This window comes from Panthera leo, chromosome E3, assembly GCF_018350215.1.
Source record: "Panthera leo isolate Ple1 chromosome E3, P.leo_Ple1_pat1.1, whole genome shotgun sequence".
Taxonomy (NCBI): Eukaryota; Metazoa; Chordata; class Mammalia; order Carnivora; family Felidae; genus Panthera; species Panthera leo.
Genome location: NC_056694.1, coordinates 5,474,271 through 5,617,531, shown reverse-complemented (window position 1 = coordinate 5,617,531; position 143,261 = coordinate 5,474,271). Strand labels below are relative to the sequence as shown.

Here is a 143,261-nt window from a genome sequence, read left to right as displayed (position 1 = left end):
ACATGGCCAAAGGGGCGAGGGAGCTCTGTGGGGTCTCTTTTATAAGGACACCATCACGTTCACGGAGGCTCCACCCTCAAGACCCTGTCACCTCCCAAAGGCCCCACTTCCTAAAACCATCACATTGAGAATTAGGATCTCAGCATAGGAACTGGGGGGGGCCACGAACATTCGGACCATAGCAAGCTGGTATCATTGGCCCAAGGCTCCAGTCTGCTAATCACATGGGTGTTCTCTCTGGCTCGGCCAGCCCCCATCCTGAGCCATTTCATTAACATAAACTCAGGTGTCATCCAAGGAGGCCATCATGAATAACACACACTCCTATCAACTCAGAAAATCCCAAGAATTTAGAAGTTCCCTCCTGGGATGAGAACAAAGACCAGTCAGATTCTTTATGATACAATAGCTCAGATGCCGAGCGATTATGTATAATAGGGGGTGCACCTGAACACAGAACCTAGATCTCAGATCCTGAGGGTAGCTGTCTAAAAGCAATCCGAGTCCATCTCGAGGCTCCAGGTGGCATCATCTTCAAAGAAACACACCCATTGCATAAAAACTATCAAAAGATATTCTGGGGCCCCTGGGCGGCTCAGTTGTTAAGCATCTGACTTTGGCTCAGGTCATGACCTCATGGTTCGTGAGTTCAAGCCCCACATTGAGTGAGCTCGAGTGCCATTCAGGTGAACACGAGCCCTGCTTCGGGTGAACTTGACCTTTGCTTTGGGTGAGCCCCACTTCTCTCTCTCTTTCTCTACCCCTCCTGGGATACTTTCTCTCTCTCTCTCTCTGTCCCTTGTGCCCTCTCTCTTTCTCTCTCAAAAAAAAAAAAGGGTATTCTGATCTGGGGCGCCTGGGTGGCTCATTCGGTCGAATATTTGACTCTTGATTTCAGCTCAGGTCGTCATCCCAGGGTTGCGGGATCAAACCCTGTGCCCAGCTCTGCACTGAGCATGGAGCCTGCTTAGGATTCTCTCTCTCCCTTTGTCCCTCTCCCCCACTCTCTCTCTCTCTCTCTCAAATTAAAAAAAGAAAGATATTTTGATCTATGCTATGACTCTTAAAGAATATTGCACATTGGTGTTTCCTCACGTGCCCTTCCCATCTTTTGGCGTCTGGAATCCTCATCCCTGACAGCCTCCCCGGAGCTCCCGTTTCCTCCCCTGCCTCAGGAAACGAGCCGAGCTGCCAAAGACCGTGCCTCCAGTTTCATGAATGAGAAGAAGAAACTTTCCAGATGGTGATGTCAATGTAATGTTATGTGTCAATTTGACTGGCCACGGGGTGCCCGGATGAAACGTGATTTCTGGGAGTATCTGTGAGGGTGTTTCTGGATGAGATTCGCATTTGAAGGTGTGGACTCAGGAAAGAAGATGGCCCTCTCCCGTGTGGGTGGGCCTCATCTGATCCACTGAGGGCCCGAACAGAGCGGAAGACGGAGGAAAGAGGGATTTGCTACTTTTTTCCTGACTCACTGCTTGAGCTGGAATATCACTTCTCATTTGATCTTCTATACCACCCGCTTTTCTGGGCCTCCAGCGTGTAGGTGGCAGTTAGTGGGACTTCTCAGCCTCCATGTCACATGAGCCAAATCCTCATTATATAAATCTCCTTTGAGATAGGTTGGTAGGTAGGTAGGTAGGTAGGTAGATAGATAGATAGATAGATAGATAGATAGATAGATAGATCGATCCTATTGGTTCTGTTTTTCTGGAGAACTCTACCTAATAAGCAAGCCTAACTTGGGTTTAAAGAAGACATTTGGTCCTGTCTCCTCTCCCCTCTGGTTGATTACAGCAATTTATGTTTGCATAGGGATCTGGAAGTCAAGGTGAGAAGCTCATTCAGTGTGAGCTTTACAACACCCTCGGACCATCCACAGAGCGAATGCTACTCTCTTCTGCTGTCATGAAGGAAAGACTTAGTGCATTGTGACCTGCCGAAAGTCACACAGCCAGCAGACCAGCCCACCCTCAGCCTGGGTCTTCTGATGCTGAGACCAGGGCGTTTCCAGAACACCACGCTGAGACTTCACAAGTAAAAACCCTGACCCAGAAACACCACAGGATCCTGTATTTATCTTTCGCTATTTACCAAAGTAGACGTTCTAGAGATCTTTTTTTTTTTCCCCAGTGTAATTTGAAAGTTTGAACCAAAAGGGCTTCTGAGAAGCATTCAGTTGACAAGAAGCAGACAGCTCCTCCTCCTTCCCGCCCATTCATCTGCTCCCTGAGCCCTCTGGACAACGGGAGAATTTAGTTTGAATGCCCGTTTCTAACAACTCGGTTTCCCGAGTTTCTGAGCAACCCAGGCACCCACTATTTGTCATCAAGAGGGTGACCACTGTGTCTGCCCAGCTTGGTCATGGACTGCGGCCTTCAGATGGGAGAAGATGCTTCCAGACTTTGCCCGGTCATTCTTCTCCACACCTTAACTCACCTGAAAACAGATGCAGCGAGAAGCATCTTTCTCTGCCCGGCCGTCTCCTCACAGATGTCTCCCGAAACATTTTTTCACAACACCTTTTTGCCTTTGAAAAGGGATCAACACACAGTCCCTGTCTGGGGAGCCGTGGTGCAGGGGAGTGTAGCAAGTTAAACCCAGTCTCCACCACTCACCGGGTAATCTTGGACGCATTATTGGTCTCTCCGAGCTGTTTCTATGCCCACAAGGTAAAGGGCTTCCGTGCGACAGGGGACACGTCTGGGGGTCCTTCCCACTTGTTGATTTTCCTCAAGAAACCCTCCTGGGGGCAGACCCCACACCCCACCCCGCCACCGAATGACGGCGCGCAGTGCCCCCAACAACCCTAGAAGTCCTCACCCCATTGGGACCCAGCTCTCCACTGAGCTGGCACCTGCCAGACCACGTCACGGGCAGCCACCACTCCCGTGTCCAGCTCAGACCAAGGCGAGCAGAGAAACTACTCCCCTTGCCCGCCTCCTCCCATGGTGACTAAGGGAGCGTGGGAATGGTTCCCCGGTTGCTCAGGTTCCCAGTAATCCTACAAGCCACACTGTTGTGCTTAACTTCCAGACAGAGGAAGAGAAATGGTGCGTGTCCTCTCATCCCCAGTCCCCACCACCCCCACCCCTGCTCCCTGCCCCGAGCCAGGCATTCCAAGCAGAAAGCAGACCCCTTCGGGCACCCAGCTGGGATCAATTCGGCAGAGCCACACAGAATGTGAGAAGCCAATCAGTTCAAAGCCAGGTTTTCACAACTGTGTCCATTCTTCCTCCAAGAAATTTCACACCTTGACACCAAGGAGCCAGTGTTTAAGAAAGAGGAATTTAAGGTTAAGTAGCATTTTCTCTTTTTTCCAAGTTTATTATTTATTTTGAAAGAGAGTGAGAGAGCATGAGCAGGGGAGGGGCAGAGGGAGGGAGGGAGGGAGAGAGCAAATCCAAAGCGGAATCCACACTGTCAGCGCAGACCCCCCCATGTGGGGCTCGAACTCATGAACTGTGAGATCACGACCTGAGCCGAAATCAAGAGTCGGACGCTTAACTGACTGAGCCACACAGGCGCCCCCAAATAGCATTTTCAACTGTGGAAGGGTACGTGAAAGAAAATCTGTGTGGCCAGTGGCCCCCTGAGATATGTGAAAGGGGGCCCTTCCCCCCAAAAAGTGAACCTCTCATGATATTCAAACCCCAAGTCACCTTATCTCAAGAGGACTCGTTTGAAGTGGGTCAGTGAAAATGGCACCTGCAACTATAGGTTAGCTTGCATTACCTGGCATACAGTGGTGCCCAATAAATGTTGGATGGATGGACGGATGGATGGATGAATGAATGGATGGGTGGATGTGTGGACGGGTGAATGAATTATTCAATGCCCCCATCACAAGCCAACATTCATTAAAGCCTTTCCATAATGATCTAGGTGTGGAAGAACTGTTTATGGAAAGGCAAGAACCCAATTTGCAAACCCTCCTGTTGGCTTCACAATAATTCATGCTCATCTGCGTCTAATAAAATATGGAAGCAATTTTACGGGAACATTTTGTGCTTTAGCGATTCATTTAACTATTTCCTCTGGGGGGCAAGTCATATATTCTCATCCAGATGTGTGGGGAGTTCCGTGAATAAATCTGCAAATATCAAGATGAGATGCTGCCCCCACCCCCACCCCTGGGAGCCTGAGTCTAACTAAATGGAAGCATAAACGTGGAGACCAACAGAAGCCATTCTGGCCTCCATTCCTCCTCACGGTGTCCAGGCCCAAAGCACCCCAGGCCCACCTGCTGCTGAAGTGACCGGAGACTGATAGAGGAGCCGAGCGCCCAGGTCACTTTCCTCAAAGAACTTTCCTCGGTCTACTGGCAGTGCCTTGGAGAGATGAGCCCCCAACTGAGACACCAGGAAGGACACTCAGGTGCCACAGTGGCCACCATTGGCCCTTCTGACACCACGTACGGCCCCATCACCGCGTCCCCTGTGTGAGCTGCCCCCAAGCCCCTTGCAGATTTAAGAACTTATGAATACAAATGAGTAACACCTGCCTGGAGCCGCCTATCAATCCGTTCACATCCTGATTTTCTGGGTCACCAATTTTTCTAATTAAACTTTTAATTTTGAGATAATTGTAGATTCACATGCAGTTGTAAGAAATAATATGGAGAGATCCCATGTCCCCTTTATTCCATTCTCCCCTCCTTCCTGCCTTATGGTAATATCTTGCAAAACTGTAGTGCAACACTGAGTTACCAATCTTTAAAATGTAACATTGCATGCCTATTCTTAATGTACGATCAATCGATCAGAAGTGTATTTTCACCAGATCAAGACTCTTGACCCAACCCCTCACCCACTGCAAAACCTGCTTGATTTGACCACCCAATATTTCCCATTTTGGTAAAGGGCACTCCCAGCCCAGGAGAAAATTCGGAGTTTTCTCTCTCTCTTCTTTGCATTCCTCAACTCAAATCCCAACTAGCAGCCAGTCCTACGTGTACGGGCCAAAAGGTCCCACATCCACCCACTCGTCACTCTCTCTACCACAAGGACCCTGTCATTAGCCACTGTCAATGCTCTTCAGCAGAACCAGCTACAGAGCTTGCAAGAGCCAGTGAAGAATGAACACCAGGAGCCCTTCGTTCAAAAATTAAGGATTTCAATATGGTGGCCACACAGCATTAAACCAAGTGCGAGGTCCTTCTCAGTGCAGAGCCCTGTGGACCACGCAGGTCCCACGGCCGTGAAGCCCATGCTGTCCTTCAAGCTGTGGCCACCGGGAGCACACTGTGGATGAAACAAAATCGGGTCTGTTAATTTGATGCAACAAGGGTGAGCACACACTACCAGGAACCCTAGGCCATCTCAGTTAGGACCGAGTACAGGATGGAGGTTTAGATTTGGTGTGGGGGTGGGGGCTCAAGAAAGCAAGGTTTGCTCTGGATTGGATGCTCTCAGGCGTCAGGGGTAATGCTGTGATTGGGCATCTTAATTATTCTTCTCTGGAAGATGACAGAGATGGAGCAAAGCTAGAGCTGATGTTGATTTAAAAAAAAAAAGAGGGGGTGCACCTGGGTGGCTCAGTCGGTTAAGCATCTGACTTCGGCTCAGGTCATGATCTTGCGGTTCGTGGGTTCGAGCCCCACATCGGGCTCTGTGCTGACAGCTCAGAGCCTGGAGCCTGCGTCTGATTCTGTGTCTCCCTCTCTCTCTCTGCCCCTCCCCTGCTCACACTGTGTCTCTCTCAAAAATAAATACATGTAAAAAAAAATTATTTAAGAAAAAAAAGAGTCACATTAGCCAGGACGGGGGATGTCTGGTTCATCTTGCGGTTTGGACCGTATCCACACGTTGTCTATGTTCAGACATGATTTTAGAGAGGTCTCGTTGCTCTCTTGATCCAACTGTGGCCTTGCCTGAGGTTGCTTAAACTACCAGCAGCCTCTGCAGCGAGTTGAATTGCTCCCCCCCACCCCCGCAAAAAGATATGTCCAAGTCCTAACCCCTGGTACCTGTGAATGCGACTTTATTCAGAGGCACTGTCTCTGCAGATATGATTAAGGATCTCAAAAGAGTTGCATTTCCGGTGGGATCTACGTCCGATGGCTGGTGTCCTAAGAAGAGAACACAGAGACACAGAGAGGGGACCGTGTGAAGACAGAGACTGAAGAGGAACGACCACAGCCAAGGAAGAGCTGGAGCCATCAGAACCTCAAAGAGGCAAGGAAGGATCCTCCTCTAGAACTTTGGAGGGACCTCGGCTCTACCAACATCTTTTTTTTTTTTTAAGTTTATTTATTTCGAGAGAGTAAGAGCGCGTGTGTGAGCGGGGGAGGCACAGAGAGAGAGGGAAAGGGAGAATTCCCAGTAGACTCTGCACTGTCAGCGCAGCGGCCAACACGGGGCTTGAACTCACAAACCGTGACACGATGACCTGAGCTGAAATCAAGAGTCAGACACTCGGCCGACTGAACCACCCAGGCGCCCCTGCTGATTTCAGAGTCCTGGCCTCCAGACCTCTGAGAGAATGCATTTCTGTTTTAAGTCACCAAGTTTGTGGTAATCTGTTGCTGCAGGCCTGGAGTATAGTCTCTTATTGCAATTAGAAAAGACGTCGGCCTGCTAGACCCCCCGGGACCTGGGCCTGCCTCTCGCCATCCTCATGTGCAAACTGCTTCTCCCGTGTCCCCCCACCCCCAGCTTCAGCCACGCCTTTCTCTTCATCCAACACACCAGCCCTTTGCACGTGCTGTCCCCACTGCCTGGAATCCACTGCTTTGCTCTTTCCCTGGCTGATCCTTGTCATTATTCAGATCTCCATGCAGGTACCCCTCCTCTGGAAGACCTTCCTTAGTGTCCTTGGTTAAAAGAACACAGTCCCCCCCACACACCTGCCACTTGCCCTCCATCCTGTTGCGGGCTTAATTTTCCTCATGACCCTGCAGTTCTCTCATTTATTTGTTCACATGTTTGTGCTTTGTCTTCACCCTCCACATGAAGCCTCCATGGGGTCAGGAGCATCTCTGCATGCCCAGCACCCAGAAGAGCTTATGTTTATTGAACAAATGTAGGAGGCGGGCGCCTGGGTGGCTCAGTCGGTTAAGCATCCGACTTCGGCTCAGGTCATGATTTCGTGGTCCGTGAGTTCGAGCCCTGCGTCAGGCTCTGTGCTGACAGCTCGGAGCCTGGAGCCTGCTTCGGATTCTGTGTCTCCCTCTCTCTCTGCCCCTCCCTCGCTCATGCTCTGTCTCTCAAAAAGTGAATAAAAACATTAAAAAATATATTTTTTTTAAGTCACACAGCTCATAAGTGATGGAGGCAGGATTGGAACCCAGACAGTCTGTCCCAGCCTCGGTGGGCTTAAACATCCTGCTTGACATACAGAAGACTTCAGGAAACGTCTAGGGGATGAGTGAATCTCCCTTCAAGAGTGGCCACGAGCCCTTTGCAGGTAACCTATCGGGTGGGAAGGAAAAGGGCCCAGGAAATTTCTCCCATACCTGCGTCTCAACTACCAAGAGGCCCCACTGTTCCTTCCAAGGCTCAGGGGACAAGTGAGGAAGAAACGAGTAGCATTGTGGAAGGTTCTAGAACAACTCCAAGCCCCCCAAGTATGGGCTGCCTCCCAGGGTGTCTGGCGCCCCTCTGCCCCCAAGTCCCTCTCTCAGCCATCTCCCTCCCCACCTTGGCCTGAGCTCCTGAGGGAAGGGATCCAGTGTTAACAGTGGTTCCCCATGCCAGGCACCTCGGTGGTCCCAGGAAACCTGATCTCTGTATTTTGCCTCCTGCCCAGCAAGTCCCGGGACAGGCCAGCACCAGGCACCCACGGGGCTTCTGTGGCCTGGGCCTTAGCCCACCTTTCTCCAGCCACGGCTCTGGGGTGGGGGGAGGAGAAGGGTGCTGCCAGGAGGAGGAGGGAGGGGCCTTTTACTCGGTGCACTGGCACTTTCTGGCATGTTTCACATCCTATCAGCTTTCGTTCCATTGGTAAACAATCCCAGGAAGCAGAAATAAAGTGGGTGGATCAAGAAATAAATTTTTTAAAAAGGAGAGAGAGCCATAAGAAGGAAGCATTATCAGAAACAGGAATGTGCACTCTGCCTGGGAAGAAAATGATAGGGGGGCAAGGTTGGAACCGAATGAGCAAGGAAGCCGGAGAGAAGAAAATAAAGCTTTCACGGCAACCAAGCCGGAGTCCTTCCAGGAAGAGAAACTGCTCCCGGGGGCCCCCCCGGCCGGCGCCTCCACGGCCCTCAGCAATCCTTCCGGCTGTGAGCCTCGCGGTCACTGCCGGTTTATGATTCATAGGTCGGTGGTGATCTTTTATTTTCAGGTAAAAAAAAAGAAGAAAGAAAAGAATAACTCTGGCAACCTCCCTTCCTCAGTGATGCCCTCAGTCCCTAGAATGCTGTAAACACAGTTTATGGCTGCAGCTTGGGTTTTTTTTTTTTTGGGGGGGGGGGTTGTTTTTTGTTTTGTTTTGTTTTGTTTTGTTTTGTTTTAAGTCTTGGGAGCTTCTGTCTCCTGTTGGCTGCTGGCTACCACGGAAGGTGAGCTCTCCAGCCGCCAGCAGGCCTCCCTCCCGAGGTGCCCGATGCAGCTCTGGTGACCTAATGGGAAGCATTTTCAGATAGATGATTCCATCTGCCTGGTCCACAGGAAAACTTCCTAGAAAAATATCTCCCAGCTTGTTCTGGATGTGAAAGAAGGTATTTCCCACATCACATAATTAGCACCCTCCACCCTCCGAGCAATCAGCATCCAGGAAAGAGAGTTCTGATTCATGAAACTTCCCTGGAGTTATAATTAGGGCTCTCTCCATCTCCTTTAAAATTGTATCTGTCCTGTACGTTACGCTTAACTATTCATCAAGCGGCTTCACAAATATCATCTCGCCTGGCCTTCTCTTCAATATTCTAGGGTGAAATTCGCTCACAAAGCCTTCCTAATGTACCCCAGATCCTCCAGGAGGAAGGGGCAAAGCGTCGGTCAGATTCCAGGCCTGTCTAGACCCATTGTGCAACGTCACTGTCATCAGAGGGCTCGCACGTTTCTAGTGCTCTCCTCTCTCCTTTGACCTCCGATCCTGAAGAGCTGGGGAGTGATAGGACTCAGGCCTGGCCCCCTCCCATGCTGGGCTGGCCACCCTCTCTCTGCTTTTCTCTCAAGAGGCAGCCAGGCCCCCCACCAGGGGCCAGATGGGTCCCAGGCACTGGGGGCTGATACGCTCTCTCTTGCTCTCTACTTCTCTGACCCCATCCTCCGGTGCTAATGGTTTTGAACAATTGGCCTTTGTCCCAAACCCCTGGATCTTAGGAAAGAGGGAGCTCCACGGGATCCAGCCCAGATCACTGGGATTTGGAACCCAAGTCAAGAGACATTTTCTTATTCAGGGACCATGTCAGGGAGGGGGAGGCTGACAAGGCCAGATGAGGGCGTTGCTGCATTTCCCGATGAGCCGACACATCCCCCGACACAGTCCATCAGGCCTCACGGCTGGGGAACCACAAAGCTTGAGGCCGGCCCCCAGTGCCTCAGTCTGGGCTCCCCCAAAAGCAGAGCCTGTAACAAGGATCAAGTGCTGGTATTTCTCGGGGAAAGAGGGCCGAGGGAGCAAAGAGAATGGAACAGGTATCCTGGCTGGAATCGTGGGCTCCAAAAAGAATTTAAAGTCCTAACCCCCAGTAGCTCGGAATGTGGCCTTATTTGGAAATAGGGCGATTGCAGGTGTGATTCGTTAAGATGAGGTCACCCCGGAGGAGGGTGGGCTGCTCGCTACAATAACTAGGGTCCTTGTAAGAACACAGCCGTGTGAAGACAGAGACGCACAGGGAGAAGGCTCTGTGACAACATAGGCAGAGGTTGGAGAGATGCAGCCAAAGCCAAGGACGGTCAGCCAGCACCAGGAGCTGCAGGCAAAGGAGGAAGGGAGGCTTCTGAGGGAGCACAGCCCCGCCGACACGTTGATCGTGGACTTCTAGCTCCCAAACTGTAAGACAATACACTTCCGTTGTTTGAAGCCACCCAGTTTATGGCTCTTTGTTAGGGCAGCCCTCGGATACTGACAAGGCAGGGAAGAAGGAAAAGCTAATCACTGGTGATTACTCGGGTCACCACTAAAGGCCACCAGCGCTCAGTCCTCCCGGGACACCTGAGCAGCCATGGAGATGATGACTCACATTCATCTCTCCAAGACCAGGTACCGGGCATCCACACACTGGCTCCGGCGTCCAGCTGGGTGAATGTTGTCCCTAGGGGTAGCCCCGGCACATGGCAGGGCTGTCCCTGCGCATGGACTGAGCTCACGAGCCATCCATCAGGCTGCAGGTGACGTCAGAAGTGGATGAAGGGATACGGGGTGGAGCAGACACTGGGTTATGGGTCCTGACCCCATCATCCCTCCACAGCACTGCTTTTCTGCATGAGAGACAGGCCAAGTTCAAGGTGAAAACCGAAAGCCACCCACACAGGCTTACCATTAATGCATGCACTTTGGGACCTCTTATTTCAGATATACGCATGGATTAGCTTGTCAAAATGTTATCAGAGGGAAAAAGAAGGAAGAGGAGAAAGAAGAGGAAAGTCAATGTCATTGTCATTTTACAGGTAAGGAACCTGGGGTGCAGAGAGGTTCAGTGATGTTTTCCTGGGCGGCACAGCTAATAAACATCCCCACACTAATTCATACTAAGCCCATCTGACTCCCGAAGCCCACAGTCTTGAACGCAGAGGAGTTTCCTCTTTAAAATGTAAGAACCCACTGTCACAAAGTACATCTGATCTTTTAAAGCGAGAACCGAGAACCGGGAAGGAAGCTGGTGGAAACATTGTCCATATTCATGATATGTGGTTAAAAAAAAAAAAAAAGATTTATTTGTTCGTAGAAATTTCATAACGCTGGCCATGGATTCACGTGATTTAGGGGTCTGTGGGTCTAAAGCAAATGGGCACAGGTTCCCGACACTGATACCTTTACTCTTGCTTTGTAAACCAGGATGGAGATTTCTAATTTTTGCTCATAAGAAATTTCAGGGTAACGTTAACTGCTATAATGAACAAGCTGTATCATGGCTCAAAAAAAAATGACTCCCCTTGGCAGTTTATGTCTTGTTTGCGTAGAGTCCAGAATAGGGGTCTGGGGTCATGGGTGGTGCTCCTCTATGTGGTGATTCTGTGGCCCAGGGGACTTCCATCTGTGGCTCCCCCGAGGTCACCATTCTTGTCTGCACCAACCCAACCCAACCCAAAGTACATCTGGTTCTGAATAGGGTGACCATATAGCATATCTCCCAAATCCAGACACTTTGGGAGTGAAAAGGGGTGTTATTAAGAATTAGGCCATGGGGCACCTGGGTGCCTCAGTCGATTGAGTGTCCGATCTCAACTCAGGTCATGATCTCGACGTTTGAAAGTTCACAAGCCTCACATCGGGCTTGCTGCTGTCAGCCTGTCAGGGCAGAGCCCGCTTCGGATCCTCTGTCCCCCCTCTCTGTCCCCCCCCACTTGTGCTCTCCCAAAAATAAATGTTAAGAAAAAAAAAAAAAAAGAATTAGGCCAAGACAACAGGTGTAATGGAGTCTGCACAAACTGAGACATATGGTCTCCCTACCTCTTAACTACCTGGATCTGGAAATGACCCATCTCACTCCCCTTCACAAGGTATTATGATTATTTTTGTGGGACAAATCACACCAAAACAGCGGCTTAAGAGACAATGGATCATTTTTTTGCTCGAAAATGCAGGGTAATCTGGGATTAGCTGGGTGGTTTTGCTCAGGGTCTTGCTGGGGGGTGCAGTCGCGGGGCGGGGGCGGGAGGTCGGTCATCGAGAAGGCTTGTGCCCCTTCGTTGTCTGGTGCAGAGCTGGGAATCGCCACGGGGCCACGTGAGCCTTTAATCTCCATGCCATCTCTCCAGCACGACAGCGCCCGGACAGCCCAACTCATGCCAGGCAGCCCAGGGCTGCAAATAACACCTGTCGCAAGAGAGAGCCAGGCAGAAGCTGCGTCACCTTCTGTGTGCCAGCCTTGGAAGTCATATGACATTGCCTCTACTTCCTCTGCTGGGTGAGGCTGTCACAAAGACCCTCCCCCAGTTCAAGGGGAGAAACAAAGATTCCACTTCTTGATGAAAGAGCAGCAAGAACGGAGGAGACCAGAAATAGCGTTGACATCATTGTTTGGAAATTACAACCTGTCACACGTGGTCCTACCAAAGTCTAAGGGGTGGGGCACTGCTAGGAAACAGAGATTGGCTGGACAGCCCCAGGGGGCTTATAAACAACAGAAACTCATTTCTCACCATTCTAGAGGCTGGGGCGATCCAAGATCAAGGTGCCAGCCTGCTCTCTGGTTCTCAGACCCCATGATGCCTTCTCACTGTGTCCTCGAGCAAGCTCTTTGGGGTCTTTTCTCTAAGGGCACTAATGCCGTTCATGAGGACTCCACCCTCGTGACCTAACCACCTCCCAAAGGCCTCTCCTCCTCACGACATCACCTCAGGGGTTAGGATTTCAACAGATGAATTTGAGCGAGAGGTGGGGGCACGGACATTCGGTCCATAGCACCAGCCCAACTCTGAAGTCTGGAAGAGAGCAGGGTTGCAGCCCCCACTGGCCGTCTTTGCCAAAGCGGCCCAGACAGGATGACCTAGGAAGGAGCAGGGGTGGGGCAGGTTAGCCTGGGCCCCAGAAGCACATTCTTCCCTGGAGTCAGTCTGGGCAGCGCCTGGCCTCCTATGGGATGAAGAACCCAAAAAAAGCTACAGATGACGCCCCGCTCTGTCTGAGTATTCTGTGTTAGCCAACACAAGGCTGGCAGCTGACGGTTAGCCCATTAGAAAGATTTTTTGAAGAAAAAAAAAAAAACAACAATGATATTGTTGGTGGCTGGAAGTTATTATTAAATGAATCTCTTTGCAAATGAATCATGGGAACATTTTAAAATTTCACTTGAAAGGAAACCAACCATTTCTGCTTTCCAATTCTATTAGGATCCCATGGAATCCTGGCAAGGCTCAAAGTGTGCTTTTTCAGCGCAAAGGCGTGCTAGACCGTAAGTTGAGAGAAACAGTTCCTAGAAGGTTCTAGAAGGACCCACTAAGTGCACATCCAGGAGTCCTCCTAGGCAGCTAGTCAGGGCTTTTTATCCAGCCTCAGCATATGGCAGTCACTTATCATCGTGTCTGCTCCTTTGAAGGCCAAATCACATCTTGTCTCACTTAGCAGACATGGTTTCTGTGATGGTTAACTTTATGTATCAACCTGACTGGATCACAGGTGAGATTATAGATACAGATACAGATATAGATATAGATATATAGATAGATAGATAGATATACAGATATATAGATAGGGATAGGGATATAGATACAGATATCGCCTACCTGCTCTGTTTCTCTGGAGAACCTAATATAGTTTCCTTTTTGTGCCTGAAAATTCCTCCTTTTCAAGAGATTTTGTTCCCCTTTCCCCTCAACGTGTCATCACTATTCTGTAAACATTACAAGGTGAGAAGCAATTAATTCAACTACAAGAAACAGGGAATTCCTACTTGGAGATCAGATGTTTGCCCTCTTTTTTAACTGGAAGTTTCTACAGAGGGAACCACTTGAGCTTCATTGGTGTAAAAATGACAACGCTGTCCCAGGTTTCTGATTTACTCCGTGAAAAGGTCTGACACGTGGCCCCTGGTTCTGGACACAAGAGTTCTCACCTGCAAACCCGAGTCTGTCCTGAATCACCTGCATTCTAATGAGAATGTCCCGTCCTGGTGGATCGCTGCATGAAAGTACAAAAAAACCTCAATTTTCCTCATGAGGCCCCAGGATGACAGCTTTCTCGTTAACATTTTCCTCAGGCCTAGCTTAAATGAGAGTCACTCCGCCCCGAAACGGAGAGGTCCTCAACTCCTGACAGGTGGAGCCTTCCCTCGCTCCCCCACAGGGGCTCTGTGCCCTCCTCCCATCTCCAGCAGGTCACGGACAGTGGAGGGTGGCCTCACAGGACTTCCAAGAGCCGCCTGTGAGTGTCTAATCCCAGCTCCTTGCTCAGCGACACCACGCTGGTAGCTTGGAACCAGCCATATCATTCCTGGGAAGCCCGTTGGCCTGAGACCACAAAACTGCAAACGAGAGGAATAAGGACATCCCCGGTCCCCGGAAAGTTCCGACTCACTACCTCTGGGACTCCAGGAAACCAGCCTTCGTGGCCCCATGTCACAGGCAGGTGGGCCAATACCCTTCTCCTTAAGGTGTCCTCACCCTCGCTGTTCCACACAAGCCTACATGGCTCCCCAAGACGGGACCAGCTAGACCCCGGGGGACTCAGGGTTATGGTCCCATACCCACACTCTGTTCCCACATAGTCCCCAGCGTGCTGGAGGCTTTTTCTTTCTTTTTCTTTCTCAGGTATGGTCCCAGTACAGAGTGGCCTCTCTGATTTTACCAACAGAACCTTGTTTCCTAGATGCCGTGAGACCCAGGAAAGCCCGGCCTGTAGGCTGCACCTGCAGTGGGTCTATGCAGGGGCATGCCAGAGCGGAAGGTGCAGGGAGGTCACCTTGCTGAGTTAGACCGGAAGGGCAGGGGCAGGTGAACCGGCTCACGACTGAGGGCATCATCACATGTCTCAGTCCAGGCTCCCGACCCCCATCAGCACAGCCCCACACAAGACCCCACTTCTATCCATCTGTCTGTGAGCCCCACCTCACCCCTTCCACGGACAACCTCCTGGTGGGTTCCACATATGCACTTTTATTCACGGGCGTGTAGAAACACCTGTGTTGTTGCCCATGGCGATGGACCTTCTGGTCCTTCCTGTTTTTAGGCGACACGAGGCTTGGAGATACTGCTGTGTGTACGTCCAACCCATCACCCCGGAGTGCTGCACAACATCCTGAGGTGTTTCTGACCACCTTGCATCTGGGGCATCTCCCTCCTCGTGCGTAAATGCCAGTGCGAGGAGCATCCTGGGACGCACTCTCTTAGGGACCGGCGCGGACTGTCCTGGCACAGCGAGCATCTTGTGTGTGCCAGGCGCCCTGGGTGTGCCATCTCAGGTACATCCTCCACGGACGCAGAGGTGTCCCTTTTTCACCTGCCAGTGGTGGGAATGATCGACCCAGGCTGATGGTTGGGTGAGGACATGGCTGGGAGGGTTTCGAGATGCTGTTCTGTGTCAGAACTCAGTAATTCCAGGAAGCCACCTCGAAGAGGACGTACACGGACCGATGGTAGACCAGGGATCACCTGAGAGACTGTGTACCAAGAGTAGACCTTTCCCCCGCCAAGTCCCACACCATCCTTAGCCAGGTGACAATTAGAAACATTTCTCTTTAGGGAAAGCTGAGTGACATTGGGTCCCTAACTAATGAGCCAGCTCACCCTCCAGTGGAAGCCTCCTGTGGTTGAGAAAATGGGGGTGCCTGTAAGAGTGACAAGGTAGAAGGGATGGGAACCCGAGCTGGGGAGGGGGGGGCAGCTAGCTTCACAGCCAGAAGGGAGAAGGCACGATTCTTCCACCTCGACAGCAGGAATGCAGAGAGGTGCAGGCGGGGGCAGGTAGGGAACTCACTCTGCTGGCTTGGAATTTCTCGATGAAGTCAGATGTGGCTCCACAGAGCAGAAGGGAGGGAGGGCGGGAGCGAGGGCGGCTCGGGGAGAAGAGGAGAGGAGGTATGAAGTCGTCTGTGCAGAGAGTGGGAGTAGAGTGGGAGAGAGTGGGGCTGCCGGGAGCACCCCTAGGTCCGTGAGCATGAATTTACAATGGAAGGAGTCTCACTGATCGAGTGCTTCCTCCCCCTCCCCCAGCCCCCTGGGGGATGCTGGGTTGGGGAGGGGGGCAGGTGCAAGAGCAGAAGACAGCCGAGGGCGAGGGCGGTGATCACACAGGAGCAAGAATGAGGACGGCAGTGTTTCAGGGAGACTGTGACGCGAGCCCTGGACGGGCCGGAGGAGCTGCCTGGGCAGGTGCCGGGACCGTGAGGTTGCTCGAAGCCTTCCTCCCACAAGGGGGCAGGGTCCCTGATCGCAGCGTGTTGGCGGAGATCGCTGGAGGTGAGCAAGTGGAGTCAGAGAGAAGCCACGGAGGAGTATGGCCATCTGTAGGGCCGTCGGGAAGAGAGCAGGTGGAGCAGGGAGGAAACAGCAGAGCGGAGGTCTTCGGTGACCACACGGCCAGCGGACGGCAGCCACCGGGAGGGGCGGCAGGTGATACGGCTGGGTCTAGAACAAGAAGGGAAGAGACACGTCTTAGAAGCGACCTTGGCAAGCGTGGAGGAGGCTGACCCCAACCTTAGATTTGGGGGGTTGTGGAGCGTCAGAGAAGAAAGCCTACCCCACCTCCCACCCCTCCACCGCCTCCCGTGGAGGGCAGCAGGGGAAGCAGTGAACCTGGTAAGAGCGAGGAGAACCTTCCCAGAAGAGGTCGAGGCCCGAGGCTCGGGGAGTCTGCTGGCTGCACATGGCGACATCAGTCTAGCCGGGAAAGGTGAGCGGGACAGAGATGAGAACATGCCTTGAGTCAGATTAGAGAAGGCACAGGTCTGGAAGAAGGGTCTGCGGCGCCGCGGGGCTTGGTCCCTTGCAGGTGGCCGAATTAACAGGGGAAGCAAAGCATGATGGGACTAGCCCTCTAGGATCCTCCACCCACACCCCCACACACATAATCGCGCCAAGCCCTGGGTTTGAATGTTGCCGGAGCTTCAGGCAACTGCTGGGGTGACAGCTCCCCCTGGTGGCTGAGGCAAGAAGTTCTACAGAGAGCATCCCCAAACTTGCAGCTGGAGACCCCGAGGCGACCGGTCGCCAAATGCCTGCAGCTGAGGGAGTGGGGCAGTGCTAACAACGAGGCCCAGGTGCACAACCCATTCCTTTCCCATTTGTTACCTGTGGGAAGATTCCAGCCCAATAAATTCCCTGTCCGGAATAAAACCCAAGAATCCCCCAATCTCCGAATGTGTCTCTTCTGCCCGGTGTATTATCTGTACACGAGTGGCTTAAAACCTGTTACCCTTGAGGGGCGCCTGGGTGCCTCAGTCAGTTGGGCGTCTGACTTCGGCTCAGGGCATGATCTCAGGGTTCGTGAGTTCGAGCCCTGCGTCAGGCTCTGTGCTGACAGCTCGGAGCCTGGAGCCTGCTTCGGATTCTGTGTCTCCCTCTCTCTGTGCCCCTCCCCAGCTTGCACACTCTCTTTCTGTCTCTCTCTCTCTCTCTCTCTCTCTCGAAAATACATAAAACATTTAAAAAATTTTTAAAAACCTGTTACCCTTGAGAAAGAAAATGTATCGCCCTCCGATGGTAGGAGTTTTCATTTAGGAAAGCTCTTGATTGAATAGACCTGAGTGTGGGGCACCAGCATCGGAATTTCCCTCCAACATTTTCTTACAAATATGTATTTTCAAACTTAATGGAAGATCAGAAGAATTTTACTGACCCTCCGTTCCTCTGTCCATCCAACAAGCCGTCTTATTTTTTGATGCATTTCACAATGTGTTGTGAGGTCAGTACATTTCACCTGTAAATACTTCAGCACAAATGTTATTAACTAGACACCAATATTTGTTTCCAGTCTGTTTCCCACCCCCCACGCTTTGAGGCAAAATATCCATAAAATCACAACCTCAAGGGTACCATTCAACAGACTTTGACAAATACATACACCTCTGTAACCCATATTCCCATCAGGACAGAACAGTAGCATCACCCCAGAAAGGTCCCTCCTGCCTCTTCCCTGTGAACCTACCACTCCTCTATCCCAGGCATGTTCTGATTGCTCCCATCACAGATTAGTGTTTGCCTGTTCTAGAACCTACTATAAATAGAATTATAAGGTGCAGACTCCTTGGCACAGTAGCACCGAAATTTCCAAAGTGGCCCAGGTGATTCTAATGGGCCAGCAGGGCTAGGAACATCTTCCCTGCGTTACAAATGAGAAAACTGAGGCTCAAACTGATTTTTTTTTTGGGGGGGGGGGTGTTAGGTCACAGTTAATTGGCTATAGATGCAGCCTAGAATTCAGGTCTCCTTGCTGATAGCCCTCTGTTTACTGTGCAAACAGGGGCCACTAGTGGTTCTCAAACTTCAGCATCCGTCAGAATCCCTGGAGGGCTGGGTAGATTCCATCAGACTGGGGTGGGGGCCAAGAATCTGATTTCTAACAAGTTCCCAGGTAACAATGATGCTGCTGACCCAGGGACCACACTTAAGAACCACTGTTCTGAAAGCCAGGTGTAAGATATATTATTGGAAACCGAGGGTGTCATTTCTACAGCTGGCCAAAATGGGTGAGTGTCATGACAACTAAGAGCTGGGGGCGGGGCATGAAATACTGATGGTGGCCGCATTACAGGGGGGTGTCCTCATCCCAAGCTGGCTTTGTTTCTTTTTTTTAATGTTTATTTTTTGAGAGGCCTTGCATGTGAGTGGGAGAGGGGGAGACAGAGGATCCAGAGTGGGCTCTGTCCTGAGACCAGAGAGGCTGATGCGGTGCTTGAACTCACAAACCGTGAGATCATGACCTGAACCGAAGTCAGATGCTTAACCGAGCTGGCTTTCTTAAGATCTTCCCCAAGGTCTGTATTTAGCAGTCACTCTAAGGACTTATTTTTGTGTGTTTCAGCAAAAGTGCCCCCATTTCACATCATTTTCTCTTTAATGGGGAGAAGTCCTCCTCTCTCCTGGTTGAATCATTTTTATGAGTGCCTCAGCTGATGCCAGGGCCCCTCTTCCCTTCAGCTGAGTTTATCTGGTCATTTTTAAGACCCACTACTACTTCCAAAGTCTGAGGGCAGCCTGGGCGAAGCTACCCTCCAGGACAGAACCCCCACACACTTTTAGGAGGTGCTTTTAGGGCAACATGCCATATAATTTTGTTTTAATTTTTTTTAATGTTTATTTTTGAGAGAGAGACAGAGACAGAGCACAAGCAGGCAATGGGCAGAGAGAGAGGGAGACACAGAATCCGAAGCAGGCTCCAGGCTCCGAGCTGTCAGCACAGAGCCCGACGCAGGGCTCGAACCCATGAACTGCAACATCATGACCTGAGCTGAAGTCGAACGCTTAACTGAGCCACCCAGGTGCCCCCACACCATATAATTTTTAATTTTCACACTTATGAATTGATTTTAACGTGCCTAAAGAAAGTAGGGAACCCGTGAATTTACGCCTTTGACATATTAAACTGTTTCCTCTTTGAATAAATTTAAATTTAGAAAAGGAATTGATTTGAAGAAGCAATACAGACAGACTAAAAAGTCAGATGTTTGTAGGTATGTGAAGGCATATGAAGCTGACTGAGGTTTGAGAATCTCTGCTTCAGCAGATGCCAGAAAACAGGGGCTATGGAGTCTCAGAGAACAGTGTGTCCTGTGAGGAAAACTCACATCCTTTTCCTGCAACCTTTAAATTATTGAAAAGAAACATAAAAACAACTCCAGGGTTTTTTTGCATTTGTATTTTGTGACTTATTTTGCATATTGGTCTTAATATCTTATAATAACTTGCTTATTTTCTTTAAAATATGTGAATTTATCTATTTGCTGTAATTTTAAAGTGATTTTTATAACATTCTGGGACGAGCATTCTTTTTCCTTAAGGAACACATTTTCAATGTTATAATGAAAGCTAGCTGAAATATACAATTCTGCATATAGAAAATTACCTTAGAGACAAATTTTCAATATCTTTTACTTCTAAATGAGTTGTATTGTTATTAAAAAGTAACCTTATTCAATTGTGTTTATTTCCTTATTTTACACTCCCCCTCATTCTATATAGATGTGAGACAACCCTAGAAAGAACACATATGATAAAATAAAAATTTTTAAACTAAGACTGGACATTAAAAGTAGGAAGTCAAGGGGTGCCTGGGTGGCTCAGTCAGTTGGGCGCCCAACTTTAGCTCAGGGCATGATCTCATGGTCTGTGGGTTCAAGCCCCGCATCAGCTCTGTGCTGACAGCTCAGAGCCTGGAGCCTGCTTCTGATTCTGTTTCCCTCTCTCTCTGTCCCTCCCCCACTCATGCTCTGTCTCTCTCCATCTCTCAAAAATGAATAAATGTTTAAAAAAAAATGAAAGTAGGAAGTCAATGTGGGGGAAAGTAAAAACACAAATATGCAGGTCCTCCAGACCCAAGTGGTTAATGGACTATAGTTGAGTTTCTAATTTGACTCTGAGCTCCCTGGCAGCTAAAGAGAAAAAAGACACTGCACAATCTTTTCATCATTTTCATTTTTGGGGAAAGGAAGCATGTTCATTTCCTCAGGGAAAGCAGAGCTTTTCCCAGGATTTAGCAAAAGATGAAATTCATCAGTAACATCCATTGCCACACAGTACAATTCTTTTATTTTGATGAGAACTTTTTTTTAAGTTTTATTTATTTTATTTATTCCTTAAAAACAGGAATCTCGACACCTAGCATGGGGCTCAAACTCACAACCCCGAGATCAAGAGTCACACCCTCCTCTGTCTGAGCCAGCTGGGCACCCAAGATGAAATTGATTAGGATGGAGGGAGCATTGCATGATATAATGGATCACACCCTTGACATTCCTAGAGCAAAGAGAACAAAACTCCTCTGACACCATCAAAGGTAAGCTAGCCACATTGTTTTCCATAATTCTCATCTAAAGTCCTTAGAATCAGCCCTGTGTGTATATAACGCTACACTTAAAAGTCTCTCTTGGGGACATCTGTGTGGCTCAGTCGGTTAAGTGCCTGACTTCGGCTCAGGTCATGATCTCACGGTTCATGGGTTCAAGCCTGCTTCAGATTCTGTATCTCCCTCTCTCTCTGCCTCTCTCTGTCTCTCAAAGATAAATAAACATTTAAAAAAATTTAAGTCTCTCTTTATAACCAACCAAAGTGTTTTGAGACATTAAACTGTTGATACATCAACTATTCTCAAATTTATACTCTCCTAGCTCCTGGCTTATATATTCAGTGCCTCCCATACATCTTCGCTTGGGGTCTAATGGACATTTTATCATTTTTGTTAATGTTTGTTTCTTTTAAGAGAGACAGAGAGGGGGTGGGGGAGGGAGAGAGAGAGAGAGAGAGAGAGAGAGAGAGAGAGAGAGAGAATCCCAAGCAGGCTCCACACATAGCACAGAGACTGACACGGGGCTTGGTCTCATGACTGTGAGATCATGACCTGAGCTGAAATCGAGAGTCGTATTCCTAACCATCTGAGTCACCCAGGAGCCCCTAATGGACATTTTAAATTTAACATGACCAAAACTCCAACTCTTCCCCCCAAAACTGGCTGCATCTACAACCTCCCACCCTTCATTGATGGCAATTCCATCCTCCTATTTGAGGATGCCAAAAGCCTTGAATCCCTCCCATCCCTCATCTGATCCGTCAGGAAATCTCATGGTTCCACCTTCAAAGTACATCCAGAATCTGACCATCTTCTCACCACCTCTGCTGTCACCGCCACACATGAGCCACCAATAATACTCACCTGCGGTACCCAGTTGCCTCTTTTTAAAGTGTCTTTGTTTATTTTGAGAGAAAGAGCACATGGGGAAGAGGGGCAGACAGAGGGGGAGAGAGAATCCCAAGCAGGCTCCATGCTGTCAGTGCAGAACCTGAAGCGGGGCTCAAACTCCCGAACCGTGAGATCATGACCTGAACCGAAATCGAGTCAAGCGCTTAACTGACGGGGCCACCCTGGCGCCCCTAGAAAAGAGGTTCTTAATCTATTTCTGTGCTGTTCTAGAAGACTATGAAATTACTTTCAAACTTTTTCCAAGGAGGGTCCCTATAGCTTGCACCAGGTTGTCAAAAGATACCTCTAAAACAGATCAAGAACAACTGATTCAGGAAGAAGGGAAGTTTGGGCAGGTCAGGTTGAAGGCCAGAACCCACAGCTGGTATTAATTAGGGACTAAAGGCTAGCAGGTGAGTCACTTCACCTCACTTCCTCAGGATTCTCACCTATACATTGGGCTTGCAGTGGGGATCAACCTGGCAGGTGCTCTCTACACTGACAAGCACTCACTTAGAAGAGCTGACCTGGCCAAGGAAGGGTGTGCCTCTCTCACCTGCACAGCCAGCGCGCCATCTAGTGGGCACAGCGGGCAGTTCAGACAGCTGGCACACCTCTGGCCCTCCTGGGTCCCAGGCAGCAGCTGGCTGGGAAGGTTTAAGGGGCTCCAAGTCTGTGCAAACTGTAGAGCAAGACAGGCCTTTTGCCTTCCCTGCAGAGCAGAGGGGAACTATAGGGGTAGGCTTCCTGGGACAATCTTTCTGTCCACCCGTATCTCTCTGGTTCACAGGGACAGGACTGGGCAAGAGAAGTGAGGGAGGAAATTGACTCAGCACAAAACTTAAGGGAATGCCAAACGATTCAGTAATCAAGTTATCTTCCTGCAATGTTTTAGAAAATCTAATGCAAAAAGGATCTATGATGAACAAAATAGCAAACGCTCAAATATAGACAGGATCGGTTTTCCCGATCTTTCTATCCATCTCAGGCTTCGGTAGTGCTCCCAGGGCATGTTACGGATCATGTGCCTCATCAGCCTGGTCTTAGGAGAGCCCCGGAGGGTCAAAGGGCCCCTGCCTGCTGCACCAGCCAGGTGACCAGGCTGAACCAGAGCCTGGGTCCGGCAGCATACCATAACCAACAAATGCATGACCCTTGGGCACCTGGATGGCTCAGTTGGTTAAGATTCTGACTTCGACTCAGATCATGATCTCACAGTTCGTGCGTTCGAGCCCCACGTCAGACTCTGTGCTGACAGCTCAGAGCCTGGAGCCTGCTTCAGATTCTGTGTCTCCTTCTCTCCCTGCCCTTCCCTTGCTTGTACTCTCTCTCTCTCCCTCAAAATAAATAAACATTAAAAAAAATTTTTTTAATTAAAAAAAAATTGTACGACCCTGGAGAAAATGGCAAATTTCAGCCCCAAAGGGGACTCTTCATTTAGATGGGGAAGGAGACTGATTCAAATTCTTTCTTCATGGGGTGCCTGGGAGGCTCAGTTGGTTAAGCGTCCGACTCTTGAATTCAGCTCAGGTCATGATCCCAGGGTTGTGGGATCGAGCCACACATCATCGAGCCCCACCATATTGGGCTCCACGTGGAGCCTGCTTAAGATCCTCTGTCTCCCTCTCTCTCTGCCTCTTCCTCTCCCCTGCCCCCCCTCTCTCTATTAAAAAAAAAAGAGAGAGACAAAAGATCTCTCTTGAGTGATGGAGGGAGCCACAGAACTAGGGGCTGACCCTGCCTTCAAGGGGCCCACCATCTTTTAGCTGAGACCATGCATGGACTGGAGAGCAGAATATGAGAAGATTATCCGGTTAGACTTTGAAATAACAACAGAGTAACACTTTACTGTAGCAAAGTGACAGGATGACCCCTGAGGACTTTCCCTGCCCCGAGATTCTCGGTGTCTCCACAGATAAGTCATTGCACAGAGTTAACACTCATGGACTCGGTGTCCTTCACCCACTCCACAGAGGCCCAGCCAGGGTGGTCGCATTTCTCTCCAAGGCAAACAGAGCCGCCTCCTTATCTGTCTGTGTTTACTGATGATGTCACATCCGTCCGGGTGTCCTGATCCATGTGACTCAAGGGTGAGCTGCTGGTTAAGGTGAGTCATACCTTGACCCACCCAACCAGGCAAGAATCTGGCTCCAGGAGGGACCCAGTCACTGGAGGACTAAGCTGGATGAAACCCTGCAGATGAATCAGAGCGTCTGACACAAGGAATGTCAGCGAAGGGGCGTCTCAGTTCCCTGTGGCAGCTTCTGTCGATGCCACGTGTGTAAAGCTCCCAGTATCTCATTGCAAAGTCAGGCCCGGAACAATGCTTTCAAAAGGCAGAGAGGGGAGAGGGGCATGGCATGGAAAGCTGGGCCAAACCGGGTTGGAAAGAATCAGGTCACTGAGACCTGAGATTTGAGTGTGGGCCCAAATGCCAGCAGCCTGCCCCACTTCTTCCAAAGTCGTTTTCTCCAAATCGTGGCTTGGGAGCCACGGGGGGCCCCAGGTCAGACTCTTAATGAACCGAACCACCCAGGTGCCCGAGGGTCAGGCAACTGTTGGTTATGGTATGCCACTGGACCCCAGGCTCTGGCTCAGCCTGGTTATCTGGTCGCCTTCTCTACCATCGATACTGCTAAAGATCAGTGATTTGGTTGGCTGGGTGGGCCAGCGAAACAGGTGACAAATCAGAAAGTGTTCACTCTTCAAAAAGTAATAGTAATAATAAAACTTGAAATACGCCTGCGAGGTAGTTGTACAGCCCTCGAGGCGTGTGGAAATTCCGTGTGACTTTGCAACCAGGCTCTGGAGCCTGAGGTGGGGGGTGAAAGAGTGGGCCGGCCCATCCCAGGGTGAGCCGCATTCTGTTGACAGTGAAAGGGAATGATCTGGGGATCAAAGGCAGCTGTGAAGGGGGCCGGGTGGGCAAGCCGCAGCCTCAGAATAGGGACGCATGTCCTTCCCTCTGCCTCCACTAAGGCAGCTCCAGCCGGGCCTCCTCCTGGCCAGCAGCCCTAGCCCCGGCGACTTCCTGGTCTACGCAACTGATTCTCCCTCCTGTGTATTCGGTGGGGAGCCTGGCGAGGTCGCTGCATCTCTGGAGAAGCGCCGTAAGGGAAAGCATGGCCCTCACCGCCCTCAGGGTCCCCTGGAATACTGTCTGCCCCCATTCCTATTGATTAGGACACACAGGTCCAGGAACGTGACGTGACTTACTCCAAGCCACACAGGATCCGTTATCACTGAGACTAGAAACTAACCTTCCCGCCATGTTGGGCACACTGTTGTCACCCCCCTATCACATTCCAATAGCGGCGGGAGACCCTGGCCTCCAAGTCGCAACGGGGACAGGCCCCAGGAGCCCAGGCCTACCCTGAGGTCAGGCTTACTACAGCCTTACGCTACAAGGCCTGAATTCTGCTCCTCTTTCCCAGCTGCCGTTTCTACCCGGGGGAAGGAGCATGGCGTCTGCCTTCAAGAGTCTACTCAATAGCCCAACAGCCAGATCAAGCAGAATGGGAGGAAATGCAGACCCCCAGATATCTTGTCTGCTTAATATCAAAGAACCAAATGTTTTACAACCCAAGGATCTTTGAATGATACTTTGCGCCAAAGTCCCATCTCCTTCTGTGTTTGGAAGAAAGCCACCGATACAGAGGGAATCTTCCAAGAGTTATGAACTCAATTATAGGCTAAGAGATGGATCACCTTTTTAGCTAGTAATAACACGCGAATACTTTTCTTTTTGTGGCCTCCGGGGATATTGTCATTGTCGTTGCTTTGTGGGAGCAATGACTGCCTTAAAAGCAAAGTGGATGATTTATCTTTAGAAGGCTTTTATTTGCCAACTTTGAAAAATGATTCAGAAATGTATTTCTTGGAAAGTGGGCGTAAAATCACGTTCTTTGATTAAAGTAAAAGTACTTTTAAAAAGTGGCTTAAGGATGTAAATTCACAGACAATTTTCTAGGATTTTCCAGGAGAGTCCCAATTTTAATATTTCCTGCTTTGGTCTCCATAATCCTATTCTTATTTGGCAGTCCCCAGATCTTTTGGCTTTATTTCTAAATATGGTCATCCTCCAAATGAAGACATTTAAATGTATCAAAAGTTTCAAGAAGCACTTTCTCATCTTTTGGATTTTTCGTGTGACGATTCGTTATGTTTGCATATGTTGACTTCAACGCAATCACAAATTTTCCCAACTTTTATTTTATTTTTTAAAATTGTTTTTAGCATTTATTTATTTTTGAGAGAGAAGGAAAGACAGAGTGTCAGCAGGGGCAGGGGAGGGGCAGAGAGAGAGGGAGGCGCAGAATCTGAAGCCGCCGGCTCCAGGCTCCACGCTGCCAGCACAGAGTCCGACGCGGGGCTCAAACTCATGAACCGCGAGATCATGACCCGAGCCCAAGTCGGATGCTTAACCGACCAAGCCACTCACGTACCCCTAATTTTCCCAAATTTTAATTACAATATGTCACTTAGGGATGCTTTCAGCTGTAAAGAACAGAAAACTCAGGGCTCACATGCTGTCAGGGACCCATTCTCTCTCTTTCCACACAGCAAGCTCAATTTGTTGACACCCAGTCTCATTTGTTGCTTGGAGCTCACAAGATGGCTTGCATGGACATCACATCTGCTTTCTAGGAAGTTATTAAGGGGTCAAGCAAACAATTGCCCAAGCCCCAACTATTTTGCCTTTTACCTTCTCAGTAGACCTTTGTTCATTTCCTTTGTCTCTTTGGCCAGAACGTTGTCTATTTTGTCACTCCCAATTGCAAGAGAGACCAGAAATTCAAGCTTCTTGCTCTCTACACACTATAACAGAAAAAGGGGATGGAGTATCTGATGTCATACGCCTGCTTGTTGTTTTACGAAGGCTACAGTAACTGCAGCCTTTAAATATCTCTAAATACAACAGATAATGCATGGGATGTATGATTTTAATTGGGTGAGTGCATCCTTTGAGAGCATTAAAATAGTGAAGCTCTTTCCACCATGGATTTGTGACTGCTACTTCTGGGCCCAGAGTACTGCCTGACATCATAGCCAAACGCATGCTTAAAGTTTTATAGCGATCGGATACTAATGGGACATTACAAACTGGCTTAAGTGGCAAAATCTGCCTTTTGGACTCAGCAAAGTTCCCATTGATTGTTAAGCCTTCTTTTGCTTCTTGGTCAATGTCAATGTTAGGGACATTTTTAAAGAAACACGTAATGACTAGTCAAGGTTTTTGCTTAATTATTTATAATTGCACGCATTTGCCTAATGGAAATTTTCATTTTATGCTGAATTTCAAGATCCTCGGGGCTAATACTTCCCCTTTTAGAGAAACGGTTGCATTCCTTCATCATTTATTGCTCTCTTGGATCCATGAAAATTCAGAGTCAGAGTGGTGGGACACTGATAGACCAAGAGAAAGGTTACAGACGGTCTGAGCTGTTCTGGAAACAAATTCACTAGAAATGCCCAGGGCCCGGGGTTGAAGGGGCCCGTGTGGTGAGGTGGCAGCTGGAAGGCACGTGGACACAAACATGGGTGTGTAATCAGATGGAGATGCAGACAAAAAGTTCATCCGAGACAAGCCTTTGCTCTCCCTGAAAGAAAGCGTCCAAAGACAAACTGTCCTGGCTGGAAAGATATTCCCTTCTGTTCCACCCCCTCAGCACCCCCTGCTGTTCATTTTGGGGAATTGCTTGACAATCCTGTTTGCCTTCTGGCTTCGTTACTATGGCCGCAGCAACAGGGGAAAGGACGTGAGAATTGTCTATCTGGCTCAATAGATCCCTGTCAAAGCACTTCAGAGTATCTTTTCCCAAGTCTTTCCTCCAAGAAAAAGCCCCACCTAAAGGTAAAATTGTTCCAGACCTTACTGCGCTTGTCTATCGAGATAAAATGTTGGGCACGCTGTGCAAGAATTTAAGTCTTACCGAGAGGAAATTTGCAGACATGGTCGATGTTTGGCATTTGCTAAATACAGAAAACCAGGCTGCATGGGAAGAGAAGGTCTGGAACTTTCTCTGCTGATATTTTTTCCTTGGAAAAATAAAAGACAAGGCGAATGAAGAGAGGCCAGGCCGATCCACTTGCACAAAGGCAACCATTTCCCCGCGAAGCCAAGGCACTGAGGGGTTTTTGGGACAACAGACGAGTGTCTCTTCCTTTCTGCCCTGGGAAAAGTAAAGAATGTTCGGGTTATCTTGGCTTCGGGCAAATAGCCTCTCCTCACAGAGGCCAATCTGCACCTGGAGAATAAGACTTCAGAATAAGTGCTGTGGACAGGACTTTAAAAAAAAGAAAAAAAAAATCAGAGAATTTTAGAACTGAGAGTAATTTGAGGACCAACCACCCTAATCGGGATGTGAAAAAACAGACCAAGAAGTGGAAAATGCCTTGCCCGGTCCTACATACTGATAAAGGGAATGTGATCCTTGGCCTCCTAGCCCAGTGCTTATCACCCCAGAAGCAGCCTCAAAGGGAGACTACAAAGGCCCTTTCAGGCTTCTGGCAGACTGTACAACCCAGAATTCCTCCAGTTACAAATACTTGAAATGACATATAAAAGGTAACAAAAATATTTTAACATGCAGCCGAGTTTTGGGGGGCAGGGGGTGGGGGCAGGGAGAAGGCAACAACAGATGCCAAAAACACAAAGGGAAGAAAACCAAGCACCCAGGACAGATGATATAGCAGCCCTTATGGGTGTGGAGGGGAGTGTTAGAGCTGAAAACTGGCCCAAATGGTCAGATGTTTCCAATATTATAGAAGTTCCACCTGTATAGGGACTTGGGACCTGTACAAGATGGCGAGTAGACAGTAAGACCCATTCACACAGATGGAATCCTCAGAAGACTGCATGCCAGTAAGAGAGGTGCTAGAAGGTACTTTCCGGCCCAGGGAGAGGACAGAGGAATTTGGCTTCACTGGGGGGTTTAGTAGAAGAAAATACTATCCTAAGAGAAATTAACCCACCAAACCTATGACACGGGGCAGGGGCAGAGTCTGAATTTTATACCCTCCCTTGGTAATCTTCTTGGAGGGCCTGGCAGGAACAAATGCAAAGCTTTCCTGGAGGAACACTTTATAACCCAGGCCACATGGGGTTTTTCCAGACAAAGTGGATCACCACGCAAGATGACCTCATAATAATTACCAGATCCACCAACGTGGGCCACGTTCGCACCAACACCGTGAAGAAGGTGGCCCGGGTCATTACTGAGAAGTACTACACATGCCTAGGCAACGACTCCCATGCCAATAAGTGCATGTGCAAGGAGACCACCACTATTGCCAGCAAGAACCTCTACAGTGAGATAGCACTTGATGTCACTCAATGGATGAAGCAGATTCAGAGAGGCCCGGTAAGCAGGATCTCCATTAAGTTGCAGAAGGAAGAGAGAGAAAGGAGAGATCATTATGTTCCTGAGGTCTCAGTCCTGGATCAGGAGATCAATGAAGTAGATCCTGACACTGAGGAAATGTTGAAGCTCTTGGACTTTGGCAGTCTGTCCAGCCTGCAGGTCACACAGCCTACAGTTGGCATGAACTCCAGGACACCACGTGACTCCTTCTGCTGTGCTGCGATATCGTCAATAAACCTTGGATGAAAACAACAACAACAAATTCCCAAAACGGATAAAGAAAGTTGTGATTCGCCATGATAGAGCATGCACAGCAAACACAACCATGGCTAAACGAAACAATAAATAACCAAACCAGACAAAGTAAAACAAACAAACAGAAATGACACAGAACTATCTGGGAGAAACTATAAAATAATATTGCAAGTGATTACAGAGAAGAAGGAATAGAAACCATAAGGAAATAACATCTGAAAAAGAAACAGAAAGACCCTATAAAAAGAGATTAGATTCATGGTTTTAGAACTGCCCACAAAGCAAAGTTCAGATCTAGGTGGCTTCCCTGGTGAATGCTACCAAACATTCAAGGAAAAATAAATACCAATTCTTCATAAACCCTTCCAAAGAACAGAAGATGAGGGAACATTTCCCAATTCCTTCTGTAGGATCAGTATTGCCCTAATATCAAAATCAGTCAAAGACATCACAAGAAAACAACACATCAATGTCCCTTATGATACAAATGTAAGAATCATCAATAAAATACTAGCAAACTGAATCCAGCAATAATAAAAAGGATTATACACCATGACTAAGGGGAATGTATCCCAGGAATGCAAGGGTGATACAAAATACAAAAGTTCAATCATTGTAATACACAGAATTGACAGAACAAAGGACCAAAAAACCCATGATCATCTCACAAGACACAGAAAAAGCATTGGGAAAAAAATTAACACTTTCATTATAATACACTTGACAAACTAGGAATAGAAGGGAATTTCCTCAATCTGATAACAAGGTTACCAGATAAATACATAAAAATCAATTATATTTCTGTACATTCTCAACGAGCAATCTGAAAATGAAAGTAAGAAAACCGTTCAATTTACATTAGCATCAAAAATACTTAGGAATAAATTTAACAAAAGAAGTGTAAAACTTGTACTTTGTAAACCACAAATCACTGTTTGAAGAAATAAAAGACCTAGATAAATGGGCGGACATTCTATATTCATGGATCAGAAGACTTAACATTGTTAAGGTAGTAATACTTCCCAAATTGATCTACAGATCCAATAACACCATATCAAAATCCCAGATCCTTTTCCTGCATAAATTAACAGGCAAATACTAAAATTGATATGAAATACAAGGCACTCAGAGTAGCCAAAAACAATCTGAAGAAGACAAAGTTGGAGGACTCACAGTTTCCAATTTCAAGACTTAATGCAGAGCTACAGGAATCAAGACAGTATAGCACTGTTGTGGTAGGATAGGCGTATAGATCAACTGAATAGAATGGAAAGTCCAGAGATAAACCCATAAAAACATTTATGGCCAATTAATTTTTGACAAGGGCACCAAGACAACTCAATGAGGTAAAGAATGATCTTTTGAACAAATGATGCTGGGACAACTGGATATCCACAAGCTAAAGGATGAGGTTCAGCCCCTTTCTTACATTATATCCAAAAGTTAACTTGAAATGTAGGTCTAAATGTAAAACTATAGAACTCTTAGATGAACACATAGGATGACCTTGGGTTAGGCAATGGTTTCTTATATGACACCAAAATCACAAGCAACAACAGAAAAAAATTTAGATAAATTGGATTTAAAATTAAATTTTTCGGGGGTGCCTGGGTGGCTCAGTTGGTTAAGCATCTGGACATGGTCCAGATTTGGTTCAGGACATGGTCTCACAGTTTGTGGAATTGAGCCCCACGCTGGGTTCTGCACTGTAAGCGCAGGATTCTCTCTTTCCTCTCTCTCTGCCCCTGCCACCCCGCTCATGTGCACACATGCACCTCTCTCTCTCTCAAAATAAATAAACGTTAAAAAAATTTGTATGTGTGTGCTTCAAAGCACACCATCACGGAGGTGAAAGGACAACCTACAGAATGGGAGAAAATATTTGTAAGTCATACATCTGAGAAGAGATATGTAAGAGACTCACATCCAGAATACATGAAGAACACTGGCAACTCAATAATCAGAAGATAAAATAACACAATTTAAAAATGGGTCAAAGATCTGAATAGACAGTCTCCAAAGATGATATGCAATAAGTGCATGAAAAGATACTCAACATCATTAGCCATTAGAGAATGCAAATCAAAACCACAAGATACCAATTTACACCCAGGAGGAGAGCCTAAAAAAAATGGACAACAAATGTTGACAAAGATGTGGGGAAATTGGAACCCTCATACGTTGCTGGTGGAAATGTAAAATGATGCAGCCACTTTGAAAAACCATTTGGCCGTTCTCAAAACTGTTCAGCATGGAAGCACCCTGCAAACGCACTCTCAGATGTATACCTAAGAAACATAGAAACTTACGTACAAATGTTCACAGCAGTATTCATCACAAAAACCAAAAAGTAGAAATAATCCAGATGTCCATTGATGGATGAATGGATAAGCAAAAGTGGTATATGATGAAATATTGGAATATTATCCAGCAACTAAAAGGAACTCAGTCCTGATACATACTACAACATGGATGAACCTTGAAAGCACTATACTAAATGAAAGAAACCAATCACAAAAGACCACACATTCTATGATCCCATTTGTATGAAATGTTCAGAGTAGACAAATCTACAGAGACAGAAAGTGGATCTAGTGGTTGTATAGGACTAGGAGACAGGGTTGAAGGAAGATGAAGACTAACAGCTAATCATTACAGGATTGCTTTTGGGGTGATGAAAATGTTCTAAAATTGAATGCTCAACTTCACGAATAACCTAAAGACCATTAAATTGTACACTTTAAATAGATACATTGTATGGTATGTGAATTATAGCCCAATAAAGCTGTTTTTTTTTTAACAGAAAGTGATAGTTGAAAGAGAACCAAGTAGAATTATAGAAATAAAAAAATATTGAAATTTAAAACTCAATGGGTAGATTAATTACACAGGAATTTGACATAGCCAAAGAAAGAATGAGTGATGCAGAGGATGATTCTGGAAAAATTATCCAGAATGCAACACAGTAAGATAAAGATGTGCAAAATATCAAAGTTAGTAATTCAGGAACAGTAGAGAAGATGGATTAAGATTTGAGCTTTCTTAAATTTGAACAAAGTTGAAAAAATTGAGCAAAGTTGAAAAGCAGAAGTGGTTCAAATGCCATTGAAGTGACAAAATTGGCTTTCACATGTATTTTATGGAATCATTGAAAGCTTCATGGTCATATAGCATTTAAAATATATTAATGTATTTTGCATTTAACTCTTATTCTTAGAAGGACTTACATGAAAGGTTAATAAGCCACTATACTTTAGAGCTATTATTTAGTGTGTTTTTTTTAACGTTTATTTATTTTTGAGAGACAGAGTGTGAGCAGGGGAGGGGCAGAGAGAGAAGGAGACACAGAATCCGAAGCAGGCACCAGGCTCTGAGCTGTCAGCACAGAGCCTGACACAGGGCTCAAACACACAAACTGAGAAATTATGACCTGAACCAAAGTCGGAGGCTTAACCAACGGAGCCACCCAGGTGTCCCTAGTGTTTTCATAAATAGAATGAGTATTTAACTTTTCTTGAGTGCTAATGTTCTCAGATTGTCCATACAACAGTGTGTCTGCCATGCACTGCACATCGTAAAAAGTTCAGGAATTTTTCTCAAAATTTGTTTATGCCAATGCTTTGTTACCGTTTGGTATTTGGTGAATTGAATCTAATATCTGTATATTCTCACCAAGGACTTCAGACTTCAGGTGTTTTGCAGTCTATTTTATCGTTTTTTGAAAGCTGGAAAAGCAAACCCCTGACATAGTTGCTTTTTGTGAAATAAAGAGCCTTTTGACTACCTCATAAATGTATCTTCTTAGAACAGTTCTTGAGCACCTACTGTGTGCCAGGCACTGAGCCACCTGCAGAGAACCAGACAGGAGTCAGCCCTGCCCTCGTGATATTTGCATTCTAATGGGAGAATGGAGTGGAAAGAGACAATCAATAGAGAAATGAACAAGGAAAAGTTTAGCTAGTGTATTAGTTTCCAACAAATTACTACACATTTAGTGGCTCAAAACAACATGCGTTTATTCTTTTACAGTTCTGGGGCAGAAGTGCGAGATGAGTTTAACAGGGCTGAGATCAAGGTGTCTGCAGAGGTAGTTTCTTCTGGAGGCTCTGATGGGAGGGTCTGTATACTTGCTTTGCCAGCTCCTAGTGACCTCCTTGTTATTCCTTGGCTTGTGGCCCCTTCCTTGGTCTTCAAAATGCATCATGACAGGCTCTGCCTCTGTATCACCTCTCCTCCTCCCCTGACTTCTCCCATGTCCCTCTTATATGGACCTTTGTGACTACATCCAGTCCATCCAGATAATCCCAGATTATCCCCTCCTCTCAAAATCTTTGATCTCATTTGCAGAGTCTCTTTGCCATGTGAGTTAACATTCACAGTTTCCAAAGCTTGGACTTGGATAGCCTTGGGGAGTCATTCTCCAACCTACCATAGCAAGCGATAAGCACTATTAGAAAAGAACATGCCAAGGGGTGCCTGGGTGGCTCAGTCAGTTGAGCATCCGACTTGGGCTCAGGTCATGATCTCGTGGTTTGTGAGTTCAAGCCCCACATTGCGCTCTGTGCTGACAGCTTGGAGCCTGGACCCTGCTTCGGATTCTGTGTCTCCCTCTCCCTCTGCCCCTCCCCTGCTCATGCTCTGTCTCTCTCTCTCTCTGTCAAAAATAAACAAACATTTAAAAAAAATTTTTTTTAAAGAAAAGAACATGCCATGATAGAGAGGGTCTAAAATAACGTCTGCAGGTGGAGGGGTTAAGGAAGGCCTCTCTGAGGCTGCATCTAGGGTAAAATCCAAATTATGGGAAAATGCTGTGTGAGTGGGGGAAGCACATTCTGGGCTGAAGGAACAGCTTGTGAGAAACTCCATAACAGAAGTGAACTTGGTGCCCTGGAGAAGGCAATGCACCTTGGACGGGGAGAAAGTTACAGAACAGCCAACGAGTCTCCAACTCACATTGCCTTTTCAGAATGGGAATACTCAAAGCCCCATCCTCCCTCTTGGCATTTCATATGGGAATTTGCCCCAAACTACTATCATATCGACAGAGACCTCTTGTGTCGCAAAGCAGAGTGGAATTCTCGTGTGCATCCTGAAGCATCCGGCAAGGCTGAGAGCCCCTTGTCAGCAAGTTCCGAAGAAGGTAAAACCTCAAAACAAGAGCCTGTTAGGAGTGTGGCTTTCAAAGTCTTTGTGATGTTGGCATCTGCGATTGCCTCTTACAAACTTTGTTAACATAAACAGGATTTTTACTTGTTTAAACTCAAGCAAAAGTTAAAAGAGGAAACCTTGGGTGCCTGCCCATTGGGACCTGTTCAGGGCCCACCCTTCTTCAGGCCACTCGTGTTCTGGGTTGGGGGAGGGCCGCTGCAGGGCTTTCCCAGCAGATGGAAAACTGTTGGGCCAAATGGCTTCTCCTCACCTTCTCCTGAGTCATTCCTTTCTATGGGTTTCACTTTCCTTGCCCAGAGCGTCAGGAAGTCTTAGTACAACTTCAAGTTCAGTTTCAAGTTTGCATGAAACCAACAAATGCACTTGAAGAGCCTAATACAACTCGCTTTTTGAGAGGTCTCCCACCTTTTCACACCGACAGCACCTTTGACCGTACCTCGACTACACCTTCCATTAGGGTCCTCCTTGAATTCTACTTCTCGCGTATGCATTAAGGGCTTCGGTCAAGGGCAGTTCATTTTGCATTCCTGCACCCACCCCTCCCAGCAGAGCGCCTGGCATGGAGCAGATAATCAATACTCATACTCTTGTTCAACAAACAACTACCAGGCATCTATATGCCAGCTACTAAGCTGAGAGCTGAATGGCACTATTCTTAATGTCTGTACAGACCAAGAAGACTTCTAAAGGAGCAGGATGGTCCCAACCAGGAAATTATTTCCATAAAGGAGAGTTAAATATAACAGAATATCTGTTTGTAGATTTGCATACAGTCATGAACCTGGTCCTTTGATCAAATATCAGCCTTGGCAATCAAATCAGGCCATCTGAGATGCTTGCCAGTTTTAAGGTGGTTTGTTAATCTCTGTCTTTTCTGACTCTGAGCTACACTGCTGAGCTGTGGGGTGTTAAAGGTTAAGCCTCTGCTCTCTTTTCCAACTCCTCGGTTGACTGACTGCCCTGCAGCAGAGAGTGAAATGACCCCATTCATCAGAAAGCACAGAGGTTAGTTCTAAGACAAAAGGAGACCTGCAAAGTTAAGTCAGGGATTTTCAAGTTTAAATGAAAACCAGCAGACATACGTGAGGAGCCTAATACATAACGATGGTAATTATAAGGTCATGAGTTCACCTCAATATGGCAAATGAAACCCAATTGGCAAATCTTATGAACCAAATGCTAGAGATCTCTTAAGGAAGGAGGCAGTCACTTCCACTGCCTGAAACCTAGGGCTGATGTGTTATTTCCCCCAACACCTGAGAACACATAATCTTTTGGTTCCCAAGCATGATGTTTTATAACTTGTAAAACCCGGTAACATTGTCCCAGAGTCCAAGTGGTTGTCTCTGTTCTAAGTCCAGCCACATTTCATTCTCTTGGTGTTCTCATCTGGGACACACAGTGCCTTCTTTGTGTACATTGCCAATTGAACTTTATCACAAGAGCAGTTTAGAAGCCTCATATCCTAACAGCTCATAAAAGATGCAATTGCACCCAAATGGAAGCTTTTGAAAACCGGAATAAGACCTCCTTGTTGGGAGGATGTCTCAGATATTAAGCCGTGGCTCCTGTCTGAAGAAGACTGTTCTGGATCCTCAGGGTCTGGGCTGGAGCTGGGGTGGAGAAGAGGACAGGGAGCATCAGGAGCCACACACCTGCTCCCTGTAAGTGTTGAAAGGAAGAGTTACCTCCACAACACCTCAGCTCACCGTGGCTCTCTAAATCCAGTAACGATCTCCTGAATAGCACGGCTACGTAACATTAAAGGTCGTTCTTGATGTAAAGTTTAAAAACGTACTGCCGTTTCTGCGACCATATTTTGGCATTCATTAAGTTTCTAATCCAACAGGAGCTTCCAAAACTGCAGGTGGCAGCCTCCTTCCTCCATCTATGAGAGCCCCTGCCTTGGGATCCCCTCAGGTCTTTAGGGTCAGCGAGAGGGGTGCGCAGGAAGGGGGTCAAACAGCGAAATCAATACAACTGGGGGACGTGGGTCCCCCTTCCCGCAGTCCCCAAGAGACAGCACGGAGGGGCGCCCGCGGAAAGCGTGGGTCTTGGGGCCTCACCGTCCCCCCTGCGGGCTCTGTCCAAGTAGAACAGCATCGCGAGGTACCGCCGCCTCGCGGGATCCGGGCGGCCGCGAGTCAGGAGCTCTCCGCGGGCAGCAACGAGGCAAAGGGTGGCCGCCCCGCCTCCGGCGCCTCAGGTGGGGCCGCCCCGCCCTCTCGGCCCAGCTCGCCTCCGCCCCGCCCACCCAGGCCACGCTGCCCCGCCCCCCCCGGCTCGGCCCGCCTCCTCCCCGTCCCTCCACTCGTCCGCCTCAGGTGGAGCCGCCCCGCCCACTCCGGCCCCGCCCACCCCTCCCGCCTCAGGTGGGGCCACCCGGCCCGCTCGCCTCGCCTCGCCCCGCCGCGTCAGGCCGCGTCTCCTCAGTTCTTCACGGGCGGCGGCGGCGGCGCTACAACTTTTGACATTTTGGCGGCGGAGGAGCGCGCCGGCACTGCGGGACCGACGGCTGTGGCAGCGGCCGACCTTCGAGGGCCCCTCAGCCGCACCGGCGCTCCCGCCGCCCAGGGTCGGGCGGCCACGAGGCCCCGCCGCGTCGTCCCGCGTCGCCCCGCCGGGCGGCTGCAGCCATGTCGCGGGGGCCGGAGGAGGTGAACCGGCTCACGGAGAGCACCTACCGGGTAAGCGGGTCCAGGACGGTCCCGGGGCCTCGCCGTTCGAGGGCGGGAGGCCCGGGGCCCGGGAAGGCACGGGCTGGGAGCTCGAGGCCGGGGAAGCGGGGAGGCCCCGCGGCGGCTCGCGGTCGTCGCCCGGGGAAAGGTCGGGGCGAGGAGGGGACTTGACGCGGGAACACCCTCCCCCTCCCGGCGCTGTGACGCCCTGCTAGCCACACGTTTCGCAGCCAGACGTGGGGGTGAGGGGAGAGTGTCCCGTCCCTGGGGGGGCCGCTGCGCCCGGGCTCTCGGGGGCCCGGGAGCAGCGCCACTTTCCTGCCTGCGAGGACGTGGGCGAGCGGCGCGCTGTGCTCGGGCCGCGCCAGGTGCGTCCGGGGGGCGCCGCGGGCTCAGGGACCCTGCCTCGCGCGGCGCCGCATTCCGCTGGGCGATTGTCCCGGGAGGCGACCGGGGTCCCAGGACCCCTCCCCCCGGCCGCCCCCGAGGTTCTAATGAAAATGGACCTTACCTGAAGGAATGCGTTGACGGTCACGCTCTTAACTTGTCTTTATTATGAAAGCGTTTTTTTCCAGAAGCAGACACAGATTTGGGATTAGTGGCCAGTTTAGTACGTTTAAGTGCTTGTAAATGAATTCCAGTTGAAATAAGATACGTGCTTAATCATCTGCTATTAATAGACTACAAAACAACTTTTGTTTTAATTCAAAATTCAAGTTCTCTAAATTCATTTGTAGCCATTTTTAAGGCCCACCTTTTGGTCACTTTTATAGACTTTTTTTTTTTTTTTTTTTAGCCCTAAAATTTAGTCTCTAGGGTTGAAAGGTCTGAGTGAATTCTTGAAATCAGAGGAGTTCATTGACTTTTATAGGAAAGGAATAAAGAAGAGTGTGAAAATATAGTCGTCATCTGTCTTTTGAGTTCAAAATAATTGATTCCCTTCTTCTGAATACACAAATAGGTAACATGAATTCTATTTTCTGGAAAGTTATGCTAGACGCAGTGGACACAGCATTTTTGGTCTCACTAGTAACTGTTTCCTTGACACAAGGCAATTTTTAGAAATCGCAGAAACGTGAATGTTAAAGTTTTACATTTGTATTGAGATTGTTAATATTTAAGTGATCCTGAAGGTGGTGGGGCTGGCGGTGTGGGGTGTTGACGGTGTGTAAATAACACGTTCTTACTCTAAGACCCGCGGGATTGGAGCCACTCCTGCGAGCGTCAGTTAAGGAAAAACCCAGTGCAATTGAGGAATGCGGATCATTGCAGATATCAGGCAGTCTGAGTGTCCACTGGGGCACGAAAACACCGTGAACACCCAGGTTCCTATCTTCCTGCCTCCAGGAAGACAGGCACATAGATCTTTCCCATCTGGGATGAGAGATCAGTTTGAGACAGGCAATCAGATGCTCCGAAGTAACTCTGTTTTTTTCTCCCACTTTTTCCTTTCACTTTTAGCAATGACTCAGTGGAGGGGCTGTACTCAAGTGAGTTGTAGTGTCACAAATGCCAACCCCAGAGAACTGGGGCAGGATGCAAGAAGTTTGGATTTCATTGTTTGGGTGCAACATATTTGTAGACATGAGGCAGTGTAAACCATTCTCATACTTTGAAAAGTTGTAATACCCTGAACATCAGAGACCAGTTACTTATGGCCTTCCATTCCCAAGTGTCTTAACACATGTTAAAAGCTCACAAATGTTTGTTGATTGACTTTCTTTAAAAAAATTTTTTTTTTTAACATTTATTTATTTTCAAGAGACAGAGACAGAGTGCGAGTTGGGGAGGGGCAGAGAGAGAGGGAGACACAGAATCTGAAGCAGGCTCCAGGCTCAGAGCTGCCAGCACCGAGCCCGATGCGGGGCTCGAACCCACCAACCTTGAGATCGTGCCCTGAACTGAAGCTGGATGCCCAACTGACTGAGCCACCCAGGTGCCCCTGTTGATTGACTTTAATACCCATTTTTCCGTTAATGTTTTCGTGTCGTGTTTTTTATGTTGAATGGTGGTAAAAGAATTTACAGCTCCAGACAGCAAGTTTATATATAGTCTAGGAGGGGAATGCTGCTGGCTCATGCTTGGGCTATGGTGGAAATGCATAGTGAAATTTTACATTTGCAGGTTTGGTTGAAAGCCTGCAATCCTGCCCCACCTCCTCATTGAGTTCTTCCCCACACCACCCCTGATGACCAAAACTGAAAACAATTTAAGCTTAATATGGTAAAAATCTGGCAGTGTTGATGATTCTAGTTTTTTGTTTTGTTTTGTTTTTTTTGTTTTTTTAAGAGATTTCCTTTATGTTACCTAACAATCTACAGTGTTTAACTAATGGAAAGATAACCTAACCAGGTGCAGTTACAAAAGCCACCTGCAAATGAGATTTAATGGCTTGCAGCTAGTATGGATTTTAGATTTTTTTTTTAAAATACTCAAATTTCTCCAGCTTTGGAATAAAGGAATAAAATCTTTAGAGAAAGTGGGGGATTATAAAGTAGTGTGACTCTCTGTATGCAGTATTAAGTATCTTTCAGTATTTATTTACATATTCGCTGGGTTTTCTAAAATGTATACTTAGACAAAAGATTATTCCAGACCTATGCTGAATCCCAGGAGGGTGTGTGTTTTACGACTTCACAAACAAATGGTATGATAATAAGCCCCAAAATGTCAAGCAAGGTTACTGTTGCTAATTAGAGTTCCCAAAGATCCCTCCCCTTCTCCGCATAGTATGCCCATAATTTGCCCTCAGTGCTTGCTTGTGATTTTGTGTGATTTTCTGATGAGTACGTGCTTTAGTGGTACGAGGAAGAAATACATTTCAAAAAAAACCTTTAATAGTAACCACAACCTTCCTAGAAGTTAGAACTGTTAAAGCGGTAGGAAGTTGAGGAGGGGTGGGTGTGATGTCATCCAGGGCTGTCATACCTGCATTAATCTTGCTAAGCAGCAGTGAAGGGGGGAAATGTTACTTAAAAAGAGGGCGGGAGGGAAGGGACACATAAGTCTTTGTTTAAATGTCCCGGTCTCAGAGAGGCCTGCTCAAACCACTCTTTAAAATTGTAGACAACACCATCCATCTCCCAATCCCACCTAACTTTACCTTTCCCATGAAGTGCTTACCACCTTAGGATATTGATATTCTACACAACATATTTATTTTATTCGTTTATCTCTCATCCCCCTCTAACTAAAATGTGAGCTCCCAAAGGAAAGAGCTTGGCTTTGTTATATTCTGAACACTTCTTGTCATGTAGTAGGCATGAGGGTTTGTTGATTATGTGAACATTTATTTGATTTACTTAGTAAACACCTATACTCGGCCCCCCACCCCCCTTGACACTTTCCATAAAGCATTTGTTTCATTCTAAGTATACATCAGCCTTCGAGGTGGATATGGATTTTGTTTACTGTTAAGAAACTGAGGCTGACAGTCTAGGGGTGACCAGCATCCACATGCCATTTACCCTGCCAGCCTCCATTCCTCTCCTTTGGGTATAGTGGTTTAGTTTCTAGTGGCCAACAAATGCACAAATCAAATGCCTTTTCATAATTTGGTGACCTAAGATGTCACCAAAGTTTTCTGCCATTTTGTTCATCATCTTTGTTTTTAAAAAAAAATTTTTTATTTATTTTTGAGAGACAGAGAGAGACAGAACGTGAGTTGGGGAGGGGTAGAGGGAAAGGGAGACACAGAATCCGAAGCAGGCTCCAGGCTCTGAGCTGGCAGCACAGAGCCCGATGTGGGGCTCGAACCCACAAACCTTGAGATCATGCCCTGAGCCCAAGTCAGATGCTTAATTGACTGAGCCACCCAGGTGCCGCTCATCATCTCTGTTTTGAATAAAAATTTGTTCAGTAAGAAAATGAGGTTCTTTTATCAGGTGTATATACTAGGTTTTGTCTGTTTAATGGTTTTTTATTTTCTGGACTTGGGTTTAATTGGGACGTGTAAGTGAAAGTCCCTGCCTGGTTGGCTTCCAGAGTGGCCTGTGGTGTATGGGTCTAGCTCATGTGTTTATTGCTGTAGTTACCTGTATACACTATTTGATATCTTCATCTGTTCCTGTAATGCTTTCTTCAGGTATGCTGAAAGTAAAATGGGATTTGCAGAAGCCCAGACAGCTTGCTCTTGGCTCCATGATGACTATAAAAGTAGGCAGTAAGAATCAGGTGCCAGGTAGCAGCCGAAAGTGTTGCCAGGTGTCAGTATTAAACTGAACAGCCTGGTATTATAGCTTTTTGTCCAGTGAAGTGAAAATACAAAGCCAAACCATGGTTGTCTTTTTTTGTCATAACATTTTTCCTGATTGGAAGGAGGTTTTAGAACTAGATTATTAGTTCTATATATTAGAACTATATTAACATTATTGCTATGTAGACAGAGCAGTGTCCTTTATTATGAAGCTTGGCCAGGGGATGCCATTCACAAGTTTCAGGTTGCTTTTGAATTAAAATTTGTGACATTATGCCAGTATTGGGCATTAATTCTTGCTTGGCACTTCTGTTGTAATGAGCCACAGGCAGGCCTGCAGGGGAAACCTAATGTGCATGAAATGTCAACAAATTGGATTTTTGGTTTTATCACCAGTCCACACGGCTATTTATTCTGTAATTTAAAAGCAAAAATTATTGTAAAAGTTGTATAAACATTGATTTAACTTACCTGTTGACATTTGCAAGTATATTTTTTATTTCCTAAACTTTATATTGAACTGTAATACATGTGTCAAAAGGTGTGCTTTGGTGTATATAGCTAATAAAACCATCACGAAGTGAACACATGAGTATAACTAGCACCCAGATCAAGATGCAGACCATGCCCAGCCCCCCTTGAAGGCCCTTTCATGCCCCCTTTCCTCTGTGCTCCCTCCAAGATAACTTCCTTAACTTCTAGCAGCACTGATTAGTTTGGCCCATTTTGTCTTCTTTCACCCAGTGTGTTTGTAAGATATGCCCATGGCGGAGTAATTGTAGTTAGTTCATTCTTTTTACTGTGTAGTATTGCACTGTGTGAATGTATCAAGATTTATCTATTCTCCTGAGGGACATTTGGATTGTTTTCCAACTACTCCAGGGTATTATGAATAGTGCTGCTATGAACATTCTAATACATGTCTAATGGGCATAGGCCCTCATTTCTCTTGGATATATACATGGGAGTAGAATTGCTGAGTTATCAAGTATTTGAATATTTAGCGTTGGTAGAAACCACCAAGCAGTTTTCCGAAGTGGTTGTACCAGAGTTCCAGTAGCTCATCCTTGGCAACAATTGATATTTTCTTTGCCTTTAATTTTGGCCACCCTGATGGGTGTATGCAAATAAAATGTTAAAATTCAAAACAAAACCATTTGCTCCAAGTTTGCGGGTTGGATGTCTGCAGCCGAAGCAGAAGCCTGACTCCCTGGGCGATTTTTAATGTCAGAAAGTAGAACCGAGGACCTAGGGAATGTGGGTCTGAGAGAGGGCCATACAACTGTGGTATTGAGTAGAGTAAAACATAAATTTATTAGGCTATAAAACTATCATAGTTGCGCACATCAAAAAGTTTTATTTCATAAGGGGTTTTGAGGGCATAGGTGAGCCATGTTTTAACCAACTTTCCGAATGCTGGAAGAGGGGGTGCAGAGTTATGATTAATTGACTTTTCATGCTAATTTGAGGGTTTTTCTTTTAATTTTTAATGTTTTCTATTTATTTTTGAGAGAGAAACGGAGCATGAGCAGGGGAGGTGCAGAGAGGGAGAGGGAGACACAGAATCCAAAGCAAGCTCTAGGCTGTCATCACAGTGCCTGACGCAGGGCCCGAACCTAGGAACCATGAGATGATGACCTGAGCCAAAGTCAGATGCTTAGCTGACTGAGCCACCCAGGTGCCCTGTTATTATGAGTGTTCACGAGAATAACTTTTCTTTTTGTGTAACTTTTCTTGAAAATGTACCTACTTTACTATTATAGGTGCAATAGACTAGTTTTTACTTTTTATTTTTTTATTTTAGAGAGCATGCAAGCAGGGGAGAGGGGCAGAGGGAGGGAGAGAGAATCTTAAGCAGGCTCCATGCTCAGCTCATAGCCCCATGTGGGTCTCCATCCCACGACCCTGGGGTCGTGACCTGAGTTGAAATCAAGAGTCAAATGCTCAACTGACTGAGCCACCCACGCGTCCCTAGACTAGTTTTTAAAAAAGAATTTCAGTGAGTTACAGTAAGAGGTTTGAAGACTAGGACTTTCTAAAGGAAATGACACTTTTGAGTCTTTTTCCTCCACCTGGTTTGTTCATGCGTGAGAACAAGTCCCCCAAATCATACTTCTCAGCATTTCCCACATTCATATTTTATTTATTTATGTGTATGTGTTGGCTTTAATTTCAGAGGCTTCTTAAAGCTGTATTTTTCAGATACTAGAAAATTTCCAAGATTTCTGTGAGGATTCGCACTGGAAGTAAAAGTCACCTGGGATCCCACAACGCAGAGATAACATTGTCGACTCTCACTGTCACTCTTTTCAATATTTTCCAGTCCATCTTGGTGTCAGTATTCTATGCCTCACCAGTTTGATGACTCCACAGTACTCCATTCTTCAACAATTTATCGATCCAGTCCCCTTTTACTGGACATAAGATTGTTGCCAGCACTTTGCTGTTAAAGCACTGTAGCAAGTATCATTGTAGGTAAAGCTTTGCACAAATCCGTGATGTTTTCCTTAAGCTGAATGTCCAGAAGGGAGTTGTGGGTCAAAGGTTAGGTACATTTTAAAGCATATTTGCTACACATTGCAAAATGCCCTCCAGAAGAACATGCCCCAAATTATGCTTAATCTGATTGTTTGAGAATGCACCTTCCTTAACCCTAACCAATTAAGTAGGTCTTTTAAAGTCACTTCCTTTTTTATAACCTATACAGGGTTTTTGCTTTTTGCCTTTAGTAAGACCAGTATAGCTATAATGTATAGTAGCTTATGGACATTGGCCAGGACGAGACCTGAGATTTCATGTCTTCCACTATTGGGTATAATTTCCCCAATTAACTTTGTACTTATAGATGTGTACAGAATAATTACATCTCTGTGGCTCTTCAAGCCTGTGTACTTTTGTTCTTATTTTCCTCAGCCTTGATTTTATATTTCTATTTATGTTTTCCAAAACTTGAGTCTGTTTTTCAGGTTTATTATTTTAGGGACTGGGTTCTGGTTTTAAGAGCTGCCTCAAATCTTTGTGGATAAAGGTGAGACTTGTGTAAATGAGATAAAAAGTTTCTGGTTCCTCTTTCAAAAGTAAATTAAAAATATTACCAGAACGTGTTCCCAATCCAGGGAGCAAAACAAATGAGCACCCCTCAGAGATCTGATTGCTCACAGCCTTGGAGAGCTACATATGCTTTAAGTAGAACAGCCTGTGGGTGAAGATACCCTCAGATTTGTTGCTTACCCTTTTTATTTATATGGGGATTAGAGATTAAAAAGCCCTTAAGCCATAGCAATTTCTTCACCAAAAATACCCAAGTATAGTTGAGGTTAAACTCTAGGGCAGGGGGAGGGAAATTTTTACTTATCACTTACACTCTACCTTCTAGAGTGTTTATATTTTCTTTACATGAGTAGATTACTTTTATAATTTTAAGCTTAAAACAGAAATTGACATACCATTTTCATGGGTGAAAAGTTTTTGAAAACTAAGCTAAAATGTGCCATTTTCTACCTCTGTTTTGGAAATTAGCCTTTCATAGGTAAACCTAATTTAAAGTCTCATCGTTTTTCTTTTAATTACTACTTATGGGAGTATATTTTTAACGTTTACTAACCTGAGACATGAGGGCAACAGAAAAAGAATTCAGCAAAACTGAGAACCCCAAATTCCAGTTCTTACAACTATCTTTAAGCATCTTATGCCTGATGTTGCAAGCAGCTGATCCCTTTCAAGGTGCAGCTGTAGCCTTGAAAGGTATGAAAGCTGTAATAAGGACGAGAAAAGGTGCAAAAGTGGTAATAACCTGTCAAAAGTAAGTAGGGATAAAAGTTCAGATGATTAGAAACACATTGTCAGAATAACAAACATGAAAAAGGTTGGAGTTGGTGGTCAGATCTCAGATGACAAGTCTGACTACTAGTCACCGAAAGTGTGTCTCTTTGGACTTGAGGATGGAACAGCTCCATCCTGAGTTAGGAGGGAAGCCCCTGCCTGTGTGCAGGAGGCAAGAGGTGTGCAGGACACAACCCTGCTCACCTTCATATTCTTACCAGGTACACATGTCTGAGACCTAAGCTAGTAGAACAGTCTGTTTCTGACTACAGAGAAAAGAAAATCAGGAAAATCACAATGATAATTCCTTTTACTTAAGCACTGTGCTATATGTATATATATATCTTGCATGTTTTACTAAGCCAGCCAGGCACTCCTGTATATCTATCTATCTGTATCTATGTTTTCTTTAACATTAATGGATTTAATTGACCAAATGGTATATTTTATCATGGGCTTCATCTTATATTTGAAGAAGCTTAAGGTACAGGACACCGACTGTGTCTGACAGTAGAATATATTTCTAAATGTGTAAAGACACTTAAAAAATTTTTTTTAATGTTTATTTCTGAGAGAGAGAGACAGACAGAGACAGAGACAGACCATGAGCCAGGGAGAGTGCAGAGAGAGAGGGAGACACAGAATCCCAAGCAGGCTCCAGGCTCTGAGCTGTCACCACAGAGTCCGATGGGGGCTCAAACCCACAAATCTCAAGTATCATGACCTGAGCCGAAGTCAGATGCTTAAGGGACTGAGCCGCCCAGGCTCCCCTAAACACACTTTAAACATGCAAGACATTGTTCTATTAGGACATGCAGTCCAATTGTTGCACTCTTTGAGAAGACAGCTTGATATTCAGCTAACGCATCCATTTGCCTTATCCCAGATTTTTATATGTACTCAATGTCATGTTACTCCATTTGACCTCGTGCTTCAGTTTTCTCATCTGTAAATAAGGATGATAATAGTACCTACCTCATGTGCTTATTGTGCAGACTGAACATTGTAACACAGAAAGCTTTTAGAACAGTGTTGTTAGTAGCAGTAGCATATATTTACTGGAGTATTATCACTATAAGAGCATTGATTTTCATCTATTTTGTTTACTGCTTATCTCCAGTATCTAGTAGAGTGACTGACACATAGGCAGAGCTGAGTAAATATTTGATAAAAGAATAGTGTTGAAATTATTGGTACAAATTTTTCTGTCAGTGAGCTATATACTTCTTGAGGGTTTTGGGTTTTTTTTTTTTAATTTTTTAATCTCTTATTGTGCTGGTGCATAGTAAGAACTCAAAACAATTTTTGAATAAATACTGAAGACCTATGCTTATCGCGCAGTTGTAGCTAAAATCCTCACTTTGGGGGCCAGTGGGACTGAGATAGCACTGGTAATAATAGCTACCATGTTTTGAGCATCTGTTATGTATGTGCCAAGCTTATTACCTACATTCACTCTTCACCTGTTTTCTTAGGCACCACAGTTGTGCCAAGCACTGTGGTTACCACTAGGACCCACAATGAAGAAAAAAAGTCTGTGCTTTTCTAGAGTTTATAGCTTATGACAGGTCAACAGCGCCAAGGTTTTAGTCTCTCCAGCATTTCATCTCTATCTTGGTTTGCCCAGTATCATCAATTCTGTTTCCTTGTTCCTTCCCCACCCTCTCTCCCAGCGAGGTCCTGCCTTTACCAGTTCAATTCTTTGGACTTTGTTTTGTCTTGGTATTGGAAGAAAGGAAAAAAATAAATGCATGTGTGGATTAAGTTCAAGAGGAGGGTTTTTTTTTTAATTTTTTTTTAACGTTTATTTATTTTTGAGAGAGAGAGTACAAACGGAAGAGGGGCAGAGAGAGAGGGAGACACAGAATCCGAAGCAGGCTCCAGGCTCTGATCTGTCAGCACAGAGCCTGATGTGGGGCTCGAACTCACGAACCATGAAACCATGACCTGAGCCAAAGTTGGATGCTTAACCGACTGAGCCACCCAGGTGCCCCATCAAGAGGAGTTTTTAAGGCAAGTTTTAAGAAGTCTTGGAAAGTTGGGTTTAAGAGAGAAGTAGATGAGAAACAAAATGAAAAAAATTAGAAGTTTTGATTCCCCTCACTGTTATTTGAGAACTACATGTCATGAATTTGAACTTTTTGTTTTTTAATTTTTTTTTAACATTTTATTTTGAGAGAGAGAGAGAGACAGACCACAAGCAGGGGAGGGGCAGAGAGAGAGTGGGAGAGAGAGAGGGAGACACAGAATCCAAAACAGGCTGCAGGCTCTAAGCTGATGCGGGGATCGAACCCATGAACCATGAGATCATGACCTGAGACTAAGTCAGACGCTCAACAGACTGAGCCACCCAGTCGCCCCTGAACTATTTGTTTTTTAAATATTTATTTTGAGAGAGAGAGAGAGAGAGTGTGTGTGTGTGTGCGGCACACATACACAAGAAGAGGGGCAGAGAGAGAGAGGAAGAGCGAGAATCCCAAGTAGGCTCTGTCAGGGCTCCATCTCCTAAACTGTGAGATCATGACCTGAACCAAATCAAGAGTCAGATGCTTAACTGAGCCACTCGGGTGCCCCAAACTTGAACTGTTTTTAAATTATTTTAGGTTTTTGAACAATATTTCTCAGATTGCAAGGGCTGCAGTTTTAATGCAAAACAGAATGATCCATCTCACAGGGTCTGGGTGAGGGAAATTCAACTAGAATTATTCCAGATACAATGTAAGAGTAGCATTTAGAAAGAACTAGCAAACTAAAAAGAGAATGTCACTTGCTGTATGAAATCAGCAATTTACTTTGATCTAGTAAAGTTCCTGTAACCTATTGAGTACTGAAGACTTTCTAAACAAATGTGACTCAGCCCATGAGAAATTCTTTCCTGTAAATTCATTGCTTGATTTTTACTCCATGATACACCTTTTCAAAAACAATAAGTAGGCAGGTAAGAACACTTAACCAAACAGTCTAGTGTGCTCTCTAGCCTTCAAAGTATATATCTGTTGACAGCTATTTTAAACCCAGTAAGTTAATCATCACTGTTTCCTTATTATATACCATTTATCTGTGATAAAGTTGTATATTTCTAAGTGATATTCAAATAATATTAAAGATGTCTGCATTTCTTATTTTCACATGTCAATCTGAATTGCCTTGGTGTTTTTTTGATACCTAATCGGTCTCCCTATTAGATCATGTGTTTTCAAGGGCAACACATGTGTTGGACACATCTGTGTGTCCAGCATAGGACTGAGTTCATTGTAAGTATATAATAAAGATTCAACACATGTATAGTTGTTTCAAAGACCCAAACACGAGAAGGACTTTAAAGAGTTAGTGGAACGAAGCCTAAGTACATGTTACCTTGTACTTGCCATGATACCCTTCCTGCCCCCCACCATAGGAAAATACCAGAAGAGAGGCCCATTTTCAGATTCCGATTGAGAGTTATGTAATAGTCATCTTGGTACTGTGGCTATAGGGAGGATTGTGTTTCCATTCTTTGAAACAAGAACATGGACCTCTGTGAACCAAGCAAAAATGGATCCTGATTTCATTTACTTCAGTCTCCCAGGTACTACTCCCTCGCACGTGTAAGGTCCAAAAGTTGCTTGGATTCTCGGGCATGGTCCCCCGGTCCCCTGTCAGCTGAAGCCAGTGTGGGCCAAACATTGTTACAGTGTCTGATAGGTTGCTCATTGCCAAGGCTAGGAATGTGTGCTTTCATTCCTGGAAACTTTCTTGGCACTGCCAAGAAATCCAAAACTATATGGAGTTATAGCACCTGTTGGACCTTGGACCCAGAATAATCATCTGCACTTAAACTATAAGGAAAGGTGGTTTCAAATAATTCTAGGTAAATGTAGAACTTTTGTTTAGTATTTAAAATAGAATGAAACTCTGTAGTGTTGAAAGGATTCAGGCCATTACTTTCTCTTAAAGTTGTTTTATCAAGGATGGTTATGAACTCAAGTTGCCCTCCACACTTAAACAAAACAGTTGAATACCTAAATTCTTATACTAAATTACTGGGTGGGATAGCTCTGGGACTTACTTTTCATGATAGGCTTGATAAGCTCATCAAAAAGTTTGAACAGTTATAGAACACACTTCTTACTTTCTCCCGCCAGTGCAGGATCTTTTTGTTTTGCTTAACTGTGCTTTTGCTTCAGAACAATTCTTACTGTCTAAATGAGTAGTGAATAGAGAAAGTGGTGTTTGTCAGAGAAATTTGTTTCTTTAAACAATGAACTGAAAGGTCATGGAGATGTGATTGCTTCTAGTAGTGTATCTTAAGAGGGAACAATACATAATTTTCTGGATGATCACACTGGTTCTCATCACTTGGTTGGTTGGGTCTTAAGGAGCTCTAATAGGTGCTCTCAGAACAGTCAGAGAATATTCTTCCGGGAGAAGATAAGCCCAAAGAGATGGCCTGGTGCTTTGCTTATCACTGGCCCATTAGCTTTTCTTGTTCAGGTCATGTTGCAAGGGATGGAGCCTTGTAACCTTGGGGGTTTCATGGCTTCATTTCTAGCATGCCCTTTGCACTCTGAAGGACTGCTTTTATAGAAATACTTATAAACCAAAGTCTGGATTATGGATGAAGAAAGGAAAGGAAGAATGAAGGCAAAGCAACGTTTAAATCCTAGCAAAACTTTCATAGGGAATTTTCTCTGTGTGCTAAAGATTTCCTATGAAACTACCCTTACAGGAGGACACAGAAAAGACTTTTTTTGCCTGGAGAAACATTTGCGAAACTCCTTCCCCAATCATAGCTGGAAAGATAGCTGCTAATCCAGCAGGAGATTTATCTCAAAATAGCTGGGTTATCTTTTTCTAGTAATGGGTCTAATTGATTTTCACTCTAGGAAGGGAAGTTGCTGCTGACAGCTACATGGGTATAAGTGCTTAGAGGCCAGTAGCACTTTTCTGGGTGGTTCTGGACCAGTGTTCACAAAATGGATGGCCTGCACCTCAGTACATCTGGCTCTCTGTGGACAGGCTAGTTAGAAACAACCAAGGAGTGAGTGGACACATAGCTTTGTGGCATTCTGTAGCATTAAGGATTTAAAGCATGAGCCCTTAATAGCCTGGAACATTATGTTTTTGTTATTACTCTTCCTTTAAAAAAAGAAAACAAACAACTTAATCTAAGTGTTATTTATAAAGTATAAAATTCACTCATTGTAAATGTAGAATTCAGTGATTTTTTTGGTAAATTTAGTAAATTTATAGAATTTGCAACCATCGCCACAATCCAATTTTAAACATTTTATTCATCACCCCCAGAAGGTCGTTTGTGACCATTGCCATCATTCCTCCTTCTCATCCCCAGCCCCAGACAACCTCTAATATGTTTTTTGTCTCCATAGATTTGTCTTACTAGATATTTCACATAAACCGAGTCCTATAATATATGGTCTTTTGTGACTTGGTTTTTTCCACTTAGCATGATGTCGCTACATGTTATAGTGTGTTTTGGTGCTTTGTTTCTTTTTATGGCTTAATAATATTCCATTTGTGGATGTACCATGTTTGTTTATCTGTTCACCAGTTGGACATTTGGGGTATCTCTTGCAAGGTACTTTTTTAAGGGCCACATTACTGCTTAATACTTAAAAAGTAATTTAAAAATCAACTTGGAGAAACATAAGTTTGGGAAGTCAGAATTCACAAGGGAAGCCCTGGCATTTTCAGATTTTGTAAGCCTGCTATGACTTAGTAAGCATAGGGCAGAGCCTTACAGCTTTTGTGACCTTCAGTTGGAGCTGTTACTTTGAGCTAAAGAAGGTGCAGGCAGTGTATGACCTCACACCTGATTTTCACAACTAATTGGCCCACTGGGTCATTGTGTCTGTTGCAGTATGTTCAGATGAACTGAGGGCATGTTGTGTAGCTGATTCATCCATGAGCACATATATCTCTTATATAACAACAACAACAACAACAATTGAAAACTGCTGTTGATGAGTACATTTTGGACATTAGATGGTCCAGGCACTGTTCTTGATGCTACAGATCTCCCTTGGCCTTAATTTACATGCATTTCCTACTAAGGAAACAGTAAATAGATTGGTAATATCATGTGAGTTAGTGATCAGCCTTTTGAAGGAAGAGAAGCAAGGAACGGAGCCAGAGAGAGAAGGAAACTAGAGGTGCTACCAGACATGGTGGGAGGCAAGTGGAGGAAAGTGTCTCTGAGAGGGTTGGCGCTGAGAACTGGTAGACATGTATCTAGGAAGAGAGCCTTCAGGCAGGAGAGCAAATACAAAATAGCTCTGGTGGGAATGGGTTTGGTGTGTTCAGATAACAGCCTGGAGGCCGTTGTGCCTGGAGCACAGTGATTGGGGGCAGGGAAGGGGGTGGCCAGAGCCAAACCTGCTTAATTATATGAAGTATCCAGGCTTTTGGTGCCCTACCCTGCTGTTAAATGGATAAACTCTCTGATGACCTTAAATCTATGTAGACCTGAGAGTTGAGGATGAAACCATTGCAATATACTAGTTAACTACCTTTCGTTGTTTCTCCTCTCCTGCTCGGATATTTCCAGTTATGGGTACTTTTTTATTGCTGACAGGGGAGGCAGTTAAAGTTCTTTTTAAAAAGGTACTGTTTACAGGGCACCTGGGTGCTCAGTTGGTTGAGTTTCTGACTTCAGCTCAGATCATGATCTCACGGTTCGTGAGTTTGAGCCCCACGTTGGGCTCTGGGCTTACAGCTCAGAGCTTGGAGCCTGCTTGGATTCTGTCTGTCCATCTGTCTGTCTGTCTGTCTGTCTGTCTCTCTCTCTGCCTCTCCCCCTGCCTCTCCCCCTGCCTCTCCCCCTGCCTCTCCCCCTGCCTCTCCCCCTGCCTCTCCCCCTGCCTCTCCCCCTGCCTCTCCCCTGCTCACACTTTGTTTCTCTCTTTCAAAAATAAACATTAAAAAAAAATTTAAAGTTACTGTTTTTCACTCATCAGGTAGGAAAAAACTGTGGCAACACTAAGTGTTGGTGAGTGTGTGGTAAGATAGTGCTTTCATACAGTGATGGTGGGAGCACCCATTGCTACAGCTGCTTTCTCTAAAGTATATTGTGGTATATAACAAAATTGAGAAATCTGTCACATACTCTATGCCTCAGCAATTCTGTTTCTAGGTAATTTCTTACCTGTGTAGTACAAGGAGACATGTACAGTCCCTTGCCACATACTTCATATTAGCCAAAACTCATAAGCCCATCTAAATGCTACTCAGTAGAGGAAATAAATTGGCTTACTTGATTGTGAGGGCTGGGAAGTCTGAAATCTGTAGTGTAGGCAAGCAGAATATCGTCTTCCTCAGAAGACCTTAGTTTTATTCTTGAAGGCTTTTCGAGTGATTAAAGGAAGCCTACCCTGATTATTGAGGATAGTACTTAAACTGGTTGTAGATGTTAACCATATCTATAGAATTCCTTCACAGCAACACCTAAATTAGTACCTAATTTACTAACTGTTATGCAGACACCTAAAACTAACAATCACAATGGGATACCATGCAGACTTAAAGTAGTAGAATAAACTCAGTCAATATGTAACCAGGTGGGCAGGTCTCAGGAACATAACATTGAATTAAAAAAAAAAAAAAGTAAGAGTGAAATGTATTTTGATACCATTTATTTTATTAAAATGTACAAAACAAAATTATGTATCAGTCAGGACTAAATATATGTATATGTAAAAGTATAAAATATGAGTTAGAAAATTAACAGCATTCTTAATTGATGGTTCCCTCTGGGGAGAAGAAAGTCAAGAGATACAAGATGTGGCTGGGGTGGTTAAAAACATCCGGTGGTTTTGTAATATTTTAATTCCTTTACACTAAAGAAAATCAGTATGATAGTGTCAACCATTATTCTTGTGAGGACTATAGGTAGTTGAGGAATCTTCTTTTTCTTTACTTTTTTTTTTCTTTAAAAAAAAATTTTTTTTAACGTTTATTTATTTTTGAGACAGAGAGAGCATGAACAGGGGAGGGGCAGAGAGAGAGGGAGACACAGAATCTGAAACAGGCTCCAGGCTCTGAGCTGTCAGCCCAGAGCCCGACGCGGGGCTCGAACTCACGGACCGCGAGATCATGACCTGAGCCGAAGTCGGCCGCTTAACCGACTGAGCCACCCAGGCGCCCCAACTTTTTCTTTTTCTTTTTTTTTTTTTTTTTTTTTTTTAATTTTTTTTTCAACATTTTTTATTTATTTTTGGGACAGAGAGAGACAGAGCATGAACGGGGGAGGGGCAGAGAGAGAGGGAGACACAGAATCGGAAACAGGCTCCAGGCTCCGAGCCATCAGCCCAGAGCCTGACGCGGGGCTCGAACTCACGGACCGCGAGATCGTGACCTGGCTGAAGTCGGACGCTTAACCGACTGCGCCACCCAGGCGCCCCAACTTTTTCTTTTTCTTAAGGGAAAGAAAAGAAGGTCAAATATTTGTTTGCCCGGGTAGAATTGGTCAATATTGGTTTAATTCTTCTGCTATTAGTATATTTTATTAATTAAAAAATCAGGAGTAATATCACAAGAAATCCTCTAAAAAGAAAAAGAAAACATTGTAGTCTCCCATAATTTCTCACACTAAAATAATGCTCTGTTATACAACCATTTTCAGCTTATACGATTGCACAATTCACTTCGAGGAATTGTATTGAGACCTGAGGGGTGAGCGCAAAGGTTAGCAGGGAGGCTGCCTGGGCCTGACCTTTGGGATCTTCAGCAAAGTTTTTATTTTATTTATTTAGTTTTAAATATTTATTTATTTATTTTGAGTGAGAGAGAATCCCAAGCAGGCCCAACACGGGGCTCGATCCCATGAACCCAAACCGTGAGATATGACGTGACCCAAGCTGAAATCAAGAATGGACGCTTAACTGACTGAGTCATGCAGGCACCCCTTCAGCAAGGTTTTTAAATTTAGCATCTCAAAGCTTTGGTGTGTCATCCATAAAATGATGATAATAATAATCATGTTGTTAGGATCTAATGAAACAGCCCATGTAAAACATGGGCACAGAGCCTGAAATATAGTAGCACTCCATAAATGCCAAATTTATCTCACCTAGGAAAAAAAGAATAAAATATTCTCAACTGAATAGAAGAAATAATAACACCTTCGATTTCCTTTTTATCCCACACTTTTCTAGAGTATTTTATATTCATGGTCTCTCTCATCCTGATGCGACCCTTCAAGGTAGAATAGCCAGTATCATTTATTTTCATATTACAGAGAGGAACTGAGGTATCTGGAGACATCTGTGGAAATGGGAATGTTCATCCACTTGAAGAGTTGACTAATATTTTAGAGCTTTTGTCTTGCAATATTAATTATTACAATTGATTCAGTGTGCACTAAGTACCAGGTGCTTGGAAGAGCACCTAAGTGTTGCATAAATACTACTTAATATCTCATTGAATCTTCATACTCCTCATGAAGTCCAAATTATCATTATTTCCATTTTATAGAAGAGAAGATTGAGGGGCGCCTGGGTAGCTCAGTCAGTTGGGCGTCCGACTTCAGCTCAGGTCATGATCTTGCGGTTCGTGGGTTCGAGCCCCATGTCGGGCTCTGTGCTGACAGCTCAGAGCCTGGAACCTGTTTCAGATTCTGTGTCTCCCTCTCTCTCTGACCTTCCCCCGTTCATGCTCTGTTTCTCTCTGTCTCAAAAATAAATAAACGTTAAAAAAAAAAGAAGAGGAGATTGAGCCTTAGCGAGGTGGTGATGTGATTTCCCCAATTTTTTTTTCAGTTTTTTTTCATCCAGCGTTAACCGGGCCCATTGCTACTGGAATGCATGTTACAAATTATAGATAATACAAATCGATAGATAATGCAAGTTAGAAGCTAGTAGCATAGATAGATAATACAGACCGAAGGGGAACAAAAACACTATTCATGTTTGATAGGAAGCATTTCTGTGTTTTACATATTTGAATCTTGACTATTTCTGCTGTAACTTAATACTTCAAACAGAATATCTCCGTTGTCTTATTTTCCTTTACTTGGCTTGTGCTCCCCATTGAAGATGGATATGAAAACATGACTCTTCTGACCATCTATTAGTCTACAAGCAGCTGCTTTTTTGCCAAATTTACTCACTAATATCTTCCCTAAAGTCAGGGGACATAATCAAATACTGATGTTAGTCCAGGAATGGTGGCTTCCAACAACACAAGGAAGGGATAAGTAAAATTTTCTACAAATGATGTCTATCTAGAAGTATTCTCAAACAGTTAATCCTTATTAACAGATAATCTTGTCACATGAAATGAGAATATGCCTTAATTAGTTTAAGCATTTGTGACATCACTGGATTAATTTGTATGAGATTATATAAAATGGCATTGAAACTTTCAAGGGTAAATATGTTACCTGAAGAACATTATAAAACTCCCTATTTACTTAGAGATTCTTAAATCACTTTTAAAAGCTTATTCCAGTGTAAATATTACCCACAATTTTCAACTGAGAAAAATAAAGCACTGATATATCAAATAATTTGTCCTTGGTCATGTAGAGAATTGGAAAAAGAAACGTAAACTAATTCTTAGAAATTTAAAGTCAGCTCAGTTTATCTGGCTAGTCATAATTGAATTAATGTATGCTTCATTGTCTTTAGTTCCATGTTGGTAAAGGTAATTGTTTTTTTTGTTTTTTTTTTTTAAATGAAGGAAAAATCTAAATGGTGAGGAAGCTAAAACCTTCACAAGATTATATAATTCATTTTAAAATTATGATCTGTAGCTCCACAGTAGGCAGAGGAAATGCATGAGATAAATGGGCCAGCTAGAAATCTGGTGGAAAGTGTGTGGTTTATTCCTCAGCATTTTATTTGGAACAGCTAACCATTAATTCTCCAATGCTGCTTATTGAACTTTGGTGCTAGAACCAACTCCTCTTCCTGAGACTCAGCCCAAGTAGAACGGTGATATTGCCAGTTATTTTAGCTTAGACTATCCATATTGCTCTCTGAATGGAAATGAAACTCATTCTGGTGGAAACTGGTTTGGCAAATTATCCTCCTTGCCAGGCAGTAACTGAGCTTTTGTTATTGATTGTAACAAAATAGTGTTTCTTGGACCGTTTTTTTTTTTGTTTTTATACTTGGTATTTAAACCTTTTATTTTTAGTGCCAAACTTAAAATGGATTTGTTCATTACTGCTGGTGATTTTCTCTAAATCTTAGGCCATGTGAACAATTCAGGTCTTAATAAACCTTAACACACCATATGACCTTTGACCCAACGACTGCCCTCTCAAAAAAATGTGGGACCCATCCAGTTCACAAAGATATCCACTGCTACTTATAAAACTTTACAGATTGTGGAGTACAAAGGCAGCACTGCTTTTTTGTTCCTGAGTTTAAAAATACATGTACTTCAGCTAAAATAACTAGATTAATGGCCAAGAGCCAGGGTAGAAATGGATTTTCCACTGTTCAAGGGGGCCAAAGTTTCCGGGGGAAAAATTTCTGTAGCTGAACTTAAATAATAAGAAATTGAAGTGTATGTTAAACTTTCGAGCCTAAAAACTCTTGTATTGTTTTCTCTGAAGCTTATTGTAGTCCTAAGTCTTATGAGTTAACTTTTTTCCCCAGTAGAATCATTTGGATGGTTGGTTTATGCTTGGGTGTTAATTTTGGAAGTTCTCATTAATTCATTGTTTTTGATAATTTTAAGATAGGAGTTATATGTAAACATTTCAGGAATTATATCAAGAAATCAAATTATATTTTCCTCTTATTTGGCTTAGCTGAACTAAGAATAATCTTAAGAAAAAACACAGATCTGGGCTTCTTTTTAATGACTGTATTCTAGTAGACAGAGTTAGCTCTGCATCTGTTTCCTTATATTCTTACCCCTCCAAACTCAGCCTCATAAGTTTATTATAAGAATTTTAAATGATGTTTTTAAAGTTTTATCTTTAATTTTTTTTTTTTAATGTTTATTTTTGAGAGAGAGAGAGACAGAGCATGAGTGAGGGAGGGGCAGAGAGAGACACAACCCAAAGCAGGCTTCAGGCTCTGAGCTGTCAGCACAGAGCCCGATGGAGGGGCTTGAATTCACAGGCCAAGAGATCATGACCTGAGCTGAAGTTGGATGCTTAACTGACTGAACCACCCAGGTACCCCAAGTTTTATCTTTTTATTAGAACTTACATTCTTGTTGTCCAGACTTAGTCTCTTAAGATTATTATAAGAATTTTGAAAGAGATATTGAAAAGTAGTTTTATCCTTTTATTAAAAAGCAATTATTTTCCAATAAAGTTATTAGATTTTAAAAAGTACCAAAATCTCATACATTGCTGATGGGAATGTAAAATGGTACAGGCACTCTGGAAAATAGTTTGGCAGTTTCTTATAAAGTTAAACATATACCTACCACATGACGCAGCAATTGAACTCCTAGGTATTTATCCTGGAGATATGAACACTTAACGTTTACACAAAAATCGGTATGTGATTGTCCATATCAGGTTTATTTGCAATTGCCAAACACTATAAACAACCAAAATGTTCAACGGGTAAATGTATAAATAAACTATGATACATCTGTACTGTGGAATACTACTAGCCAAAAAAAGGAATAAACTATTAATACACCCAACAAGTTGGATGGTTCCTAAGGACATTGTGTGGAGTGAAAAAGCCAGTCTCAGAGGTCACATACTGTATGATTCATTTGTATAATATCTTCACAATGACAAAATTAGAGTGATTGAGATTGGTGGAGAGGGTGTGACTGTAAAGGGGTAGCATGAGAGAGATCACTGTGTTAGTGGAATGGTTCTGTACTGTATCTGTGGTGATGGTCACACAAGTCTATACTTGTGTTAAGATTTCATAGACACAATGCACTTTCCCCCCTCAAAATGAGTGATATAAAAACTGGTAAATACAGGGGTGCCTGGGGGACTCAGCCGGTTAAGCATCCCACTCTTGATTTCCGCTCAGGTCATGTTCTCATGGTTCATGAGATCGAGCTGCACATCAGGCTGTGTGCTGGCAGTGCGGAGCCTGCTTGGGATTTTCTCCCCCTCTCTCTGCCCTGCCCCTGCTCATGGACTTCTCTCTCTCAAAATAAATAAATAATAAAAACATTAAAAAAAAAAACAAAAACAAAAGAAGCTTACAAAAAAAAACTGGTAAATACAAATGAAGTCTGCAGTTTAGTTAAGCGTTGTACCAATATCAGTTTCCTGGTTTTGATAATGTACCATGGTTATATAAGTTACTGTCAGTGGAAAAGCATATGTGAGAACTCTCAGTACAGTTTTTATAGCTTCTTGTGAATCTTGAACAATTTCAAAATAAGCCTAAAAACAAAACAAGGGAATTGAGAAAAGAGGATAGAAATAGCAGCTATGGCTTTAGGTCCCTGTGATCCGGTATTGAGACTTAGATCTTTCAGAGAGACTGGTATGGGAGTCATCTTTGGCTTTGGGGCTTTATGGCTGCTGGTTGTAAATGAGGCTCAAACAGATGACTGGCTTCAATAACACAGGATGAGTGGACTTCCAGTTAAATACAGCATATTGATCCTGAGGTTTTTCTTCTAAGAATACATGGAAATGATGGGGCGCCTGGGTGGCTCAGTCGGTTGAGCATCCAACTTTGGCTCAGGTCATGATCTCACAGCTCATGAGTTTGAGCCCCGCGTTGGGCTCTGTGCTGACAGCTCAGAGCCTGGAGCCTGCTTCGGATTCTGTGTCTCCTTCTCTCTCTGCCCCTAACCCACTCGCATTCTGTCTCGGTCTCTCTCAATAAATAAACGTTAAAAAAAAAAAAAAAGAGAGAGAGAATACATTGAAATGATAGCAAAGGAAGGAAAAGAAAAAGAGGAGAGGAAAGGAGGGTGGGTGGAAGCCATAAATTCATGGTAGAAAGGACTGAAAAAAGAGCAGTTGATGAACAGCCTAGAAAAATTTGGAGGAGTGGTAGCTGCCTTAAGAAAACTTAAAGACTCTGCAGTGGGAGTACTGATGAGAGCTGAGCCATTCACCTCAAAGAACCTGAGAGGCTGGAGAGCAGGCCCACAGAAGGTGGGGACGGAGGGGACACCCAGGGCCAGAAAAGGAGTTACACAAGGTGGTTAAACTGACAGTTTTTCTTTCCTACCTGAACCACCACTACTACTAGAAGCTCTCTCTGCCTGGCAGACTCGAGATTTAATCTCAGGGCATACTGAATCATAGGAGGTCTCGACCTGGAAACAACAGCAGAAGGTGGAGGGAATAAACCTTAGAGAGCAGGAATTCAGTAAAAATCAACTCAGTAAACTGTGAAATTCCCAACCCAGTCACCTTCCTGATGGGTGGGGAAAGCCAGCCACCTGGCCATTGCCTCTTCCCTTACCCCTGATAGGAAATAAGAAACTTGTCTAGAGAGACTCAGTGGACCCTGGTTACTGTCACATGGCCAGTTTGTCTATAGCTGACTTGTCCAGTTACTCTGAATGAAGCCTACTAGTCAACAACAACCCTAGTGTACACACCCACACCCACAAGCTTCCAGCCAGCATTTTAGGACTTTACTCTTAAATATGAACAGGCTAGGGGCGCCTGGGTGGCTCAGTCGGTTAAGCATCCGACTTCAGCTCACATCATGATCTCACAGTCCGTGAGTTCGAGCCCCGCGTTGGGCTCTGTGCTGACAGCTCAGAGCCTGGAGCCTGCTTTGGATTCTGTGTCTCCCTCTCTCTCTGACCCTCCCCCATTCATGCTCTCTCTCTGTCTCAAAAATAAATAGACATTAAAAAAAATTTTAAAAATTTATAAATATGAACAGGCTATCAGGGATTGCCAGATGTCTGAGGAAAGCCTCCAACACAAAAGACAGATGGATGCCAAACAATGAAAAGAAATAATTAGGAGATAATATGGGGAACTGGAAGAAAATAACAAAAAAATTATAATTTATTCCGATTAGACATACATCATTCACAAAACAAGAACTGGATACTTTTAAAAAGGGATAATTAAAAAAAAAAAAACTGCAAAGAGCCCAAATTTAAAATATGATATCAAAAGTTTTAAAAAACATAATAGAAGACTTGGAATGTGAAGTTGATATCTGTCAGAGATGGGGGAACAAAAAGTGGAAAATCAAAGAAAAAAGGTAAAATGATTAGATAATAAATTCAGGGTGTGTAAAATCCTTATCAGAATTCCAGAAAGTAGGGAGAGACAAAAAACAAAACAGGAACATTTTTCAGACCTAATGGGCATAACTTTCTATATGGATAGGGTCTGTTGAATGCCCAGTAAAATAAATAAGTACCCATACTAAGACAGACCATTATGTAGTACACAGGGATAAAGAGAAGTCTTCCAGAAATAAGCACCCCCAACTATGTCCTATGCAAAGGAAGAAGAAATGATGGCTGACTTCTCAGTAGCAAAACTGGATGTTAAAAATTGTGGAGCAGTATCTTTAACATTCTAAAGGAAAATCACTTTTGCTTTGTAATACTCTAGCCAGCAAAATATCAATCAAATGTCAAGGTAAAGATAATGTCAGACACATGGTGACTCAAATTTATCTATCATGCATCATTCCTTAGGTTGTTCTTGGAGAATGATCTTCAGCAAATGGGAATAAATGAAAGACGAAGGTGTGGAGTCCAGTTAATGAGAGCTCTAACACAGGGGATCAGAAAAGGACATGCAAGGGTAGCAGCGTGGCAGGGACAGTCAGGCCAGACTGAGCAAGAGGACGGAGTCCTTGGAGGAAGTTCAGGGGAAAAATGGAATGGAAGATTAGCTGACAACTTTGTGCATTTGAAAAATAATATTGATAGACTTCTGCTAGATGGGATGGAGCATGTGGAAAAATTTAAGGTAGATTCATGGAAAACTAAGCCGGGGAGGGGTGGTGTGTGTGGAGGGTGATGAGATGATTGTTAATCCCAGGAGAAACAAAGACTGTACCAAGAAAGGAACATAATCCCTAGTACATTCCTTGCATTGTAGTGACCGGTATTTACAATGTCATAATAAACCCTCTCAACTTACCAGCAAATTGCCATTTAATTATATAGGAAGGATTGGGGTAGGGAAAGTGGAGTGATATGGAGAGCTGGGCCCTTATCTAGGGTAGTAGAAAGCCAGTCATTATTGTCCAAAATTGAGAAATCAAGAATATTATCCAAAACTATGGCAATGAATATAAGAATAACAACTTAGTTGAAAGTGCTCTTAGGAGTAAGTTGAAGTTTAGGGAAAGGTTGAGCCAAGGGTTCTTTTTCATGATAAGCCTTTATCATTGTTTGATAAAATAAAAGTTATTATGTTCTCTCTGTACTGGTTTATAAAGGAGAACCTTTTATCCTGAAGAGCATGTGTATCAAGTATCTGCCATTTGAATGTTGTGTGTTTTTCATTCTTTTTTTTTTTTTTTTTTTTTTTTTTTTTTTTTTTAACGTTTATTTATTTTTGAGACAGAGAGAGACAGAGCATGAACGGGGGAGGGGCAGAGAGAGAGGGAGACACAGAACTGGAAGCAGGCTCCAGGCTCTGAGCCATCAGCCCAGAGCCTGACGCGGGGCTCGAACTCACGGTCCGTGAGATCGTGACCTGAGCTGAAGTCGGACGCTCAACCGACTGAGCCACCCAGGCGCCCCTGTTTTTCATTCTTTTTATTGCCTGGTCTTGTACAAATAGGGTTCACATTTGGGGAGAGGAGGTAAGGAGACTTGAGTGGTCCACCCGGAGTGGCTAATGCTGTGAAGCTCATTATTTGTAGATGGAACAAATACATTCAGTCACCGTGTATTCTTAGTCAAGAAGTCAGAAACCCATAGGAATGATCTTTTGTCTGTACTTCAGATTTAGGATAATCTAAGTTTAGGTCAACATTCTAAACAATTGCCTCTTATACTTATCATAGCATTTGTCTCTATGTTTGTGACTTTCTAGTGATATAAGAATAACACTTTTAAAAATGAAAACCATGACATTTGCAGAGATATGGCATCATGAAATCTATGAGAGGGAGACCATGTCTTTCCATCTACTATTGTGTGCACAGGACCTACCTACCACTCGGTGGTTACTCCATAAGTACTTAATGAATAAACTGATCACTAGGAAAAAAAATGCCAGTGACCACCTGGACAGAAGGTCGCAGACTGGCCTGTGTCCTAGGGCCATCAGCAACACCCACCCTCATACCCTCTCCTGGTTATTAAGCATAGTAAAAACAAGATCTCTTAGAAATGTCTGTTCAGGGGCACCTGGGTGACTCAGTCAGTTAAGCATCCAGCTTTGGCTCATGTCATGATCTCATGGTTCGTGGGTTCAACACAGGCTGACAGCTCAGCCTGGAGCCTGCTTCGGATTCTGTGTCTCCCTCTCTGTGCCCCTCCCGTGTTCGTGCTCTGTCTCTGTCTCTCAAAAATAAATAAACGTTAATTAAAAAAAAGAAAGAAAGAAATGTCTGTTCAATTGATAACCAAAACGTTGCTTATATAGTTATAAGGTTCCAATCATGCACACCTGTTTTTAACATTAGCGTGACAACCATTAACCTACTTAAACCCCACTGGGAGCATCAGCTTCTGGGCCTGTAACTCCTGTGGGGTATGCTTTGGAGGTATGCGTGTTGGCTACTTGCTCCATTTATAGTAGGTTCTAGGCAGCCCTTGGGCAACTGGGAAACTGCCAGGATCACATGTGTCTTGCCAGTACGAGTGCCCTGTTCCATCAGTAAAGAAGTATGTGCTCTTCATTATTTTAAAGTAAACATTCATGGCTTTGTAGACGTACTGTCGAGCATACACAGGCATCCATGGCTATGTAGTGACAAAGTCTAAAGATTACTTGATCTACTGTTTGCTTATCTTATTAATTTGTTTGTTTGTTTGTTTGTCAGAATGTTATGGAACAGTTCAATCCTGGGCTACGAAATTTAATAAACCTAGGAAAAAATTATGAAAAAGCTGTTAATGGTAAGTGTTTTCTAAATTTATAAATATAGTGCACATATAAAAACCATTCAGTAAATATTTTACTTAATTATTTTTATGTGGTTAATAGTGAATTTTTGAAATATCTTGAAGTTAAAAACACTACTTAGGTTAATTCTATGGAAGTTTGCAATGATAGGATATTAGTGTATTTGAAATGAATAAATTGAATCATTGGCTATTCTAAGTGATGTATTTCAATTACCAGATCATGGTTTTTGACCGGACTCAATCTTTTACATCATTGCCATAAACATGTTTTCCACTTTGCAAACCAAATTCGTCGTGAACTAATAACATATATTAAATGTGTGCTTAAAATATTTGTTAGTGTCTTGCAGCAGAAGAATTACTCTCTTTTTATTTATGTAGAATACTTTCTTGCCTTTGGGTGTATAACTTCTGATAGTGATATGAGAAAAGTTTTAGCCTGAACGGAAAAACATCTGAGTTAAAGGTTGAAGTTAAAATTTTCATTTCCAAAAGAGTGCTTCCTTTAAAATGAATTCAGGCATTGGCTTTTGTCTCTCTTTGTGAACTGGAGTTGTTTGCTAGTTTCAAGAGGTTTCATTGGAGGAAGCTGACCTGCATCTACACATGGATTTCCCTACTAAGAGGTGAATGTTATCAGTGATCACCTTAAAAACTTGAGATGCTGATAATCACTAGATTTTAACACAGTCACAATAATTCTCCCTATGTAACAAGTGTCACCCCAAAAATATTCAGACACCATTTTCACCCTGTACCTTGGTTCACTAAAACCACCGTGTAACATAAGTAGAAAACTTAGTTTCCAATGGTTCAGATCAAGTTCTGGGTCTTTTATGTATTTCTCATTTCCTTCTTTCACCATGTCACACCTTTGGCTGCTCCTTCTTGAGGTTTTGAAAATAAATCTGTGACCTCATATACCCTTAGCATAAGCATGCCCCAGGAAGAGGGGGTATGGTAGCTAGAGTTTGGATGACAGGTGCCCAGTTGTCATAATCATGGGAAAGTAAACTACTTATTTACTTTCTTCTGGATCTCTGTGCTGTTTGCCAGACATTTTCACTGTTGGGAAACCATCCCTCACCCCCCAAGAAGTGTCAGCGACCTCTGTAGGTGACCCCTCACCTCCCTTATCAAAGAGCAGGAGACTGGTTTTAGAATTCTTGCACAGCTGACTCTCCCTCCGTGACTGCTTAGTCACAAGGCCACAAAGTCATTGCTTTAGATGCCCCTGTGAAGGAAGTCACAATGACCTGCGATGGTTTTTTTTTCTTTCTAGCACTTGGTGCCTCTCCGAGGCAGTTTTACAAGGTGACTCAGGGAGCTGCCAGCAGCTTAGTCTCTTGCTAAATAAGGCTTCTCCCCAAAGGGACTATTTTGCACTTTTAAAGTATTTCCAGAATTTCTGCAGGCCATCTGTTTTTTACTGAAGCCATCGAGAAATTGAGATAAATTTGTAAAGTCCTCGGTAAGAATTTGTAGTATAGTTGAGGATGCCAGGTGTGCAGTCACCACTTAGGTCATAAGTCAGGACAACATTCACAGCTAACAAAGAGCATGGAAAGAGCAGTGTCACAGGAATTTGAGCAGTGAAGTTGGTGGGGAACAGAGCAGGCGGGAGGCCTTGTAGGAGCTGTGCAAGCTGACACATGTTAGGTTTCAGGCAGAAAAGACAGCATCCAAGCCAAAATCTGAGGCCCAGACTGGCATGAGTGAGAAGCTGTTGGGGAATAGTAAAATACAAGGTGGAATGGGTCAGATTGTTAATGCATGTGAATGCAGCATCAGTTATCTATAGCCACATAACAAAGTCTCCCTAAACTTGGTGGCTTAAGGCAGCAATAGTTTATTATTTCTCAAGGTCCTGTAAAGGCAGTGCAGTTCTCTGGACCCCTGGGGCTCAGTCCTACAATTGCAGTCAGCTGAGGGCTGGGCTCCCGCTTTCTGGCATAGCAGACTTCCAAGAGTGCAAATCCCTGTGGGAGTTATGCTTGCTGGTACCCCATTGGCCAAAGCAAGTCACATGACCAAGCCCCCAATCAATGTATAGGGGACTACAAAAGTTGGGAATTCTGGGAGGTATGGTTTATCCAAGGCGATTTCTGTAAAATCTGTCATGAACTCTGGAGTGTGGGCTTACACTATGGGCAGTCGAGGCCATGAAGGTTCTTGAGCACTCCTGTAACCTAATGAAATCGTACTTTAAGGGAAAATTATCTGGTAGCAGTTTGTAGATTAGATTGATGAAGTAGTTGGTCAACCACTAAAATAGGACAAATATGCTTCGTTCCTTAAAACAAGTGATAGAAAATCTCCTAATGTATTCACAAAGGGGGGATGGCAAAATTATGAGAATAGTATTCTTTATTAAGTTCTGGATAAATTATATAGTTTTTAAAGTTAATTCAACTTTATTATTAAAGCAAGAATATTTAACCATTCTGAGGTTAAATAGTTTTAAACATAAGTCAACAGTTAACAAAAAATTTCAATTTCATGTGTGGATGCAAACCGAAAATTTTTTTTTATGCATTGTGCATATATGTCATTCTCTCACTGATCTGCTTTTCAGCTTATCAGTACCGTACAACTTAAAATCTTCTTATTAAAAGTTGCACCTATTAACTTGCCAGTTTATTGGCTACAAACCTTGTTTTTAGGTAGAGTCCTCTCTTTTTCAGTTCTAGCTGAGACCAAAGATTCGCGAAAAGCACGGTAATTTAGAACTGAGGAAGTAAACTACCTTAGTTGGAGTTATGTGCACTGCCTCTGATTTGCCATTGACCTTGGGCACGTCCCAGCATATCTTCACTCCACTCTCCTTCATGAAACAGGGTGATAACATCACTGACCCATGTCTTAATATTCTTGGATAGGTAAACTTAAGTAAGGCTTGGAAAGTCCATATAAATGCTACTTGTTATTGTTCTTTTTTACTATTATACTTTAAGGTTATCCTCAGTCTTATGAAATAACTGTATAATGGAGCGTTACATTTCTTAAACTTGTATACATATTAGTAAAAGCTGTAACTTTTACATTTTTTTTCAACTCTACAAGAAATAGATGAATTTGCCATGAAAATGTTACTTTTTTGGCCAGTAATATCCTCAGCTAGACTTGTACATAATTTGTTCTGTGGCACCCCCTACCTTCTCCCCACTACTTTTTATGCTTGAGATATCTTTTTTAACCCACTGTTGTAAAACAATACCCATTATAAATTGGGGCAAAGCACTTGGTATGGCCTCTGGTTTTCTTCACAGTAAAAAGGAAAGGAATCTTAGAGATTCCTAAGGGCTCTTTTAGTTCTAAAATTTTGTATTCTTCAGAGTTAGTCTTCGAGTAAAGCAAAATAAATTGTTTTCTTCAAAACCACACTAAATAGGCTAGGTGTTGTTAAAAAGCTTGCTTGTTGTACACTATCAGTCTTACCAAACCTAGCTTGTTGGAAAGTGAAGGAAGGAAATCATATTAGCAGCTTCCATGCTTGTGCTCTTAGGGCATTTTATAGATGACCCTCCTTTGTTTCAGAAAGGATAGTGACCTTGCCCAGGGAGGTCGTGTCATTAGAAGTAAAGGCAGAATGCAGACCCAGGTCTGTCTTGCCCCTGACTCCCTTTCCTAAAGAAAAAGAAAGGAAGGAAAAATAAAAATCAAAAACAGATTTCTACACCTTATAATTTAGTCTTCAGAATCAATTTGAAAAGAGAAATACTATTTTTAAGAGAAATAGAATCCAATTGATATAGCAATAGAAGTTTTCCTTGTTTCTGCCAAAAAGGTAGTGGGGAGTTGATAGAACATTCAATTATTTTTCAGAGAATTCTGTTGTGTTTTTGGAGTGATTAAAATAATGTATTTTAAATTTCATACCTTTCCCCCCTAACAACAATTATTTTATTGTTTGTGGCTCAGAATAAGTTTTTCAATAGAAAAGTAAAAGTGCCATTGAAAGGCCAGGTTCCTGGGCCACCCCATGCAAGTTCTTTCAACTAATAATGTTGCAGACCTGTGTAGCTGTAGAATAACCAGCTGAGAAAAGCTCTCTTGGTGGAGCGGATATGTTTCCAGCCCTAATTTGATGTTGGAAACATATCCCCTCTGGAACTGGCATCAGAAGGCAGGGCCTTTTCTGGATTCAGCTATGCCAGGGCTGGTCCAAGGTGAGGATCCTGTGGAGCTTTCCATTGGGCGGGGGCCTTCGAAAGTGCACTGGAGGGACGTCACAGCTATCAGGCACAAGCCCTGCCCTCCGAGAGCCACCCTTGGCACAGCCCAAACCTTTCTGCACCCAGAAGGGACTGAGGGATATTTGGAAGCAAACCTCAGTGCACTTCCTCTTTTCCTTGTGTAAGTGATGATTTTGTGTGTCACCTTCCCTGTCTAGCTATGATCCTTGCGGGAAAAGCCTACTACGATGGAGTGGCCAAGATTGGTGAGATTGCCACCGGGTCCCCTGTGTCAACAGAGCTGGGTGAGCTGACCGTCATTATATACAAACACAAGTTGAGCTGGTTCATCCTGTGAGCCTTTCATCCTGTGAGCCCTCGTAAGAATACACAAGGTGGCCCAAATCCAGAATAGTAAGAAGGGCTAGCCCAGTACACCCGTGTGTTGTTCACTTCTGGAATGATGGAGTTCCCTGTAGTCTGCTGAAAGTGGAGGCTTAGTTAGAAGGCAGGCCAAGGCCAGTGGCTGACCTCCCTGCTCCCTAGGAACTGGGCTTCTGCCTCTAAACTTGGGCCCTAGCCCTTCCCCTCGGATCCCTGGAGCATGAAACCCAGGGAGTTTTGACCTACATTCTTAACTGAAGGAGATGGGCACGGCGGGCCTCCCGACTCTGGCAGGAAAGTTTCCTGTGACTCACCTAGCAGAAAGCAGACTCCTTTACGTCCTGCTCTTGGCTCTCGCTGCTTCCACAGTTGCTCTCAGTTGTGATTTTTCCGGTTTTGCTGGTATGAATTGATCTCCTGTGCACACTCAGAGGGCAGCCACACCCTCAGCAGTGCCAACTGCAGAGGGAATCTGGGTTTCTGTTTACAGAGTCCGTTCACTGCGTCCTCTCCTAAGGGTGGAACAGTCGCTGTTTTTCCTTTTCTTAACAGCCCCACACATAACCATTATTTTTAAAATTTGTTGATTCTTTTTATTTTACAAAGGATAAGATTTCTGGTTTCAAAATGCTTGTTATGATTTGAAAGGTTCAGAAAAGCAGAGGAAAATATTGGTGAAGTGTGTGTATTTAAAAGTGTGTTTCTGTAGAAAGGGGAGGCAGAGGCGGGGGCTGCATGTAGAACATATATTTTAGGGTTAAAATAATTCACATCATTTCTGTATAAAGTGTCTTAAGGGTTTTCAAGATGGCTTGGAGAACTCTTACCTGACCCATAAAAGCGGAAGAACAAATTCCAGGTGTGATAACAGTGCTGGGGGTGCGCGCTGGGTTACAGGGTGTGAAGTGGATCTGGGCGCCCAGGAACATTCTCTCACAACTTCCGTTCTTGAAGAGTTTGTAAAGGGTCTTGAAACCTAAGCCTGAAGTGATGTCGTGTGATGATGAAGTCCGTGCTGCTGTATTTAATAGAATCAGGTACAGGCAGAAAATTTTCAAAGCCCTGACGTGTGCTTTGTTGGTGGCATAACTTGTGTGTGTTCTGGTGAGGTAGGAACTACAGAAACTCTGTCTTCAACAGAGTCAGTTTCATAAAATACACGGTGCGTCGTGCAGTCAGAAGCAGATAGTAAAACTTAGGACATTTGAGGGATGATGGTGATGATTAGAGGGTTCCAAAAATAGGACTAAATTAAAAAGACACATCCTATTTGTGTCAGGCCCAAAGGGAAAATGTGTGACCCTTACATTAAACCATATGGTGCTGATTCACCGTCATTCAGTTTGCCTTTTTAATGTTTTATGGTTCTTGCCACTGTTTAAATAAGATTTCTGTTCCACACCTTACTTTATTCAGCTGCGAGTTCATAATGTTGAATCAGCTATTTCCACAGCAACCGTGTTGTTGCAAACACAGGCTGAAACCTTCTTCAGTTTCAATAAGGAAAATATGTTGCAGTGGTGAAATTTTCTTTCATGTGGATATGTATTTGATTCAGAGGGAATGGAAATAACTTCTGTGTTTTATTTTTGTCTCAAGTTGTCTTTTTGCTTATATTCACCATCTCATATAGTTAGTAATTTTCTGCTCATCTACAGCAATTTCATGATAAAGTACTACCCTAGCAAGAGTTGCTTTTGGAGGCCTAATACTGACTTCCTGTGATTTGCTTAGTTTTTCATTTTGTTAAAGTTTAGACTAAAATATTGCCCTATATGTGTTTAAATTCTCTGTTTGAAAGAGTAATGAACAGTTCACAGGAAAAAGAGACCAAAAGTGGATTATATTTTCCTCATTTTTCAAGGCTTTATTGTCTTATTGCTGACTTTTGGTGTTGGTATTCATAACTTTATTACAAAACATTTATAAATTCCATCTGATAAAACTGAAGGGGTGTTTCATATGTGAAGATCATGAATCATTTCAGAATTTTCATTCCTTTCCCCCTTTCCCCTGATCTTCCCTCTCCCTCCACCTCCAAATCCTATAGTTTAAAATCTTTCAATTTAGGGACACCTGGGTAGCTCAGTCAGTTAAGCATCCGACTTCAGCGCAGGTCATGATCTCATGGCTCGTGAGTTCAAGCTCCACGTTGGGCTCTCTGCTGTCAGTGCAAAGCCCACTTCGGGATCCTCGGTCTCCCTCTCTCTCTGCCCCTCCCCTGTTCACTCGCTGTCAAAAAGAAATAAACATTTAAAAATAAGTAAATAAATAGGGGTACCTGGGTGGCTCAGTCGGTTGAGCATCGAATTCAGCTCAGGTCTCAGCATCTCATGGTTTGTGAGTTCAAGCCCCACATGGGACTCGCTGCTGTCAGCACAGAGCCTGCTTCAGATCCTCCCTCCCTCTCTCCCACTCCCGCTCCCTCTCCCTCTCCCTCTGCCCCTCCTCCACTCACATGCACATGTGTTCTCTCTCAAAAATAAATAAATAAATATGGGGCGCCTGGGTGGCGCAGTCGGTTAAGCGTCCGACTTCAGCCAGGTCACGATCTCGCGGTCCGTGAGTTCGAGCCCCGCGTCAGGCTCTGGGCTGATGGCTCGGAGCCTGGAGCCTGTTTCCGATTCTGTGTCTCCCTCTCTCTCTGCCCCTCCCCCGTTCATGCTCTGTCTCTCTCTGTCCCAAAAATAAATAAAAAACGTTGAAAAAAAAATAAAAATATAAATAAATAAATAAATAAACATTAAAAAAAATAAAATTTTCAGTTTAAAAATTTTGCTTGGGAAAGAAATGAATGGGATGCTGAAAAATTATTACTGTTTATTTTTTTTAACATTTAAAAATTTTAAAAAGGTTTTTTTTTTACATTTATTTATTTTTGAGAGACAGAGACAGAGCATGAGCAGGGGAGGGGCAGAGAGAGAAAGAGGGAGACACAGAATCAGAAGCAGGCTTCAGGCTCCTAGCTGTCAGCACAGAGCCCGACGCGGGGCTCTAACCCACAAACTGAGATCATGACCTGAGCCGAAGTCGGACGCTTAACCGAGTGAGCCACCCAGGTGCCCCTAAAAAAATTTTTTTTGAATGGAGGAGAGGGGCAGAAGGAGTGTGAGAGAGAGAATCTTAAGCAGGCTTTGTGCTCAGCATGACGCTTGACACGGGGTTTGATCCCACAACCCTGGGATCATGACCTGAGCCAGAATCAAGAGTCAGATGCTCAACTGACAGCCACCCAGGTGCTTTGAATTCTTACCATTTCTAAAACTTAGATTGCAAGAGTAGGTTTCAGTTTAATGTTGAGTTAAAAAATATTTTTTAATGTTTATTTTTGAGAGAGTGTGCACCCACGTGTGTGTGCGTATGAGCTGGGGAGGGACAGAGAGAGAGGGAAACAGGATCCGAAGCAGGCTCTGTGCTGACAGCAGAGAGCCCAATGTGGGACTTGAACTCACCACAAGATCATGACCTGAGCTGAAGTTGGAAGCTTAACTGACTGAGCCACCTGAGTGTTCCTGAATTAAAATATTTATTAATGTTGCTATAGAATATACAGTCTTTCTCATTTTGTGTGTGTGTGTGTGTGTGTGTGTGTGTGTGTGTATACACATAATTTTTTTACGTGAAATTTCTGTTCTATTCTGATGTTTTTGTACTTTGGGAGGTGGGTGAAGAAAATATCCTTTCAGTAAAATATTTACCTAATTCATAGAAATTTGCTGTGAGGAGTCTACTTGGAAAACTTGGCCAAATGCATTATGAGTATTAGTTAGAGTGGCAGAACTGAGCATTTCAGTCTCTTGTCTCACTTTAGGGGGGAAAAAAAGGAGCTAAAACCTGGAGGAGAAAGTTGATTAGCTTTTTAACTTTTTATCATTTGGATTGGCACCTATTAAGACCAAGCTGTAGCATTGCCATTCCTGATTTCTGTCTATGGGTTTTTTCATTTAGATATCCCTCTGAGCACATCAGCTCACCAAATGCTATATGAATAATTTTAAGATGCTTTTGCCTAAAAGTACCAAATAACCAGTTAATAGTGGTTTAAACATTAAGGATGTTTATTATCCCACATAAAAAGGCCAGGAGTAGCAGGTTCCTGTTTAAGCAATCATTACTGAGAACTCAGGTTTCTTTTCTTTCTACTTACCCTCAAGTTCAACTCCTCATGGTACCAAGATGGCTGCCATCGCTAGTCTTAGACATCACATCCTCCTTCCTCCCGTTGTATCCAAAAGCAGGAAGAAGAATTTCTTCTAAGCTGTGCCCTTTACAAAGGAGGAAATCTTTCCCTGGGAGCCCCAGCACACACACCCTCTCATGTCCCATGACTCTGCAGCCAGAGAGCTTTCCCCAGCACCATTAGCTAAGGAATACCTCTGAGGGGGAGAGGACAGAGCTGTCAGGGGGGGACACCTGATGATACCACCATGTCTGGCAGTTCTGGTATCAAAGGTCTTGTTTCAACAACTTTCAGTGAAAGGAAAAGACTTACACAAATGTCCTCACTTTTTCTGTGCCTCAGACTGCGTAGTGCTTCTGCATTCTGTGAGTGTCTCTGGTTCGGGTAATGTCTTTCTCCCACGTGGGATGTTTCACTATCATGTATATGCTTCAAACTTTATGATTGTTGTTTTTCCTGGATACTTGCTTTTTCTCCTGAAAACCACAGTCTTCCTTCCCACAGCCTTCTATTCCTATTTGGGAAGTGGGACTCCAAGCACAGAGGAAGGTTAAGGATATGGGGGTAGTTTCTGTTTTTCTGCCCTTTTTCTTTTCAGCCTTTACAGTGTCTTGTAATCATGAACTCTTTGATGCATTTTCTCTGCCTCTGCTTCTCTCTCCTTCCTTTTCTCTCTGTTCAATTGTCTGCATGACCTCACACTTTATTTTTGAAAACTGGGTGACTAGAGGAAAAAAAAATCACCTGTAATTTTACCACTCTAATACACCCGCTTTGTCACCACTATACTCTTTTCTAGTCTTTTCTTCCTGTGAGTATGCTCTTCTATAGCATGCCTCACAGCGAACATCAAGGACTGGCTTGCCAGACACAGGGTGCAGCCCCTGACGGGTGTTATTTCATCTCATTCTCTACACAGTCCTATGAGTTGGGTGTAGGCACTTCCACTTTTAGGTAAGACCTAGAAGTGAAAGGTGTGCCCTAGATCACAGTGGATAACAGATGGTCCAACTTTAGAATCTGAGTTCTTCACCTCTGTTCTGCTTACACTGTGCCTTACTAAGGCAGAGGGGACTGGAAAGAGCCAGCCAAGAAGGGGCCACTGAAAAGAAAGGAAATGGGAACCCCATGATGGGGACCTTTTCAATCTGCAGAGGCCACCGGCCCCCTCGGAAATGGTGGTTTCACTGGGGTGCTGACCATAAATGCCAGGTATTACATTATGGGATTAGGAAGGATGGAAATTACAGAGCAGTTAACTGTGTGTGTGTGTGTGTGTGTGTGTGTGTGTGTGTGCGCGCGCGCGCGCGTGATAGGTGTTATACAATATATTATATATGGCTCTTCTCACAAGTGTTGCCTGACTTGCGCTTGTACTGCTGTGCTTTGTATAGAAACTCAGATCTCAGTTAAGTGCCTGCTGTGTGCCACTTGCTTCTTATTCTTACATTGCCTCATCTCATCCTCAGGAGCCTCATGGATGAGTTTTTCCTGCTTGAAAACCCAGTAACCCAGTGTTTCCTTGATGTGACTGATAGGCCCTAAAGGGTAAACTTGGTGGTCATTTCTGCGTGGAGGTGAGAGAGAACCTCCATGGGCAGCCACATTGGGTCCTGTGTCCCTAGCTATGTGCTCTGCAGCCAGGCAAGATAGAACAGGGGTTGTAGAGTTGGTGATCCCTAGGGTGCATGGTAGGTGGCATCGGTGCTTCGTGGGTCATAGAGCTTCCTCCCACCCCAGCCGAAGCACAGGAAAGATCCAGTTACCTAGGATGTGGAAGCCAGGCCAGATTGTATCTTCCCTTGAGACCCTGGCAGGTAGCTTATTACCCAACACCTAAGAGATGCTCAGTAAAGTTTATATTGTTACCTTGCTGCTATCAATTCGTATTACTTTGGGCAACACTTCGTGACTATGAGCAGGTTGGCATGCCTACAGGGGATGATGGCAACATCTCTTGAGTTGTCGGAAGATGAAATGAGATAATGTACCTCCTAGATTCTGTAGTTTCAAAGACCAGAAAGATGCTTCTCTGTTGCCACTTCATATATTCACACATATTTGAGAACTCAAGAAGAGTATAGGTTTTTTTTCATTGACATTATCCTGTAGAATAGGTAATGTAAGTTTGCAAGAATATGCATTTCCTTGATTATTCCTGATTATTCATGAACCAGTTTTTCAGTTCTCTCCATTGTATCTTTGTTTCCTATTTTATGAATTTCTGTTTTTTCTTTTCTTCTTTATGCTGTCTTTAGGATGACTCTGTTATTCTTTTTCTTTTCTTTTTTTTTAATATATATATATTTTTTAACATTTATTCACTTTTTGAGAGACAGAGACAGAGTATGAGCAGAGCAAGGGCAGAGAGAGAGGGAGACATAGAATCTGAAGCAGGCTCCAGGCTCCGAGCTGCCAGCACAGAGCCTGACGCGGGGCTCAAACTCATGGACCGTGAGATCGTGGCCTGAGCTGAAGTCGGATGCCCAACCGACTGAGCCACCCAGGCACCCCTGTTATTCTTTTTCTAATTTCTGAACTGATACATTTAATTCATTAATTTTACATACAGGTGTCCCCATTTTGCACAGCAGTGCAGGACCACAAAAATGACCATGCAAGTTAAAACTATTGAAAGCCATCTTAATCATCAGCAGGGAAAATATGATTGTGCCATGACCTTGAAAAACGTTTGTCAAGGAGCACCTGAGTGACTCAGTTGAGTGTCTGACTCTTGATTTTAGCTCAGGTCATGATTCCAGGGTTGTTGGGATCAAGCCCTGTGTTGGGCTTCATGCTGAACAAGGTTCCTATTTAAGTTCTCTCTCTCCCTCTGCCCCTCTCCTTTGCTTGTGCACGTGGTCTCTCGCTCTCTCTCTCTAAAAAAAAGGGAAAAAAAAGAAAACAAAATTGTCAAAAATCCTCAAAATTCTCTTATTCTCAGTTACAAATGTATAGGGAAGTGGAAAAAAGAGTTAAACTAGTATTTATGTTGTACACATTAATTTAAAGTATTAGAAACACTGACAATGGAAGCATTTTTATTGTAAAAAACTTGGGTGGTCTCAATGGCACTTGTCTCCTTCCCCTGTAACTCAAGATACAGAGTAGACATCCTCTCTAAGCTTTTATGGATTGTCCTGCTCCTTCCTAACCCTGTATCAACTTCCAATATTTTATCCTTTGTGACTTCAATGTGACCAGATACCCTCTAGAGTTCTTTTAACGTGCAGTTTTCTGCTGTCATTGCTTTCTCTGAAACCTCTTCATTTTATTTTTCGTCACAATCACTTTGCTCGGTTATGTTGTAAGTTCAGGCTTCACCCAGTTCTTGTGGCTGCACGTCCAGGGTCTCTCCAAGGGCCACGGTGTCCACATGCCCATAGGCAGTTACTTCTCGAACTCCGTTTACTTTGTTGTTACTGTTTTTCATTTCTTTGCTGCACTTCCACTTTAAATTATCCATTTTTGTAACATGTCACATGGGTTTCTCACCAGGGAAACAAGGAGGCAACACATCTCCTGCACTTTGCTGCCCGAATGCCACACTGTCTTCATCTCTGTGACTTTAGAATGCATCCTGATAGCTAGAAGTAGACCTCAGATAGAACAAATCGGCGCTCTTACTCAAGGGCATCTTGGCTGTTGTTGGACTTTTGCATTTACATGTATTTTAGAATCAGCTTGTCAAGTTCCACGAAAAAACAATCTCCTAGAATTTGGACTACAGATTGACTCTGTAGATAGATTTAGGAAGGATTGACATCTTAGCAATACTGAATTTCAGATTGACTCTGTAGATAGATTTAGGAAGGATTGACATCTTAGCAATACTGAATTTCTAATCCACGAATATGGCAGTTTTTAAAAATTTACTTTGGGCTTCTTTAATTTCTGTCACTGTTTTTTGTTTTTAATTGTAGAAGTCTTGCACACATTTTTATATATGCATTATTAGATATTTATGGTGTGTTTTGCTCTTTTAAATGGCTTTAAACTTTTTATTTTCTAATTGGTTCCATTGAGTTTTCACTTTCAGTGACTATTTTTCATCAGTATTAAGTTCTATTTTGTTTTTTTTGAAATCTGCAAATTAACTTTTGTCATATTTTTTATAACTGCTTTATTGAGATATAATTAACATAGAATACAGTCCATCCATTTATAGTGTGCACAGTTCAGTGGATTTTAGTATAGTTACAAAGTTTTAAATTACCACCATAGTTAACTTTAGAATATTTTCATCACCCCAAAAAGAAATCCTGTACCATTAGCAGTCAACTTTCCATTTACCCTCAACTCCAGCCATAGGAAATGATTAATATATTTTATCTCTACAGATTTGGTTATATCGAACAGTTTCATATAAATGGAATCCTACCATATGTCATCTTTTGAGACTACTTTCTTTCACTTAGTATAATTTCAAGATTCATTCACATTATAGCATGTGTGAGTACTTTCTATTTATGGATGGGATGATATTATATAGATATACAATGTTTTGTTTATCCATTTATCAGTTGATGGACAGTTGGGTTGTTTCTACCTTAAACTATTAGAAATAATGCTACTATGAACATTTGTGTACAAATTTTGTGTGTATGTATTATCTTTTTCTTTCTCATTGGTGTACACTTAGTGTAATTCCTGGCTCATATTATGATAACTCTAAATTTAACTTTTCTTGAAGAGGTGCCAAGCTGCTTTTTAAAATTAATGCACCATTTTACATTCCCATAAGCAGTGTGTGAGAGTTCTGATTTCTCTACATCCCTGTCAACACTTACTGTCTTTTTGATGATAGCCGTCCTAGTGAGTGTGAAGTAATATCTCACTTGGGTTTTGATTTACATTTCCCTAGTGACTTACAATGTTGAGCATCTTTTCACATTCTTATTGGCTATTGCATATCTTCTTGGGAAATGTATCTATTCAGATCCTTTGCCCATTTTTAATTGGGTTGTCTTTTTATTGATTTTGCAAATTAATTGTTTTTAAGTTTATTTGAGAGAGAGAGAGAGCATGCACTGCACGTTCACGCACGTGCAAGCAAGGGGGGAGGAGAGAGAGAGAGAGAGAGAGAGAGAGAGAGAGAGAGAGAGAGAGAGAATCCCAAGCAGACTCCTCGAGGTCATTGCGGGCCTTACCAATCATGAGATCATGACCTGAGCTGAAATCAAGAGCTGTATGCTTAACTGACTGAGCCACTCAGGCACCCTGGAAACTAACTTTTAATTTGGGTTTTGTTTTTATGTTTTGATTTCTTTTATTATCTATGCAGTAATTCCATTATTTTGAGTTCTTGAAGGTCTGGTTCTACTGCTGCTATTATTGTGCCTCTGGATTCTCATTCATGAAGGATTCTCTCTAATAAGGGTTTTATTATTATCTTACTGTTCTTATGTTGGGGTAACACCTATGGAGGATGTAAAAGTTTTGTTGTCACTGAAAGTCACTGAAAATGAAAAGGAGAAATGCCTAGCAATGGTGGAACTTCTCTGATTAAAAGGTATTCAAAAAATATAGTTTGCTTCTTAGAAAATAAAAATAACTGATGTAATATGACTTACCATTTGATAAAACTCTTTTTAAAAATTTGTTTATTTTGAGAGAGATAGGGTGTGAATGTGGAAGGGGCAAAGAGAGAGGGAGAATTCCACGCAGTCTCCATAGACAGCACAGAGCCCAACACGGACTCAAACTCATGAAACTGTGAGATGATGACCTGAGCCAAAAACAAGAGTCAGACTCTTAAGCGACTGAGCCACCCAGGTGCCCTGACATTTGATAAAATTCTTGTAAAATATTTAGAATTTGCAAAGCACTAGAAATGCCCTTTCATTTTCTGTTTAATCCATATGAACAGGGGCGCCTGGTGGCTCAGTCAGTTGGGCATCCGGCTTCGGTTCAGGTCACGATCTCACAGTTCATGGGTTTGAACCCGTGTCAGGTTCTGTGCTGACAGCTCAGAGCCTGGAGCCTGCTTCAAATTCTGTGTCTCCCTCTCTGCCCCTCCAAGCTAGTGTGTGCTCTTGCTTTCTCTCTTCAAAAATAAGCATTAAAAAAAAATCCATATGAACAAAGGTATAGTGTAAGTTTTGCAGGGCAAAGGGAATCAGATTTTATGGAAAATATTTTAATGTAAATTTCCAAAGTTTGTAAGTTATTGTAGCTATCTGAAACTTGAGAAATAATGGCAATTTTTAATTTTCTATAAATTTGCTGGATACACATCCTTCTCCTGAAAAAGTCCTATCCTGCTCATTTCTCTTGAAAATGAAAGGCTCTTTATGAATATAGTCTCTTCTCCTCTTCTAGAGAATACTCAGAAAATGTGTCATTGTTTTTTTTTTCAACTGTAATTGAAAGTAAAATATTTTTAAAAAATTTTTTTAATGTTTTAATTTTTAGAGAGACAGAGTATGAGTGGGGGAGAGGCAGAGAGCGTGAGGGAGACACTGAATCAAAAGCAGGCTCCAGGCTCTGACCCGTCAGTAGGGAGCCCAAAGCAAGCCTTGAACCCACGAACAGGGAGATCATGAACTGAGCTGAAATCAGTTGCTTAACCCACTGAGCCACCCAGGTGCCCCAGAAGTAAAATATTAATCATTCAAGGGAAATACCAAATTTTAGTCATTTTTTATGATAAATGCTCTAAACCACTTGAAGGTAACAATAAGAATTAGCATACATTTTCAAGTCTCTTTCAAATTCATTTTGCTAAAGTATCACCTTTTATTAGTTGTACCTTAACTGCAGGGGTGAGCAAACCAGAGCCAGAGGGCTAGCCAGCACCTATTTGTAAATATAATTTTATTGGAACCTGGCCAGGCCCACTTGTTCATGTATTGTCTGTGGCTACTTTCAGGCTACTATGGCAGAGTTGAGTGGTTGCAACAGAGAAGTTTGGCCCACAAGAGGCCTAAACTATTTACAACCTGGCCCCTCCCAGGAACCTTACCCTGAAGGTGGAAGAACTTTAATATCACACAGTTGTTTACGTGTGAAGACTGAGTGACTGTGTGAGCAATTTGATACCCTTTTTTCTTGAAAGGCAGTTCCTTACCACCTGCTAAGTGCTTGGGTTTAACATACATTAATAGCCACAGTAGTATGTGCTCAAGAGCACAACCGCTTTGCCTTGTTGGGAGGAACGAATAAAAGAGCTGAAGAGCTCTGTAGTCATGATTGGCAGGTAAATATATTTTAATCCATTGTGTTTAATTGTTAAATAATAAGTCACTTGAAGAATTCATTGTCAGAATGTGTGTTTGTAGTACTTGTAGTGCACACATAAATCTTTATCTTAGGTACACACTTCAACCCAGAACAGTACTCATTTAAGAGAGGAAATTGAAATATGTATAAAACTTCCAGTTTTGTCCCTAAATCAAACAATGTTTATTTTTAAAAACGTAGAAAATACTGAAAAAGTAGAAAAGGAAAACAGAAAGGGTCAGAAGAAAGTGTTTTAGCAAAATATTTAAAAGAAAGTATGAATCAGTCATTTCATTTTTAAAGCATGGAAAAATAAAGTTTGTTCTCATTTATTTCTCAAGAAATAACAGGAGACTTTCTTTGGAGAGTTTACAATTTTGCTTTGAGGTCCTTATAGCTCACCATTACATAAATCTAGGCTGTATCTTGTTCTTGTTTAGTCAACTATTACGTTTTGAATCATTTGTTAATTTGTTTGGCCCAGTTTCTTAAATTGGGTACAAAACAGAAGATTTTATCTCCTCATCACTAAGGAACCTACAAAATCACAGGTGTTCTTTTGTTATTGATAGAATGCTTATAGGTCATACAATTTATTTTTTTTTAGGTCATGCAATTTTTTAAAATATTATAATTTTGTATTGGCACTCAAAATCAGTCTTAGGTCTTAAAAATAAAAAAAAGTATCTGAAATATCTTTTTTAAAAAAATTTTTTAATGTTTATTTTTGAGAGAGAAGAGAGTATGAGTGGGGGAGGAGCAGAGAGAGAGAGAGAGAGAGAGAGACAGAATCAGAGGCAGGCTCCAGGCTCTGTCAGCATGGAACCTGACATGGGGCTCGAACTCACTGACCTTGAGATCATGATCTGAGCTGAATGAAATCGGATGCTTAATCAACTGAGCCACCCAGGTGTCCCAAAGATGTGTTTTTTCTGACTTGCTGTATCTTAAGGCACTCGAGGTTATCCTGCTCGTTATAGTTTGGCAGATAAAAGGTTGTGTTAAATAGTGAACCATCACATAGTCTGAAACTGATTGAACTGATTCATGGGTCTGCATTTTGTATTTTTTTTTAAGTTTATTTATTTTGAGAGAGAGGCAGTGTGAGTGGGGGAGGGGCAGACAGAGAGGGAGAGAAAGAGAATCCCAAGCAGGCTCTGCACCATCAGTGCAGAGCCCGATGTGGGACTCGAACCCACCATCTGTGAGGAGATGACTGGACATGAAACTAAGAGTCGAACACTTAACCACCTGAGCCACCCAGGCGACCCTGCATTTTGTGTTTTCTTCATCGGATATTATGAAGATTTTCTGTTTTGTGCTTACAAGTATTTATAATATGACCTTTATTAATTTTTATTGTTTATTTTCAGTTTGGGATTTGAAAAAAGATTGTCCTGGAATTGTACATGTAACAAATGCCTTTGGACTTTGCAAGTGACTCTTGTCCATTCAATTTTCAAGTAGAAAACATTCACTCAACACGTCCTTGTCCCTTTGGGAGCAAGAAAGATCTAAGCTATAGTAACTGTAGAGAAAGATAGGCTTATAATTTATAAATGAATAATTTATAAAGTCTACATATGCGTCTGCCATTTAACTTTTTTTTTAAGTTTTTTTTAATGTTTATTTATTCTTAGAGCACAAGCAAAGGAGGGGCAGAGGGAGGGAGACACAGAATCTGAAGCAGGCTCCAGGCTCTGAGCTGTCAGCACAGAGCCTGACGAGGAGCTCAAACTCCTGAACTGCGAGATCATGACCTGAGGCGAAGTTGGACGCTTAACTGACTGAGCCACCCAGGTGCCCCTGCACCTGCCATTTAAGTCCCCATATCAGAGGAATATTGGCATATGTATAAATTCCTAAACTTTAAGAGGAGGTTCTGTATTGTAAATTGTACTAGCTTATAGAAATTGTTGTAAGAAAAGCATTCTTTTTCTTAGCTTTGATATAACTATGTGTGCAAACGAAGCACTATAATTAGTAAAAACTGGAGATGTAAAAGCTGAATCGTCAAACCAAGATTAGTCAGTTGAACATTTAGTGCTTTCTGATTGCATGGTGGGCACATCCTGAATATACATCTGAAACATCATTGCCTATTTTTCATAACTTTATTATATTTGCCCGATCTGTTACATTTTTGAAGTATGTGAAGAGAAAATTATCTTGTTTAAACCAAATTTTCACAATTAGTCAAATTGGTCTTCTCCTTAAAGGATATTGTGTGTGCCATCAACTCAGGATGGAGAGAGTGTGGGAGTCCTCATTCTTACACTCTCAGCTATAGCCAGGGGAGAGCTGGTCAGGGGCCATAGCAACTGCACAGGTCACAGTGAGGGGCAGTGGCTCAGGAGACCCAGAGGGCTTTGCTTCACCACCACCATCATTGTTGATAGGGCCTATTCACATTCTCTTAAAAATGCTGGAAGAGCTATCTTACTATGTTCATGACACCGTGCTAGGCCCAAAGTTATGTGTCAGAAACAAACTCACTAAGTTCTAATGTACAAATATAGGAAGGGAAGGGACTTTGAAGCATGCCAAGAAAAAGTGGCTCTAGCAACAGCAAAAGGGTGTGGCCTCTATGACAGGCTGAGGAAGGAGGATAGGTAAGTAAAAGGGCGAGGGATATGCCAACGATAGGTGTAGTTCGAATCATGATATGAGCTGGACTTGACTTTCCAAGCACACTGTGATGCCGTGGTGGAAAACAACAGCCATGGTGGGTGATTGGGTAGACTCCTTGTTAGTACAAGTGGGGTTCTGACAGTTTTTGATCTTCAGCCACTTGGGAGTAAATGTACTTCCTTAGGTACTCTTTTGCGTTCCAAATGACTTAACAAAATTATTAAAAGTAAGGATGCGAACAAGCACATGAAAAGTTACTGGATATCATTAGCTATTAGGGAAATGCAGGTCATAACCACAATGAGCACTTCATAACCAACAGACTAGCTATAATTTAAAAGACAGGGGTGCCTGGGTGGCTCAGTCAGTTAAGCAGTTAAGCGTCTGACTTCAGCTCAGGTCATGATCTCGTGGTCTGTGAGTTCGAGCCCTGTGTCGGGCTCTGTGCTGACAGCTCAGAGCCTGGAGCCTGCTTTGGATTCTATGTCTCCCTCTATCTCTGCCCCTCCCCCCCCCCAAATAAACATTAAAAAAAACTTTGACAATAACAAGTGTTGGTAGAGCTGTAGAGAAATCGCAACCTCTGTACATTGCTGATGGGAATGTAAAAGGAAGCACCAGTGTTGGAAAAGAACCTGCCTCAGAATTTTAACAGAGTTATGGTGTGAGCCAGCAGTTCCATTCCTTAGCTCTTTACATGCCCACATGAAATCTTAGCAGTGCTTTTCACAATAGCCCAAAGGTGGAAACAGCCCAAATGTCCAGCACCTAGGAATGGATAAACAAAATGTAGTATGTCTTTATAATGGGATATCACTTAGTCATTAAAAGGAATGAAATACTGATATGTGCTACAACATGGGTGAACCCTGAAAACATGCTAAGTGAAAGAAGCCAGATAAGGCCACATATGAGTGCATGGTTTCATTTATGTGAAATTTCCAGTCAGCGAATCCATAAGAGAAGGCAGATGGGTGGTTGCTAGGGACTGGGGGAGAGATGGATGAGGAATGACTGCTGATGAGGGCAGGGTCTCCTTTTTGAGGGGTCAAATGTTTTTCAGCTGGATAGTGGTGATGGTTGTACAACATTGTAAATATTCTAAACATTGCCACTGATAAATTTGTGTTATGTGTATTGTATCCCCCAAAATCAAAAAAGGTAAGTATGCTGATCTGAGAAGTTCCCAGCACAGGGCATCCTAGTAAATCCCTGCTATAAACAACATACTAGACATATTAATTCAGGAGGCTAGTTGCACACGTTTCCCAGTCCCATAGAAAGTGCAGTCAGCCCAGCAGCACTATCATGACCATCTAATCATGTACGACTTTATTCCCAACTTTTCAGCAGAAATCTGAAAATCTGAATTAGGACCCCAGTTGGTCAGAAATATTTTAGACAGTTTGCTCTGTGCTGTGCAGCACGTCTCACACATGCTACCTCCTAACGTTGCAGTAACTTGTGAAGAGTTTTATTTGGCCCCGACTCAGTATGAATAGCACAGTAAATGAATTTTGCTGGTGCTAACAAGAGTTCAGAAATCAGGAGGCTCATGCGGTTCTCCCAACAGTCCTCTGAGTTGGGGATGTTCTTCCCATTTTATATGGACAAGTAAACAGAAGCTTAGTTTAAGTAACTTGTCAACCTTCACACAACTAATTAGGAGTAGAGCTGGGGGTGTGTTGATTGCATGGAGAGTGGAGTGCTTCCCCCAGACTCAGGGAGCATCAGCCTTAGGACCTCTCAGGTGCAGCACAGCTTTTAAAACCCTGTACTTAGGTCTGAATTTGTGATTTTGTATTCCTTAAGGAGGACCCCACGGAAGTTGGATTTCTACATAGGGAACAAATTATGAAAGTAGTCTTTGAAATCTGGAAGACTGGGCACATGACAGAAGGATTTGGATCCCCTGTTCATTGTTCCTTAAACCCAGTGGAAAGAAGAAACAGGAAACCAGAATTTGATTCAGTACAGGAAATGGCCTTGGGACATGTCCTATAAAACCTGCAAAGGAGCTGTGAAGATGTGCTCACAACAATGTGTCTAGAAGGACTCTGAGGTGGGGGAGGTGTCCTAACCCGTCCTTTAGCAGAGTCAGCTGGAGGGGAAGGCTGGTGAGGCAAGTATGTGAGAAGTAGATATACTCTAGGATGAGCTTAGAAATGTTTGTTGGTCAACCAAATGAGTATCTCATAAGGGTACTGGGTACTTCAGTCTAATGTGAATCAGGTTTCTCTAGGCTCTCTTGAAACCATGGCTATCATTTACAGCATTCATAAACTTGGCCCTACCTTCAAGATATCTACAACATAGTGAGGGACATTAAGAAAATATCTACATACGTACCTTTAATACAGGAGTGAGTGCGAGAGTAAGACATACAAAGGCTACAGGATTTCATGGGAAGAGATGATTACACCCGAGTGGGGTAAGTGGAGGGAAGCTGAGTGTCAGGGAATGCTGAATATCATGATGGTCAGCATTGGAGGTAGAAAGGGTGGTGGTTTCTGGTTGGGGGAACAACTGGGGGAGGGGTATATTTCAATTTGCCTGGAATTTAGGACTAATAGGATCATGGGTGTAATGGGTACAAGTTGAAGTTGCAGCCTTGTTATTTTGAGTGCTGGCCTACAGATTGTGTTTGTGTCATTTCAAATTGAAATTAAAAATTAGTAAGGCTAAAGGATTTTGAGTTATTAAATGCTGACTAATAGTTCAGGAGCATGGGTTCAAAGATAAAATAAAAACTGCAAGATGACTAAAGAGCAAATTGAATGGCAAGCCCTTTACAACTCAGAACTGGACTCTTAAGAGTCCAGAATAAGTCTCCCCACTGTGACTCTTGAGTGAAGTGAAGCTGATATATAGATGACTCAGGTATTTATAACTCAGAGCTGTGGCTGATAGTCAGCAGCTTCCATTTTTCTAACAGAATTTGTGACATACTAAGGTCTCTTTCCCATGTGTGTGCGGGTGTGTGATTAAGTATTTTAATCTTACCTCACTTTTATTTTCTCAGTCCTGCCCAACTTCCCATTTCATGTTAATATTTTAAATAACTTATGAGTCCTCTAAGACGTTTAGAATTATACTTTCATTTTATAATGAGCATTTAAATATACTTCAAGTTTTTAAAAAATGTAATACCTACTGAAAAATGAACCTAATAAACACATTTTCTACCTTTATTATTTTAAAATGTTTGTACATAATTAAATCTGCGGCTATATAAACTACTTTGTTCGCTGCTTTTTTAAATTTAGCACTCCACTTCTGTTTCTTTGTGTTAATAAGTAATCGGTTTATTCGTTGTTTTTGATGGCTGCCTACATTTCACTTTACATTTTCTTCTGTTGGTACCAAGGCAGAGCCATGTGTAGGGACTCCGAGGGGGAGAATTGCCAAATAAGGATGAGTACAGGGTTTGTTTCTTTTCTGTTATGAAAAATTGCCCCTTAACCAGCGGGGGGAAGGAGGGGAGTCATTGCATGGTATGTTGAAAAGCACATTAAAAAAAGAAAGCACAGGGGCTCCTGGGTGGCTCAGTTGGTTAAGCGTCCGACTTCAGCTCAGGTCATGATCTCACAGTCCATGAATTCGAGCCCCACGTCGGGCTCTGTGATGACAGCTCAGAGCCTGGAGCCTGCTTCAGATTCTGTGTCTTCCTCTCTCTCTGCCCCTCCCCTGCTCATACTCTGTCTCTCTCTGTCTCAAAAATAAATAAAAACATTAAAAAAAAATTTTTTTAAAGAAAGCACATAAAACCAAATATTCAGTAATCGAGGGATTATAGTAGTTTTTCTTTCCTCGTTTAAATCACAGTATAAATGAGCATTTACTATCTGGTAGCTTTGCTGCAGTCACTGGGGAGAATACATAGAAGTCCCTGCTCTCTGGGAACTTACTTTCTAGTGGGTGGTAAACGAACATGCCTAATATGCCAGATAGTAACAAGGCGAGGCGCCGAGTGATGGAGGAAAAGGATGGAAAGGGGCCATTTTAGGGAGAGTGGTCAGGGACATGCAGTTAGGAGGGAGCGCCACAGGCAGATGTCTGGAGAGACCATTCCAGTGGAGTCCAGCAAGTACAAAATTCCTGAGGCCTTGTGAACTTGGTCACAGTGTGGAAGCCAGTCTGGTTGAGACTCAGTGAAGGATGGGAGAGTGGGAAGGGATGAGGCTACAGGTACAGCAGGTGCGAGGGTGGGGCCGGGTCACATAGGGGTGGGTGTTCATAAGAATGTTGCCTTTTAATCTGTGGTGGGGGTGGGGATCCGCTGCATGTTTTGAGCTCAGGTGTGACTTGGTTTGACTTAACATTTTAAAAGCTTCTTACTGGCTTCTGTGCAAAGAATAGAGTGTAGGAGGGTGGAAACAGGGAGACCGGTTGGGAGGCTGTTGTGCCAGCCCAGGTGAGAAAGAATGGTGGCTTGGACTGGGATTGAAGGTAGAGTGGGGTTTGCTGTGCACCGGATGACAAGTGTGGACAAGGGGGTATGGTGAGGCGGGGGCGGGGGTGGTGGTGGTCAGGGTTTGCTTTTAGATGTGTTGGGTTTGGGATGCCTAGTAGGCAAGTGGAAATGTCAAGGCGGCAACTGGAAATGTGAGTCTGGAGTTCACTGTGTGAACGTGTAGTTCTATATCCCTGTGAACAAGTCGGGCCCTGTTTCGCTTGCCCAACCACATTGATGCTTAACACTCCATGCCCTGTGGCTTCCCTCAGTAGGAAACCAACAATTACTGAGGATCACGGCATGCCAGGTGCTTCGTTTCTGTCTTCTCCTTTGATTCTCACCAGGTCCTGTGAGGGGCTCTTTATTTACATGTCCATCTTACGGATGATATATGTAATGGATAATCCTGTTTGTATGCCTCCCTAGTTCCCTTCCTAAAACATTTTTTAGTTTGTTTCCAAAGTTCAGGTGCATGGAGCAGATACCACTGACCACTCCGTTTGGGAGGTAGGTCGTGTGTGTATACGTACGCACGTGTGTTTGGATCTTGGTAGTTGGGGGTAGCTGATTTTCATGGGGTGCCTTGGGGAGTCAGCCCCACCACTTTGGTTTTACTTCCTGCATGACCCAAACACTATGAACTGAAATGGCTTTAAGCAACCAGGCCAGGCCTTACCCAAGTGATGCTGCCCAGCCCCCCAGAGGTAGCCTGTTCCATTTTCAGACAACACTAATAATTGAAGTGTTGATAATAATAATTGAAGGCTGATGTTGAGTAGATATTCCTTTCCCTGTAATTGACACACACTGGGCATCATCCTGTCCTTGGGTACCAAGTAGAGAAAATGTGACTTGTCTTCTACATGGTTTCTCATTGCATATCTGAGAGAGGATGCAGAGTAGTTGAGAGCACAGGCTTAAGATCAGACGTGAGTTCACATTCCAGCTCTCCCACCTTTTAGTTCTTGTGTAAATGTGGGAAAACCCTTGAACCTCTTACAGCCGTGGTTTCCTCCTCTGAACAGTGTGGGTAACAGCAGTACTCCCTTCTGGGTTGTGAGGACTAACTAGAAAAGGTCACCTCTGTACAGCAGTGAGCACAACTCTGGACACAAGGGAAGAACTCAGTCAATACGTGTGAGCTGCCGTTACCTTTGAGGATCTTACAGTGTGTGCTGGTGTGCCATCTTGTCCTCTCAGGTAGAGAAGGTGAGAACAACATCAGAACTGCAAAAGCAGAGTTACTCTCTTCTCTGTGTTTCAGTTCTTGTGGAGTAAGCAGTCTAATAAAGGGAGTCTGTATTTTGTGTAAACTCCCTTAAATTCTCATCATATTAAGACTACCCAATGTCTAACATCTTGGGGTGTGTGGTTTTAGATCAAAAGAATAAATCGCTTTCCATCTGAAAGTTGGGAGCAGTAGCCTTTCTTATACTGTTTTTAAACTTGTTCAATTACAATTGGTTGCTTAAAACAATGAAAATCCTTACTTCTTCTTCACTTAAATTTTTTGAAGTGTATTTATTTATTTTGAGAGAGAGAGAGAGAGCATGCGATCAGGGGAGGGGCAGAGAGAGAGGGAGAGAGAGAATCCAAACAGGCTCCATCCACACTGCCAGCACAGAGCCCGATGCGAGCTCAAACTCATGAACCGTGAGATTATGACCTGAGCCGAGATCAAGAGTCAGACGATTAACCGACTGAGCCACCCAGGTGCACCAAAAATTCTTCACTTAAAATTTTTAAGATGGTTTTACTCAGTAATACTGAACTGAAATAGCCCCTTAGTGCCTTCTTTACCTACATATTGTCCTTGTCTTCATGTGTTGGGGTCCTGTTTCAAAGTTTTAAAGAACTTTTAAAACTTAAGATGTAGCATTTTTTAGCCTTGAAAATCCTATAATTAATTAGTGACACCATAAGGAATAACTAGTTTTCAGTTTCATTCATTATTGATAATACACCTGATTTCATTTTTGTTAGTATCAAAATGGTTGTATTTTAGCCTTAATCTACTAATCAATGAAAAAATGAAGATGAATAATTAATGTTAACTTACTAATAGCTTGTAGAAAACTTTTAATCTTTTGATGCTGTTTTTTTACATTGACATGTAAAGAAAACAATTGCTTGTAATCTGTATATGGATGCAAAATTGATAAATTATTCCTGGGTGATATATAATTGATAAGCTTGAATAAGTTAATGTCCTTTTTTTTTTTTTTTTTTTTTTGAGAGAGAGAGGGCACAAGTGAGCGAGGGCAGAGAGAGAGAGAGACTCCCAAGAGGGGCAGAGAGGTGAGGAGGGGAGAGAAGCAGGGCTCGAGCTCACAAACTGTGCGATCATGACCTGAGCCGAAGTCAGATGCTTAACCAACTGAGCCACCCAGGTTCCCTAATGTCATCCTTTTAGCTAAAATAAGAGTAGTACATTAAAATACACCTCAGGGAATATTTTTCCTTCATTGTAAATCCTGTGCTTTGACTTGACAGTGCTTGTGTACAGCAGGTGGACTAAATTAGTGTAATTGCTGATCAAAAATGAAGTAGGAAATAAACTAATTTGCTTCCCGAATCAGTTTATCAGTCCTAATGACAGAACTGGCACCTAATTCCCGAATCTTCCCCTACATTTACATAATATTTGGTTTAATTTTCAGAGAAGATGTCTCTACTAGGTATTACCTTAGGTGATGAAAGACTTGGTTTCTGATATTGGGCGTGCATTTGTTCTCTGCTTCACTGAAAAGACTTGAGTTTAAATATCCAGGATGTTTTCTAATGATAATTCCCATGGAGATTTAAGTCTCTATGCAAAGATAACTAATATTTTCCTTTTAAAGCATTTTTATATATAAGTTAAGAATTAATTCATATATGGAGTTTATTGGTTTTCATTTATTCTTCCTTCACACTTTTTGTCATTCCCTTTCTTAAAAAAGAAAAAAATTTATCGTTCCTTTCTCTAGCTACCTTCTTCTTTTATTGCCAAACATCCAAAATAAGTGGTTTATACCAACTTCCTCCTTTCTGTATTATCTTTCCCTTCCCTTCCCACTTTTTACCAGAAATCAGAAGCTAGAAGGGAGTCTAGCATTGGGTGTTTAGTGTGCGTCTTGCTCTTGGAACCTTTCCCTTGTTAGCACACTTAATCCTCGCAGCCTGGATTGCCAAGTGTCCAGAATCGAACCCACATAGTCTGGTATTATAGCTTTTTGTTTGGCAGAATGAAAATTTTGTAAACAAAAATGTCCCTTCGTTTTTGTTTTTGTTTTTTTTTTTTTTTTCTTTTCTTTCTTTTTTTAGTATGTTGTTTATGGCTCAGGATTCTCTGAGACCAAACCTCAGGGTTACTAAACCTTGGTGATAGGAAACAAAAGATGCCAGGAATTTGCTCCTGGAGGCTCTGCAGATGGAAACTGGTCTGTGTGGGTGCCAGCCCTGGCTGAGAGAGCTTGTTCTTCCGGGGCTTAGGATCCTACAGATGGATGCTGGGTGCTCACACTCCAGATGCAGCCAGCGTCTGTACTGCCACAATAGAAGCCTCTCCATCTAGATCCAGTTGTTGAGTAGATTAAAAAAAGAGAGAGAGAGAGAGAGAGAGATAAGGCAAGTTAGGGATCAGGCATTCAGGTTTAACAGAAAGCATTCTTCCTGTAGGACTTTCTGTGATACCTACGTGTATAGGAATAAAATAAAATACTACAGATACCACCATATGATGGGTCAAACTTCTGCCAGATTTTCCTTTCTCTGCCCTACTATACTACTTTATGTTCTTTCTCACTGCAATTACCCTCTAATTCATTTGTTCAGTACACTTACTTATTGACTAGACTTTTAAGGACTGTTATGTGCTGGGCAGGCACTGGTATCACACAGGTAACTGAGAATCAGAATGCAAGTTCTTGTCCATGAGTAACTTCTAGAAGCATTCAGACTCTGCATGTGTTTTCCTCGGAACAGGGCAGTGCTTCCTAATCACTGCTCGTTCCAGACGGCTGTTGTTTTGTGTTATTTTGTTTTTAATAAATTTGTTTTTTTAAAGAAGTTTTAGGTTTACAGAAAATTGAGCAGATCTTACCCAGACTTCCCACATACTCCTCTCTCTCCCACTCAGTGATGAACCAGTATAGATACATTGCTATCAACTAAAGTCTATAGTTTACATTAAGGTTCACTTTTTTTTTGTTTGTTTTTGAGAGAGAGAGAGAGAGAGAGACAAAACACATGAGTGGGGGAGGGGCGGAGATAGAGGGAGACACAGAATCCAAAGCAGGCTCCAGGCTCAAAGCTGTCAGCACAGAGCCGAACACTGGGCTCAAACTCATGAACCGTGAGCTCATGACCTGAGCCGAAGTCGGACACTCAACTGACTCAGCCATCCAGGTGCCACAAGGTTCACTTTTTGTGTTAACATGAGTTTTGACAAATGTTTAATGACATACGTCTACCATTACAGTATCCACTCCCCCACCCTCCTTGGCGACCACTGATCTTTTTATTGTCTCCATAGTTTTGCCCTTTCCAGAATGTCATTTAGTTGGAATTTTGTAGTATGTAGCCTTTTCAGACTGGCTTCTTTCACTAAGCAATATGCATTTAAGCTTGCTCTCCATGTCTCTTCGTGGCTTAATAGTTTCTTTCTTTTTTGTCCCTGAGTAATATACTCAGTTGTGTACATGTACCATGACAGTCTATCCATTCATCTTGGTTGCTTCCAAGTTTTGGCAGTATGAAAAGGCTGCTATTAACATTCATGTACAGGTTTTTCTGTGGACAAAAGATTTTAAGTCATTTGGGTGAACACCTAGGAGCACAATTACTGGATTGAATAGTACGACTGTTTGCCTTTGTAAGAAACTGCCAAACTATACCATTTTTGCACATTCTCGACATTTGGCGTTGTCAGTTTTCTGGATTTTAGTCATTCTGATAGCTGTGGAGTGTTTTTTTTTTAATTTTGGGTTTTTTGTTTTTGTTTTTAGAAAGAGAGTGGGGGGAGGGGCAGAGACAGAGAGACTCTTAAGCACGAATCCCAGTCACTTCTAGCTTTTGATTTAAAGTGATAGGTGTGGGGCACTTTGGTGGCTCAGTTGAGCATCCAACTCTTGATTTTGGCTCAGGTCATGATCCCAGAGTCATGGGATCGAGCCCTGCGTTGTGCTCCACGCTCATCCTGCCTTTAAGATTCTCCCTGCCTCCAGCCCTCTCCCCCCCCCCCCGCCCCTCCCCTTCGCTCACACATACACTCTTTCAAATAAAAAAATAAAGTGAGAGGTGTATGAATCTTTTTTTCACTTGAACACTTAAAGGCCATTATAGGGTTATTAATTAACCTAATATAAATATTGTTGTATCTCAGGGAATAGGGAGGCCAGAGGAGAGGAAGTGAGGGAGGGGAGCTGTTGGTCAGTGAAGCAGCAAGAACATAACATTTATTAAGTCTGCCATCTTAAATGAGTGAGATTAAAAGCACCCCAAAACTATTCTAATAGTAGTATCAAAGATCATTGATCACAGATCATAGTAACAAATTCAGCAATGAGAAAGTTTGAAATATTGTGAGAATTGCCAAAATGTGACAGTGACAAAGTGAGCAAATGCTACTGGGAGATGGTGCCAATAGACATACTTGATGTGGGGTTGTTACAAACCTTCCAGTTTATAAAAAATGCAATATCTGTGAAGCACAATAAAGCAAGTTATTCCTATAATTTGTGTCTTCTCTCTTTTTCCCTGGTTTAGCCTAGCTAGACGTTTATCAGGAGCATTTTAAAGAGCTAGCTTTTGGTTTCATTGACTTTTCTTTATTATAGTTATCCTATTCTCATTTATGCTTTAATTTTTATTGGTTCTTTTCTTCCACTTGCCTTAAATTGTTCTTCTTTCTCTGGCTTCTTAAGTTGGAAGCTTCGAGTATTGACTTTATATCTTCTTTTCTAATACATGCATTGAGTGCTATAAATTTCCCTTGAAGTACTGCTTTTGCTTGCATTGCACAAATTTTGATATGTTGTGTTTTCATTTTGTTCAAATATTTAAAAAGTTCTCTTGTTTTCTTCTTTGACCCCTGTGTTATTGAGAAGTATGGTGTTTCATTTCCAAGTATTTTGGGATTTTTTTTCAGCTAGATTTCTGTTACTTGTTTCTAGTTTAATCCCACCGTGGTCTGGGGGCATTTTTTTGTATGACTTCCATTCTTTTAAATTTGTTGAGGTATGTTTTATGGTGCAGAATGTGGTCTGTCCTGGTGAATGTTTTGTGTGAGCTTAAAAAGAATGTGTATTCTGCTGTTGCCGGGTGAAGTTTACTCTGTCATTTAGATTCAGTTGATTGATGATGCTGTTCACTTCAATCATCCTGCTGTCAGTTACTGAGAGTATTGAAGTCCACAGTGATTATTATAGTGGATTCATCTGTTTCTCCTCACAGCTCTGTCAGTTCTTCCCCATGTATTTCAGCTTTCTCTTAGTGGGCACGTGTACATGAAGAAGTCTACTCTGTCAGTCTCTCTTTTAATTGGTACATTTAAACCACTTATATTTAAAATGATTAGTGATGTCATTGGATTAACATCACTGTACTTGTTTTGTATTCTTTGCACTTGTTCATTATCTTAAAACAATCTTCCCCATTTCCTGCACTTTCTGGTTTTAATTGAGCATTTTATATTCCATTTTATCTCCTCTCAGCATACTGATTATATTTAAACCTTTTTTTTTTTTTTTTTTTTTTTTTTTTTTTTGGTAGTGGTTGTCCTAAGGTTGGATAGTATACAGGCAATCTAGGTCCACTTTCAAACACCACTGTATCACTTCCCAGGCAACACAGGGTCTTTATGCAGAGTGTTACCAGTTCCTCCCTCCTAACCTCTGTAGCACTGCTGTTATTCATCTGATTTATCCATAAGTCATACCCACTCCATATGTTGTTGCTATTACTTCAAATAAACAGTTATCTAGTGTATCAATTAAGAATAAGAAATACAAGGTTTAATTGCTTTCATTCATTCCTTTTTTAATGCTCTTCATTTCTGTCAACCTTAAAAGTAAAATAGCCAACTAGTTGACCAGCAAAATGAGTTTATTTGGGAATTGCAGTAGGGGGTACACAGACTATGACAAACCATAGGCAAGTCCAGAAAACACAGGAGAGGGTTTGCTTTTACAGAGGAAAGGACAAAGTGGGAGGGGCTATTTGGAATGAAAGCTCATTGGAGGAGGGCGAGAGTTCAGGTTTATGGTGACTTCTCATTGGCTGAATTGTTGCTGGGCTGGAGAAAATCTTCTTTCCTCCTCCTGCGGGTAGTAGGCTTCTTCCTCTTGGGAAATTCAGACATGCTGCCTTTTCCCTGCTGAGGTCTGCAAACGGCACAAGTGGTTATGGGCAAGAACTACCCCCTTGGGGGCTTTCTGACTCCATTTGAAATGAGGTTTCCTTTACTCATTTTCATTTCTTTATGTAGCACCAAGTTTCTGTCCTCTGTGATTTTCTCTGGGAAGAGCTTCGAACTTCAGTTTTCCTCTGATGTCCTTGCTTTGTCCCATCCCACTGTTGTCTTTCAGTTTCCTCCCAAAATCCTTCTAAATGAAGTCTCAGATGTAAACCCTGTTGATGGATGCTGTAGTAGTGAAGTATTAGGGAGGGGGATAATTCTATAATTCTAGGTTTAAATCTCCATTTTTTGTTTTGTGGGGTGTATTTGATTTTTAGTGGGTCAAAATACCTGGCATAAGGCTTTAGTAAAACAGTTTATTCTGAGGCCTCGCCTTCCATACACAGAACAAAGCAAGAACAGAACAATGCTGGGCTGATTTCAGAACGGTTATTTTCCCCCTCCACCTGCCTGTAAGCCCCGTGGGCATTTTCTCCAGTCTTCAGGGTAGGAACCTGGTGGGGGCTCCTAGAGGTAATACTCATGAAAGTGCTAGACTCCTCCCCTAAGACTGAGCCCTCTGGAATTTTTTTTTTAATTTTTTTTAATGTTTATTCATTTTTGAGACAGAGACAGAGCATGAATGGGGGAGGGTCAGCGAGAGAGAGGGAGACACAGAATCCGAAACAGGCTCCAGGCTCTGAGCTGTCAGCACAGTGCCCGACGCGGAGCTTGAACTCACAGACTGCGAGATCATGACCTGAGCTGAAGTCGGGTGCTTAACTGACTGAGCCACCCAGGCGCCCCTGGAATTTTTAGCTCAAGCTGGTTCGTGCTGAGCCTCCAGCAACCATCAGTTACAGTTGAAGAGTTTCTAGCAGTACTGGCTCCAGCATTGGTTTCTGCTGCCAGTAAACCAGGATTCTCCACATTAGCCTCTCTCTGGTTTTCAGGGCAGATCTTTACCTGTGAACTTAATTCTCTACTGAATCTAAGAAGCACTGTTGTTTTTCAGTTTATTTAGTTTCTTCATGTGAGTAAGAGAGTAATGACTTCCAAGTTCTTCACAGAAACCAGAGCAGAAACCAGAAGTGCCCTTGGTGGTTGGTTTCTAACCAGCAGTGGTCAGATGTGTCTGTTCTCCAATGGATCGTTCCTGGTACAGTATAACTATAGAAGAATTGTTAACACTTAAAACTGAAGTGCTAAGTATTCTGTTTAGTAAAGGGAAAGGCTCTGAGGTGGAGGAAAGAGTACTGTGTGTATTCCTTTTTGATAATAGTGGTAAGGGAAACAAAGGCAAAAGAAATGTAGCTTAAATCTCCTCAGAGCTTGCAGCCCACTCATAAACACTTGAAACATGCAGACCATGACCTTCCTCAAGCAACTCATGGCTGCCTTACTTCCTTAATGTTTTTGTTTTATTAAAGACTAAAAGTAACCTTATCTTAACAGCAGCTAGCCCCTCAAGGTCCTGAAATCCTTGCTTTCAAATTCCTTAGAGGCTACGCTATCCCTTACCTCCACTAACTTAAAAGTATATAATCAGTCACTCCTCGCAACCCTAGTGTGGTTCTTTCTGCCCACGGGTTCTGTCCCTGTGTTTTAATAAAATCATCTTTTTGCACCAAAGACATCTCAAGAATTCTTTCTTAGCCATTTTCTCAAGAATACCTTCAACAGAAGATGGACAGTTTTTCCTTTGGGGACCCTAGGAAGGGGGAAAGAAACATGAGAGGAGCACTGAGCTGAGTTTAGGAGAGGTGGGTGTCCATATGTCTATTTTAGTAAATTTTAGGAATTATTCTGAAACATTTTAAGCATACTAAAGTATATTAAAGAATACACAGATGTGTACATGTAAGGAACAAGAAATATTTAAACAAATGTGGTAACTAGTTATAAGTTGACAACCTAGTATGTGGGCTTTATTTCCAGAAAACAAGTACTCAGAAAGAAAGCATGTTGAAAAGCATGTGGGCCCATTCTGTTGTTGTGTTTCATGCATTATTTAACTTATTTGCTACTCCTGTCTGGATGCACACCTTACCAGCCAGTGTTTCCTTTCAGAGCTCAGGAAAGCACTGTACTCTCCTAAGCCTGTGAAGTAGATATTCTGGTTACCACCATACAGCTGACAGTACTGAGGCTGCATGAGATGACCTGGAGAGAGGTTAAAGAACTTACCAGAGGCCTGTCTGGCATCATTGCATCTTTCTGCAGATGCTTTAACCTTTACCCGATGTTTGTGCCCCTTGAGTTCACTGTGGGTGATTACAATGCAGAGCACCCCACTTTCTGAAAATGCTCCCAGTCTTTTAGCTTTCACAGTACCCCACTCTTTTCCAGCCTCCTCAACCAGCCTTTCATCTTCAGGAGCTCTTCTTAGACATCTTGTGTTCTGTCACTGAGAGACCAGCAGTAGCTTCTGGCCTTTCATTATGGAAGAACGATGTCTTTTGGGAAACCTATTCTAGGTCTATATATAAAAGTTCATTTGTTCTGTGTCTAAAGAGACTCCACTTCTCTCCAAGAAGGAAAGAATGTTTGGGTTTGTAGCTACAACTTCTGTTTGGCTCAGAGAACTTTCTCCTTCAGATCTTTGGCCATTTCTACTATTTTCTAAGATTGAGATTGCCAGAGACTTACTATGAAATAAGCAGAGCATTGGTAGGTATTCTTTCTCATGTCAACACACTTCTTTATCAACCAGCACTGGATTGATGACCAGAGCAGGTAGATCTTTTTAAAAAACTTTTTAGAAGATTTTTCTATTTTTAAGTAATCTCTACACCCAGCATGGGGCTCGAACTCATTACACCAAGATCAAGAGTCACATGCTCCACCAACTGAAGCAGCCAGGCGCACCCAGACTATGCAGATCTCTTATTCCTCATCAACATTTGTTCTCTAGATTCAGCATCTATTAATTTTGCCTGAATGAGTGTTTACTGTACTTGTTGCATTTTACTTTTAACAGAAGCCCTCCTTTCTCTCCTCTTTCTTTTTTTATGTATCTATTTATTGCTGTGGGCTCATGGGTTCCAAGGTTTTTTCAATTATTTATATATATCCTCTTACTGTCCTTAATTACTTTGGTGCTCAAACTATCCTATATTGGGCCAATAGGAGCTCCTTCAGGGTGATTCTAATTCATTCACTCATTCATTCATTCTTTCTTGTATACTTCCTTATTTTCTTGCATAAAAGTACGTTTGAGGCTCATCTTGTCCCTTCTCAATGGTGGAATCAACAGCTATTTTTTTCTGAGGAATGCTCCTTGCTTTTAGTGGGGATGATACTAGAAGCTAAGATTTGAATACTAGGTGTGCTTATTGCTCTGTTGAAGTGTCATCTTGATCCTTTCAGCAAACAGATCTAGGAAATATATACATGTATACAGTGTGTACTGTGTACATACATACATATAAAACCATACCTGTGTATATACATACATATATGCATATATACACATGGACATATAAAAATAAGCATATGCACTTACATATTTTGGAAATATGTGCAAATATTGGCTCCCAATAACATCATCATATTTGTACATTTTCTCAATTCTGTGATACACCTAAAATAGTTCTGGAATTATTGGGGCACCTGGGTGGCTCAGTCAGTTGAGTGTCCAGCTTCAGCCCAGGTCATGATCATGTGGTTTGTGAGTTCAAGCCCCACATCAGGCCTACTGCAGCCAGCCTGTCAGCACAGAGCCTGCTTTGGATCCTCTGTCCCCCTCTCTCTGCCCCTCTGCTGCTTTCACTGTCCCAAAAATAAATAAATACTTAAAAAAATAAATAAAACAGTTCTGGAATTATTAAAAATTTTTATCAGTTTAAACTAGTAGAACACTGTATGTTTATTATACTTGAATTAAAAAAATAAATTTGGGGGTACCTGGGTGGCTCACCTGGTGAGCATCTGACTCTTGATTTCAGATCAGGTCATGATCCTCAGGGTCGTGGGATCAAGCCCCATGTCAGGCTCCATTCTCTCTTTCCTCCCCTGCCCCTCTCCCCTGCTTATGTTCTCTGTCTAAAATAAAAAACAAAATTAAAAAAACATTTATTTTAAAAATAAATTTTTTATAAAGTGAGTCTTGAAGAGATATCTGCACACCCATGTTTATGCAGCATTACTCACAATAGCCAAGAGGCAGAAAGAACCAAAGTGACTGTCAACATTTTTTCCTCATGATGAATAGATAAATAAAATGAGGAATATCCATACAGTGGAATATTATTCAGCCTTAAAAAGAAAGGAAATTCTGGGACACCTGAGTGGCTCAGTTGGTTAACCATCTGACTTCAGCTTGGGTCACGATCTCATGGTTCATGGGTTGGAGCCCCTGCTTTGGGCTCTGTTTGGACAGCTTGGAGCCTGGAGCCTGCTTCGGATTCTGTGTCTCCCTCGCTCTCTGCCCCTCCCCCATTCATGCTCTGTCTCTCAAAATAAATAAACATTAAAAAAGAGAGAGAGGAAATTCTGACATATCCTATAGCATAGATGAACCTTGAGGACATTGTACTAAGTAAACCAGTCACAAAAGGAAAAAAATTTTGTATCAATTTATAAGTTTATTTATAATAGTGAAGTTATACATAAACTTAAGTGTTATAATTATACATTTTGGAATACCAAAAGAAAATGATCCTACTAAAATGATTTCAGAGTTTGTAAGTTTGTCATTCACCCTACCAATTTTTTTTCCTGTCCTGAACATTGTGATAAAATGTTATAGACACTCAGGGCACCTGAGTGGCTCATTCGGTTAAGCGTCCTACTCTTGATCTAAGCTTAGGTCACAATCTCATGGTTCGTGGTTTGAGCCTCGTTTGAGCCTGCACTGACAGCACAGAGCCTGCTTGCAATTCTCTCTCCCTCTCTCTCTGCCCTTACCCCACTAGTGAGCTTGCTTTCTGTCTCTCAAAATAAATAACTAAACTAAAAAAATGTCGTAGAGACTCTATTTTGTTATCTTCCTCTTAAGATTGTGGAGTTTTATTCCAGTAGACAGTTACATTACTAGTAGATCACCTTGATTCGTGGAGGCTTACTGGTAGATTTTTTTCTGGTGGATCTATTTTGGTTTTGCCCTTGTCCTGTGACTTAGTGTTTATTCCTAAGTCCCTTCTTGATGTCACTGGGAAGCCTGTGGTATTTATGAAGCCTTTCTCACTTCGTGGGACTTGAATTCCCAACTTTGTATTCCCCCCGACAACTCAATGTGTGTCCTACTGAGAATCTCTGCCAAACTCTACATCCTTCTAACTGCTGGTTTTTCTTAGAGTCTCACCCTGTGCATGTGTAGTTTAGGTGTTAGCCAAGGATTTGAGAGGAATTTATATACAGATATCGGGTCTTCCTGCTCCATTGTGTGAGTTTATCCATTCTATAATTTATCCATTCCAGTGTTGATAGATGTTTGAGTTGTTTCTGGCCTTGGATATGTGAATAAAGCTGCTATGGACATTCTTGTGCTTCTGTTGGTAAACAAATGCACTCATTTCTCTTGGGAATATATCTAGGAGTAGAATTGCTGGATCACAGAGTAAGCAGATTTGTTTATCACATACTGTTGGTTTTGCCTTTTCCAGAATGTTTTATAAATAGAATCATACAGTATGTAGCTTTTTTAGTCTGGCTTCTTTCATTTAATATAATATTTCTGAAATATATCTGTGTTGTTATGTTTATCAGTAGTTAATTTATTTTTATTATTGGATTATATTCCGCTAAATTCTTGAAATGAGTGTTTAGTGTTTTTCACACTCCTCTAACATATGCATTTGAAGGCTATAAATTTCCTCTAACCACAATTTTTAGTTACATCTTACATGTTCTTATATCCTATGTTTATCATTTTATTTCAAAATAATTTTAATTTCCATTGTGGTTTCTTCTTTGATCTGTAGGTTATTTAGAAGTCTGTTTCTTGAAATGAGTGTTTAGTGTTTTTCACACTCCTCTAACATATGCATTTGAAGGCTATAAATTTCCTCTAACCACAATTTTTAGTTACATCTTACATGTTCTTATATCCTATGTTTATCATTTTATTTCAAAATAATTTTAATTTCCATTGTGGTTTCTTCTTTGATCTGTAGGTTATTTAGAAGTCTGTTTCTTCATTTCCAGTATAGGGACATTTTCTGGTTACCTTTCTCTTAATGGTTTCTGGTTTAATTTTGATGTGGTTAAAGGGCATACTCATTGTGATTTCAGCCCTTTGAAATAGAGTGAGGTTTTCTTTTGATCTCTTTTTAATATACTCTTTGCTTTAAAAATGAAGTTATCAGATATAGTCTTCTATATATGTTCACTAGATCACCTGTATTTATCATCTTATTCAGGTTATCTACATTTGTACTGCTATATTTGCCTACTCATTCTACCCATTTACCAAGAGAAGCATATTGAAGTCTCCTACAATTATTGATTAATCTATTTCTTCTTATAATTCAGCTTTAGTTTAAATATGTTGAGACCATGTTAATAGCTGCCTATGAATAAAAAAATTTTCCATCTTCCATATGAACCTTTTCCCATTATGAAATCATTGTTTTATGTCTAATTCTAATAATGCTTCTCACCCTCTTTGACCACTTACTACATCTTGTTTGGTTTTAATGTACCTACATCAGCTTTCTTTTGGTTAGTGTTTGCTATATATCTTATTCCATCCTTTTACTCTCTGTATCCCTATATTTAAAGTGTATCTCTTTTAAGGAAAATATAATTGGGTGTTTTGTTTTTTTAATCCTAACAGTCTTTGTCTTCTAATTGGATTATATAGTCTATTTACATTAAGTGTAATTATTTTCTGCTGTCTGTCCTATGCTCATTTCTTCTCTTGTCCTCTTTTTGGCTGATTGTTTTTTTCCCCTCTCTGTTTGCTTGGTCGTTATACGCACTTTATTCTTTTAGTGGCTACCCTAGTGGCATCTCTTCTTAACAAAGTCAGATGCTGCCTGGCACTTTACTTTTCTCTCAGACTATGAAAGAACTTTGGAACACTATATACTTCTAATGTACGATTTCTGTTTGTCCAACTTGTTTTCTTGGGTGGACTAAGTCGTGATCAGTGGTAGAATAATTACGGTCTCCATGAAGACATTAATTAGAACTGTGGTACTATAGTTGGCCAGGTCAGAAGCTAGATTTCTGGAGGAGTGTTGGATGAAATGCTTACCCTATCACTTATTTGGCTTTATCCCTACATGCACGTTGTTTACTGGTACAGTATTGACACTCACCAGAAAAGAGCACCTCCAGTTGCATCCAGGGACTGTGGGTGGGCAGCCCTGAGGGCTATTCTTAGATGCTGGTAAAGCTTTCAAGTTGAGTCACGTGTTCATGGTTACTAATCTGCCTCTGTACTAATTCCGTGCTGGTGACTCTAATCTGTGGGATACATACTTTTGTATTTAACATAGCCATCTGCGTGTAGTTTGCTTTTACTTCCATTATATTTTCTCATCACGTTTGATATTTTAAAAATTGTCAGAAAAAGTATATCCTTTTTCCAGTGACTTTTTGGTCAGGTTTACCATAATTCATGTAACTTTAGGTCCACAGTAGGTTGGCTTCTACTGTCTCATTTTATTGTTTGATTCCACTTGAAGTAACAGGGAGGAAATCGTGTGTGACTCACTCCATCATTGCTCTGTGCTTTCTGGAAATACTGTGTTCTGATTATCCATGATCAATTATAAATGAAAAAGAGTCTGTGTGCCTACACGTTGAGCGCCTGTTCTGTGCTACTCATGTCTGTTAATAATCTCCATCTGGTTTCTCTAAATTTATGCTGTGAATTGATGAAGAATTATCTAGTTGTCAGGGTGCCTGGTGGCTCAGTGAGTTGAGCGTCTGTTGATTTCCTCTCAGGTCATTACCTCACAGTTCATGAGATCAAGCCCCACATCAGGCTGTGCACTGATAGCACAGAGCCTCTCTCTGCCCCTCCCCCGACTCACACTGTCTTTCGCTCTCAAACTTTAAAAAAATGGATTATCTAGTTGAAAATATATTAACAGTCCAACAACTAATCTGTATTTCAAGTGAAAACTTTTATGTGTTCATACAAGTAATACTCTTTAATTTTAGTTATTTAACTTTTTAAATCCATTCAGCTTAAATTCGTATCTTTATATAGTATTGTCCAAATTATTGGACATGTTTATTCAAAGTTCCTAAAACTGATAGTGGACATCAACTTTTAGTTATGTCAAATTCATGATTTTGAAATATGTATATATGTGAATCCTTTAGTAATGCTATTTAAGAATATAATTTACTCAGACTGAGTCATATTACTGTACTTGGGTGTTTCTTCCCAGAATGTGTACTCAGAACCTAAAAGGGAAAAAGGAAATGGTTGATCAGTACATATGGTCTGTGATTTCTGGGACCAGCACATTGGTTCCTGTTTGGGTGTGTGTTTAGTTCTGCTCCATTAGAATGTGGGCTCTGCTCCACCCTCCTTTTCAAAAAAATTTTTTCTTCTCAAATGTAATTTATGAAAAATTAGGTTACAGGGCTAAGAGTAAATAAACGTGTGCAATGCCACGTTTCAGACATAAAGGAACACTTGCTATATTTAAGAATAAACTTCTGTAGATTGAACATAAAGACTTTTCATTTTCTGTTTCAAGATACACTTTTGGCAGCTCCCATAATCACAGTAAAGATGTTTTCTAATCCTTCTTTGACCGAGGACTCTGTGGCTGCTGCTATAAAGTCAGCATTTAAATTCCACGAACTGTAAGGGGCAGGAATAACCAGGATAAGGTCGGGCGTTCTGCTCCTGGACACAGAGTGAATGGGCTGTTTCAGTGAGCCTTTCCACCCAGCTGCCTACAGGGAGAAAACCACGAGGTGGGAGGGGCCTCGAGACCAAGCACCAGGTTCAGCAGTGCTGGCTTTCACAAGAGTGCCACACTGGCACAAGCTTTTGTTTTGGCAACATGCTTCTCAGAGATCCACATTATATACGGTTGTAGAGATAAAGTTCATGACCATATGAAAAAAAAAATTGTGAGTGCTTTGATTCTAGCTTGAGTCACACTGAGTGATTTAAGCACAATTATTTTTAGACTTTTTAAAAAAAGTAGATCTGACTTGCCAAGAATAGAGTGCTTAATTTTCAAATAATTGAAGTAGGGGTTTTTTTTGTTGTTACTGTTTTTCGTCTGTAGCCAAGAGTTATTTATGATTTTAAAATGGATGTGAAAGTAACTCAGACTATTTCAGTGTCTGAAATAACTAAATGATAAAATGACATTTAATATAATTATATTCTCGGGCATGTGAAGGCTTCCTTTGTGGTAACTCTGAATTATTTCATGTTGAGCTTTAGGAGAACATAATTATGGGAGAAATGAAGTCAATGTCATTAAGGATGGAGAGTAGGTATCTTGATAACTTGGTGTGGTGGGGATGCGGCTGGCTGTGTGTCTGCCCCCTCCCTTTGGTTCATCCAGCAGGCTGTTCTGTTAGAGGTTCCTAGAATCATAGGCTGCTTAGGGACTTAGGAGTTACCTGTCTGTAACTTTGTAAGGTTCTCTCCTTACAGGAAGTTCTCTGTCCCCACCACCTGCCATGGTTATCTTAAGCAGCATTGTCCACAGTGGGCTTCATGCTGAGGAGGTGGTTTATCTGGGATACCATGGGTGGGGGCCAGGGGAATGAAATGTTACATCTGGTTTTGAGGGATCTCTGGCACCTGTGAGGAAGAAGATCCAGAAGAGAACAAGCTGGGAGTAAAGAGAAATGATGGGCAGGGGGACACTCCTAGTCCAACTGGTGGGTTTGAATGTGTTGCTGGGTGGCAGATTACGGTGACTCTTCCCCACTTGGCCTGGGACAGATGATTGAGTGCACATAGATTTCACATGTCATTTCCACATATCTTCTCTCCACGGCAGGGAAGGGCCAGCACATTTGTTGCCCAAGGAAGCAAGATGAGTAAGGGGCATGATTTCACCCTAGAGGTTGGCCCAAGTGATGACACCACATGCACAAGGGATGCATCTTTGTCATTGAGTGTGACACATGGGTGAATTGTCGACCCCTTGTGACTGGCTAGCTGGCAGCCAAGAGCTGGGGCTAGAGAATATGGGGTGAGCTCACTTTTAGACATGTTGACCATGATGTACCTCCTGGGACATCCAGGTGGACAAACATGTTCAGGAAGGGATTGAATTTCTTTTTCTTTTTTTTTTTCTTAAATTTTTTAAATGATTATTTATTTATTTAGAGAATAAATAAATAAATGTGCATGAAAGCGTGCACAATTGGGGGAGGGGCAGAGAGAGAGAATCCCAAGCAGGTTCCATGCTGTCAGTGCAAAGCTGGATGCTGGGCTCAGTCTCATGAACCATGAGATCATGACCTGAGCCAGTATCAAGAATCAGATGCTCCACTGAATGAGCCACCCAGGTACCCCAGAAAAGGGTTGAATTGGGGGAAACCTAGACTGTTTGAGAGTCAGATGTCTTAAACTGTTTCGACAACAGGGCACTCATTTGTGTAAAGGTGACAGCTGAAGTCATAGTCTAGTTGGTATTCTTTCTCTTTTCCCATATCCACCACAGTCTTAATTTAAATTCTCCTTCATCTACAGCCTTTCAGTTCACCCAAGGAATTCCTTTCTATCTATATCCACTGAACTGTAGGGGACCTATCCAGCACATTTTGTTTTTATTTAGTATGGTCTGGTGGTTATTCCAGATGATTCCATATCTGCCAGGTCTTAGGTATCAGACCCATTTGGTTCCTATAGATAAATGAGCAGGGAGAGAGAGAGGCTCTTGTTCACCTTTATCAGAGTTGAAGAAATTCAACCACTTCCTGAACACGTATGTCCCAGTAGGTACCTCACAGTCAACATGTCTATCACACTGCCTCAAACTGCCAGAGATGTGCTTTGCAAATCAAATGATCATCCTGCTGCCTTTGGAGTAAGGCTCCTTAGTCCTGGAACATTCTCTTCTGTCCTGTGACTGTACTTGTGTCAGAGACTTGGTGTAGTCCCGGGAGATACGAGGCAGAGCACTGTCCCTGCTGCATTTTCCCATGGCATTAATATTTTCCAAAAGGACACAAGAATGAGAGAAAAAATAACCTTTATCTTTTATGCCTGACAGATAATCAGATTACTCTGGGGATTAGATAAAAATAAGTCATTTGTTCCTATAGGTAGTTACTATAATGACCATGATAATCTTTTGTAAGTGAATTTAAAAATTAAATCAGATAAATAAGATTCAGCTTAGGGAGGGAGTAAATATAGAAAGCATGATGTGAATTTGAAGACAAAAGTTGGCATTCTTTGGGTGAACAATGTTGTGGAGTGAGTTTGCGAGGGGCTGTGTCCCTCTGGAACCCACCCTGCCGTGGGTGTGAAGTCAGTGTTTCTGACAGGCCACAGGGCCTGATGCTTCCAGGCATTGAGGGCAGTGATAGACTGTGCTTCATTCCATTATTTTACTTTCTTTAATATCTTTACAAAATCCACCCAGTGACTCTCCCCCCTCCCCCCAACATCTGGTTTTATTCACAGGCCAAGTTCTCATAGAGATTTCAAGTACCCACAAGAAACTCAATGAGAGTCTTGATGAAAATGTATGTAAACTTTTGATACTTATAAAATATATTTATTTTACATTAAAAATTTGTTTTGCTTAAAGATTCAAAGCTGATGTGAATTTTTCATTTTCTTTTGTTAAAAGTTCAAAAAATTCCATAAAGAGATTATACATGAGCTGGAGAAGAAGACAGAACTTGATGTAAAATACATGAATGTGAGTACACGGTTTTGCTCCACCTCCGTGGGTGGAGGTAGGTGTGGGGCACAGGGGCCTGGCTTTCCCAGGAGGCTACGCTTGCCTGGTCTCTAAGCCCTAGGAGAACTTTCTCTCACTGTGTATCCAGCAGCAGCAAATACGGATAGAGATTAGTATTGAGTATATACACAGATGCATGAAATAGACAAGGTGCCTTCCAGGGCCCCATTTGCATTAACACCTGGGATCTTTATTAAAAAGCATAGAGGACAATATTGCAAGGAATCCTGCTTCTAGAAAGCATTGTCTTCAAAGTACACATACATGGGGATGGCATCTGCATCTGTATTAGTGCAGCTGTTGCTTTCACAAACCAGCACTTGAGGACGTGAGACGTGCTTGGTGTTCTCCCAGTCATCACAGACTGCTCCTGCATGGTGTCCCTTGCCTGTCACCCGGTATTGATGATTCCAGCAGTTTTCTCCATCTGCCTGACCCTCCACACACAGGGCTCTTTCCACCTCCCTTACCTGCTGTAGAGTAGCTACTTTCTTTGCCACCCAAAGACCCTTTCTCACCAAGGCCCCATGTGGCAGTAAGCAGTGTAGGTTACCCTGAAATTGCCCTGCTGCCCCTGTGTGCACTCTGGAGGGACCTCCAAAAGCTGCTGAGGTAGATGTAATGGCAAGCATTTTCCATACGTTATCTGATGTTTATCCCTATAGAAACTCTTATGTAGATACTCTTCTTATCCTCACTGTACAGGTTAAAGGGAGAACATGGGTTTTAGAGAAATTAAATAATTGCTGAGATCACACAGGAAATGAAGGATGATGCCAGAATTCTGACCTAGTTCTATTAGGCTCCCCAAACACTTCGCTACACAGCACCCAAAATAATTGGTTGTGATTGCAATTGTTAATTTTGTTTCTTAAAACTGTAAGTCATAAAACAGTCAGGAACATTAAATTGTTTTTTTATTCCCCAAAGTACTTACCACTCAGTGTCCTAAAACATTGGAGAGAACAAGAAAGAAGAGACATTGTTATCCTACAGGAGCTGCCCTTGTGGTCAGTGGCCCCTTCTGTGAACGGGGAACTTGAGGACAAAGTCACACGTTGAAGTGGAAGGGAGGGAACGGGTGTGCAGGGCCACGTCCAGTGGAAATATTGGCAGCAGTAACTGCCCAACAGTTTGTATGGTGCTACACTAAAACAAGCACAACATTTCACTTACAGGCAACTCTTAAAAGATACCAAACAGAACACAGGAATAAATTAGATTCTTTGGAGAAATCTCAAGCAGAGTTGAAGAAGATCAGAAGGAAAAGTCAAGGAGGACGAAATGCGCTCAAATATGAACACAAAGAAATTGAGGTGAACTTTTCAGCACTTCTTTATTTTGTTGTTGATGATTTGTGCAGTTTACAGGGAAGCTTGCTTACCTCACTCAGCCTATACTTTCATCTGCTTACTGCTCTGCTGCTGTTGAAGCTTACGAGCATTTTTGAGTTGGTATGAGCTTAAGGCCACAGAGTTTTCCAGAGTCGAGGATAATTAGTAGCCTCCTAAGAACATGGGCATTTTTTTCCCGATTCAGGGGAGGGTGGTTAGCATTACTATCCCCATTTTACAGATGAAGAAAATGAGGCTTAGGCTAAGTCACATGGTTGATACTTAGAACTGTGGTTTGAATTCGAAGTTTCTGGTTCTAAAGCTGTTGATTTTCCAACAGAACACAATCCTGTCCCTGAAACATAAAGTAATATTTTGTGCAAATTGCCCAGCACAGAGTGGAAGGCCTTTGGCAGAGTTCTTCTGCACATGAGTCAGGGATCTTAATGAGAATGATAATACCTGCTCAGATCAGGCTACCACTTTGTTATTTTATCTAATGTTTATCTGCATTTAGTATTTATTCCATTATCAAAATAAACCAAGTGCAAAGATGGTGGAAGATAAACGTCTGGCTGTGCAGCTCTGATTCCTCATGTCATACTTGTATAATTATTATTTATTTTCCTAGTATGTAGAAACCGTTACTTCTCGCCAGAGCGACATCCAGAAATTTATTGCAGATGGGTGCAAAGAAGCTCTGCTTGAAGAGAAAAGGCGCTTCTGCTTTCTGGTTGACAAACACTGTAGCTTTGCAAATCACTTACATTATTATCATTTACAGGTGGGTTCAGATGGCAAGTTGTGTTGCATTATTAATAATTTCATATTCAAATGCCCTAGAAATTACTTACCTTCCATATGTGCCTCAGTGTAAAGTGATGGGCCTATTTTGCCAATGAGAAGACTCCAAAGAAAGAGTTTTGGCCAACTTGAATATGTAAACTTTCAGAAACGTGGATGAAATGGTCAAATGTTGCTTATAATATTTAAGTAATATATCCATATTTAAAATATTTCATAAAATGCCTAATAATTGAGAAACAGCACTTTTTCTTTTCTCACCTATGAGTCTGCTTTTCTCAGACTCTCTCTGATGCATCCTCAGCATCAGTGTCCTCACCAGAGCCGTGGGATGGGCCCCAGTGGGCCCCAAGTCCAGCCCACCTGGGTGGTTTGAGATATTCACCTTGGGAGTCCATGTACAGAAGTGTCCCTGGAAGTTCTGTCCCAGCATCGAGACAGTTGTTGTGGTTACTTTTTTATCCTCCTCAAGGTGTTTCCTCGTGATCTCATCAACTGAATGACTGGCTTTACGGCCCTGCTTCCAGCACACATAGTTTTGAGGTTATGCCCCCAGAAAGCATTACAAAATATGTGTCATTTCCCTTTCCCTTTTTTTTAAATTATAAATTTTATTGGGCCTGTGTAAGCATCCAAAACTAGCATTGAGTGAAGTCAAATATTCATTGTTATTTTTAATGTAATTTACAACATTACATTATTGTTGTATGTATTGTTGTATGTATGTTGTATATATTGTTGTATGTATTGTTGTATGTATGTAGAGTGCTCCATGGTAGAAGCTTTGTAAACACTTGCATATAAGGCAACGTCCTCTTTTTCGGGGGAAACAACTTGGCCCTATCTGTATGCATCAGGCAAATGTTACATATTTTATAAAGTGTTTGCAACTACCAAATCTAAATTCCTAAGATCTAACATTGTTACAAGAAAGAATTGCAGTATTAGATGATCACTTTTGTCAACAGTGCATCTGTACTAGTTTTGGCAGAGTCATTTTCCATGGTGAGGGTGCCCTGCTGGGCCAGGGTCAATAGGCCAAGTGACCGTGAAGCTCTTCCTACAGCAAAGCCTTGCCACTGAAGGGATGCTCACTGTGACACAAGGCAACCTGGCCTGTTTCCAGAGAGCTCTAGTTGGTGGCAGACTCTTTCTTACTGTTAACTTTGGATCCCAGCTATGCTTTGTAGCATAAACTAAGTCTACTTCTTTTCTCTATTGGAAGTCACATCACCTTTCTGAAAACTGCTCTTGTGCCTTCCCTTTTCCTGGCTTCGGTGTCCCAGTCCTTTCAGGGGCTCCTTGGATAAAGCAGGCCCAAGCAGTTGGTGTGTGAGGGTTACAGTCTGAGGGCGTAGAAGGGTTGGGGTGAGGGCTTTGCCCTCTCTCAGGAGTAAGAGGAAGAAAGCACTGATTGGCATTTCTGAGGCCACTGGGGAAACAATAGGGCTTAATAAGATTGCTCAAGCCTCCCTTTTGGTGTTTGAGCTTGTTCTTCATCATTTACAATTCTTGTAGTAGTCTTAAACTCTGCATTCATGCTGTGGGAATGGAGAAGCTCCTGTAGAAAAGGAGCCTAATCTTTCTCAGCCAGTAACCCAGGGCAGATGCTCAGAGATGGTTAAATGTTCACTGGATTTAACACAATGTCTCAGACTTGTGGTAGTAAGTCAGTAAAACATTACCACTGATAGTTGATGTAACTTTTCTCAGCTCTTTGAGCAATACATGTTTGTGTTTAGTTGTGTTTCTTTTGGATTTATAGTCTGCAGAATTACTCAATTCCAAACTGCCTAGGTGGCAGGAGACCTGTGGGGATGCTACCAAAGTACCTGAGAAAATCATGAATATGATAGAAGAAATTAAGACCCCAGTCTCTACCCCAGTGTCCGGAACGCCTCAGCCTTCACCAATGATCGAGAGAAGCAACATGGTAGGAACTGGTTTTCTCCCCAAGATTTCACATTTACTAATACGATTTGGGCCAAATTTGCACAGAGGACCAAGGCTTTTGTTAGTGGGAATCACAGGTCTTCCTTTATTCTAGGGCCTGCCTTTTCTCACTTGTATCCCCTTGCCTTCAGATTTGACACTGGCTGTGCAGTGGTTAGCAGTGTGTAGTGCTGTGGATACCACTGTTATCTTTGTTTTGGAAATGTTATTGTTACTGTTTTTAATTGTAATGATTCAAAATTTGTATGTTTATTCGTAGTGAAGGAAGTGTAGGTGTCTTAGAGAATAATTAGCAAAACTCTGGTGCCATTCATCACAACATAATCTGGTACTGGGAAAAAAAATATGGCCACCCCAGTATTCAAGGTAATGCAGTCAAGCATTGTAGTTTGCTGTTCTTTGAACCCGGGTTTTAGTACTTTGTGCAGACATGTGGAGATTTGTTTCCAGTGGGTAGTTTGGATACATGAGTCCATCCTAACCTCTGAAATGATAGCAGAGATGCTAAAGACCAGTCAGCAACCTACAGAATAGATCCATAACTGCATGGGGAATAAGAGAAGGTGCTGTCAGTGGGCCAGCAACCCTGAAGGAGTCTAAAAGAAAGGCAAGATCAGTGTGTGGAGAATCAAAAGAGAAGGAAACCTTAGCTCTGAGCATGTGCAGGGCAAGACTGCAGCAGAGGGCGGAGCAGTAAGCTCAGAGTCCATGGTTTGCAAGAAGCGGTGGAGAACCCGGGACATTACATTCCTGTATGATTCGCATCCTCTAAGTTGGTCGGTTTCTTCCCCACTGTCTCACTTGCGCTGAATGTCCCACTTGCGCTGAATGACCCAATTGCGCTGAATGAACAGTAGGCAACAGGGACTTTGGTCTACTGGCCAAAGCACCTCACTGCAGAGGTCATGCATGCTCCTGGAAGTATCTTCCCTGTCCTCTACCCCACTGTAGGTAGCCTGTGATAAGGAGAACAGGCAAAATCCATACTACCATAAAGAGTGAAAAGAATAGAGAATGCTGTAAGATACCAAGATGGACAGATAACCAGGAATCACTGAGCAAGTAAGGAAAAACAATGCCATAAAAAGATACACCAAAAGAAAAAAAACCAGAATGGCCAATACCGGAGGCAACAGAGGAAATAGCGGAGGAGAAATCTTAAGAAAGAGATGAAAAGATATTACATCCCCAGGGAAAAATCAACTAGAGATTTTGGAAAGTAAAAATTGGATTATTATTTATAATTGAAATGTCTGGGATTTGCTTCAGCATACATAATCCAGGCATGGGGGAAGATGGGTGTGGTGTACATGAAACAATAGTGGCCATGAATTTGTAACTGTTGAAGCTGGGTGTTGGGTACATAAAGATTTATTGTGCTCTTCTTCCTACTTTTGTACTTGCTTGAAATTCTTCTAAAATAGGTTTTTAAATTTCTCTCCCCTTCCTCCCTCCACAAAAAAACAAACAAACAAGAAAACCCCACACCAGTAGACGGGCTTGTTAGCAGAATGGAACTGCTTAGAAAATTAAGCCAAAGAGCTCTCCCAAAATGCCACACAAAAAGAGAGGATATAAACTTAATGTTAGACAGGTTGGAGATACCCAGTTGCCTTCTTAGAATCACCAGATGTCTAATGGGGATCTCAAATTCAGCTTGTCCAAAACCACACGATAGATTTTCTCACTCTAAACATGCTTCTCCAGTCTTTTCCATCCAGGAAATGGCAGCTCCATCCTTTCAGTAGCTCAGGCACAAATGTGGACTCCGCCCTCCCTCTCTCTCCCCCTCCCCCTCCCCAGTCACAGCCAACCCACAGGCATGCCCTGTTGTTTCCACCTTCCAGGTATATTCAAGGCCAGCCACTTCTCCCCCTCTGCTGCCCTGACTATGGTCCCTGCAGAAGTTACTGCAGTAGACCCTGCCTGCTCTTTAACACTGAGTGAGTGAGCCTGGACAAGAGGAAAAAACCAAACCTCAATAGATCGTGGTCAAGTTGCAGAAAGAGGCAAAGAGAAAATTCTAAAAATTTCTGGGAGGGGGGAAAATAAATTACTCACAAAGAAAAGAGAACACTAATGGTACCAGATTTCTTGTTACCAAAACAAGATGTTAGAAATTAAAGGAGCAATGCACTCAAAATTCTTTGGAAAAATTATTTTAAGTATAGAATTCTGTAGCCAAGAAGACAAATCCTATAGACCTAGAGAGGACCCTAAAATCCATAGAGACAGAAAGTAGATTAGTGGTTGCCAGGGGATGTGGGAAATGGGGAGTAATTGCTTTAAAAAAGACAAAATGAAAAAAAGAATGTGATAATCTTGAAATAATTCAGAATAAGGCATTACCACCCAACTAAGAGAATTTGGGGAAGAAAGTGGAATTTAAAACATGTTCCATCAGCCCTGGAAATCTCTGTAAGTCCATTGCTGTGTTACACTAATATTAAACTAATAAGGAATTTTTCACAGGTTGGGAAAGATTATGACACCCTTTCTAAATATTCACCAAAGGTGCCCCCAGCTCCTTCAGCCAGAGCGTATACCAGTCCTTTGATTGATATGTTTAATAACCCAACAGCAGTTGCACAGAATTCAGAAAGGATAAAGAATTCAACAGGTAAGATATTTATTTTGATTTCTTTTTAAATACCTTTTTTTTAAATTTTTTTTTTTTAACGTTTATTCATTTTTGAGAGACAGAGACAGAGCATGAGCGGGGAAGGGGCAGAGAGAGAGGGAGACACAGGATCTGAAGCAGGCTCTAGGCTCTGAGCTGTCTGCACAGAGCCTGACGTGGGGCTCGAACTCACAAACTGTGAGATCATAACCTGAGCTGAAGTCGGATGCTCAACTGACTGAGCCACCCAGGTGCCCCTTTTTAAATACCTTTTTAAATTTTTTTTAATATTTTGGATAAATGTTACCATGAAGTAGAATTCAGCATTGCCTTATTGGAACTTACACTTCAAAATAAATAAAGGTATGAGTTTATTATAAAACCATAAGACATTTTATAAGTGACACTTTAACACATACTAATTCCATGTACTGATTCATGTTTATATAGAGTAATTGTGCTATTGAAAGGTGTTACATTTTAGGGGCACCTGGGTGGCTCAGTCGGTTGGGCATCTGACTCATGTTCGGCTCATGTCTTGATCTCGCGGTTTGTGGGTTTGAGCCCCACACTAGGCTCTGTGCTGACAGCTCAGAGCCTGGAGCCTGCTTCGGATTCTGTGTCTCCCTCTCTTACCCTGTCCCTCCCCCGCTTGTGCTCTGCCTCTCTCTATCTCTCTCAAAAATTAACATTAAAAAAAATTTTTTTTTTAAAAGAAAGGTGTTACATTTTAAAATATAATGTACAAAGAGCCTCCACACTGAGTGCCATATTAGGTGGCAATTGTAATAAAATTTATTTTTTCAATAAACAAACTATTAAAGTTCCCATGACAAAATTATGGTTATTAATCTTACCAATAGGCTTGGTTTGAATTATAATCAGCATTTTACATCATCTCTAACAGAGAACTTCATGCCTTCTGAACACTTAAGTTCTCGCTGCTTAAATTTCTGTTGATGCTGTTTTAATAAATCAGGACCAGTTACTGTTTGCAGACATTTCAGGCAGCTTTGGTTAGGCTCTGCTCTGTGCAGAGTTTTTGACACCAGAGACCCCTCTTTCTGTGATAGGTGTCTCACAGGCTCACTCATGAAAGTCATGGCCTTCAAGCCATGTGCTAGAGAGAGCCACAGACTGCAGCCTTTGCAGCCCTGGGTGAGACAGGAGAGGAGATTTTCAGAATGGCTCTTTTGTTTCTTTGGAGTGGTAAGTATCAGCCCGCACTCCAAGGGAGACAGAAATGTACAGGTCACATAGCGCTTCACGTATCAAAGTCCGGGCTGTGGGGTCAGGCTACCCACATCTGGTGCCCAGCTAGGCCACGTGCTAGCTGTGATCCCACTGAGTCACTGTGGATGATAACTAGTCCTTCCCTCAGAATCTGCGAAGCATCAAAAGTGTGGACGGCACTGATTAGGGTTCAGTTAGTGAGCACGGCAAGAATAGCTGCATTTCCAGTCTCCTCTTGTTCCTTGCAGCCCAGAGCGTGGGCAGTGGGGTTTGAGTAGATCCCGCCTTGCCTTGGGATTCATGTTGGGAGAGGAGGGTGAGGAAGGCATCAGACCCTCTGGTGATGCATCAGCTGGCCTCTGATTACCTCAGAGCACGGGTGAGGCTTGGCCTATGTGTGTCCTCTCTGCGTGGGGAAGAGCATTTAGCCTCAAGGGTTGTCCTCGGTGGGGGGCCTCAGGCCGCTGTTCCCCGCCCAGCCGTCCGTTGGTCTAGGCAAAGACTAAGGCTCGGAGATACGGCGCGTGGAGCTGAAGTGGAAGGATCGCTGGCAGACAGGAGTGGGTGGCTTTCTGGGGTTTGCTGGTGTGAACTTGCCGTGTTATCGCTCTTTGAAAAGCAATCGCTGCCGTGCTCAGTTTTAACAGATTCTTCAGATGATCCCAGTTTACAGCGATCGGTTTCTGTCGCAACCGGACTGAACATGATGAAGAAGCAGAAGGTGAAAACCATCTTCCCACACACCGCAGGCGCGAACCAGAGCTTGCTCAGCTTCGCCCAGGGAGATGTCCTCACGCTGCTCGTCCCCGAGGAGAAAGACGGCTGGCTTTATGGGGAGCACGACACCACTAAAGCGTAAGTCTTGGGGTAGATGCTGCCCGCGCAGGAGTCAGGACCGCCCGCTGCTTCAGGGAACTGCTGTATCTCCGTTGAGTAGCAGAGTCCTTGTGGTCACTGTAGTATTTTTACCAAAGTTAAGTTCCTAGTTTAGTTCATCGGAGTTATACTCTGTTCCGGGCCATTTTCTATATGTCTGTGCATCTGCAGATGAGTTTGATTCTTGAATAGATCATATGAAGTCGCCTCAGAAAGTACTTTAAATACTCTTTGTCTTCCTTTTTTTTAATGTGACTTTGGATTTCTCAAGGATAATATGCACATTAGATAGATTTTGTTAAGATTTAGCCCACAAATAGTTTAAAGGCTAGTGTCCTCATTTCAACAAGTAGGTGCACAGGCTTTACTGTAAGGTGGTTAAGTTGGTTTCTGTGTAGATTACTTACCTATTAAATAAATGTGGAAAAAAACCCAAAAAGAGAATCCAAATAAAATAAATGCTGTGTATAAAATACACATCATGTGACATGGTGAAAAGGAATTGGTCTGCTCTGGAGCTGCCCCAAGTCCCCCCGTGGTGTGTTTATTGTCCACTTGTCTGCTGCTGACCCCATGATCAGGTTTTTTTCTCACACTCACCTGTAGGAGGGGTTGGTTCCCGGCATCTTACACGAAGTTGCTGGAAGAAGATGCAAAGGAGGCCATGAGTGTGCCCACACCAAGGTAGGACCTGACTGTGGCTCCCATTTCCCAGTGACCACAAACTCACCTTTGACCGCATGTTCTCGGCCATATCAGAATTCCGTCTGCATATGGAGCCAGCCCCACAGGGAAACCCCCGATGGTGTAGGAGAGCACAAAAGGGGGATTGTTACCCGCGGCTGTTTCCCTTGTGGCTTCTGCTGTGAGGGCACGCCCCCAGACTCTGCTCCTCACCCTCTGGAACCACCCACCACACCCCCCCCTCCCCAACTGGTTACTAAATCCAAGGCGACCGTCATGGTCATTGCCGCTTAGGAAGCGCCAACATGCCTTACACTGACTAGCTCATTTAATTCTCAGAACAGCCTTATGAGGTAGGTCGCCGCTTTAAAATTGAGGAAACCGAGGCACAGAAAGGTGGAGCCAAGGCTAAAACCCAGGAAGGTCTTTCCCACACCTGGCTGTGAAACTTGCGTGTGTGTTGCACAGTAGTAGTCGGCTGCCCCGTGGGGTCCTCAGAAGTGACCCCTCCAGACTACCCTCATCTTTACCCTAAACTGCCACATCCTCAGTGGTTCCCACCTCAGGGAAGCCCTGCATCCCATCTAGCTGTCCCGGCGCACCTTTGAGCACCACAGCTGATGCCCCCAAGTCCTGGTCAGTGTCGTCTCTGTATCCTCATCCCTGGCCATGTAGCTCAACAGCCACTGGGCCAAGGAATGAAACTAGGTATCGTGTTTACGATGTCAAAATGCTGAGGTTCTTTTTGTTTTGTTTTAATCTGAAGTGCTCAACACTTTTTAGTGTTCATTTTCTTATTGATCTCCTTAAATTAATCAAGAGCCAGCCCTGAATTAAGCTAGTTTTCTTTTGAGTGCACATTTATAAACCAGTGAAAACATGACAGTCCTTTTTACATAGAGGTCTATTATGTGTCCTCTCCTCCCCACACCCTGTGTGGTTGTTAATCTGTTGCAGTTCTGGCCATAGGATGTTCAGGATGTTCGGGGTTCAGATGGTGGGATCTTATGTAATGCACCTTCTCTGCCTGTTGGTTGTTAGCCCAGCGCCAGTGAGAAGCATCAGCACCGTGAACTTATCCGAGAAAAGCAGCGTGGTCATCCCCCCGCCAGATTACTTGCAATGTCTGTCCCTGGAAGCGGCTGCAGATAAGAGAGCAGACATTTCCAAAAGTATTTCTACCTTTAAAGCACCGGTGTCCAAACCAGAAAGCACCTCTCCTGTGAGTGGAACTGCAGCGTGACCCGCTGTGACCCAGCTCCTGAATGGCGGTGGGGGGTGTGGGCTGTCGTTCCCAAAGGGATGAAGGTTGCGACCATGGGGCGGGCTGGGGGCAGGCCATGTGTCCGTCTCTTCTGGGTTCCCTTCTCTGTCACACAGCCACTCAGCTTCCTAAACTCGGTCCCTCTTCTGTTTGTATTTTATCTGTAAATGCAGTTTGTCAGATGGTATCAGGTTTTACTCTCTCCTCGCCTTTGGTCCTGGCTCCAGTCTGCCAGTCACTTCACCTTTTTCTGCATTTCCTTCAAGTTTCATACTATTCCCTGAAGGGAGACTTCAGGTTAAGAATGGTAACTATATCTCAGTGCCTTCAGAAGGTGTTTAGTGTGCACCATGTGCTGGGGAAACACCGCTTCATGTACGTTCTCTGGAATCCTAAACAACCCTATAAGAAAGACCGGAGGGGCCGTGGGTGCCCAGAGCCCCCTCATTCCTTGGGCAGCTGTGTCTGCCGAGCCCCGGTCCCTGGTGTGGGCTCTCGAGGTACAGAGATGAGCGACACCAATTCCTGGCTCTGCTGGAACCTACATTCTACTGAGAGGAAGTGGGCGGTGATGGAGGCCATGCAGACAATCAAAGCAAGGTGAAGGGATAGAGGGGAAGGGGTGACAGCTCAGATGGATGTCCCAGGTTTGCATGCAGGCGCTTATGAGGGATCCCGAGGGTGCGCCCCTGTGAGAGAGGGCGCAGCATCAGGCAGGGGAGAAGCAGGACTGCGAGAACATCTAGGGCGCGAGGGCTTTAGCCAGGGCGATTTCCAGAAGAGCCTGGAAGACCAAGGGCAGCACCCCCCTGCAGCCCAGTACCAGTCTCTCGGTCCTGAGTGGGATCTGGGCAGCACGCGACCGTATCCGCACCCCCGAGGAGGCAACGTCGAAGCTGAGACCTGAATGGCAAGGAGCCCATCATGTAGGGTTCAAGGGGAGAGATTCCCAGACACAGGAGCAGAGGAGGGCACGTACTTGGTATGCTCAGAGAACGAGGCCATGATTCCAGGATGGCAGAGAATCGAGAAAGGGGTGCGTGTTGTCAGTTTTGTCTCAGGACAGACTATATCACAAAGGAGGGGCAGGATAGAGAAAAGGACAGTGGCCTCGAAGGCCAGAAGAGCACACCTGGCAGATTCAGTGGCGGGCCAGGAGAAGGGACACACAGGGAGTGCCCAACTGAGGACATCCACTCTGTCGGCCAGGGAAGTGAGATCATTAGCCGATGGGGGCAGAGCGAGCAAGTCTCAAGAAAGAGAATCTGTGACACAGGCATTTTGAGGAGTGAGAAGGTGCCTGCGCTCCAGAAAGGTAGTCGCAGTATGCCGATGCCTGTTTACAATTTGGGGTCATGATCTCAGACGAAGCCAAGAGGTACGGTCGTTTGTCCAGCAACATGCCGCTGCGCAGCTCAGGCAAGAAGTAATTAAGTGTTGGAGGGTTTCCAGGTGGTGGGGCTGGAGGAGGAGCAGAGAGTTCCAGGTGTTTGCAGGGGTGGGGCTGTGGTGTTCCAGACCATGGAATCCAGGCATGGCCATGGACAGACGGTACCAGAGGGTAGGAAAGGAGGGGGCAGGTGGCGTCCGGACCTCCGTGAGGCTGCATGGTTGCAGTGGGAAGGAGCCAGGGAGGTGAGGGCCAGAGCGTGGGCTGGACTCCTGGGGGCTGCCGGCTTCCACCTGGAAACGCCCTGGGGCACTGTGGGTGGCCCACGGGCACTTGGGTGCAGTGATTCTGGGCTACTGTGATTTTTATCTTCCAGTTATTGTGTGGTCCTTTCAGTAGTGCATGCTGAGGCATCTCCCTGCTTCTCACGGGGTGTGTGGCTCCACAGCCCTGCACCCCTGGCGGCCTCTGTTCAGCTGTGAATGGTGCCTGGGCGCAGTCTCTGGATTACATGGGATGGGCACTCTTAACAAACGTGCCCCGTGTTTCATTGTGCGAGCCTTCGGGTGTTTTGAAACATGCCTACTTCATCATAAGCTGCAGTGGTGTGTTCTGATCCAGGAAGTGCAAGGTTTTGCAATTTCATTCAAAAATGTCTTTGTCTGGCTCCTCTCAGAGAAGCATACTGTATGGTAATCGTTTGCACCTTTATCATTCCAAGTTACTCCGAATACCTAACTCAAAAATTATTTTCAGAAGAATGACACACAGCTATTGGAAATGGAGCTTTTCCATTCTGTTGTCGTGGAGAAGAAATCGCTTGGAAGGATAAAGATATCAAATGCTGTTTTATTAAAGGCCCTCGTACATTTTAAAGCAGTATTCACAGCGTTTGGAAATGACTTTAAGGCATTTTGAAAAGCATACAATTCCTTTTACCGGGGGAAACAAACCTTACAAGTGCATGTCACAAAACATAGGATCCAGGAATACCCAGGTATGCTGTCCTGGTGTGACCTGTCTGTAATGCCTTCTCCTGTCTTTGATGTTCAGCTTTTTCTTAGGGAAAAATTCAAACATACACAAAAGTGGAAAGAGTCAGATATCTAATGACCTGATCCTCTCACCCCCAGCTTTCACAATTACCAGGTCATTTACCAGTCTTTTTCACCTTGCCCCCAGCCACTCCGTCATTTCAGTGTTAATCCCAGACTTCATGTCATTTCATGTATAAATGCCTTAAATATAATACATTTTATTTATTTTTTAATTTTTTTAATGTTTATTTTTGACAGAGAGAGTGTGCACGAGAGTGAGCATGAGCGGGGGAGGGGCAGAGAGAGAGGGAGACACAGAATCCAAAGCAGGCTCCAGGCTCCGAGCTGCCAGCACAGAGCCTGACGCGGAGTCAAACTCACGAACCGCGAGATCATGACCTGAGCCGAAGCCGGACGCTCAGCCGACTGAGCCACCCAGGCACCCCTAAAAATTTTATCTTTAAATAGAATACCTTTCATTTTTACACAACCACAATACCAATTATCATATCTTTAAAAATTGACAGTAATTCCTCAATGTCATCAATCATTCCTCAATCATCAAAGTTCTGATTGTCTTATTAAAAGTTTTACAGTATAGTTTGAATCTGGATCCAGACCAGCTGCATACACTGTAACTGGTCACCAAGCCTCATGATGAGTGTTTGTACCTACGAGTCTCTTCATATCTTTTTCCTTATAATGTACCTGGAAGAACCAGATTTTTGTCCTGGAGGGTGTCCCCAGGCTCAATTTTGCTGAACTCAATCCCGTGGTGTCCTTTATTGCATTCCCCTTTCTCCTGTATTCTCGGCCTTGATCAGAATCAGTATTATTGTTTTGTTTCTTTGCCTGTTTTGTTAGAGCATTTCATCGGTGGTGGTGGTGGCTAGTCCATCCAGGGGGACACATGTCTAGTTATCTCTCCTTTTGTGGTATTAGCAGCTTTGATAATAACCGCCTCGCTCCATTACTTTAAGGCTACGTAATGTCTTTTAAGATAAAAAAGAACCTTGCCCCAAAATCATAGTTAACACTGAAATTATAAGCGAAAACACTGACATTTTAGCCAACACAGTCTCGGTTTTAGAAAACTTTCAGTATTGTTACCGTGTCAGTAAAGCTTTATGACAAAAGTACTGATGCAGTTGTTATTACGCTGGATTGGATACAATGAAAAATCCTGTTTTCTCCTGCCCAAAATAATAAAGAATAGCTAATACCATCCTTCTCAAACATTTTCCCAAAAATTGAACAGGAGGAAACACTTCCTAATTCATTCTGAGGCCAGCATCACCCTGATACTACAGTCAGGCCCCCTATTTCTGTCTTGTAAGCCAGAAGACATTTTTCTAGTGTTTCATCTTAGCAGCCATTAATGTTTGGTTTCATGTAACATTTTTTAAAAATGTTTTTATGTGAGAGAGAGAGAGCGGGGAAGGGGCAGAGAGAGAATCCCAAGCAGGGCTGCAGGGCTCAATCCCACTAACTGTGAGATCATGACCTAGTTGAAATCAAGAGTCAGATTTAACCCACTGAGCCACCCAGCTGTCCCTCATATAACATTTAGAAGCCCCAAATATCTAACGAAAATGCTTTCTTTGTATGGGTTCCAGTGGTGCTTTTAGTTATCATTCACTTCGCAAGCGTCAGAATAATGAATGCTGATGAACTTTTTTTTTTTTTTTTTTTTTTTTTTTTTGAGAGAGAGAGAGGGAGAGGGAGCAAGTAAGGGAGGGAGAGAGAGAGAATCCCACGAGGGGCAGAGAGAGAGAGAAGCAGTGCTCACTGGAAGCAGGGCTCGAACTCACCCAATGTGGGACTCGAACTCACAAACCTGAATTCATGACCTGAGCCAAAGTCAGGTGCTTAACCGACTGAGTCACCCACATGCCCCAGTTAATAACTGAAACCTTCCATAAAAAAGGCATGTTTAGTACTTCCAACAGGCAAAGGAGTCAATACCTGTAGTGAGGTCGCATAACTTTGGTAACTAATGTTTCCGTGGCATCAGACAACTGTGACCAACCATACTTCTTTTTTAAAGACAGTTAAATGATGTGTGAAGATGTACAGTGTAGAAGGGATCTGTGGACCACGGTGAGACCTTCATGTTGGAATTCACCCATTGAGCATTGACTGACAAATTTACCATGCATGGTCCAGGCCCTGTGCTAGCCCTTAGGAAACAAACAGGAAGAAGGCAGCCTAGGAGTGGAGTCCAGTGAGCAGTGGAGCCATGCGAAAGTGTGGAGGGCAAATACGTGACGGGCGGCGGAGGAGGGAGGGCTCGGGCTCCTGGGAAGCACAGGGGTGGCTTCTTGGTCGCAAGCATTTGAGCCAAGTTCTAAAGGAAGAGCTCTGACCAAACAAAGCCTTCCAGATGTGCATTGTGGGAACCGTGGTGGCTACGTGCGGTCCGGGGCCACAGCCAGAAAGGCGGTGGGAGGGACAGGCTGGGAGAAAAGCACACCGAGCCAGGATGTCTGGGCCGTGCGTCGTCCTTCCTGCGTCCTCCTGCACGGCAGGCATCTGCTGATGGCCCTCAGGGTGTGCGCTGGGGCCTGGTGACGGGGCAGGAGGCAGTGCAGGTGTCCAGGGAATGAGGGTGGTGGGAGTCGCGTTCGGTGGAGATGGAAAGGGATGACAAGTTATTTAAGAGGTAAGAACTGACGGAGCTAGTGACCACTGTGGCCTGCTTGGAGAAACCATCGTCCTGTCTTCACTTTGGAAGCAGTTCTGGTTTGCTCACGTTAATGTATGTTGGAGCTTTTTTTTTTTTTTTCTTTCTAATGTTTATTTTTGAGAGAGAGCATGAGCAGGGGAGAGGCAGAGAGAGAGGGAAAAACAATCCGAAGCAGGCTCCAGGCTCCGAGCTATCAGCACAGGGCTCAACATGAGGCTTGAACTCACAAACCACAGGATCATGACCTGAGCCTAAGTCCAGACGTTCAACTAACTGAGCCACTCAGGGCCCCAGGATTTTTTTTGATAATTTATGTAATTCTGTGTTCCAGATCTTTGAAATGCCAACATTAAAAAAAAAAAAAAAATTCTTACCTATAATTAAGTTATACATGTAAACTACTAGAAAAACATTCTGAATAATGTAAAATAATCAGGGTATTATGTATTTTTATTCCTTAAAGATGAAGTTACTTATGGATTTTTAAAGTACAGAGTACACAGGTGAACTCAAGCCCCACTTGAGGCTCTGTGCTGTCAGCACAGAGCCTGTGTGGGATTCTCTCTCTGCTCCTCATGCATTTCAGCTCTCTTTAAAAAAAAAAAAAAAAAGGACAAAGTACAATTTGAGAGACCCTTCTTCTCACTTTTGATAAAAATTTTTTCATCTGTGTATATATATTTCATGCTCTACTATATTTAACATTAGATATGGCTTTATGGTGAAAATTTTGTCTCAGATTCTACTACAAATAATCAAATTGATAAATTACCCCACTCTGGAGACAGAAATAAGGATGCTCTCGAATTAATAACATTTATCCCTACTGAAATAGTTTTCATTTATGTATTATATATAAATATATATGTATATATTCACATATTACATTATATACACAATACATATATATACATGCATATACACATATATGTATGTATACAATATATATGTATAATATCTATTATACATAAATGAAAACAACTATTTCAACTATATTATACATAAAACAACTATATATATATACATATATATATATACATATATATTTCCGCCCCCCCCCCCCCCCCCCAAATGCTGCTGTTTGCTAGATAAACACTTGCTGAAATGAGATTTCCTGTAACTCTACTGGGCCATCACAGCTGCGGATCTAAGTTAAAGAGCAAAGTCCAAGTTAAAATATCTAATCATTATACCTTATTTAAAATACTTCTTTATTATTTATTTAGAGTGCACACAGGGGAGAGGGAGAGAGAGGGAGAGAGAATCTTAAGCAGGCTCATGTTCAGCATGGAGCCCGATGGGGGATGCAATCCCATGACTGTGAGATCATGACCTGAGCCAAAATCAGGAGTTGGATGCTTAACTGACCCAGGTGCCCCCGAAATACCTCTTTTTAAAGTAACACAATTTGCTACTTATAAAAATAACCAAAGAACTTCTGTTAGAAACTATCCGTAACTTCACCTCCAGGATGACTGCTGTTAGCACTTCAGTAGATCTCCTTGAGAAAAATATAGGCAAATCTGTTTTTTCAATTCTTTGGTTTTATTTATTTATTTTTTTTTTGAGAGAGAGCATGAGCAGGGGAGGGGCAGAGAGAGAAGGGTGGAGAGAGAATCCCAAGCAGATTCTGCCCTGTTAGTGCAGAGCCCTATGAGGGGCTTGAACTCACAGACTGTGAGATCATGGCCTAAGCCATGATCGAGACTCAGATGCTCAACTGGCTGAACCACCCAGGCACCCCGACTAGATATTTTACCCTCCCTCCCCAGCACCCGCACACAGTAGGATCAGAACACTTTCTCGGACCAGGCATTTATGAGTGCCAGATGAGCCCCGTGCTGCTGCCTGGGCTGGTGTGCTACGGGAAGGCTGCCAGCCCAGCTCTCTAAGCTCCCAGACCGTGGGGTGGACTGTGGGGCCTTGGGAGATGGAGGAGAGGGGGAGACACAGAGCGAAGGACTCGGAGTCCTTCAGATTGAGAAATGGTTCTGACACCTCAGCTGGCCATGCATCAGTGTGTCCTGCCCCTCCCCCATCAGAACGCTCTGTATGACAGGTCCCACTGTCCCCTCTACGCTCTTCCCGAGGTACTGGCAGGTAACGATGATCGCTGCTTCGGTTTTGTGGTCTGGAGGGTAATGGAGAACACCAGTTCATAAAGGTCACAAGAAAATACTAACTGGTTTTTAAAAACCAGCAACGGCCACAAAGTCAGAGGGCCTCCCTGAACAAGACACTGCCGGCCACGACTTCAGGGGCGCCCTCCCCCATCACCCTCTTCAGGATACTCAGTTTTCCTTATCTGTAAGACCACAGAGTCATCTTCTCTTGGAATAAAGAGGGTAATGACCCCAAAATACGTACACAGTGCTTCCCAGTTGCACAGTGAGATTAAATGATTGATATTCCATTTCTGTCACTGACGTTTTGAAGTCCTATTTCAAGATCCTATGCAAACTGCCAAAGAAAAAACCCCACACCTCCAACGGCGGACACCCTCACGTGCTCCTCTGCTGACCCCGTTCTGTTAGACGAGCGACTGCGTTTCGTCACTGGCAAGTCAGATCAGGAGTTCCGCGAACATAACTGAAACCTGCGGGCCTGCTGCGGGGAGGCACACGAGAACTGGTTCTGCTCCCCAGAAGTGGTCTCAGGAGCCCTGGAAGCTCCTGAAATTGGAACCGGCCGCCTCGGCTCGGTGGCCTCTTGCAAGAGCAGCAGGAGGCACAGGATCTAATCCTCCGGTGTCAGGGCATGGGCAGGGCTGATCAGTGACTCATAACAGTTAGAGGATTGGACAGAAATGTCCAGGACTGGGTCATGCAGGCAGTGGCTACCATTTTGGACAATCAGGTATAGATCATACAAAAATAGAACAGTGTTCCATTTAAAAGCCTGATCTAGAAACATGATGGCGGAGAAGCATGTAGCATGACTCAGGCCTGCCTGGTACGCGGTCCTGGGATTTTGTATCTCAAAAGTTTTTATGCCCAGCCAGGCTGATAATTTATTTTTCCTAAACTAAAATTTTTAAACCAGCTGATGATGTTGGGGAAAGGTATGTTCTGTCTCAGCCAGATGCTGGGATCCATGGCAGCTGGCAAAGCATCTTAATACTTTTATACTTAATTTTTATGTACAACTGTTATTGTCAGTTACATGTAGTCTTAAAACACCAGGATTCTTAGGCTTAATTAAGTATACTAAACACCCAATCCTGGGAGCTGCCTACCATACAATGTTCCTGGGCCCACCAGCCCCACAGTTCTGTAGCTACCCTGTGATGTTCTGAGACACCGACTTCTCCCTGGAGGGCTTGGGGGAGTGGTCCTTGAGACTGAAGCTGGAGGGTCTGATGGCCACGTTCTCTTGTTGCCCAGGGCTGTTAAATAGAGAACCAGGCTTGAAAGAGCTGTTGAAAACTAAGTTCTCCTCCACATACATTTGCTTCTCAAACTCAGCATTCACTGCCCTGTGTAAGCCACAAGTGTGTGTGAGGGAGGGCCCGGAGTGTGGCCTTTTTGGTTTGTTTTTTGTTTTTTTTTTGCATCTCCTCTCCACAGGGGACACCTTGGTTCCCCAGGGTAGTTGACTCTTCCCTGTCTGGCCTTCAGTGTCCCCATTTAAGAATAAAGGGGTTGAACTAGTTCAGAGGTTGTGATTTGTGAGATCAGTCTAGCCCACGTTGAGGATTGGCATTAGCTGTTAACATCTAAAACAAGCATCAGGATGGGACGCCTGGGTGGCTCAGTCATTTGACTGTGCGACTTCGGCTCAGGTCATGATTTCATGGCTCAGGAGTTTGAGCCCCGCGTCTGACTCTATGCTGCCAGCTCAGAGCCTGGAGCCTGCTTCAGATTCTGTGTCTCCCTCTCTCTCTACCCCTCCTCTGCTCATGCGCTCTCTCTCAAAAATAAACAGACATCAAAAATTAAAACAAGCATCAGGGCTGCCCGTGTTGCAGGTAAGAGCTGACTTCCAGCAGCTTCAGACAGGAAGGAACTATCTGATGGAAGCAGCAGCCCAGAGAGGGTTGGTATAGCAAGGCCTCCCTCAGGGCTCTCTCATCAGTCACCCTGTCTTCTGGGGACATGAGCTCCATATCACCAGTGGGCAGAGAGCAGAGGTCACCCCCCTCAGCATTCTCACTGGGCCACAGAAGTCCCTGTCTCGTCTGAGTGTCTGCCTACCGCCAGGAGGACGACTGTATGGGGTGGTCTTATGCTGACCTGGACCACCCATAAGCTGGGACCAAGTAGTTGCCTTCAGGTACGTGGACATGTGGTGGACACCCAAGCAGAAGCCTGGCTAGTGGGAAGGGGAAGATGGATGGACACCACGTGGCAGCAAGTGCCCACTCAAGGTGGACTTGCGTGTTGTTTTCTGGGGGAATCACAAGATGTGCCCTACTCTGCCTGTTCCTGCTGGGTCAAAATAAGCTGGTTATGGGTTATCTTGCTGACCAGGCCCAAGGCCTTCACTGCCCTTACTGTCTCACGGATAACCTTTTCCGCGCTCATAATGACATGCCTAGCCCCTAGGGGTGCCTGGTTTTGTCACTTGATCACCTCCTGTCGTGTTGAGTACACTCCAGACCAGCACCATGCTGCTTGCCAGAAGGGGACACAGAACATGCAACCGGCTGTGCCTCTGAGGCCATAGGTGCCGGCCTTTGTGAAGTCTGTAGAAAAGTGCGGGATACGTACTGCTGACTCAGAGCAAGGTCCACATTGTAGAAGGAATTTTTCTGCCAGGGGGCTAGGGGACCCTGGGGAGCTCAGCTCCACAGACCTGCTCTAGCATGTGCTGTGTGCCCTGCACCGTGCGTGTGGAGAAGGTGGCTCATGGCCTGCAGCCTGTGCAGAGGGGCCCTGGGGCAGCAGGAGGCGTATCAAGACCAGCCCGGTCCAGGGACGCAGGACCAAGAAAGGCCTCCAGAGACTTTGCTGTTTGGAAGAGGGAAAGACAGATTGGGGAACGCAGAGACCAGGAGACCCGAACCCCATGACTCAGCCTCAGGGAGGCTGTGGAGGGACAGGTTCAGTTGGAGCTTTTGGAGGCAGCAGGCAGGATGGACAGACGGGCTTGGGGCACTGGCCAGCGCAAGGGACGGGGTCGTGTGGTCAGCTTGGAGGGAAGGTTCCGCAGACGCTTCTGAGCACAACATGAGCCTTCCTAACAGACTGAATGAGGGCAGTGCCACACGGCCTGGGGGTGCCCTTCACTGGCAGGAAAGGGAACACAGGAGTGGGCTTAGTGGAAGTATGTTAAAGAGAGGAGAAACCTTTCTGAAAATGTCCTGTTTTTCTAAAAGCAGACATTCAAGAATGCCATATTCAGGAAAGTGCAGGACTTTTCACAAAGCAGCTACATATAACCAGCACCAGAGCAAGACCTAGATTATCAGCCCCCCAGAAGCCCACCCCCCCACACACACACACGGCGCTGTCCCTTCTCAGTCCAGACAGCCCCAACTTCGGACCCCGTGACGGCGCATCTGGTCTGGCCCTCAGAGGAAGTGAACCACACAGCGGGCTGTCCTGTGGCGCTCCATCGCTGCGTGGATTCACTGGATAGAAGGCTCTTGTCCCTTCTCCTGTTGATAGATGTTGAGGCTGGCCTGTCAGGGCTGCTCTGAGTATCCCAGTGGGGTTTTGGTGCCCACGTGCACGTGTGTAGGTTGGCCAGGGTGTGTGCGGGGTACGTACCGCACCAGGACCCGGGTTTGCCTGGCACTAAATAGCTTTGGGCTGTCCCAGGTTACTCTCACCTTCCTTCCTCACAGCGGAGTCATCACTTGTCACTTTAGGGTCGAGTGTGCTGCATCTCTGCAGCCATTTTTGTTTCTCTCAAATGTCTGGACCGAGTACTCGAATGGCACAGCCTGTGAACATGTGCCTAAACTCATTTTAAAGTTCAGTTGGGTCGGGGGCACCCGGCTGGCTAATCGGTAGAGCATGTGACGCTTTATCTCACGGTTGTGAGTTCAAGCCCCACGTTGGGTGTAGAGAGTACTTAAATAAACTTTAAAGTTCAGTTGGGTCAGTCGGGACTCAGGAGGCCCTCCCGGGAACAGGCCCCAAAGTTTTCCATCTGAGGCTGAGTCTGTCTGGCAAGTACTCCAGGGAGGGTTTTGTTTCTGGTTTCCAGTTCAGAGCGCACGGAGCTTTCCTCAGACTTGAGGACGCACACGGCAGGGACAGAGCGTGCTCCCGGGAAAGGCCACAGGAAGGTGGTTTCCAGACAGTATCAAGGAGCAAGAGGGCCAAGTGTGCCTCTGCGGCCAAGCGCAAGACGGGCAGAGGCCACACCTGGCTTTGCAGGAAGTGTGCTTTCCAGGCCAGGAGGGAGGACACTGGAGGCCTCTCTGCTGCGTGAGCTGGTGCCTCTGTGCACGGGCTGTCTGCTCTAGGCGACGTGCCACTGCCAACGGACTGAGCACACGTGCCATTGTAGGGCAGGCATCCTGGTGCTTTTTCAGTAAGTCATAAATTAGCCTGTAACCATCACGGAATGAGAGCACTACCCCACAAATGACTTGCTCTGAGGCCTGCTGGGGAAGCTCAGCACGCCTAGTAGGAAGAAATCATTTTGCAGCCATTTAAAACCCTATTAGGACATGCTGAGCAGGGCAGCCGCTGTGTGCATCTGTGATGAAAAGTAGACACAGGGGCGCCTGGGGGGCTCAGTCAGTTGAGCATCCGACTCTTGATTTTGGCTCAGGTCACGGTCCCAGGGCTGTGGGATGGAGCCCTGTGTTGGGGCTCAGGGTTTGTGGAGTCTGCTTGGGATTCTCTTTCCCCTCTGTCCCTCTCCCCCCCACTCACTCTCCTCTCTCTCTCTCTCTCTCTCTCTCAAATAAATTACAAAAGAAAAGGTAGACACTGAATTGGGGCACAAGGCTGACTGGGGTTGCCTTCAGGTGCTTGGGGCTCCCCATCAGAATGACCTTGCTTACCTGCTGGTCTCGAGGTTCAAAGCACGCTCGGAGGTCTTCAGAGGCACAGAGACAGCAGGCACAGGTCTGAAGTAGCCCCAGTGCCCACAGCCTCTCTTGTACTTCGAGAATCTGTGTCCACAACCCAAGAGGAGCCATGCAGAAAGAGCCCTGACCTGGGCTTTGGCCTCCAACTATGGCCTTCGACCCTAGGCTGGCAACCAGAAGTGAGAAGAGCTATCTATCCTTCAGTGTTCAGAGGCCCATATGCCCTGAGGCCACTGGGAATCCTGGGAGCTTCCAGGAGTCTGGTCTGGTCTGGTGGCCTGTGGCTCAGACGGCATTACACTGCCCTCTCCTGGGCAGCCATCTGAGAATTAGCCCCACAAGCTCAGGCCAGTGATTTTTTTCAACAGCCAGAGCAGATTTAAAGCAAATTCTGAAAGCCTTCTAGCTTTATAAAACGAAGGACAGAAGGCACACACACACCCCTGGTCCCTGGCCACACTGGGAGACCCCCCCCAAGTCCCCAGGCTCTGGTAGTTCCTGAAGGCAAGGGCAGTGTTGTCCCTCTGTCGTCCCATCTTCTGGAACTTCCCACCAGATCTCTGGCTAGCCCTTGGCACCACATCTGTGGGCACCAAAACCCAACAAGGTTTTATTTTTCCTTCCTGTTTGTAACGGCCTCATTCAGGACTGGGCTCCCAAAACACCAGCTGTAGGCACTACGGCTGGGCAGCTTAAGGGCCATGGTCTTCCAAGGCCTGAGACATGCCAGCACTTGTGAGGGCCCCTCACTGTCTTCGGTTTTCTGTTCTTACCCTTATCCCTTAGGTGACTTTAGACAGACGTTGAGATGGCCTCAGGTGGGCTTACACGCATCAGCCGTAAATTGCTCCTTGCACTTTAGATATCTTTACCTTTAAGGTCTTATTGAAAATGTCCCGGTTTCGTGACCATTCCATAAACTTCATCTTTATCTTCCTCACAGAACGACGCAAATGGGACAGCAAAGCCTCCTTTTCTCAGGTATGTTGAACTGTGTTCCTGGGGGTCTTGGTAGGTGCACAGCCCGGGGCAGGGGGTGGGGGGGGGTGTCCCGGCCGAGGCGCCTTAGGCCTATGGGGTCCAAGGAGAAGGCGGCCGCCTTGTTCTCACAGCACAGGAAGCCTGCCCGGCCTCTGCCTGGGTCCCCAAGGGATGCCTCCCAGCCATGTTGCATTTGGCATCTTGATCCAGACCACGTCCTTATGGCTCTCTCACGTAACCCCTCCCACACAGGGCCACAGAAGGGTGGGCTCTCCCATTACAGCATCTACAGCCCTGGAGAGTTCTGTGACGGGTGGGCATGGGTGCACAGAGAGGACTGCCACCGTGAAACGTCTGTGTCTAGAAAACGTCCAGAGTTTTATACAGAAGCCTTCTAACTTCACAGAGCAAGGACGGTAGTTCACAGCTCCTCTAAAACCCAATTCCCATCCTGTAGTATGTCTGCAGACGTGGTTTTTCCTCTCCCCCTGCAGCGGAGAAAACCCCTTCGCGACGGTGAAACTCCGGCCGACGGTGACAAACGATCGCTCTGCACCGATCATTCGATGAAGAGCAGGCCGGGAGCTCCAGTCCCTCCGACGTTAAGTTCTCACTTGCAAAATGATGTGTTGTTTGGTGTGCGCTTAACTGTTGCAAAGCTTCGCCAAAGGGTGCCTGATTTTAAATGTATTCCACTTGAGCAAATCGACGCGTTTTCTCAATTTAACATAGTTGGGTTGATACGTTTGTCTTTAATAATAGTCTAGTGACCAACTCAAATCAGTGAAAATATTTTCCTCCCATTCTGTAAGAAGACCAAAAATTTGGTTCCAATCCTTACTGTATCATTTTTTTTTAATATTCTGTGATTATTTTTTAATAGAATGAGGGATAGTCTGCTTTCGTGACCAGCTCTCTGCATGAAATGAGCACAGTTTTATTTTAAAAAGCATGTGCTCTTATCTAGCGTTATAACATTATCTAAAGGAAAGGCTGGTTGTGTAAAGTTGCATCTTAGCATGCAAATCATAATTTTAAGCAATATAAATTATGAATAGTCTATAAAATTTGATTTTTTAACTTAAAAATTCTTAATTTTTGTTTAACCAAATGTAGAGCTACCTAGATGGAGAAATCCCCAAGTTCCCCTTGATTTAGACATCGCTACAGAGCACGGAGGTGTTCTGCCTGTCCCTGTCACGGCCACGTTTAGTACTTGCATAACCCTAGAGCCACGGACTTTGGTAGTTCGGAGTCACCGACTGGATTCACCAATGAAAACACACCAGGCTGTGCTGCAGGTGATGGGCGTCACTCACGCGTGTAAGGACCCTGCGTGTGCAGACCCAGGGCGTTCTCGCTAAGCCGGCTGACCAGAGCTGCCTCCATCGCTGGTGTACTCTGAAACCCCCTGGGATCCAAGTTTCTCCATTTCTGAGTCGGGTACGGACACACCTACGCACGCCCCGAAACAGCGCGTACAAAGCCATATGCCCGAGTCTCAGCGGCTGGGATGGGAAGTTCTGCATTTCACCCGAGACCTGCCCCGTGCCCTCAGAACCCGGGGTGTCCCGTGCCAAGGGACCTCGGAGCGAGTGGCCGAGTTGATCTCTGGCTGCCAGGGATCGGGCCCTGTTTGGGAGGAGTGCAGAATCAGGACTCACACCCAGGCCATTCACTGTGTGTGGGCGAAGAGGGCCCTCTTTTTTTATCATAGCCCCTTTGGTCTCGCCGTAACTATCAACGTTTTTCTAGACACTTGAAACTAGTCCCGGGCAAACGCAGGTAAACCAGTGTGTGTGCATGCCACTTCTCGTTCTTGGTCCTGTCCCGGCCGCGTTGGCAAACCAGACGAGGTCCCCAGGAGCTGAGGGGTCAGACCCATGTGAGGGCTCTCCAGGGGCCGAGTGGTTGGCGGGCAGTACACCTGTCTTGAGGAAAGACGCTCCAGCCAGGGAAGAAAACACGGTCCACTTTAGTTACGTGGTCCACCGCTCCTCTAAGAGGAGGGTTCACGGAAGCCCGGTATTTTCAACAGGGGGGTGCGGGGGGAGGGTTTAAGACACAGCCCCGGTGTGTTACAGGGGGTGGGGGCCCTGGTCTCCAGAGCTCCGCTCTCTGGGATCCTTTGGCTTCGTTACAGATTATTAGGTGCGGTCTGCGGGCCCACCCGGGGACCCGTTCTGCACCTCCAGGGAATGGGCCGCAGCGGGCACCCACCTGCCTCACAGAGGGTGGGCGGGCTTGCCTCAGGCCCCGGGCATGGAGTAATGTCAAGGTATTATGTTTCGTTATAATAATAAAACTTCGAAAAGCACATTCTCTGGAGCTGCGAATGCCTACAGAGGACTAGATCAAGATCGGCCACGATGGACAGTGTTGAAGCCAGGCGCTGGGTATGTTATTCTAGTCTGGTCACAATTTCCAACGTCCACACAAGTTTATTTATACAAGTGGCAGTGTGCACACCAGGCAGAACCAGGTCAACAATGGTATGAATCTCATTTATTTAAAACAGTATTTCTCACCTTTCTCAAATTGAAGACTGCAAAAAATAGAAGCAGTGCTTTATTGAGTTGTCATTCACCCCGAAGCAGTGCTGCTGCGTCCCCACGCCGTGACCCCTGCGCCCCACGAAACCGCAGCTCACGCGCACGCCGTCTATCCCGCCTCACTTTACAAAACAGTCCTGGAAGCTTAATCAAATAAAGCTACTGTACACGACATTTACATTAGAAAAAGACAGCTGGATGTAGGAAAGCCAGGTGTGTTGTTCCCTTTAAGTGAAGTTTGCTCCACAGTTGGGGCATCTTCGCTTCCTCAAGGCAAAACAGCAGATGAACCCAAACGGGAACAAGATGATGGCCAAGAAGATGCCCAGGAAGGTGAAGGAGTCCTCCAGAACCCCGACTCTGCAGAGAGAATGGGGGGGGCACGCGCGTTAGGGTCCCTGGCAGACCCCGAGGCTGGACCCAGTTCTGTACCCCCCCCCACACCCCGGCACAAGAAGGGACTGAGGCCGCGAGGACCCAGGGCCCCGGGTGCCTCACGGTGACCAGGTCCACAGAAGCAGCCTTCACCCCTCCAGCAACAAACCCCCGGCCTCTTACACATGCCCATTTACCCAGGGGAAGGCTAGCTGCCACTCTCAGCCGCTACGTTACCTACAGAATTACCACTTACAAAGACAAGAACGTTCAGTTGCCACATAACCTGCAGTGTTTTCTCCTCCGTCACAAAAGGAAGAACAAGAAGCAAATGCTAGTTTCTATAAAAATTCTTGTATCTCTGAAAACAAGACCCAAGAAAACCGTATCATTTTAGAGTTTTTCTCCCCACTGTTGAAAAGTTTTATTCTTCTATTCCTTAGAGGGAAATTCCAAAAACTTATGAAGTTTAGAATTCAGACTTGGGGGAGGGGTACAATAGATTTTAGTGAACAATTAAAATCAGCCACATTCACAACGTCTGGAAGAAGGCAGCACTTAACAGGGTGCCTGTGTGCTCAGTCGGTTAGGTGTCTGACTTTGGCTCAGGTCGTGATCTCGTGGTTCGAGCTCTGCGTCAGGCTCTGTGCTGATAGCTCGGAGCCTGGAGCCTGCTTCAGATTCTGTGTCTCCCTCTCCCTCTGCCCCTCCCCTGCTTGTGCTCTCTCAAAAATAAATAAAATCACTTAAAAAAAATTAAAAGAAAAAAAGGCAGCATGTATCTTGAGACATTTAATCTGTTTCTTCAAAAAGTCAAGTTTACCTTCAATGCGCACAACACACAATTACCACAAGGCGCCTCCGGGCTATCACCCCAATCATGAGCCACGCGAGCACAGGTTCAGTGATCTGAAGTCACCGCTCACATTCCAGGGTCCTTTTCAAAGGCTCGCTCCCAAAGGTGGGAAGCAAGAGCCGTGTGCTCAGCTCTGCCTCTGCTCTTTAGGCTACTTCTGGAAAGTTCTGGACACAGCTGAAATTAAAATGAGAGCCGCAATAGCCAGCTCAGCCCTAATGAGAAACCCGTTACATTCCGGAGACCGAGGAAGAGCCGGTGGAAACAAACTCTCCCAGGCGGCCGGGGAGCCTCTAACCCTGTCTACCGCGATGCGAACCGAGGGCTTTTAGTGAACAGGGCCCTTCACCAGATTTCACGGGAACAAATGGGCCAAAGTGCCCAGGGCTGAGTACTGAGAAGGAATAAAGGAGGGGCTCCACGGGGGGACAGGAGCTGGGTAGTGAGCAGGAAGACTTGACCCACTCCTTCCTGGGGAGGCCCCCACTCCCGTGCCCCCTGCCCCGGGTTCACCCCAGCTGCCTTGGTCTCCCTAAAGCCAGGTCTCCCATCCGTGCCTCAGCCTGTCTTCAAACACTGCTAAGGATCTCTTGTGCCCTTCCAGAATGTTCTGGAAACAGCTGCTTCTCCTTTTGCCACCTTGTGTGTGCAGAGGAAGGTTCGGCTTAAAAGAAGCACCCAACAGAAGGCTTCCTCCACTCAAAATGCCAAAGCTGCTAATGCTGCTCCTTCTGAGGGCCACACTGCACCCAGCCCTACGGAGCAGGCGGGGGAATTGTGAGAAACCAGACTAAGAGGCCTGGCTTTCCACTGCTTAAAGAAAAAAATCAAACTCAATGCCCACTTCTCTTCCTGCCCACTCAGGAGAGGGTTGCCTGAAACTTCCACAATGGACAGACAGTAGGGTCAGAAGCGCTTCCCAGGTGCTGGTCCTAACACTAGTTCCCCTGATAAACTGCAGAAAAGGGGTGGGGGGGTTCTCTGGTCAATTTGGGGAAACTCTCTCCCCATCCTGGTATCACAGCGCACAGTAGTTTAGGAATGGCTCTGAGAAGTCCTGTAGTAAAACCATTTGTTGAACTGTTGTCTCAGCCGGCATTTCCCAAACCGATGTGTGTGCCGAACGGTTAGACTGGACACAGACAAGGCCAGATCTGGGGGAAAGTTAATCAGTAGGCCTGAATTTCTCTCAGCAGAGTTACCTTTCCTTGAGAGCACGCACCAGCAGAGGGGGGAGAGAGGATCCCAAGCAGGCTCTGCACTGTCAGCACAAGAACCTGGCACGGAGCTCGAACCCACGAACCTGGAGGTCATGACCTGAGCCGAAATCAAGAGTCAGACTTGCTTAACTGACTGAGCCGCTCAGGAGTCGCCTTTCTAAGGACTGCAAAGGCAGTCGGGTCGCTACACTGCTCTCGGGCCCTCCCATGGCTGCCCCTGCCCGTGGGAGTCCGGACGCAGCTGCACGGGGCCCACCTTACACCTGCCCCACCGGAAAAAGCACCTAAGGCCATGCTGCCAAAGTCAGGGGTGAGGCTGTGGGCCACCAGCTGTGTCCCCACACACAGGGAGACTGGACAGGCTGCCCCGGGCAGGGAACACACCTGTTCTGTCCACAATCCCCGCCCACAACTCCTGCAACTACTGATGCTAATCAAGCCACTAACAGAGCAGCTGGAAGCAGCCGGGCGGCCCTGTACCAGTTGGGAGTTACGGCACCACCCAGGTGCCACTGTCCTTCCTCCTGGCCTCTAAGCAACGTTCCACCTACAGCTGAAGTCCCAGGAACCACACCAGTTCACACGTTCGGTCAGAAATGTCCAAGGAAACGGCAGAGGGCAGGGGCAAGCCGGGCCTCACAGCTGGGTCACCTGCACCAGCACAGAACCTTGCAGAGAAGACTGCCCTCTGGAGGAGCAGAGGGTGCCTTGCCCAGCGTCCCCTCCAGGGGCCAGTGAGGCCCGAGGACCGGGACTAGCGGGCTGAGCACCCACCCAAGCTGGACACTCCATGTCATCTCGTGTCAGGATCCAACCTGTCAAGAGGCACAGCCTAGAATCCATGGTGTCTGCTCAGAGGCTCCAGGTGTCTGGCGGGAGGCTGGGGCCAAGGCCTGTCCTGTCGTCCTCAGTGCCCTCAAGTGGGTGCGTGTGGGCAGCCCGCACCCCTGGCTGCAGGAGCGCCTTCCCCCCCCCGCCACCCTGCTCCGCCCCAGCTGGGTGCAGTCTCCCCGGCGGTGCAGGGGCCGGGAGCTACCCACGCTGCCCGGCAGGCCCGCCGAAGTGAACCGCCCATCCTGGGGGCTGCTTTTCCCGGATGCTCCAGGGCCCGCCCACCACCAAGCACACCCGCGAAGGCTGGTCACTCTCGCCCAGGCCCTCGCTGCCCTGGAGCCCGGGGGACCGGCCCCCCTGCTCAGCCCCCGGCAGCTGCTCTGGGAACCTAAAGAGCAAAGTGAGGGTAACACGGGCTGACCCGGCCCACCTCCGTTTCCCAAACACGGGTAACACCAGCCTGCGGTGCTTTCCGTCCAGACCTGTCACTCACTGTCACCAGAGCACAGCCCAGCTCACACCATTCACCTTAGGGGCCATCCCTGCCAGCAAGTCTACGACCAGACCACCTCCCACAAGACAATGACCAGAACCCAACCTGGCTTTGAAGCCTGAGGGACAAAGGGACGGCCAGCAGGAGCCTCCAGCTCTCGGGCACCACACTTCCCACTGGAAAGAGTCTTACCCACAATTCCAAACAACAGAAAGCTCTGAGAAAACTTTGTTTCATAGGCTTACAGGAAACTCACCTGGCAGCCACAGGTGACCTGAACTGATGTGGCCACTGATGGTCATAATGCATTCACTTAACATGAATATTCACGTCTTGCTACAAAAATATTAATGTTTTGACCAAGAGTAATGCCCCAGACCTCAAAAACAATGCTGACATAATTTAGTTTTTAAAAATCCAGACTCTTCTGGGGGCCTGGGTGGCTCAGTTGGTTAAGACTCCAACTTCGGCTCAGGTTATGATCTCCTGGTTGGTGAGTTCGAGCCCCACATTGGGCTCTGTGCTGACAGCTCAGAGCCAGGAGCCTACTTCAGATTCTATGTCTCCCTCTCCCTCTCCCTCTCTCTCTGTCTCTCTCTCTCTGTCCCTCCCCTGCTCACGCTCTGTCTCTAAGATAAATTAAAAAAATTTTTTTTAAAAATCCAGAATCTTCTGAACTGAGAAACATAATCTGATCTCTGGGCCATTCTTGATGCAGCGACACTCCAGATTACAGAGCAGACCTGTCCTCAGTTACGGTCCCCATGTGGCCACCACAGGAGGGATGGGATGCCCTGTCCTGGCCATCTCCTGCCGGCCTCTCCCAGCTTCCCACACTCTTCTCCCCAAACCCCCCCCGGAAAGGCCCCGATCAGTTCAGGACAAAGTTTCAACTCTTTCAAGTGGCTCGGAATCCAAACTGAGCAGGTTGCTCTCGCTGAGGATGGAAGGCCCCGCCCCCACTCTTGAGCAACAGATTGTGTGGTTGTATGTGGGTGTGGGTGTGTGTGGTTGGGTGGCTGGCGGGGGCGGGGGGGGGGGGGGGGTCAGGGAAGCTGGGGAAATAAGGAACTTGACAAATGCTGAAAATGCTTATTGGATGTCTGACTCATCCTATGGAGAGAGGGGCCGCCCGCCATCTATCTAGAGCGGGCCTGGGTGACGCGCTGGATGAGCAGGATGACAGAGGCCCTGCCTGCACGGGGGTCCTGCCTCACAAGGGACGGCAGCATGGGAGGCCCGAGCCCACGCGTCCCAGGAGGTCCCGAGGCTGGGTGCCAGATTTCCCCACCTCCCGCTTTCCTTACAGCAGCCCCGCCCAGGGCTTCCCAGTCCCCTCCCCGCCACCGGGGGACCAGGTACCACGAGCTCCAGCCGCCCCCAGTTCGTCCCCAACTACTCACTCATAGAGGCAGAATGCAGCCCGGGGGCAGTGCCCAGACCAGCCCTCACCTGAAGGACTAGCCTCTGTGGGGAAAGGGAGCGGCAGACTTCTCGGGGTGGGGAGCAGATGCCCCGGCACGCGGCCACCCGGGTCATACCCGCCCGCCTGGCGCATCTGTCCGGCCCTCTGCGGTCCCAGGGCCTCCCCTGCAAACAGGCCGCCGGCGGCTCTGAACGGCCTCACGCCTCCCCGAGCAGATCACGGGGCGGGGCGAAGGGGTCTTCCATGACAACGGCCTCTGGAGGTGCCGCGGGCCACCCCGGCTCGGTCCTCGGCCCGCAGACGGGAGGCGGCCCCACGGTCCCTCGAGTGCTCCCACGGGCTGCACGGCCCGCCAAGTCCGGGCTCACCTGGGTGCTACTCCCCCTCCTCCGGGACCGAGGACCAATGAGACAGTGCCCACAGATCCTTTCCTCTCAGGACCCCTCCACACACTCCACCACGTCCCCCCACGTCCCGTGTCATACCCTCACTGCCTGCCTGTGCCCCCACCGGCTCTACCGGGGTCACCAGTCCCCTCCACGCTGACCACCCCGGGCCACGTGCACCTTACCGCTGGCTTCAGGCGACATCTGACCCTGATCTGTTCCTGGAGCCTCTCTCGGCTTCCAAGGCCCCACTCATTCCCAGATCTCCTACCCCCTCTCTGGTTATCCCCGAAACTAAATACCCGAGGACGCCCAGCCAGTGTCAGTGGGGAACTCAGAGCAGGCCAGGCCCTGCGTCTGCTGCTTTACGCACGCCCTGGCCTTGACCCGTGCTGCTCAGAGCGCCTTCTCCACGGGCGACCCCAGCACAGCCCCTGGTGCACCCAGCCGGGCCTGGTATCCCGGACTCTCGGTGCCACCTCCCTGGGATCAGGATCCAGGCACAGCCCACACCCGCCCAGGGGAGGCCCAGCTTTGGAGAGCCCGGGGGCCCGGCTGAGCAAGACGGCACCCAGTCCCCGCGGGCAGGGCAAGAAGGAGCACGCTCATCCTCTGGGCTCACACGAAAAGCTCTCTTGCAGCCGACTAAAAAGGGAAGACAGAGTCAGGCTGCTTAAGATGATGGCCAAGTGACATGGGACACAGGCCTCTCGCGCCAAGCCTCCCTCAGAAGAAATCACAGACGTGTGACTTGGGCAAATCGCTGCCAAGCTACCAGGGAGGGAAGGGGACAGAGCCTGGCGGGCTGCACGGAAAGGGAGAAAGCACAGTCACATGACAAGTGTCCTGTCTCCCAACTCTAGACACCATGCCCAGGGGCCACCTCTCCATCCTGCCCAGAGAGGAGCGGCCTCAAGGCCACGCACCCACTCCCCAAACCACAGGAGAGCCTCCCTAGGAAGCGCCGAGACTCTCCTTCCTTCCCGCTGCCCACCTCCCTTCCCCCAACCCCCCCACCCCCCAGCCCCCCCACACTCCCCTGTGCTGCAGAGGCACAGAAAGGACCGCTCCCCAGACGGGAGGGCGCTGCCGGCAGGGGGCAGGCAGGGGGCAGGGATGCTCTTGCACGAAGAACCCAAGTGCTGGAGGGGCCCTTAGCTCTGGCATCCATCCTTCTTGGGCCACAGAGGAATGTGCCAAGAGGGAGTCCGTGTGTGGTCCCAACACAGTTCCCGGACTTGCTCTCAGAGCACCCACTCCTCACTGCCTTCCGCCCAGAAGAGGGAGGACAGGGATCCCCACACAGAAAGAAAGAAGCCTGTCTCCGACACAGGAGTCCCGCACCTCAGCCTTCAGGCAGCCTGACCTTGATCGGGATTCCGCAGGACTGGGGCTCTGGGACCCGAGGCAGCAGAAGCCGCTGGCCCCCAAAATGACAGAGCTCCCACCCCAGGGAAAGTGCTCCCCATCTGGCAGCAGCCACGTGGGCCTTGCTGCTGGTTGTGCACAGGCACGAGGGCCAGGAAGGGGGCTTCAAAGAGAGCATCCCAAGACGCTCCCGTTTCCCAGAAGGGAAAACAGGGCCAGGATCTGAACCCAGTTCCTCCAGCAGGCTGGGCACTGGGACAGAACACTCGGACGTAGCGTGGAGGCCCGGAAATCCCAGACTGCTCTGCTCCAGACAGACCCCCCCCCGCCGCGGCCCCCCTCTAGTTTACCGGCCTGACACCACTCCCTAAACTTGGGAGATCACTCAATTCTCCCACCCAAAAATAGGCCTTTGGAATCCTCTAGCTGGCCCAAGTGGGGACAGCACTGTGCAAGCAGCCAGGGCTCTGAGCACCCGGGACCGCCTCAAAGCCAAATACAGTGGGTTTCCCCTCACCCACCTCTACAAGCAACCCCCCGAGACACCGGGGACCAAGTCCCGATCCCTGCTCAGCCCAGCGGCACGCTGCCAGCGCCCAGGCCACACAGGCCTTCTTCCCACCCTTGGGCCCTTAAACCCCAACAGCTGTGACGCCCCCAGGTGCCCAAAAAGAGAAGGGCAGTCAGGAGGGTGCGGGTCATTCGCCCTCCACCCGCCCCCTCCGTGTCCTCCAAAGGCATATCAAAGAGGGGCCTGTTCCGAGGGGCGCCTGGGTGGCTCGGCCAGTTAAGTGCTGGATTCCTGGTTTTGGCTCGGGTCGTGATCTCGTGCTTCTTGAGTCTGAGCCCCAGGTCAGCCCAGCGCTGACTCCGAGCTGATGGTGCAGAGCCTGCTCGGGAATCTCTCTCCCCGCCTCCCTGGTTCGCATGTTCAACCTTTCTCTCCAAGTAAATAAATAAACTTGAAAAACCCAGAAAACAAAGAGAGAGAGATGCCTGTTCTGAGTTTACACACGAGGCACGTGGCCAGCCCACGGCCCCAGGGCCCCCTGCCCACAGCCCTCTTTACTAAGTACTCAGTTGGCTCTGGGAGTCCCCCTCCTCCCCTCATCTCTGTGATGCCCCCGCTCCTGGACGGCACTCACCCCCCACTCGTTACTCCTGTGATTCTGAAACCTTTAACTTCCCCTTGTCTCCACCCTGGGCCTTCCAGATACACCTGCGACACGAAGCCTAAGTGTAAACCAGTGTTTCTCAATTCCATCTCTGAGACTTCCAACTTCCTCCTCCCACTCAAGGGGCTGACCTGGACTCTCTCGCATCAACCAAGGGCAAGGACCAAGTCTTACCCGAGTCTGACTCCTACGGACACCTGCCAAACTCCAGAGGCTCTGGTTTGAGAATACGGAAAAATCGCTCCTGCCCCCAAAGAAGCCCGGTGTTTCTGTCCTCCTCCAGCTGACCGCCCTGCTGGGGATGAAGCAGCCCTCAAGGAGGGTGCTCCCCTGGCCTCCTGGACCTCCGGCTCCTTGAACACACTGGCCACTGGGGCTTTCCTAGCTGCCCCTTCCCAGCAAAATGAAACCTTTCACCACCTTCCAGAATCAACTGCAAAGCAAACTTACACGTCCTAGAACCAGGGACATGAGACATTAACATTTCTACATCCCACTCATTTGGGACTCGGTGGCCCCAAAAGCACTCTCCTCAGGAAAGTGAACCCCTCCCCTATGACCCTTGCGACCTGTTTAGATCTAAGGACAAAAGAACCCTCTCTCCCCCACACCGCAGGTCAGTTAGCTTGTCCCGAGACAAGACTAGCCCACCTCCGAACGAGTCCGCCTCTCTGAGATTCTGGGTATGTGTTCTCCGGATGGGGGGGGGGGGGGGGACAGCCCCCGGCCGGTGACATACCTGCAGACCGGGCAGCCTCCAACGACAACGATGGAATTGGCAGGGTACCTGGTGACATTTCGACTGTGGATGTTGTAGACCCTGGGGTGGTGGGTGGGTATCCCTGTGGGCAGGAAGGCACGTGAGAAGGGGGCAGGGAGGAAATCTGGGAAGCGTGAGGACTACTCCTACCTTTCCCCCCGACCTCCCCCCACTTATCCTTTCCAAAATCAAGACGACAGCCGCCTTCGCCGAGAGCCCGCGACGGGCTTGACCGGGCGCTAACTTGCAGACGGCACCTGGTTAACGAAGTTAATTGGCAAGACGGCCGTGGCGCGACCCGAGAAGGGCCGGCCTGGTGCTCGCGAATCCCCAACACCCCCCCCCCCCGCCCCCGGGTAGGCAGAGGGCCGCACGGCGGGATCCCGCTGCGGGAGCCTCACCCGCCGCCCCCGTCCCCACCGGCTCGCGTTCCCGGCCCCGAGGAGGCTCCTCGGCAGCACCCGCGCGGGGACCCCCCCCCCCGGCCGAGCACGGCCGGGCCGCGCCCCCCCGCCGCCGCCGCCGCGTCCGGAGAAAAGTTGGTTTCGGGGTTAAAGGTCGCCACAGCACGGAGCCCAAAGTTTGCTCCCGGTCCCCCCCGCCCCCGCCCGCTGGGCGCACCTGTGACGAGGTAGGGGTAGGGCGGCGGCGGGGGCGCGGCGGGGATGGCGCCGTAGCCGTGCGGGCCGCACGCGAAGTCGCCCTGGCCGGCCTCCAGGTTGTAGGCGGGCGGCCGCTCCTGCAGCAGGGGCTTGTGGTCCATGGCGGGCGGCGCCCACCGCGCCCGGCCCGGCTCCCGCCCGGACTCCCGCTCGGACTCCGGCTCCCGCGCCGGCTCGGACTCGCGCGGACGCCCGGACCCGCCGGCGGGACCCGCTCCTCGCGGGCGGCGGCGGCAGCGGCGGCGGCTGCGGGGCTGGGCCCCTCTCGGAGGCGGGCGCCGCGGGCTTCCCCTCCGCGCCTCCCCCCGGCCAGTCACAAGACCCGGGTCACGTGGCGCAGCTCCCGGCAGGGGGTGCGGCGCGGGGCGGGGCCGGCGCGGCGTCTTAAAGGGGCCGCGCCCGCCCCGGGCCACCCGCTAGGCCGCCCGCCGCCTTGACCCCGCGCTCTGCCCTGCGCCGCTTCCGCGGCCCCCAGACCTCCCGCCGCGAGGAGACTGCCCGCCACACAGGGGACTGGGGGGAGGTGCCGCACTTGGGTCGTGACTTTTATGGCCCGCGGACCCCGCCCCTTCCAGAGCCGGGGTCGGCCCCACCCATCTCCTAGCGGAGACCCCCGTGGTAGGCGGGAGATCCGATGGCCCGAGCCCACTCACCACGGGGAAGGGCAGGGACCCGGGGCGGCCTGGAGGAGGGTCCAGGAGGGGCGAGTCCCCCGGCTGTTACCTATCCTGGGCAAAAAGAGCGGGGGGTGGGGAGGTGCTCCGCGTGTCGGGTGACCCCGGATCCCAATCTGGGCCGCGGCCGGGGTCAATGGAAGCTCAAACCCCTGCGGGAAGAAGCAGGGCGCGCATCTCAACGTTGCCTGCTCGCGCTCGACTGATGCTCATTCTCTCGATTTTCGTCTTGACAAATTAGATCATTTCTAGGAGTTGCAGCCACTGATTACAAATAACTCCCCATTTGGGGACAAAACCCTAGCTATTGAGCACCTCCTACGTGACAAGCACTGTTCCGGTTGTTCCTCGGTTTCACTCATCGGCACAGCAACCCGGGAGGTACTTATTAGCCCTGGTTTACGGGGCCGGGCCGGGGACAGAGGCTCAGACAAGGGGAGTGGCCTAAACTTGGCGCAAAGACCAACCACTCGGTTGGGTTCCCTCAAAGAAGCATTTTCCCTGTCACCTGCTAATGTTTAATGGGTTTGTAAAAAACTTTAAAAAGAAAGATCTGAATTTGTAGCTCCTCTAGGCCTTTCCAGGGCCTTCTGTAGCATTTGGTGTTTCCCAGCCTCTTTTACGTGACCTGCAGTTTGATCCAGCGCGAGGACAAAGGACAGCTGAGACCCCAGCCTATTTTGAATTTCTCCGAAAAGACCATCTTCTCTGTCACAAGTGTGACTCCTCAAAGCCCATCCCCACCTTTTATCTCCTGAACCGGTCACCATCATCCCAGCATCCTGTGGGGTGGAACGAGGGATGGGTCTGGCTAGCATCCAGGGAGGGCCAGGTCAAGAAAAGAGACCGCAGAGGGGCCAAGACTGGGGCCAGCAGAGGTCCTGGCCTGTGGGAGAAATGGCTCCACAGGACAAGAGCCCCCACCAGGGAAAAACAGGGGTGCATCCCCAACCTCATCGACCAGTGAAACGTGGGCTTAGGTCAAGCCTGCTAACACGCTGTCAGCTGTGCACACCCATATGGGGTCCCCCGTCCTTCCCCAACACCCAACCGTGCCAATGTAGTAGCAGGTAGCTGGTGAGGTCATTTCTCATTGGACTGCAGGTAAATCGGCAGATGTCCCTTCAATTTCCCTGGGAGAAGATGTCCCTTCAATTTCCCTGGTTAATTCTCCCTTCCTCACGTGCCTTTGTTTGCTAATCAAACTCCACAAAATCCTTAGCCTCTGGCTCCCTTTTCCTCCAATAATTGATTCCTCCTTCCCCCACCCCCCAGCTTGGAAATCCATATTCGTGAATGAGAGGATGTGGCTTGGATTTCCCAACATCACTCTGGTAAACATTGCTCACAGACACAAAACAGGTCCTGCTCCTTAATTCTTGAGTAAGTTGAGTGTGACCTGTTATCCCACAGGCCACAAAAGCCCTGGGGGGTGGGGGGAGGGGCAAAGATGACAGGC

The 143,261-nt window shown here is 45.1% G+C and overlaps 3 protein-coding genes and 2 long non-coding RNA genes across 7 annotated transcripts in view; 3 read left to right on the top strand and 2 right to left on the bottom strand.

Moving 5' to 3' along the window:
- LOC122209786 overlaps positions 1-2,912 on the top strand; it is a 7,843-nt gene extending 4,931 nt beyond the window's left edge. Inside the window, exon 3 of the long non-coding RNA XR_006197753.1 lies at positions 1,819-2,912. This is a non-coding gene — a long non-coding RNA (uncharacterized LOC122209786). The remainder of the gene's footprint in view (positions 1-1,818) is intronic.
- A 25,635-nt stretch (positions 2,913-28,547) lies between these two features.
- LOC122210275 (40S ribosomal protein S17-like) lies at positions 28,548-29,057 on the top strand. Its single transcript, XM_042922899.1, has one exon. The coding sequence runs from the start codon at positions 28,548-28,550 to the stop codon at positions 29,055-29,057; it is 510 nt and encodes a 169-aa protein (XP_042778833.1).
- Positions 29,058-35,277: 6,220 nt separating this feature from the next.
- On the bottom strand, positions 35,278-36,449 carry LOC122210184. Its single transcript, XR_006197955.1, has 3 exons — positions 36,302-36,449; positions 35,945-36,157; positions 35,278-35,848 (listed from the first exon to the last, which is right to left on the bottom strand). It is a non-coding gene; the product is annotated as an uncharacterized LOC122210184 (long non-coding RNA).
- Positions 36,450-36,617: 168 nt separating this feature from the next.
- Positions 36,618-129,726, top strand: BAIAP2L1 (BAR/IMD domain containing adaptor protein 2 like 1). Of its 3 annotated transcripts, none has more exons than XM_042922709.1 (14): positions 36,618-36,922; positions 62,807-62,882; positions 67,285-67,371; positions 104,889-104,950; positions 105,058-105,129; positions 106,350-106,487; positions 107,137-107,289; positions 109,075-109,242; positions 111,735-111,882; positions 113,754-113,970; positions 114,598-114,675; positions 115,717-115,897; positions 128,984-129,021; positions 129,516-129,726. In XM_042922709.1, the coding sequence occupies exons 1-14, from the start codon at positions 36,872-36,874 to the stop codon at positions 129,589-129,591; spliced, it is 1,545 nt and encodes a 514-aa protein (XP_042778643.1). In that variant the 5' UTR covers positions 36,618-36,871; the 3' UTR covers positions 129,592-129,726. The 3 variants fall into 3 exon arrangements, with proteins under 3 accessions (XP_042778643.1, XP_042778644.1, XP_042778645.1); XM_042922710.1 differs by having other exon boundaries at positions 36,619-36,922; positions 111,777-111,882; XM_042922711.1 differs by lacking the exons at positions 36,618-36,922; positions 62,807-62,882; positions 67,285-67,371 and adding an exon at positions 83,880-83,913.
- A 1,783-nt stretch (positions 129,727-131,509) lies between these two features.
- Positions 131,510-141,323, bottom strand: BRI3 (brain protein I3). The gene is made up of 3 exons (XM_042922712.1): positions 141,088-141,323; positions 140,446-140,548; positions 131,510-131,933 (listed from the first exon to the last, which is right to left on the bottom strand). The coding sequence occupies exons 1-3, from the start codon at positions 141,227-141,229 to the stop codon at positions 131,801-131,803; spliced, it is 378 nt and encodes a 125-aa protein (XP_042778646.1). The 5' UTR covers positions 141,230-141,323; the 3' UTR covers positions 131,510-131,800.
- Positions 141,324-143,261: the final 1,938 nt, after the last annotated feature.

Excerpts from the sequence above, each read along its gene's own strand:
- BAIAP2L1 (XM_042922709.1), top strand. The coding sequence starts at position 36,872 with ATGTCGCGGGGGCCGGAGGAGGTGAACCGGCTCACGGAGAGCACCTAC. Across the intron at positions 67,372-104,888 it reads CCCTGTGTCAACAGAGCTGG|GCCAAGTTCTCATAGAGATT; the intron begins GTGAGCTGACCG and ends TTTTATTCACAG. Across the intron at positions 129,022-129,515 it reads GCAAAGCCTCCTTTTCTCAG|CGGAGAAAACCCCTTCGCGA; the intron begins GTATGTTGAACT and ends CTCCCCCTGCAG.
- LOC122210275 (XM_042922899.1), top strand. The coding sequence starts at position 28,548 with ATGGGGTTTTTCCAGACAAAGTGGATCACCACGCAAGATGACCTCATA.
- BRI3 (XM_042922712.1), bottom strand. The coding sequence starts at position 141,229 with ATGGACCACAAGCCCCTGCTGCAGGAGCGGCCGCCCGCCTACAACCTG. Across the intron at positions 140,549-141,087 it reads CTACCCCTACCTCGTCACAG|GGATACCCACCCACCACCCC; the intron begins GTGCGCCCAGCG and ends TCCTGCCCACAG. Across the intron at positions 131,934-140,445 it reads GGAGGCTGCCCGGTCTGCAG|AGTCGGGGTTCTGGAGGACT; the intron begins GTATGTCACCGG and ends TTCTCTCTGCAG.